The 133761-nt window shown below is 62.9% G+C and overlaps 9 protein-coding genes across 11 annotated transcripts; 5 read left to right on the forward strand and 4 right to left on the reverse strand.

Annotated features, from left to right (window-relative positions):
* The first annotated feature begins 3919 nt into the window (after positions 1 to 3919).
* Positions 3920 to 8550, forward strand: IDH2 (isocitrate dehydrogenase (NADP(+)) 2). Its single transcript, XM_075159637.1, has 11 exons — positions 3920 to 4099; positions 5138 to 5229; positions 5603 to 5768; positions 6226 to 6386; positions 6473 to 6616; positions 6741 to 6877; positions 7034 to 7185; positions 7300 to 7412; positions 7490 to 7587; positions 7711 to 7803; positions 8071 to 8550. The coding sequence occupies exons 1-11, from the start codon at positions 4009 to 4011 to the stop codon at positions 8156 to 8158; spliced, it is 1335 nt and encodes a 444-aa protein (XP_075015738.1). The 5' UTR covers positions 3920 to 4008; the 3' UTR covers positions 8159 to 8550.
* Positions 8551 to 9560: 1010 nt separating this feature from the next.
* Positions 9561 to 43258, reverse strand: ZNF710 (zinc finger protein 710). The gene is made up of 5 exons (XM_075159636.1): positions 43213 to 43258; positions 13866 to 15321; positions 12559 to 12750; positions 11867 to 12041; positions 9561 to 10733 (listed from the first exon to the last, which is right to left on the reverse strand). The coding sequence occupies exons 2-5, from the start codon at positions 15291 to 15293 to the stop codon at positions 10561 to 10563; spliced, it is 1968 nt and encodes a 655-aa protein (XP_075015737.1). The 5' UTR covers positions 15294 to 15321; positions 43213 to 43258; the 3' UTR covers positions 9561 to 10560.
* Positions 43259 to 48217: 4959 nt separating this feature from the next.
* On the forward strand, positions 48218 to 56533 carry AP3S2 (adaptor related protein complex 3 subunit sigma 2). 2 transcript variants are annotated; one of them, XM_075159639.1, is made up of 6 exons: positions 48218 to 48795; positions 49166 to 49257; positions 49364 to 49475; positions 51185 to 51256; positions 54924 to 55031; positions 55638 to 56533. In XM_075159639.1, the coding sequence occupies exons 1-6, from the start codon at positions 48727 to 48729 to the stop codon at positions 55764 to 55766; spliced, it is 582 nt and encodes a 193-aa protein (XP_075015740.1). In that variant the 5' UTR covers positions 48218 to 48726; the 3' UTR covers positions 55767 to 56533. The 2 variants fall into 2 exon arrangements, with proteins under 2 accessions (XP_075015740.1, XP_075015739.1); XM_075159638.1 differs by having other exon boundaries at positions 48644 to 48795; positions 55635 to 56533.
* A 1321-nt stretch (positions 56534 to 57854) lies between these two features.
* Positions 57855 to 67900, forward strand: ANPEP (alanyl aminopeptidase, membrane). Of its 2 annotated transcripts, none has more exons than XM_075159641.1 (21): positions 57855 to 58195; positions 61928 to 62530; positions 62789 to 62934; positions 63021 to 63157; positions 63242 to 63368; positions 63479 to 63633; positions 63708 to 63821; positions 63972 to 64115; positions 64228 to 64293; positions 64437 to 64502; positions 64693 to 64865; positions 64957 to 65033; positions 65198 to 65331; positions 65461 to 65516; positions 65637 to 65784; positions 65948 to 66039; positions 66219 to 66329; positions 66421 to 66588; positions 66664 to 66804; positions 66996 to 67077; positions 67326 to 67900. In XM_075159641.1, exons 2-21 carry the CDS (start codon positions 61935 to 61937, stop codon positions 67482 to 67484), a joined length of 2892 nt encoding a protein of 963 aa, XP_075015742.1. In that variant the 5' UTR covers positions 57855 to 58195; positions 61928 to 61934; the 3' UTR covers positions 67485 to 67900. The 2 variants fall into 2 exon arrangements, with proteins under 2 accessions (XP_075015742.1, XP_075015741.1); XM_075159640.1 differs by lacking the exon at positions 57855 to 58195 and adding an exon at positions 59479 to 59618.
* Positions 67901 to 68699: 799 nt separating this feature from the next.
* On the reverse strand, positions 68700 to 70067 carry LOC142086493 (uncharacterized). Its single transcript, XM_075159552.1, has 2 exons — positions 69063 to 70067; positions 68700 to 68804 (listed from the first exon to the last, which is right to left on the reverse strand). The coding sequence occupies exons 1-2, from the start codon at positions 70065 to 70067 to the stop codon at positions 68700 to 68702; spliced, it is 1110 nt and encodes a 369-aa protein (XP_075015653.1).
* Positions 70068 to 73655: 3588 nt separating this feature from the next.
* LOC142086427 (mesoderm posterior protein 1-like) lies at positions 73656 to 75057 on the forward strand. Its single transcript, XM_075159496.1, has 2 exons — positions 73656 to 74567; positions 74995 to 75057. Exons 1-2 carry the CDS (start codon positions 73656 to 73658, stop codon positions 75055 to 75057), a joined length of 975 nt encoding a protein of 324 aa, XP_075015597.1.
* Positions 75058 to 77012: 1955 nt separating this feature from the next.
* On the forward strand, positions 77013 to 79337 carry LOC142086429 (gonadotropin-releasing hormone receptor-like). Its single transcript, XM_075159497.1, has 4 exons — positions 77013 to 77055; positions 77506 to 78059; positions 78487 to 78691; positions 78883 to 79337. Exons 1-4 carry the CDS (start codon positions 77013 to 77015, stop codon positions 79335 to 79337), a joined length of 1257 nt encoding a protein of 418 aa, XP_075015598.1.
* A 1525-nt stretch (positions 79338 to 80862) lies between these two features.
* On the reverse strand, positions 80863 to 83760 carry TMED3 (transmembrane p24 trafficking protein 3). Its single transcript, XM_075159498.1, has 3 exons — positions 83574 to 83760; positions 82761 to 83009; positions 80863 to 82218 (listed from the first exon to the last, which is right to left on the reverse strand). The coding sequence occupies exons 1-3, from the start codon at positions 83742 to 83744 to the stop codon at positions 81982 to 81984; spliced, it is 657 nt and encodes a 218-aa protein (XP_075015599.1). The 5' UTR covers positions 83745 to 83760; the 3' UTR covers positions 80863 to 81981.
* A 2445-nt stretch (positions 83761 to 86205) lies between these two features.
* ANKRD34C (ankyrin repeat domain 34C) lies at positions 86206 to 87801 on the reverse strand. The gene has a single exon (XM_075159499.1). The coding sequence runs from the start codon at positions 87799 to 87801 to the stop codon at positions 86206 to 86208; it is 1596 nt and encodes a 531-aa protein (XP_075015600.1).
* Positions 87802 to 133761: the final 45960 nt, after the last annotated feature.

Here is a 133761-nt window from a genome sequence, read left to right on the forward strand (position 1 = left end):
GCACACACGTGGGACATGCCGCACACACGCGTGCCCTGTACCTGACACTGAGTGTACACACACACCTCCTTACGAGCAATCCATAACACACACCCAGAGCACTGTGCGTGCACTTCCGCACCCTCAGCCAAGCACCGTGCATAACGCACACCCGATACACACGTAAACACACGCAGGGAGGTTTACGGGCTGTACACACCCTGTACGGCAAACACACACCTGGAAACACCCCCACGGGGGAACAGCCCCACGCTGCGGGTGGGCTGCCATCCACGCACCCACCCTGAATGCTCCTGCAGTGCACACACACACACGCACACTCACACACACACACACGCACCCCCAGGCCCTCTGCCACCCCCAGCCCCGCGCACCCCCTATGCAGACGCTCCCCCCGCGCACACATCCCTCGGGGAGCCCCGTGCACACGCACACACAGACTCTTGCACGGCCTCTGTGCACGCACACCCCTGCACACCCGCACACGCTGCATGGCTGCACAAGACCCCTCGCAGGAACCGTGCACACACACACACGCCCCCCTCGCACGCAGCCGCCCGTGCACCCCCCTCGCACACGCACTCCCCCCCTCCCCGTGCCCGGTGCCTCCCCGTGCCCGGTGCCCCCCCGCGCCCGGTGCCCCCCCCGCGCCCCCGCCCGGCCCGGCGCGCCCGCCCGCTGCTCACCGGCTCGGCGGCGGATGCGGCGGGACCCGCCGGCAGCGGGGGCGGCTCCGGGGTCCCCGCCCGCGGCGGGGCGCGGGGCGGCTCCGGGCGGCTCCGGCTGCTCCGCCCGCCGCTCGCAACAAAGGGCCGCCCCGCCCGGCCGCCGCCGCTCCGGCTCTGCCACCGGCACCGCTCCGGGCGTCCGGCCCGCCGGAGGTCGGGGGCAGGAGCCGGGGGGGGGGCGGTTGTTCCTGGCTCGGGGCGGGGTCAGTCCCAGTTCTGGGATGCGGGAGCTGGGGGGGCCCTGGCTCAGCGTCGGGGGAGGGAGAGCCCCGGCGTGGGGCCGGCCGGGCTGTCCCCCACTCGGGGCTGCCCGGAGTGATGCCGGCCCTGGGCTGGTGCTGGCCCCCCACGGGAGGACGCTGGACCCCCTGAGCAGGGCTGGCCGTGTGCTGCCCTGCCACCCCCAGCGCAGCAAGGGGCTCAGCCACGCTATGGGGCCGGCCGCAAGCGTGGCTTTGGGGGGGCAGCAGCAGCGTGTGCCCTGCCAGGGCCCCTTCCCGGGTGAGAGCCTGCAGGGAGGGGATGCTGCGGGGGGAGCGGAGGTGTCTGCGCTGTGCAGTGGCTGCGGGGACACCGTGTGCGTATGCACATGGCTCCAGGTGTTGCCGTGAGCTCCTCGTGGCGACACCCGGCTCCAGGCGTTTTGGGGTAACTCATGGCTCCAGGCATCTCGCGGTGATGCACAGCTCCATGTGTTTTGGGGTAGCCCACGGCTTCAGGTGTCCCCACAGTGACACGCTGGAGGTGCTGGCCAGGTGTCAGCAGTGTGCAGTGCTGCCGGGGTCTGCAGAGAGCCTGGGTGGGCGCGCTGCTCTGCGGGGGTGCGGGAGGACCCGGGCACCAGGAGCTGACGGCCCTGGCAGGGACCGGCCCGTGCTCCAGTCTGGGGTGGGCAGGGTGCGAGGCAGCCGTGCCCTGGGCACAAGGGGGGTGAATGGGGCAGGGGGCCGTGCTGTGGAGGTGTGTCGGGGGTGAGCTGGGCAGGACACACAGCTGTGCTCCAGCGTGGGGTCCAGCAGGCAGAGCCCCCCCGGCCCTGGAGCAGAGCTGCCAGCACAGCTGTGGCAGCAGTGCCAGCCCTCCCCCGGAGCCAGTGCTATGGACAGTAACCTGCCGGCGCTGGGCCGGGCAGGGCTCACAGGGCCAGCCAGGCTGTGCAGCATGCAGTTTCCACCCTCCTTCTGTCCCCGAGTGCTGCCATCTGCCCTGGGCCACTGAGCCCCTATGCAGCCTGGCTGCTCCACCTGACGTCGCACTGCATCCCCAGAGCAGCCATGCTGCCTCACCCCATGCAGCACAGGCAGCACCTGGCTGTGCCACTGGCACGTGCAGAGGCTCTGCTGCAGTCAGCTGCCTGCTCTGTGCACCCCTGGGCCCGGGGGGGCATGGGGAGGGGGTGCGGTGTGGCGTTGCTGGTAGGGGCTGTGCCCCTGCCCCATGATCTGTGTCATCCCTGGCCCACGTGGCTGCCCTGCAGCCCTTGGGGGAGGCAGACTGCCACTGAAGCGGAGATGCAGCCCCTGCCCTGCAGCCTGCAGTCCGGCAGCTAAGAGTGGTGCCAGTGAGGGATGCCCATGTTTGGGGGCAGCACCGCTTGCACAAGGAACCGTGGTGCATTGCCCCGCCAGGCATGCAGCTCCCTTCAGCCTCCCTGGTGCCCCCCTCCCAGGGGCAGACATGGGGCTGCCTGTAGACAGCGGTGCATGCGTGGACAGACCCCCCCTCCAGGTCCTTGCTCTTCCTCTGGCTGGGCTCTTGGTGCCCCCAACCCGCCGGAGTCGGATCCCTCCCGGGACACGTTGCTCCCCAGCCCTGCCAGCCCCCAGGGACCCTCCCGGGGCCAGCTGCGCTCGGGGGAAGCTGGTTTGGCAGCAGCCTGGGGCGTGTGGATTGGGCTCTGGCCAGGGATGGACTCCTTTGTTTGAAGGCAGCCCTTCCCTGGGATGGTGCCACATGGCTGCTCTCGTCAGCGCCGGCGGAGCCTGCGCTCCATGGGGGGATAGTTGCCGCGCTGGCGTGACCTCGTCCCTGCAAGAGCCGCGGTCACTGGGCGGCTCTGACCGCGGGGCCGGGGTGAGGGCAGCCGGGGGGGCAGCGTTGCGGCCGGGCCCAACTGGGCAGCCCCCTGGGCCCTGCGCTGGGGGGGCAACACAGCCATCACCCCAGCAGTGCCGGCTGTGAGGCTGCAGGGCTGCTTGTGGGACGGGGTGCCACGGGGAGAGCAGTGGGACCGGGGATGCCCGAGACCCCAGCACTGCCCTGGAGCAGTGGGTGCCAGCCCCCCCGCGGCTGGCAGCCCCGCAGGCTTCTGCTCTGGTTAATGTTAAAGCCAAGCAGACGTCAGTGCGCCCAGCCCTGCCTCCCTCCCCAGCCCCTCTGCCTGGGGCCGGCAGCTCCAGCAGGACTGTTTTTCCTCCCGGAGCGGGATCTGCCTGTCCCCTGTGACTAAAAAAAGCCGTCGGCTTGGCCTGCGCAGAGAGACAGCAAACCTCCTGGGCCGAGCAGCCTCCTGGCTGCCCCAGCACACCTCCTGGCTCCCGCACAGGTTCTCGGGGTGCCCCTGGGGTGCATCACCCCCCTTCTCCCCATGCCGGGGTCAAGCGAGGCGAAGGTCCCCCAGGGAAATGGCGGCAGCTGCCCTTCCCCGCAGCTGCCCGTCCCGCTGCGTCCAGCTGCCCTGAGTCACGCGCTGGCAATGTGTAGGATCGCTCACTTCTATGTAGGGAAAGCCTGAGCCCGCTCCAAGCTCTGGGCTCGGTGGGCAGTGTATCCCCGACCCAGATGTGCCCAGGGGGGACCATGTCCCTCTGCTAGGAACGGGGACCACCGCAAACCCTCCTGCTCTTGGCACCCCACGCCGAGCAAAGCCAGTGCACACAGTGGGGGGAAGCACACACAACGCCTTGCGTTCCCGCCCTTGCCACCGCGTCCCAAGGACCCCAGTGAAAGCCGATCCCGGGCTCGCCGGTCACCTTGTGCTTTGGCACCGGTTGCACCCAGCAAGTGACATCTTCCCCCTCACCCACCCGGGGGGGGGGGCACCCTCCTGCCTTGCACCCCCCCGGGAAGGCATCATGCCCATTTTGCAGATGGGGTGCGCTCCGTGATGGGGGGATGAGGCGATGGCCCGGGTTCCCCCGTGGGACCCCGCGCGGGCCCCTCTGGGGCCCGCGCGGGGCCCCACGGGGGGGCCTGGGCACGCACCGCCCCGGGGCGGAGCGAAACGCGTCCCCGCTCCGCCGCCACCGCCCCCGTCGTGTCCGCCCCGTCGCGCCCCGCCATGGCCGCCCGCTACCTCCGCGCCGCCCCGGCGCTGAGCCGCCTGGCCCACTGCCCCCTCCCCGCCGCCTCCGTGGGGCAGCGCCGACACTGTGAGTGGGGGTGACCTTGGGGTGTGTGGGTGGTGGAGGTGGGGGAGGGAAGCCCTCGTGTCCTTGGGGACGGAGAGGGCGGCTGCTCCCGGCCCGAGTGGGGTTTGCACCAGTCCCGACCCACGGAGGGGTGTGCACGCTGGGCCGGCTCGCATTTTTTTTTTGGGGGGGGTGGTTTGCAACTGGATCGGTACCCCCGCTTACAGCCGGTCCCGGGGGGGTTTGCTACCGGTTACAGACCCACGCGGAGTTTTGCACGCAGGACTCCCGCTCCTGGTTCCACGTGGGGTTTTGCAGCCCGAACTGCAGCCAGGCTTGGTCCCCAGAAGGGTTTGCTCCTGGGCCCGGTTCCACGTGGCATTTTGCACCCCAGCTTGTACCTGGTTTGATCCTGGAGGGGTTTGTTCCTGGTCCCGGTCTCAAGTGGGGTTTTGCAGCCCAGCCTGCACCCAGGTCCCGCCCTGAGAGGGGTTTGCACCCGGTCCCACGTGCAGTTTTGCAGCCCGACGAGCAGCCAGGTTTGGCCCCAGAAGGGTTTGCCTCTGGTCCCGGTCCCAGTCCCACATGGGGTTTTGTAGCCTGACCCGCAGCCAGGCTTGGCACCCAGAGGGGTTTACTGCTGGTCGAGGTCCCATGCAGCTATTTGCACCCCAGCCTGCACCCAGGTCCAGCCCCGAGAGGGGTTTGCTCCTGGTTCCGGTCCTGTGCAGGGTTTTGCACTCCAGCTTGTACCTGGGTCTGGCCCTGGAGGGGTTTGCACCCAGTCCTGCTCCTGGTCTCATGTGGGGCTTTGCAGCCCAGCTTGCACCCGGGTCTCACCCTGAGAGGGGTGTGCCCCTGGTCCTAGTCGCACTCCCATGTGGGGTTTGCACCCTGACCTGCACCTGGCCCTGAGCAGGGGTGGCACCCGAACCCTGCCAGACGGGGCCTCGCGGTCCCCGTGGGACGACTCCTGGCCCCACGCCGCAGTGCAGAGCTGTGGGGCTGGTGCCGGTGGGGCCGGGCGCACGCCCCTAACACCCCGCCGCCGCTCCCCAGATGCCGACAAACGGATCAAGGTGGCCAACCCGGTGGTGGAGATGGACGGAGATGAGATGACGCGGATCATCTGGGCCTTCATCAAGGAGAAGGTAACGGGGTCCTGCCCGGGGAACAGGCGGGTGTCGCACAAGTGGAGCTGGCGGGGGCTGTCCAGGGGAACAGGTGGCTGTTGTACAGGGAACAGGCAGTCCCTGCGCGCTGCCCTCCCCGTCCGTCCGTCACTCTGTCTGTCCGTCTGTCACAGGAAGCAGGTGGTGAGATCAGCACAGCTTCCGGCGGGACCTGGATGCGAGGAGGTCCCGGGGAGGGGGGGACAGTCCTGGGCAGGGGGGACTGTCCCAGGCATGCAGCTGTGGCTGGGCTGGGGTGGGGGCCAGGGCTGGCCATGCCACGGTGCATGGTGCTGCTCCCTGGGCACCCCACACCGTCCTGCCCACTCTGATGCTCTCCCGGGATCCCCAGCTCATCCTGCCCAACGTGGACGTCCAGCTGAAGTATTTTGACCTGGGCCTGCCACACCGGGACAAGACGGACGACCAGGTCACCATCGACTCGGCGCTGGCCACCCAGAAGTACAGTGTGGCCGTGAAGTGTGCCACCATCACGCCAGATGAAGCCAGGGTGGAAGGTGGGCAGGGGGCGAGGGGCTGAGCTCCCGCCGCAGTGGGGGTGGTGCTGGCAGTCCCGCGGGGTGCTGAGCCCCCCGTGTGTGCCCGGCCCCTCTGGGTCAGCCAGTGCCTCCCCCCCACTGGCTCAGGTTTCTGGTGGGTCGGGGGCTGCACTGCTGCCTGGGCTGGAGGTCCTGGTCATAGTGCTGCACCCTGCCTCCGCCCTGGGGTGCTTGGGGGTGCTGCGGGGACCCCGAGGGCATGGGGTTGGGGACAGACCGGGCTCTGCCCAGTGCCAGTCACGAGCCTGTGCCGGCTGTCCCTCTCCTTGGCTGGCCCGACAGCAGCGTGCTGGCAGCAGCCCATGGCCTGGAGGAGCGGGGGGGGCTGGCAGGGGCCGGGCACTGGGCTGGGGTGACCGCTGGGGCTGTGCCTGGTGGGGGGATCCCTTGGGGGCCTCACCTCTGCGCACCCCAGAGTTCAAGCTGAAGAAGATGTGGAAGAGCCCCAATGGCACCATCCGAAACATCCTGGGGGGGACGGTCTTCCGAGAGCCCATCATCTGCAAGAACATCCCCCGCCTGGTGCCCGGCTGGACCAAGCCCATCACCATCGGCAGGCATGCGCACGGCGACCAGGTGAGCCCCGTGCGGCTGCCTGCGGCATGGGGGCATCTGGCAGCTCCTGCCGGACCCTGCCCGATGCTCTGCTCTGCCCCTTGCAGTACAAAGCCACCGACTTCGTGGTGGGGAAGTCCGGGACATTCAAGATGGTCTTCACGCCGAAGGATGGCAGCGGGGCCAAGGAGTGGGAGGTGTACAACTTCCCCGGCGGCGGCGTGGGCATGGGCATGTACAACACGGACGAGGTAACGGGTGGGCCGGGGACAGCTGGCGGGGTCCCTGTGGGGCGGCATGCCCTGCCATCGGTGGTGCACCTGGCCAGGCTGGCGGGACGGGGGTCCCACGGGGATCCGTGCGCTTCCCTTGCAGTCCATCTCGGGCTTCGCTCACAGCTGCTTCCAGTACGCCATCCAGAAGAAGTGGCCTCTCTACATGAGCACCAAGAACACCATCCTCAAGGCCTACGACGGGCGCTTCAAAGACATCTTCCAGGAGATCTTCGATAAGTATGGACTTGGAGGAGCTCGGGCTGCTGGGGGGGAGAGCTGCCCCAGGGGGGCTGACTGCCCCCTGAGGAGGGGGCATTGCCCAGGGGTTGGCTGTGGGACCCGGCCTGGGGTGGGCATGGCCCAGCATGGCTGACGCCCGCCCTGGGCTCCCAGGCATTACAAGACAGAGTTCGACAAGCTGAAGATCTGGTACGAGCATCGGCTCATCGACGACATGGTCGCCCAGGTGCTGAAGTCCGCCGGCGGCTTCGTCTGGGCATGCAAGAACTACGACGGGGACGTCCAGTCAGACATCCTGGCCCAAGGTGGGGCAGTGGGAGGGGGTGGCATGGGGCAGGTTGCGGTGCTGTGGAGTGCTGTGGGGTGGGCTGTGCACGGTCACCTTCCTGAGGCCGCCCTGACCCCTGGTCCCGCCGCAGGCTTCGGCTCCCTGGGGCTGATGACCTCTGTCCTGGTGTGTCCGGATGGGAAGACCATCGAGGCTGAGGCAGCCCACGGCACCGTCACCCGCCACTACCGGGAGCACCAGAAGGTGGGTGCGCTCTGCCCGCACTGGGTTGCCCGCAGCGTGCTGCCTGCACCGGGCGGCTGAGCACTCTCTCCACGCAGGGTCGACCCACCAGCACGAACCCCATTGCCAGCATCTTCGCCTGGACACGTGGCCTGGAGCACCGGGGCAAGCTGGACAGTAACCCGGACCTGATCAAGTGAGTGGGGTGGGCTGCCGGCAGCCGCCCTTGGTGCCAACCGTCCCGGTCCCAGCCGTGGTGGGGTCTGCGGCACAGGGGTGCCGGCTTTGCTGGAGCTGTGTGTGATGCTGCTGTCCCCAGGTTTGCTCAGACGCTGGAGAAGGTCTGCGTCGAAACCGTGGAGAGCGGGACGATGACGAAGGACCTCGCCGGCTGCATCCATGGCCTTGCCAAGTACGTGTGGCTCATGGGGCGGAGCGGTGTGGGGCAGCCGCCTGCCACGAAGGCAGGCTGGCCGCACGGGGCGGCCGCTGGCCTCCAGACGGTCCCTGGGGACTCGGGATGTCTATTTACAGCTCGTGGGGTCAGGCCGTGTCTGTGGCTGGACAGGGGCCATGTCCCGTGCCCAGGGCTGTGCTGCCGGCCCCGGCTCTGCCCCCAGCCAGGCTGGCTGCTGCCGGCCACAGGACCCTTCCAGCCCCTCTCTGCCCCTCTCCCCAGCGTGAAGCTGAACGAGCACTTTGTGAACACCACCGACTTCCTGGACGCCATCAAGAACAACCTGGACAAGGCCCTGGGCAAGCAGTAGGGCGGCGGGGGGGGCCACCCAGCCCCGGCCCTGCTGCCACCCGGATGGACGGGGACCCAGCGCCGCCTCCAGCTCACCAACACAGCTCAGGAACAGTTGAATAATTTTTATAAGCAGTTTTCTTACGAGTGTTTTTAAAGCCTTTCTAGCAGGGTTGTGTAGGACCGGGGGGGGACTGTCCCACACTCATTCATGTACCCTCCCACCTCGCGGTGCCAGCAGCCATTAAACACCTCACTGGCCCATGGCACGTGGTGGTGGCACGGCTCTCGTGGTGCGGGCGGGGGGGGTGCCGGCCACAGGAGGCAGCTAGCAGCTAAAGAATATGCATTTATTAGAATTATTGCTAAACAACTTTTCAAACCAAGGAGATAAAAAATAACCAAAACACAGTAGGGCTTTGCACAAGGGGCGGCTGAATGCTCTGTGTACACGAGGGGGGGGACGCCAGGGAGCCATGCAGCCGCCAGCGCCTGCTGTGCCACCTGCATGAGACCCCTCGTGCCTCGTCCTGCGGGGCAAAACCTGGTGCTGCAGCCACCTGGGGCTGCCTCCCAGCAGCAGTGAAGACCCCCTTGGCTCAGCCTCGCCAGCCCATCCTTGCCCAGCACGGGGGACACGCATCGCAGCTTTTTGGTGATGGGACTGAGGTAGCGTGTGGGGGGCTGTGCTGGCTGAGAGCGTGGAGGGGGCGGCACTGCTGCACTGGAGGAGGGGGTCCGGGCTGGCCAGGGCTGCGGCTGTCTCCATCCTGCCCCAAGGCTGGAGGAAGTTGGGGGGGAAGGTGATGGCAAGGCTGGTGCACACCCTGCCTGGAGGGCTGAGTGGTGCCACCTCCCAGAGCCAGCCTGGGGCTTTTGGGGATGGGGCGGATGGTGGCCTGCCCCTGGGAGCATGGCAGGACCTGCACCTGCGCTTGCTCAGCCGCCTGCAGCGTGTGCAGGGAGGTCAGCTCGGGCATCCCAGACCCTATGCCAGTGCCCCGGCTGGACCCCAGGTCCCGGGCCTGCTGCAGCCTCCCAGGAGGTCCTGCAAAGCTGTGGGTGCTGCCCAGCCCCTGCCCCACAGCAGGGCGGTGGAAAGGCAGGAGGGTGGTCCTAGACCCAGTGCTGCCCCAGCTCTTTTCTCCCCCACCACAACACCTGGGAGCGGAGGAGGCAAACCCCCATCCCAAGGGCTGCGCTGCCCAAGCGAAAGCCTTTTCCTGAGCCCTAGAGCAGCTCAGGGGGCAAGGAGGGGGTGCCAACAGCGCAGAGAGCGGCTGCAGTTCGTTAGCAGGGCCCTGCCAATGCTCGGCTGCCGCACAGGCAGCAGGACCCTGCTCTGGTCCTCATCCCCCCCCCCCCGAGCACCATCGCAGCCCGGGCCGCTCCCCGCGCACAGACCACACACGTTACACAGGTTTACAAAGCACATTGGTTGAAGGAAACTGAACTCAGTGAAAAGATAAATCCAACCACGCGGCACGTCTGAAAAAAATAAATTACTTTCAAAATACCATCATTTGCTCAAGTTGAACAGGGTTTGCCTTCCTTTAAATACATCGCTTGCTACAGCTGCTCTATACCCAGAGCTGCTGCTTCCTCTGAGCTTTGCCATTAGTTTGTAAGAAAATATTCTGTTTTGTATGTGCCCCGTGGCCTCGCGCAGGTTGCCACAGCTTTGCCCGTGCCAGCTCGCAGCCGGTGCCAGAGCAAGTGGGACAGCTCTCGCCTGTCTGGGAGACGGGGAAGGGCAAGAAATGCAAACCCACCTCCTCCCACAGGCAGAGGGGCTTCTGCCCCATAGGGCACTCGGGGCAGGGAGCAGGGGGCTGGCCGGGCTGCAGCCCCAGCACAGCCGTGGGGGAGGACCCAGGAGGTAGAATAATTAGTAATGCTCATCATCTTCTGGGACGTGCCTTCCCCTGCCTGCAGCTTCAAGTACGCTGGACGCTGGAGTACAGGCAAGGGTGAAGACGGAGGCAAGGTCCTGGCTTGCCACCGCGCGGTGGGGCGGGCAGGCAGGAGCAGAGTGAAGGGAGGTCAGCGCCGGGCAAGAGAGCTGCAGGCAGCCGGTGCACAGCTCGGCGCTCCCTCTCTGGGGGTGGTGGTGAAGGAGAGAAGGACCCCAGCCATGGCGGGAGCTCCACCGAGGCTCTACATGGGTCTGGCAGCAGCTTGGAGCAGAGCCCTCGCTGCACCAGCTCGGCGTGCCTGTGGCAGGCAGCGACCGCTGCCCTGTGCCACCTCCAGCTTCCGCTCCCGCCTTCGCCCCGGCAAAGGTTTTTGGACATCCCTGTTTTCTCCTTCACCAAGCTCAGCTGGAGCACTCCCCTCTCCAGGGGCGGTGGTGCAGGTCTAGCTGGGTGCTCTTACCACACAAAGTCCATGCAGGCCCCCGGCAGCCTCCTCCAGCCTCAGCTACAACATGTTGTAGTACGCCATCTCCTTCATGGCCTGCTCGGTCAGGGTGTGCTCGTCCGGAGGGTTGCCCACCCCCCCGTAGCCATAAGAGTTCTCCTCCTCGAAGTCGTCCATCTCCTGCTGCCCGTCCAGCTCGGCTTGGTCGGCCCCGGCCAGGTCCATCATGGGATCTAGGATTCAGCACAGGGACACCCGATGACGGACCTGCACGAAGGTCCAGGGCCAACCCCTCCTCCCCAGGCAGCTTGGGTTTAGAGCCCAAAGCTCCCCAGGAGCTACAGCTCTGCTCAAGCCAGGCCACTTGTGGGGGGCACTCGGCTCAGAGGATCCCCAGCCATGCACCGCCGCAGGGATGGGTTGCTGGCGGAGCGCTGCCAAAGCAGAGCTGGCATGTGTGCGCTCGCCCCCGACTGGCGCCTGTGCCACACGCGGGGGTCTGCAGCACCCGTCGTACCGCGGGGGCCAGGGGAGGCGAGGAGGGGATGGCAGCGCAGGAAAGGCAGCCACCCATCGCCGCGCTTGCACTCCCTGCCTGTGCCATGGTGCTGGGCACCGGCTGCGGCTCAGCCAGGGTGGGAGTTGTCTGAGGTGGGGAGGAAGAGAAAAGGGCAGGAACGGGGGATCCTGCTGGGTCCCCCCAGGATCTGTTCAAGGTAGAGTCGAGCCACTGGGGAAACCAAGGGGATGAAACAGACAGAGCTCGTCTTCAGCTCTGTCCATGCAGAGCAGCGGCGGTCCTGCTGCAAGACTGCGGCAGGAGCATCCCCCATCCCCCTAGGGTGACTTTGGGCAGGTGCAGAGGGGGCAGCCGGGGCAAGAACAGCAGCATTTACCCCTCCCACCCTGCAAAATGCTTTGACCAAAGTCACAACCACAGCGTCACCAGAAGGCACCGTCCTGTCCAGAGAGGCCAAAGCCTCAATGGCTCCTTAAGGAGCTATTTATTTTAACTTATCTATTATGAAGTTTATTTATTTGTACCAAGTTTATTAAAGCTTACTCAGCTCCTGCTCGGTACCTTTCCATGGCCCTTGTGGGAGGACAGCTGCTTGAGGACGGAGAGGAGGCTGGGGAGAGCGTGTGTCACCACGTGGTACTGGCAGGTCGGGCAAGCCAAGGGCAGCCCTCGGGCGACAGGACATCAGCTCGCCGAAAGGTGCTTGCTGGAGCCACTGCGGCACAGCCCAGCTCCCGAAGCAAACAGCCGAGAGCCGGGTGCTCCCAGGAGCGGCCGCAGCAGGGAAGACCACAGCACCCAGTCTGCGATAGGCAGCGCCAGGGACTGGTCACAACCTGCACCTACCTTGGCTGTCCAGGCTGATGTCCATCACCCCGTGCTTGACCTTCATGTGGCGGCTCAGGTTGCCCTTCAGGTTGAACTTGCTGGAGCAGTAGGGACACTTGAAGGGCTTGCTCCCCGCGTGCAGGTGCATGTGGCCCAGCAGGTTGTACATGCGGTTGAAGGACTTCCCGCAGACCTGCGGGCAGTGTTCCTGGGCTCAGCACGGGCTCTCCCGCTGCCGCCCCCGGCAAAGGGGACAGCGGCGGGCGCTTGCCCACGACAGCCGGTGCTGCCACAGGGACGTGCGCTTTTCAGAGCAGACCTTGCTCCTGGGGTCCCCCATTGCTCCCACCAACTTCTAAGAGTAATGGGGCCGCTTCCCTCCTCCCTGCGGTGGGAGGCCTCAGGGATGCTGTGCTGGTATTGCCGGGAACTCCAGCACATCTAGCGCTGGTCAGAGAGAGGTACTAATTGTCCTCCTCTGTTAGCAGTGCCCATGCCCAGCCCGCAGCAGCTGCTCCCCGCTGCGCAGCTCTGAGCAGATGCGTCAGGACGAGCTGTTTGCCCAAGCGAACAGAGGGAGGCATCACAAAACTGCTTTCCTGCGACTGAGGACTCAACCCAGCCTGGCCGGGTTTCTCCTGAGCACAGCACATCAGGGCCCCTGCTAACTCCCCCGGATCTGCTAGACCCCCCCAGACCCCCGAAGGTACCTTGCATTTGAATGGCTTCACTGGTGAGTGCACAATCATGTGGGTCTTGAGCGTCTGCTTCTGCACAAACGTCTTGAAGCAGATGTGGCACTGGTAGGGACGGACGCTGGTGTGGATCAGCATGTGCCGCTTCATGTTGGCCTGCAGGGTGAACTCCCGCCCGCACACCTCGCACTTGAACTCCTTCACGCCCTGCAAGGGGATCGGAGAGCCGTGGGCAGAGCCGAGCCCTGGGCAGAGCAGCAGTGGACAAGGCTCTGCCTGCGGCAGCAGGGGCCAGCGCACAGCGCTGCCGGGGCGGCCCGGGGGCCTCTGAACAGAGCCCGCAGGAGCTGGGGCCAGGCACGGTGCAGAGCAGGGACCTGTGCTCCCCAAGGGGCATGGGACGGGCTCCTCGCACTAAGCTGAACTTTGGGGACCGTCAGCGGGCTGGATTGCAGGAACTGGGGAGGAGATTTACCCTCATCAGCTCATCTGCACCTTCCCCAGAGCATCTCCTGCTCCCCTCTCCCTGCGCCTTCTGCAGGCGCAGAGCAGGCACTACGGCAAGCCTGGGGCCATCCCTGCACTGCCCCGGGGGGTAATTCCCGCTGCCTGGTCCTGCCCCAGATGCCACTGTCTCACCCGCACTAGAAATGCATTTACAGCACTTGGAAAACCCAGTATTAGGTCAGTGCCACTGGAGCAAGAGTGGCTCCACAAAGTGGCACCCACGGGAAGGGGCTGGCTGGGGAGCGCGGCCGCCGAACAGCAGCCAACCTGGCAGGGGTACGTTCGAGGGTCCTGCCTGAGCCTGGCAGCGTGCGGGAGGTGGGCTGTAGGGAGCGTGGCTGGATGGGCTCTGTAAGCCCAGCTGTGAGACCCAGCTCTGCTCTGCGGCTCAGGCCAATCGCTCCCCTTGAAAAAACCCCTGGAAAAGGGCAAAGCCCTCGCTCACAGCCCGCTGGAAGGGGCTGCGGCAGCGCTTGGCCAGGGTCCCCCAAGCCACCCTGCCGCAGCACCTGCAGTAGGTGTGAATCCCCCTCCCTGAGGATAGAAACGCCCAGGAAGAAAGGAGGCTAGGCTGCCCCAGGGCCCCTGCCCATAATGATGCCCTTCCACTGCTGATCAATGACCCCTAGCAAATGCCAACCACGGGGGCCTCTGCCCACCCGCACCACCCGTACCACCCGTCTCCCAGGGCTGGACAGGGCTCTAGGGCACTGGGACACCCCTCTCCCCCAGCACCTGCATCCAGAGCCAGCACATCTCCTCCAGGCACGGCAAGGGCAGCACCCCTTGGGTGCCTGACACGCCCCGGTCCCTACCTTGTGCGTAAGGGAGTGCTGCTTGAGGTGGTGGATCTGGCTGAACTCCATCCCGCACTCGGTGCAGACAAAGGGCCGGACGTTCTGGTGCTTCAGCATGTGGTTCTGCAGCTGGCTGCGGTAGTGGAAGGATTTGCTGCACTCCAGGCACTGGTACAGTGTGGGGCCCTGGTGCGTGGAGAGGTGCCGCTTCAGCTGGGTGAGCGTGGAGAAGTCCAGCCCGCACTCCACGCAGACGTGGCAGCGGCCGCTCTCGTGCTTCACCTCGTGCGCCTTCAGCTCGCTGGGGTAGGCGAAGCCCCGGCCGCAGAAGCGGCAGCTGTAGGGCTTGATGTCGGTGTGCAGCAGCATGTGCCGCTTCAGGTGGCTGGTCTGGGTGAAGGCCTTGCTGCACACCTCGCACTTGTGGGGCCGCATGCCCTGGTGGGTCAGCAGGTGGGTCTGCAGGTGGCTGGGCTGCTTGAAGAGCTTGTTGCAGTGCGGGCAAGAGTGGGGCTTGATGCCGTTGTGGCCCAGGATGTGGGTCACCAGGTTGTACTTGGACGTGTAGGACTTCTCGCACATGCGGCACTGCCAGCGCTTCTGGCGGTCCCCCGCCTCCACCAGGTACGAGTCGTCGATCTGCACGTTGATGTCCAGCCGGTCCAGCTGCGCCTTCTTGTTGCGCTCACTGGTGGCACCTGCCACCTCCGCCTCCAGCTCCCCCGGCTCCTGCCAAGCGAAGCCCTGCTCGCTCTTCACCTGCTCGGGGGACGCCGGTGTGGGGGCCTCTGCCTCGCCAGGGGACGGGGCACCCGCCTCGAAGGCGCACTCGGTCCGCAGGGCCCCTGCGGTGCCACCCTCCACCGCGCCGGCCGGGTCGGCGTCCCCGAGGCGGCGCTCGGTGCCCTCCAGCTCCTGGTGTGCGTGCCGGCGCAGATGCCGTAGGCGCCGGGGCTTCCTGCTGAAGGTGCCGAGGTCGATCATCTTCATGGCACTGCTCTGCACCGCCTGCTCCTGGCTGGCATCCTGGAGGGGGGGTGGGCGGCCACGCTGCCGCTCACCGTCCTCAGCCCCAGGGGTGGACACTTCATACAGCACCTCATCCTCTGCCTTCTCGCACTTGACCTTGGGCACCAGCCTCACGGGAGGCCGCTTCCTCCTCCGGGCATGCTTCTCCAGGGAGGACTCTGCGTCCAAGGCGTCCTCCTCCTGCCCATCCCCTGGCACCTGCCCCTCACCCTCCAGCTGGCACTCGCCCTCCGGGTCCCCAGGCTCCACCGCAGCAGTGTCTGGCAGCTCCCCTCCCAGCCCTGGGAAGAAGCCAGCGGGGCTGATGGTGGCCCCAAGAAGCTCATTCTCGGACACCAAGCCCAGAACCGCAGCCTGCGCCAGGGACAGCACCACCACCGCATCCGTCTGGGTCCCACACTCGGTGAAGCGATCCATCTCTCGCTGCCTGCCTACGCTGTCATGGCTGGGGAGGGAGAGAGATGGCCGTTAGCCCTCCTGGTGCCCCTGCCACCATGCAGCCACCGGGGACACCGCTCTGCAAGGGGCTCATTCCAGCCGTCACCCCTTTCCTGATCACCGTCCCCAGCAAACCCCAGACCAATGCGGGTGACACCAGTGCAGGTCCCCAGCACCACACGCCCCAGGACGTGGGGGTGGCATGGCCCTGGGGGTCTCAGCTGCAGGGGGGGACCGGGGAGCCAGGCTGCAGAGGGGAAGCTCAGCTCTGTGTCTGCTGTCGGCCTTTCTGGCCGGACTATCGAACCTCGAGGCTGAGGTCTGGCTCCTGGCGTGCCCCAGAGCTCCTCATCAGCGATTCCTGGGGACAGGTGCTCGTGCAATTTGGGGACCAGTCAAGAAAGCCGAATGTGCTGCTCTGCTCTGTGCTCCTTGCAGGAGCAAGAAGCGGCAGTGAAGGGCACGGGGAGCCCGAGGAACCAAAGCTCAACCTCTTCTCACCGGGAACATCTAGAAAGTGGTCAAACTGCCAGGCTCACTAGCCCAAGTGAAATGCACGGCAGAGGCTCCGCTTGGCTCCGTGCCAGTGCCTTTGGCATGCCCACCGTGGGAGTCTGAGCATCGCTGCAGCACAAGAGGCAGCTCTGGGTCCGGGTGTGCTGGCCCTGAGCAGGCTGCGTTGGTGCCCCGTGAGCCCCCTCGCTGCTCCAACCTCCCCTGGGCTCCAGCTTCGCCTTCCCGCCTGGCCCATCCCTCTCATCTCGCAGCCCTCTCTCATCGCCATGGCAAGCGCCTCTTCTCCCCTTTGCTTTTGCTTTTATTAACGCCTTTCAGCGGCGCCGTTTTGTCCCAGCAATAAGCACGCCAGGTTCCACCAGTATTTCTTCAGGTTTTATAAGCAGTTTGTATCCATTTTTCCTGCCTCCCTCCCCCTGCAGCACCACCGACCCGAACAGCCTGCTTACAGAGTTACGAAGTCACTTGTCAGAAGAGGGCTAGAGTCAGTTAAAATCACGGCAAAAGCCACGGTTCTCCAGGGCCCTGGTGCAAACACAGAAGAGCAGCAGCCAATGCCCCCCCCAGGCTGCAAAGGTTTAAGAGTCCTCTCTCTCCCCCATTGCCCTGTCTCTGAGATGCCCCCCGAGCGTTTGTGCCCACGTCAGCTCTGGGGCGGCGGGCACCGTGTGCCTGAGTTACACAGGGAAGAGGCGCAGGGGACAGACGGGGTCAGAGCGGGACGACCCAACACTAATCCCGCCCTGGGGCACACAGCGAATGGACCACAACTGGTGTATCCCCACTCAGACTCTTGGGACCCAGAGACACAGCCCCACCGCCCTCCGGGAGGGCTCGCGACAGGATCCTGCAGGACTCCAGTCTTGACCTTGTGCTATTTAACTACTCCATCCATTTTCAGGAAGAAGATCAGATAACTGCTCACGGATGACACGCAGAGTGATGCTCACCATGGGACTCACCAGCAGGACAGTCCACCTGGGCGTGCTGGCACCACAAGACCCCCTGAGCAAGTCATCCTGATAGAAATTAAGGGAGACCACAAGGAGAGGGATGAGGGTGCAGACGTGGCTGCCAGGCACAAGGCAGCACCTGAACCTGCAAGCGATGCGGAGCCTCCAGCACCCAGGTGGGCAACCTGCAGGAGTGTGCCAGAGCCTGCCGGAGAGGCGGTGCAAGAGGAGCCGCTCCAGCGCTGCTGCTTGCTGCATCTGACACTGGTGATGGCTGGGGGAAAGGCGACGGTGGAGCTCACATGGGAGCAGTGCAGGGTGCCGGTCAGTTTGGGAAATACGGACTTGAAAGGTCAGGTAGACACCAACCAGCTTCGACTAGAAGGACAAATGACCTTTGGTGGAGAAGCAAGGAGCAATAAGCAAGCACAGGGGAGTGCACTGGGAGATCACGGCAGTGCCACGGTCTCACCATTGGGTATACGTGGGACCACAGCAAACTCAAAGGGCCGCAGTTTCGGCAGCAAAAGTCAAAAGACAAATGAGCAAAAAAGCCCACGTTCACATCATACCTACAGGCAGTCGCCGCTGGCCTCACCTGGCAGCTGCCAGGACACCGGTGCTGGGTTTGCGGTGGTGCCAGGTGTGGAGCACCCCAGGGACAGCAGCTCTGCTCCTGAGCCTGGGACAAACCAGAAGCTCCCTGTGCTCTGGTGGTCTCCAGGGACCCACCAGCCTGGAAAGCAGAGCACGGGGTGCGTTCCCACTGAAATGGTGTGACCAGTGTGGGAATTGCCGCAGGGAGGGACAAGGCCCTTCTGAAGAGCCGGTGCTCCCCACCAGGTGGACAGAGCCTGCACCCACCCCATCAGCACCAGCCCTTTCTGGAGAGCTCAGGGTCAGCAATCCGAGGAATTGCTGCCATAAACAACCCGGGAATCTGGGACAGCAAAGCATGGAGGAGCTGCTGCACCAAGGAGACCGGGGCAGACACCACCGCGCCTTGGGGATGCTGTTTCACCATCCATCCCCAGATCCCTCCTGTTGGTGGCCGCAGGTTCCTTGGTGATTCAGGCTGGGAAACAGGGAGGGGAGACCATCAGACAAAGCAAAACGAGAAATCGGAGAGATGTAAAGGCGCAGGCAGGTCTGCCAGTGGAGCACCCCACTGGTAGGTTGGGGAAAGACGCACGGGCGGCCGAAACGCTCCCTTCAGCTGGAGGGTAGTTTATGCGTTTTGTTTTGCAAGGATTAAAACAACACTTTGAGAAAGTGCCCACGCTTGGCTCACTCATGCCCAGGGGCCTGACAGCCCCCAGCCCCGAACCCACCCCAGAGAGGATGTGGCAGGGTCCTGGAGGGATGCAGAGCCCGGAGCAGCGATGCCCAGCTCCCCTGGGCTGAGCCAGCCCAGGACCCCCATTGATGGGGTGCAATGCAGGGCCCCCAGCAGCCTCCACCCAGCAGCCTTGGGGTGGCCAGCAAGGACGGGCAGGGAGGCGCTTGGAGAGCCGCCACCAGATGAAAGCGAGGTGGCTGCCGCTTCCTCCTGCGGTGAAGAATGTTCTCCTAAATATAATTATTTCTGCAGCTACAACAAAGAGAAATCCTATGGGGGAGGTAAAACAGGAATAAACTCTAAACCAGATTATGTCGCAGTCCCAGGAGCACCTGCACGGCGCGAGAGGCAATCCTGGGCTAAACAACCGCTCTTCTCTCCGAGTGGAGAAACCCTGCTTTATCAGGTTATTGTCCCCATGGTTCTCACCCTGGCACCCACACAGCCTCCACACCGTGTCCCACCCGCCAGGCCAGTTCTGGGCTGCAGGGACGAGGAGCACATCGGCCTCTCCACTGCAAACACACCACTGCAGGCAAAGCCGCAGGCAGCTGCCTGCTCTTACTGGCTCCTGCACAGTCCTTATGAGCGCGGCCTGTGCGTCCCCTCATGGCAGCTCTGCGCCCACCAAAACACCAGGCCACAGCACACACAATCCCTCTGGGGAAGGGGAAGTGATGGGGAAGGGGATAAGAACCGGCGTGGATAGAGGAAGAGACAGAGAAGGGGGACAGACACCGACTGCGTGGGCTCGGCACCCGCGTCCTTCCTCAGCATCCCTCCCGCATGCGCTGCACGGGCTGCTCAGCCCCTGCTGTGCTGGATCCGGCCGCAGGATCGGGTACCCTCGACCCAGGGTCCGACGCAGCCGGTGAGGGGACCGTCCCCAAGGCTGAGCCTGCGACCTGCCAGCGCTGCCAGGGAGGAGGAGATGCTCGGGGGGAAGCGGGCTCTGGCGCCTGTGGGGACGCTGCTCGCCCAGCCCTCTGCATGGCAGCCGGGCCCTTTGCCGGGCTCCAGCACCCCCTGGCCCTCGGCCGAGCGGGAGGAAGGGCCCAGCCGGGCACCCCTGCCTGCCGGGGCACCCCTGCCCGCTCGGGGCACCCCTGCCCCGCGGCGGGCAGGACGGAGCCAGCGGCCAGAGACCGGGGTCGGGGGACTGGGGGGGCGGCCGACCAGAATGGAGGGGAAGGGAGACGAGGGGGGCGGCTTCAGGCCCTCGCACCTCCAGCCCCCGGCGCGGAGCCGGGGAGAAACTCTGCGGAAACGGGCAGGGAGGAGATGTAGAGGAGGAGGATGAGGGAGGAGGAGGAAGAGGATGGGGGGAGGGGGAGGAGGATGGGGAGGAGAGGGGGAGGGGGAGTGCGGAGGCAGCGAAACAAAGCGAGGAGCGGGGGAGGGCGGCGGCGGGAGGAGGAGGAGGGGTGGGAGGAAGAAGAGGAAGAGGAGGGAGCAGCCGGGGAGGCGGCTGCCGGCGCGCACAGACCGGCCCCGGGGCCGCCTCTCGCCGGCCGAGACCCCCCGCCCCGGGACCCTCTTTCCCGGGAGGCTCCCGGGGGGCCCGGGCTGACCGACCCCGCGGCCTATCGCCCACCGCCCGGGGAGCCGCGGTGCGAGGGTGGGTTGTCATCCTCCTCCTCCTCCCGGGGGGCCCTGCCGGAGCGAGGCGGGGCCGGCCCGCGGTGCCCCCCACCCGCGGGCTGCCTGCCCGGGCTGGGCTCGCTGCTCCCTTACGGAGCATCCCCGCGGGGAGCGGCGCTGCCAGGGAAAACAGCCCAACACCACGCACCCCCGCACAGGCATCCCTGCCAGTTTGCAAGGACTGGAGCGATTCCCACTTCCCCGCTCTGATTTCCCTAACCGCAGCGTGCCCGTCCCTGAGCGCCCACCCTGCGCAGCCATCCCCGCGCTCCGAGCTGGGTCCCCAGCGGACACCAGCCGGGGGCTTGGGTGATGGGCCGTGCAAAGCCAGGGCTCTGGGGTGGCCAGAGGTGAGCAGCGGTTTCCCGGAAGGAGCGTGTTAATGTAATTCTTGCTGGAATTGAGGAAGCTGAAATCAAGAGCCCTGGAGGGTCTCGGCCCAGACAGGGAAGCTGAGGTCCCTCTTCTTTGCCCTGGCAGGAAGAGCTGGAGGAGGCTGGGAAACAGGGAAGGCCTTCTGATTTGGTCTTGGATTTTGTTTTCCTCCTTGGTTTGGGGCACAGTTTCTATTTCCACATGCACTGGATGTCTCTTCCAGTCCAGTCAAGATCTCACTTTTCCCAAGGATTTCTGCACAGCCACCTATACAGGACTATAAACACCCACACGCCTCCTCCTGAGTTGTTACCCCAGCTCCCGGCCAGGGACAGGAGGGCACCGCTGGATCCTGCTCCCCATGTGCCCATAAGCGCCGTGCAAGGGCAACACAAGGGCAACACGTGACCTGGACAGCCCCGCAGCCGGCTGGCAGCCTCCAGGATAGGAGAGGGGAGAAGGGACACAAGACGGGACCCAACTGTTCTCCCCACGTCTCCAGCACTGCGGAGGGGTCAGCTGGACCCCCCAGCACAGCTCTGGGTCTCTGTCCCTGAGTATGAGCACCACAAGACAAGGAAGCTGAAAGAACGACACACTCACATACGCTCCCAAGACCAGCACCGATATGTTTTAAGAACAACAACCCTAAATCAGAGGCTTTCAGAAGAAAGTAAATGGTGGATTCCTACTCCAGGGCACTATGAGAAAGGGGACAAGGTCCGCTCCTCCGGGCCCTCAGTATGAAAATAAAAGCCTTGTGTTACACAAATCACTCTTTGCACTTTTCTCTATCAAACGCGCGAGCCCTGGTACACGAGAAATGGAGCTTTGCTGTTCGAGGGAGCGAGGCCACAACAGTTCGCAGAGCTGCTGCTGCAGCTGCACAAACACCGCGGGGAGGGAAGTGGGGAATGGGACAGATGCTTTTGTTTCACTTCTCACTCTCGCTTCCCTGTTCAGCCTCCTCGGTCTTGCAGAGCAGGCTGGAAACGCTGTTTCCCAACACACTGGCAAGTAAGGTTGGGTCACGTATTTCAACTCTCCCAGGAAACACCCTGACACCCCTTGGGGTGCAGAGCACCGCCTAAACCTCTGCTCTCCAGGCAGCTGCTTCCAATCTTGCTCAAGAAGCCAAAGCAGCAGCCTCGGGGGGCCCCAGGTCCAGCGCCCTGACTGAGCACAGACCTGCCACAGCCAGTCCCACGTGAAGCAATCGCTCCCGGGTGAAGCAAGGCGACGCGAGCCCGGGGCTGAAGCACGCAGAGCACCCAGACGCTGGGCAGAGGCTTGTGCAGTGCCTGCACGCCTGAACCCAAAACCCAGCCAGAGATCTCACCTCCTGAGAGATCCCTGTGCAGGAGCCTTCCACAGCCCCGGCACGGCAGCGACCAGGCTGCCGAGGGAGCCGAGGGCTGGGGGCTGCTGCCGTGTCCCCCCTCCCAGGCGCGCGGCCGGGGCAGCGCAGCACAGGGAACTTGCCCCAGCAGCACCCGCTCAGCCCCGACCCACCTCAGCTGCACGAGAAGGGGCAGGGGAAGGAAAAATAAGCACAAATATGTTGTCCCTCCTGGTGCTGACAAAATACCACCAGCTGAGCTGTTACGAAGACTCATCCCTCCAAGGCTGAGGACTCGGGAGCTGCAGCACCGCAGCACTGGGCACACCGGAAAGACCCGCGGGCAGCAGGATTCTGCCAGTCCGTCCTGGCAAAGCAACAGTCCCAGTGTTGCTCCGGTGCCAGAACACCAGGCTGGGTCTCCAGGAGCTGTAAGGATGCTTTAACAAGTAAACTCTAACCCTCTATGGAAAAGGAGACTGTTACGAGCTTTACAAGGGGCCGCACTGCCTTGGTAATGCCCCTAATAAGTAAGTAAACTCTGGCCAGCAAGCAGGACGTGCCCGTTCCTCTGCCCGAGGGGGACGCGCAGGCTGAGCAGGGAAGGTGGGCTATGGCCGTGCGACCCGAGAGGCAAGCTGGCAGGTTGAGGGTAAGAGGAGGAGCCAGACAAATCCCACCCACCCCCACCTTCCACCCCATGAAGAGCAAACGATGCCAGGCTGAACCTTAAACTGAACTGCCCCCCCCTTCCCACCCCAGTCCTGCAAACGTCTCCTCTTCTCCTGCCTTCATGCCCACCATCCCACACGCTCCTTCACTGGCCTCCCCCATCTGCACTCGAGTTTCTTGTGCAATCCAAGATCTGCCTTTCTTTTCCATACCCACAAATTGAACTTTTCAGCAGCTATTAATCATTCCACAGTTTGATTTGGTGCAGAGCTCTGTGCCACGCTGGCTGGCAGTGTCCTGCTCCCGTCGGACGGACGGAAGACACTTGTGCAGGAGTCGTGTTGCTGACTTCTCAGTGCGACCCCGTTATTTCTCCCTCCCATCATTCGGCTCTGTACCAGGCATAAGCTGCTCACCTTTTAAGCCCTTTCTCATCCCATCTCTCCGTGGTTGCCGACAAACAACTGCACCAGCAATGACAAATTTCATCACCCCGTTTTTTAACAATTCACAACTTTTCTGAGAAAAAATTCTATGCAAAAATCTGCTACTACGCTGATTTCTTCAAATATCTTCTTAGAGCCCACCTGAGCCTTGCCAACACCCGGCCTGAGGGGACAGGCCCTTCTGCTGGGTGCCGTGTCACACACCGCCGGGGGGGGTCTGCTCTCCCACAGCCGTCTGTCCACCCATCACCTTCACACCTCTCCATGCTGACTTCCCTAATCCCCTTCTCCAACTATTATTTGGTGTTTTCAGCTCATCCCTCTGTCCCATCTCTCAGATCAGCAAAACAGAAAATAAATTAAACGTGTCTTAATATTGATCTCAGTAGCAACACAAGAGCAACTCCTCTTCCTCCCAAGCTCGAGTCTCCAGATCCTTCCCGTGGCTGTACCTGGCAGGTTTTCGCTCATCAAGCTCTGCCGTCCCTGCCCGCGTACCGTAGCTGGGAACTGAACCCTCCTCTGGGCTTAAATCAAAACCTTTAGTTCAGATTTAGGTGCTCTCCAGCTTGTTTGCCCATGGAGACACTCGCCTGCCTGCACCTTTCCCACATGTGGAGTTACACAAACGCACTTGTTGGCATCCCCTCCGAAAGCCGCGCATGCCGTGCTCCCGGCCCCCCTCATCCGCATCTCCCTGGCCGCCACCGCCAGTCTCCCTTCTCCGACGCCTGTGGGAAGGACGCACCTGGGGCCGGCAGCCGCGGCTCCTGTCCCTGCTCCTCTGGGGGTTGTGAAATTCGGTTTTCTTTCAGCATTTCTCCTCCCACTCCTGGGAGGTTTTTGTCTCGGTGCAATCTCTCGTCTCCTCCTGTCTTTCTCAACACAGCTGGGAATAGTCAGGCTCTGCCCTGGCACATCCCTGCGGCTCCTGCCCGCCCCAGCCCCTGCCCACCGGCCACCTCGGAGCCTCCACCCGCTCCTCACTCACCTCCCGGTCTGTAGGCACTTAAAATAGTTGTGTTGTTTTTTTTTTGGGGGTTGTTTCTTTTTTTTTTTTTACACAGCTTTCACTTCCTTATGTAATTTTACTTCTATTTACCTCTCTTGCTTCATCTTTAACCACCCAAACACCTAACTCTCACCTGAGGCCTCTTGCACCAGACAGGTCCCCTCCTGTAGCAGCGTTTTGCCCAACAGCGTCTTCATCCCCCAGTACATTTCTTACGGGATTCCAGCTTGTCCAGCCACTGCACCAGACTAAGAGCCATCCAGCTTTGTACTCTTTTCCCTTCCCTTTGCTCTTTTAACTCCCTCAGTTTCACCCGGCCGCTCCCGAGCGGCTCCACCGCCTTGCACCACCGTCCCACCCGGCCCCTCCACCAGTGCCCGGTGCAGCTGAGCCACAGCAGACACCAACGCAGCAGTTCTGGAAATGAGACTCTTGGTAATCCTAAATTGAGCAGCCTAAAAAAATTATGCCTGGTTCATGAAAACCTCACCTGTGCACGCATACGAGATTTGCCTCCAGCATCCTAGATCTGACGGGCGGAACCAGAGTAAAAGGACCACCCGCTCCCACAAAGTGCCATCCTGGCTGAAGTCCCATTGAAGGTGCTCTGCAAGGGACCGCAGCTCCCGACTATCTCACTGAGTACCTCTGCTCAGGTATTAACTATTGCAAAGACCCTTGTTTTCGATCAGGCTCCGTTTCCTGATCAAATGCCCTTCTCTCAGCGACTCTTTACATCAGCCCAGAGGCAGCAGGTACAGTCACCAAACTTCACCCAGCCCTTCCTGCAGGAAAGGGAGTCAAGGGCATCCAAAATCCAAAGGGTTGGTGAGATTTACCTTTCGCAGCCTTCCTGAGGAGCAGCAACCCCCCTCTGCTAGGGACGCAGGAGCCCTCCTCGCTGCCGGCTGCCGCCCGGTGTTCCCTCTGCTCAATCAGAGGGTAAGTGCAGGCACATGAGCAGGTGCCAGGGCCCAGCTGGTACCAGCAGCAGCTTATCTCACCTAACTCACCTCCGCACCGGTATTCGGCGTTACAGGCCGTATGACAAACCCAACAGCAATCCGGGAGGACCTTTAGGGCTTGTTCCCCGCTGAAAGAAAATCAATGGTGCAACCCGAGCAATGCAATCAGGCTGTCCCGGGCGGGCGCAGAGCACCTCCCTTAAAGCTCCTCGGTTTTAAACCTGCGCAGCGGCAAGTCTGGGGGGCTGCGGGACCCCAACCCGCGTCCCTGCGCTGGCCGTCTGAGGGGCGCACGCGACAGCTCCGGGAGCTGCACCCCTGCACTTTAACTCCGGTGGGCTCCCACTGCATGGAAGGCATCGTCAGGGCTGGGCGGCTGCTGGACCCCTTTTGCAGGAGCCCTTTGCGGGACCCCCATTGTGGAAGCCCCTTAGCAGAACCCTTTGTGGGGCCCCCATTGCAGGACGCTCTGCAGAGCCCCCCGCCGCAGGTGCCCCGGGGGGGTCGCAGGCTGCCCTGCAGCTCTCGGTGCGTGGGGCAGACACGGCGGCGGAGGCACCGTGAAAAGCTCCCGAGGTGCTGGGGTCAAGCCCGAGCATAAATCGGGGCTAAAGACGACCGGGTAAAGTTGGGCACGTGGGGGGATCTTGTAGGGGGAGGAGGCGTTAAAACTTTTCAGCAATTTTTAACGGAAAATGGCTGATCAACAGATCTGTAATATTTGTGAGAATACCTTTGATTTTATTTTTCTTCCCTTCTTAAAAGAAGCTTTCATTTAACTTTAATAAAGGAAAAATCAGTCTTTCATCTTTTTTGCAGTTTTCACATAAAGCTGCTCAAAGCACCCACAAAAATTCTAAACAGAAAAATTGTTTTCCCTGAAAATCACAACAAACAACTAAAATTATTCATAAAACTGATCCAGGCCTGTACCAGGCCTGAGGATTTACGAGTTCATCTTGGTTTCACTAAAGGCTGAGCTGGGGCTGAGTGAGGGAAGGATGAGCTGGGTCTCCTGTGCTCTGCCGGGGCCACAACAGCTTCCCCACGCCGGACGGTTGTCCGGCACCACGGGAAGGGCACGCCGCAGCCGGGCTCGAACACCGGGTATGTCCACGCCCAGAGGTCTGTCTTGCTGCACAAGCCCCATCACCAGGGCTGGTCAAGGCCAAGAGCTGCGGGACGCGGGGGGCACGCACCTGACCCTGGCTCTGCGCCGGCTGCGGCAGCGCCGGCAGCGTGTACCGCGGGGCTGCAGACACGGAGCGGCTGCCGGCCACCGCTGCCCAGCCTGCCCGGCTCAGCCTGCGGCGGAACCGAAAGCACCGCTGTTCGCCTCCCAGCTGACATCCGACGCAGATAAACGACTTCAAATAACGAGCTGAAGTTCTGAGAAACGGGAAGGAGGACGCGTGGTGCTGGGTTGCTGCTACCAAATAAACCCCGCATTTTGAAAGAAATCAAAACCACTTTTAAATTCGTTTAATCAGTGCCCCCACATTAGATACTATCTAACTCTGTTTTTTAAGGAAAACTTTTGTTAATGACTTCTCTAGAAAAAAGAAAAACCTACTTATTGTAAGTTGATTAGAAAGCAGAACTGCTGCCTTCAGCCTTGGATACGCTTTCTGACAAGGAAAGACGTACATGATCTCATGTGTATGACGTGGAGTGGTTCTGGGTGGAGGAATTATCGTCTTCGGGGGCTTTGATTTAAAAAAAAAGAAGAAGGACACAATCTACAATTTGCAGCGTGATAGAGATAATGGTTTTAGTAAGATTAGGTGGCAAAACAAGTTGGGGAAAATGACGACTTCAGGTCTGTATGACAGACAATGTCTCGGGAAAGGAGCGGCACCCGCTTTGTCAGATCACGTTAAACCCTTCCTGACGGATCTGTTGATGTTTCTTATAGTGATTCTTACCCAACCATTATGTTCATCGGCGAGAAGTAAATATTTATGTAGCCACCAGGTTATTGGCAAACTCTGGAAGGGAAAAAGGAATGTTTTTCAAATAACTGGAGATTACCATTTCTGCAGAATAAACATGTACAGAGCATGAAGCCGCCTGGTTCCCCCCATCGCCAGCCCAGGGATGCGGGAGCAGCCGGCGCCTTCGGGACCTTCCCAGGAACCAGCTGAAGCCGCTGAGCACAAACCTCTCTCTGGGCTTTGAAATGACACCCGAGTGTCATGGAAGGAGGGGTTCTACTTTGCAGCGCCCTGCTCGTGAGTGAAGCTTCACCGTTACTGCAGGGCTGGTTTTCAAGCAAGTTTTTTCTTTTCCAGTCCCGGCCCCAGGCCCCGTCACGCCGCGGGCTCTGCCCCGCAGCCCCCGCTCTGGCTGTGGGGAGCCGCCTGCAACCGCAGTAAATTACACCGGGATTTATCCCGACCTGGCACTCGATTTCTGCTGGGGAACCTTCGCTCCACAGAACGGGAATCGGCCACTGCTCTGCTTGGCGAGGAGGGTGGCAGCGCTGGGAAGCCACCGTCCTGCCGCCGGCGAGGCAGGGGGACGCTCGGCTGCCCCTGCCCACCGAGCACCGGCCCAGTGCAGCACACGTGGCGGCCACGCTGGCACCGGTGCAGGCGGCACCGGCCGAGCTCCGGCGCTGCTCTCGCCCGCCGGCACAGCGTGCACGGTGCCTCGGTGTCCGTCCTCCCCTGCCAGCAGGTCGCTGCTCTGCCCTCTTGGCCTCACCGTCACACACTGCCTTTTTTTATCTTTGAAATGTAGCAGCTGCATCTGGAAGTGGAATATAAATACCGAGGCCAAGGCACAGGCAAGGGCTCTCCCTCACAGGTCGGATCCTCTCCCACCTCCCGCCAGCCCTCCAGAAGAAGATCCACGTCTTTGACTAGGTACGGGCGCAGTGTGGTGACCTGTTTCTGAGGAAAGCCTCCCTGCGGTGGGCAAGAAGTGTTTCAGCTGATGGAAGCGCAGGGTGAGGGGGTCAGCCTGTGAGCAGCAGCAGATGTCGCAGCCGTCCACCGCTGCGAGGGACGGAGCTGCGATCCCAAATGCTGTCGCAGCTTCCCAGCAGACCCGGGACATCCTGCTCCTGCTTCCCTTTCTGCTGAGCATCCACTTTCCTCCTCCACCCGAGACCGAGCCTCCATCCCTCCGAGCCTCCATCCCTCCGCTGCTCCCCGCCCCCAGCATCCTCCGCTCCTCCATCCCTCTGTCGCTCCCTCATTCTTCCCGTTTCCCTGGCAACGCCCATCTCGCGCCGGAGATCTGTCCCCTCTCTCCCTCTTATCTTTCTCCTTTCTCTTTCATCAATCTCCTAATCTCCCTCTCTATTCCAAACCTCTGTCCTTTGCTTCCTTTCTTCCTCTCTCTCTTTTCATCTCCTCCAATGTCTTCTCTGTCTTGGGGTTACAATTATTTGAATCTCACTTTAAAAAAATAATCTACTTCATTAACCGCTGTGCCACCAGCTCCACTCCCACTCCTCCTGCAGCCCACCAGCACGGCTCAGGACCCCTGCCCATGCCTGAGCCCCCGTGTGCACCTCTGCCAGAGGACGATAAAGTTACCATGCTTTGGCAAGGCCCTTCCAACCTTCCCCCAAAGCCCTTCAAACAAAGGGGAAGCAGAATTCTGCTCTCACACCACAAGATGTTCAGGACTGGGCAACCAGACGCCCCTGAGCTGCCTGCAGGGCTCACTCGCCCGCATTTTGCCATCGGGGCTGCAGTGCGAGGAGTCCCCGCTTTGCTGTATTTTCCGTGCATACGGTATTCACCCAGAATCGCTGTTTTCGCAGAAGGGGAGCAGCCCTGGGCATGCACCCACGCTCTCTGCCTCACTTGCCACAGCAGGACCCGGCTGCAGGCGCTGGGCGAAGCCTCGCCAGTGGTCCTGAGCCCCATCCTCCAGCCCCTCTCTAACACAGCCAACATGAATGCCGGTGGCTCCAGTCCAGCGCCTGTTCGTGTGTCTTAGATCAGCCCTCAACTGCTACTTTATTTCAAAGCAACCAGGGCAGACTAAAATTAATGGGAAAAAGATGCTTTCTGAAAATCAGAGTCCTAATTGCATCGGTTTGGCCATGGGGGTAATGGATGGACAAGAGCTGCCTGGGAAGGACAGGCTCTGCCTGGTCTGGGGGACAGTAGGAAGGAGCAGGGGAGGCCTGGGTCGGCCTCGGCAGCACAGGGTCACTGCCAGGGGCCCCCCATTTTGTGGTATGCAGTGCAGTGAGGAGCCCATCGGAGCAGGTTCGTTACCACGAGCGTTTTCCCTGCACCAGAGAAGTCTCCTTAGAAAACTGCTGTGCACAGACCGACCGAGCCAAAGCAAATGCTGGAGCCAGTGCTCACTTCTGCTGAGGGATTGCAAAACCTTTGTCCCTTGAGCTGCCAAAGCCGCACCAGCCCCTGCTGACGGTTAATGCCCAGAGCAGTGCTCGGGCTGGGAGCGCTCGGGGAGGGGGATTCTCGTTGCCCCCCACAGCTGCCTTCCTCGAGGAACTCCTGTCGCTGTGCTACAGGGCACACCACCACCTCTTCTTTAGAAGACTAAACTGATCAAGCTTTAAGCCTGATTTATCGGCCCTTCTGCCTAGGCAGCTCTTCTTGAAGCAAGACGACGGAGCTGCTAGGAGCACTGTGATGGCACCCAAACTGCATCTGGGGCGCAGCGGCTCGGGGACCAGCCTCGTCCTGCTGAGCGAGGACGTTTCCCTTAGACCCGGCTGGAATCGCTGAGGTCTTATGGACGCGTACAAGACCCTTCCTGCTCTTCTGCCATGGAAGGGCCCGAACCCACGGAACCCCGGCATCCTGAAGCCCCGCGTCCACCAGACCTGAGCGCAGCCAATGGCCACCCTGCACCCCGGGGACCCGGCACCGCTCCCTGGCGCAGCGCTCCGGCACATCCCACGCTTTCCCATGGGCTACTTGTGCAAGCACAATGTTCCCCCTTCAAAACGACGCAAACGTGGCCTCTCCGTCCCCATCCACCTCCCTCCTCCCCAACGCCGCGCAGGGACACGCGGCAGAGAGCTCTTGGATCTTGCTTACAGAGCTTATTGTCACGTCACATCTTAAAATGCTGCCGTTCACTTGCACAGGAGCACCAGAGACAGAAATAGCGATTAAATACAGGTAATTGGCATCCGAAGGTGGGGGCGAGCAGTGGCCAGGACGAGCCCGGCTGGAGCCGAGGGAGAGGGGCTGCTCCTGCTCGCAGCACGAGCACCCCACCCCAGCCGAAACAGCGCTGACCCGCAGACCTCCTCCCGCTTTGCGGGGCTCTGGGAGCTTGTCAGCAGCTCAGGACCGACGGCGTCTGTGGTGTGGCAAGGAGCAGGCAGAAATCCCACCCCGGCCAGCCCCGCCGCCGTCCCAGCCTTGCTTCAAAGGCTGCGCACAGAAACCTCACTCTCCCTTGGAAAACAATTTTTGCTTTTAAGTGAAATAAACAGGGAAAGAAAGACTTTCAAGTTCCTCCTTGCTGCAACGACTTCTCTTCCACATACTCCCTTTCCTCTCCGAAAATAGAAGAGCTATTCAAAAAAGATGCGAGAAGAAAAAAGGAACTGAATAGAGGAAAGAGGAAAGAAAAAATGGAGCCCCAAGGGGGTGGAGAAAAACAGAATGAAAAGACAGCAAAAGTAAAGAAAAGGGATGAAAAATAAAGGAGGGGGAAGAGAGAGACAGACAGAGAAGCTTTGAAAAGAAAGAATGCTCTCAGCCTGAATACAGTGTGCATGAAAAAAAGAGCGCTTGAAAAGAAACAGCCAGATGAAATGACCTCTCATTCACAGCCTGTGCCAATCACCACCACAATGTAAATCCTTTCTTCTTTTCTGCATTCTCTCTCTTTCCAGCGGGGGCAGAGGGAAGAGGAAGAAAGGGGAGTTAATTCTCAGCATAGCAGAAAATAAATCTGCTCTTTGCTAACTCCCTGAAAGAGACGCCGAGCTACTTTTAAAAATACCTCTCCCAGTAATCACACGTGCAGATATGTAAAAAAAGTAAATGCAGTTCTGCACAGAGTGGCTCTGGGAAGTCCTGACCATCAGGTCTCCTAGACGAAAAGCCACCACGCCGTCCCTAGGAAAAAACACGGAGCAAATACCCGGAGAAAACAAATCTGTAGAAACAAGCGTGGCCATGAAAAGCAACCGGCGCCAGAGATTTAGGTCAAAACCCAAACCTTGCACAGAAAGATGTTTGTGACAGATGCAAACCGGGGGCCCGATTCTGGGCCAGGCTCTGTGGGGAGCGGAGGGGCGAAAGGTGGGCCGATGCCCAGTGCAGCCCCCCTCGCCCTCCAAACCCCAAACCCCTCAGCAGACACTCCTGCTAGGAGAGGCCTGACGGGGCTTTTACTGCGGGTCTGCAAACCCCAGCACCGTCCCATTTTGTTCAGCATCTTCAGCAGAGGTGGGGGGTTAACAGACCCTCACGCTTGAAGATGAACCGAAAAGCGCAATAAGGAGAGAGGCATTGTAATGTGGGACAAAGGGAGAGTAAAAATGCAGTGAGAAGAAAATACTGAAGATGGAGCCCACCAGGACAGCAGGGTCCCCCAGGGACAGAGGGAAACCGAGCAAGAGGCAACAGGCACCCCGGGTTGCTGCGGGCAGCAAGCTAGACGTGGAATTGCAACGCTGTCTGACAGCAAAGCAGACCCAGGCTGCAGGTGAGAGTCTGCAGCAGGCAGAGGACGGTGTTCCTGCGCGGGAGCCTGTTCGGCAGCCGCTCAGCACCGCTCCTGCTCAGCATCCCCCGGTGCCAGGTGTTAATCATAAACTGCAGGGACCTCAAAGCAGAGCCATAAAAGTGGCTGGAGGTCAGAGGAACTGATACACAAGTAGGAGCTCAAGCACCCGTGTATGTGTAACCCGGCTGGCTGGTTGTAAAAGGGGAAAACAACCAAAATGTTATACATGTGAGATGTGTGCCACCCCAAGAGGAAGAGGAGGGGAGACCCTGCACCAGGAAGACAGTCTCACTTTTGAGATTGTTGCTGCCCTTCTCTTTGGAAACCATTTAAATGTATTTTTTACATTCCCCGTGTGTGGACCTTGCCCACACAGGCAGTGCTGCCCGGAGGATGGCAGCTCTTGGGCCCGGCCGCCGCCTTCCCCCCCGGGCTCTGTTCTGCACCGGGCTGCGAGAATGGAGAAGTGAGGACACAGGGACTGCCCGGATCCATTCCCAGCAGCCAGAAACTTCCAACCGGAGCTAAAGGCCAGGAGGAGGGTGAACGCTCCGGACCGCACGTGATTTTGCTGATAAGTTCAATCTTCTCATGTGCTGAACAGGGGCCTAGAAACGCTCCCCCAGAGCCTCCGTGCCCGGGCAGACGTTACCCCTCTCGCTGCGGTGCGGGGAAGGGGGTGACCGATGGCCCTGCGGCGGGCACGGACCCTCAGCATAACCTCCAGGACGGTCATGCAAAACTCTCCTTTGCTTCTCAAACAGCTGCTCCCGGTGTTGGAGACAAGGGGTCCCAGAGCTCTGCCAGGGCTGGAGCCTCCTCCCCTGCCCCCCCGGCTGCCCACTGCCCACAGGGATGCTGTGCCCACCGCGGCCGGGCATCGGCTGAGCTCTGCCGCGGCGCCGCACCACCGCGCAGCACGAGGACGGTCACCGACAGGGCAGCAGCGCCGGCGGCCGCACCACGTGCCCGGGGAGCTGGGGCTGCTTCGTACCGCGTCTCCCACCGCATCCACCGTCACCTCTGCTGGGCCAGGTAATATGATAATCATAGCCAAGAGGGTCTAATTTGAGCATGTTAGTTAATACTTGACCGGATAATCTTTCACATGTAAAACTTGTCAGAGCTTCTGAAGCCCACTGTTACTGGCAAGTGGAACCAGGTCCCGCTGCCGGCACAGAGGCTGCTCCGAGGAGAGGGCTGGGTGAGGGGACATTTCACTCTGTGTCTCCTCCATGAACTTCAGTTTTTCAGGCTGTTCTGCTTTGGAGAAAACTGCTACCAACCGCACCGGCCCCTGCGAGCCAGCCGCCATCGGGACGCCGCTGAGCACACCACCGACGACTGCGGTTTGCTCTTAGTGAAGGGAAAAGATCCCCAATATGCCTCTGCAAGGCCAAGTATGGCCAAAACAGCACGGAGGAACACAGGACCTCCCAGCTCAATGTCTCAAGGCATTACCTCCAATACACGAAATGTCCCCTGCAGAACTCACCGGTGACAACAGTAGGGGTAGAAATGTTAAGGACTGCACTTTCCTGTAGCCCACAGGTGAAAGGAGGGGCGAGAATCGCAGCTTTCCCGCAGCAGGTGGGCAGGGGCTGCGGCTGGGGAGCCCCTGGACCCCCTCCCACCCCTGCCAGGCACCAGCCCGGGCCCTCTGGCAATGTCCCACTTCTGATTTCTCCGGTAACAGCGTTATTGGATGTGTTGCACCATTTTAGGAGCAAAACTGACTGCTCAGCTGCAAACGCCACATTACTTTCAGATCCGCAAGGTGAAAAATGTTTCAGATCCTTTTCTGAGCAGCTGAGCGGTTCAGAAAGATGAGTGTTTGGAAAGCGTGGTTCAGGACGGATGGAGCGGGAGGTCCCAGGTGGAGGGTCCCCGCTGGTGGCAGTTTATGAAATCTCAGCTCAGGACTGACCCAAGGAAGCGATCATGCTAAGTCAGACGGTGGTGCTGGCCAGGTGGGTATATGACGGCCGCGGGCATCTGGGGGGCATCTGCTGATGGGGCACACACAGCGTGGTCGGATTTGTGGGACAGGGGAACGGCCATGCAGCCCAGGGGACATGGGCTGCTCTGCCCAGCTCCAGGGTATTCCCTCCCGTACCACCTCGTGAGAGGCCCTGGCGCGGGCAGCGAGGGCACGGGCAGCCTGCGCTGCTCCGGTGCGGCGGGAGCACCCGCCCCCTCCAACCGCCGGTGCCTCGTCGCCCCCAGGTTTTAGGGGATGAACCAAAACCAGCCATGTCCGCTCTCCTCCCCTGTTCCTGATGCTCTCTAGCAGCCACAGAGACCCAGAGCCATTGCCAGGGCTTCGCGCGTGGGTGCTGCTCCCCCACCCTGTCCCCGAGGGCCCTCTCCGGGCCACCCAGTCCTCCTCTGAATTGCTCTGCAGGGTGCAAATCCTGGGGGGCGAGAGGGGAGTCGGACGAATGAAGGGCAACCCCAGAGTACCCCGCTGAGCCCTGCCGGCCTCAGCGCCCACCCCAGCAGCTGTGGCTCTGGGCACCCTCACTGCAGAGGGTCTCCAGTGACACCCGAACTGGAAACTCGGGGCGAGAGGGGAGCTGGAGTCAGAGACAGACGGCCATGGGACTCGGGCTGAGATCCTTCCCCAGCCCTGGGGCGCCCAGCTCCGTCCCCGCGCCAGGACCTGCCGCTGCACGGCCACCCGCGGGGGACAGCGAGCGCACAGTGACAAACAACAGCCACAGCGTGGCTGCCCACTGGCTGCCAGCACTGAGGGCTTCGGTAGCCAAAACCTTGTCCTGGCAAACAGGGCCACTGCAGCCGACGGCGCTGCCCTGCTCCGCCCCGCCGGTACCTGGCAGCACGAGGACTCCACCGCGTCCCCGGCCGTAGCGAGGCTGCTTCTGCCTCTGACTGCGCCTGCGTGCGTTCGGGGTTCAGCTGGGAACGCGGCTGACACCCCTTTGTTTTCTCAAAGCTCAGCCAACAGGTTTCCAAGCACCGGTGCACGCACAGTGACCCCGTCCACAACCCACCCTGCGGACGCCCTGCCGGGGCCAGGGCCAGCCGAATCCCCCAGCCCCGAGCAGCGGCACCGCGGGAACACAAAGAGTGTTTCAAAATACCAAACTTTGTCATTAAAGGAAAAAATCCTCCAGCACGGAGCCTAACCTGACACAGATGAAAAGTCTGTAACGGTGACAGGTAAAATTCAAGCCAGTGAAGTCAGAGTGACTGATATGGAAAACGCCTCTTCAAGCCAGGAGGCACTGCTTCTGCCCTAACGAAGGATAATGAATGTATAGTGGCTACAGGACGGGTGCTTCAGAAAATAAAGGCTGTATATGTAATTTCAGACTATTTGAGCGTCTATGAGAGAGTGAAGTTTGGGGATTTTTTTTTTTTAAGCTGAGCTACTTTTTATTCCACTTCAGACACATCAGTGAGGAACCTATCGGGGTGATCTCTGCAGAGAGGCTCCCTGCATAAAGAACTCCACATCTGCTGTTCCTGATGACTTCAGGGGACCAGAAACTTAATTTTGAAACAGAAGTCCTGAAATGCATCAGGTTGGAGCATCTGCGAGCAGAGGGAAGAGCGGTCCCCGGTGACATCTCTGCTCTCCCGCAGCTCCAGGAGACGCGTCCAGCAGTCGGGTACCTGGGTGCTGGGTGCAGTTGTCTGCATGTTCTCGCTGAGGACAGTAAGCGTAGCCCACACGATTGCATTTACGTGCTTGCCACCGGCTGCCTACAAACCATAAAAGCATTGGCCTTTCTGCATGGCAAATGTCTTTTAAAACCACGGTAGCCAGAGGACCACGGCTGCTTTTCTTGCGGGGGAAGCAAAGGCTCTTGCCGGTCTGGAGGAATGTTGCATTAACTGCATACTTCTGTAGGGTTTACATGGCCAAGTTAAAAAGAAGTTTCTGCTTATTGCGCTTATGTTTTTGTGTATGTTGTCACATTGTCAGAATTCATCCAGCGCTCCTAACTCTGGGTGCAGGCTGACATTTTACACAAGACTGCATATTTATTTATTTTTTAAAATTGAGTTCAAAGGAGAGTTTGGCACCGCTGTCCGGAGCATGTCACACCGGCCGGACCGTTGGGTACGGATGCAGCCTCGCACACCTGGAGCTTGCCCCGTGCGATGCCCACGGCCCGGCAGCTCGCAGCCATTTCACTCCTGACAGCGGAGCAGACGTCGGGCAAACCTGGGCAGGGAGCTGGGGGGAATGAAACACCCAACCGGCGTGATGCGCTCAGAAAGAGTTCACCGGCTGAGATAAGGGAAAATGCAGTGGACAAACACTGGCCTTGACTGAGGGGGGTGGGGACGTTTGTACTTTTTACTCATCTTAATAAATATTTTATAATGTATCTACAAGGCTGGTTTTGTCAATAGGCATTTTGCCTTTCCTTTGGCAGCACCCAGGGCTGGCTCACACTCGGGTCTGCTCGAACCACCCCAGTCCCGTTTTCATCACAATCTGCATAATTGCTGTATTTTGCACTCTTTCTTCTTACAGCAAGACAGTCCTATAAATATACAGAATATTCAGCTGTTGAAATAATTTGCTTATATGTGTCCCTTGTTGATAATCATAAAATGAAACCAAACTCCTCAAGCCCCCATAAATCAAGGCTTGCTCTCTGCAGACGAGTTCTGCAATTACCCTGATGGGCTTCACAAGCGCGTGCTGAACGGCCAAGGCGTAAAACGGGGAAGGACAAGAAGAAATTCAGCAAAGAGGCTTGGCACCACCGACGGAAAAGGCTCTTTCAGTTCTGCCTACAGTTCTGTCTTCCAGAAAGTCGTTTTTCTCTGGAGGGCACCCATGCCTACAAGCTCGGGCCCCGGGTCTGCAGCTCCTCTGAACAGCGGTAGAAACCTTCAGTGAGCTGGTCTGCCCACAGCAGCCACGGGGACTCGTGAGCGAGGGCTGAAAGGCGAGCCTCTCGCACCGTGAGCGCAAAAGAGCCACGGAGAATATATACCGACATCTCCGGAGCAACATAAGGGGCAAACCAAGGAGGGCAGGTCGATCAGTGCCTGAAAATGCTACGCTAGACAGCTCAAAAAAAAAAAGAAGATTGCAATTGGCCCACAGCAGGGAGATACTGAAGTTCAGATTTTATGGTGCCCCTGTTTTGGACGGCTGAAGGGTCAGTACTTGAGAGCGGGAAGTCCTCGGCGAGGAAGGGGGGTCTCGCAGTCCCTGTGGGCGTGTGTCCTGGCTGGGAGCGGGAGCCAGCTCCCCGGAATACCCATCCCTACAACAGCAACTAACTCTTCCCAAAAGCAGCCACCAGCCGGGCCAGTCCTGGACATCTCCGATCTCCCCGGCCACGCTCAGCATCTCCCCAGCAAGGCCCAGGACGAGCACGGCTGGGCTGCCCATGGGCAGGCACCTGCCTGCCTCCCCCGCGGCCCCGCTCCGGTGGGCACGTTACAGCCGAAATCTATGCTCAGACTGTCCCGAGCATTAACACCGGAGCCCTGGCCGGCGTTGGGGGAGAGAGAAACTCAGCAAGGGGAGAGAGAAAGTGCTGAAGCAGCGGCGGGTCGGGGGGCTGCACCCATCGCCTCTCTCTGGGAGGGAGAACAGCGTATGAAGTGTTAAACAAAGCCCTCCCCAGGGGAAAACATCCCAACACTGTCCTCCAGCTCGCGCCTTTATGTCCAGTCCTGGCAGCGCTGTGCCCACAGGCACTGAGACACCCCCCGACCTGGGGGCTGCTCCGGAGCCCTGCCCGGCCCCTCCGGAGGAGGCACGGCCTCCCCGAGCCAGCGGCCTCGGCACAGGGGTGTGAGAACAGACCGAGGGTGAAGGAAGGGAAAAGCAACCAGGGAGCGCTTAAAGAACAAAAAATTTGAAAGAAAAAGCAGGGAAAGGACAGAGAGCTCGTTAAACCCAGGATAGCACGGACAAGCGAAGAGACGTCTGGAGAAAGGGCAGAGAGGGGACAAATGACCGGCACCACGGAGCACGGACATGAGACAATGCTGCTGCCGAGAAACAGGAAAGATAAATTTAGAGGCGGCCAGCGAGCGCTCTTCCTCCTGCAGCTCTGCCCGTCCTTCCTCCCCCTCCTCTCCCTCGCTGGGTCACCCATGACCACGGGCAGGACACAGGCTCCAACCCAGTGTGGCTTCTGCCTGCCAGGGGCAAAGCCCAGCTCTCCCCTGGCCCAGCGGTGCCACCGGCCAGTCCCGACCATACCTGGGGAACAAACCCAGCCCTGCCGCAGTGCCGGCTGCGGGAGCGGCGGTGGGAAACACCAGCACCTCTTAGGGAAGGATGTTAAAGGCTTCGGATGGACAGCGAGCAGCAAGCCCTAAAGATTTCATTTCTGCACCGTTTGTGGCCTCAGCCTGCAGTCCCCACAAAATTCCCCTTTTTAACTACAGCGTCTCCCACGCTGCCCAGCAAAGTGCATCTGGGTGTACAATGCTGATGCACACAAGGCATGGAAGTAAAACAATGAACACGTCCACGTGCTGCTTCCTAGTTAAAACACATTCTTCCCCAAACTGACGTGCTGAGATAAAGCCTTTAAAGGGCTGACTGATATTTCCTTCTTACTCAAAACCTCTTTGTGTCTGTCATTCGCCGGCTGCGCTGGAGATACTCATGGTTTGCATGCAAGAGGGAAGCGTGCTGTTTGTCAGGGCACAGAGGCCCGCAGACTGTGCAGAAGAGCAAGGGGAAACAGATGAAGAATAGAGTTTTCATTTTAACTAAATTCACTCATTTCAATCACTCTGCATCATAGCATCCATTTAAAATACCCTTGCCCTGGAAGTTGCTTTTCTCCCTGCAGTACTGAAGTCTCCAACCCCAGTGCCCGGACGGGTACGGATCCCTCAGGCACCACGGCAGTGCCCGCACCACCAAGACCCCGGCCCGTGGGCGCTTCCGAGGTGCAAACGCAGGCGCACAAACATGCAGCAGTGGGAACTGTTGAGCAGTGCCATTTTTAGGCCATTTTTGGGCCAGAGCTGTGCCATGTGTTTGGCATCAATAACCCGTTCCTGGTCCCTTCCAGCCCCCTGCTCTGAGGGTGGGTTTTGGTGCTGCCCCCACCTTCCCCTTGCAGCCCCGGGCAGGCACCTCCAGCCCTCCCCACCCCTCTGCCTGTCCTCTCCAGTCTTGGCTGGGGATCCTCAGCCCACCGGGGCCACCTCCGAGTGCCGAAATCCCAGCCTCGTCCCAGCGCCCACAGCTCCTCTTCGGAGCTTCCACCTTAGGCAGGGCTCCTGTTCGGGCAGCGCAGACCAAACCTGCTCCGTGCTCCGCTGTCCACCCACCTGCAACTGCTGCTGTCCCAAAGCCATAAGGATTCCTGTTATTAAATGTTCTCCACCAAAATTTGTCTTCTTGCACGTCTGACCTCGCCAGCGTTTTTCATAGCTCGTGTTACACCCCCAGTACGTCAGAAGGATTTTCATTACTGTGACCCCGAATTGCCGCCACCTCTGGGGAGGGTTTGTCAGACCCTTCCCTGTCGCTCACGCTGTGACCACCTCTGCACCACCCTCTGCCCGAAAACTTCGTGGTATTGCCAGTGGCATCACCCCTCCTGCTTTATTTAGGGAGCAGCATCCCATCCATCAGCACTTCCAGTCGCAGCTGCATCCCAAAGCTCTTCACCTGAGCTGCCGGCAGCAATGCTCAGGTCCAATTTGTGGTTGATTCAGTTAATTTTTAACCTTGTAAGGTGAAGAACAGTTACAAATTTTCCTCCTTTGTAGGTTACTACTCAGCTACCCACACGGAATGTCACCGTCACCTCACTCCACACCACGCTGCCCTTTCCTTCCTCTGAGCCACTCCTGGAGAGCAAGTGTCACTTTTCGGGGTAAAACAGGATTTCACTCATTTCCCACTCATCCCTTCCTGCGTGATTTGTGCGCTGCTGAGCCGCACGAGGCCCAGTGCGAAACCCCGGCGCTTCTGCTCCTCACCGTCCCGCGCCGAGCGGCTCCCGGCCGGCCGCCGCTCCAGGACCTCCCCAGGCCTTAGCAGCCTGAGCAGCGATGGCCGACCCTCCTTCAGCCACCACCGCACCAGCAAGCCGCACAGATCCTGTGCGTTGAGGGAGGCCGCACTGCGTGTCGGCCAGATCCTGCCAGCTCGGGACTCCTCCGGTGACCCGCGAGCGGGTCTGACCGTACACCAGTCCCTCCAGCTCGCACCTGCGAGCGCGAGACCCCCCGGCTCCCGATCCGCAATCTCCCTCCCACAGACTTGTACAAACCCAGGGTAACATTTTCGGTCCCCCGGCTTTTGGGGAGGACATTGTCCCTTTCAAATGAAAAAGGAAGCGTTATCTTTTTCTTAAATCTGTTTGTACAAATTTGATGCACGCCAAGCCTGGACAGACCCCAGGGCTGCAGCGTGTACCTTGTTCTAATGTAGCGTCCTGCCCCTGCACGGCCTCCCCCATCACCAAAATACCTCTTTTTTATCTCAGGAGCCAGTCCTGTGAAGTCTCACATGAACTTTCTACAAGTTTTTCCTCGCCCTACACAAAAGAACAATCCGGACACTGCCCGTCTCCCTTGGTTTCTCTGCTGTGAAATGAGAGGTGGCCTGAGAAGGAAGGAAGGAAGGAAGGGTGGGAGATGAGGCTTTTCTTCCCACTTGAGAATGTTCACAGCGATCCAGGAGACCTGGCATCTAAAAACCAAGAAGCCTTCCCCCTGCCCCGGTCACTTCTTTACTAAAAAACCTATGATACTCTGCGGAGAACATTGTACAAATGTTCAGAGAAACAGGACGGCGATAGCACAAGGACATCGTGGAAGCTACATGCTTTACAAAGAGATTTTTAGGCAGAACGCTTACATGTTGTTTCTATTTATTTTAGTTAGAAATACTTTACTGTCACTCAAATGACAGACAGTTGAGAGTAAAGACCACCATCAGAAAAATTTAAAATCATGCTTCCCCCGCCCCTTAATTTAAAGTTTGGGAAAGAAACTGCATTACGTGCTTGTTCTCTCAGCGGGAGAGAATCACACTCCTCCATCGAAACCAGGGCAAAGAAGAGTGGTAGCCTCCCAGTTTTTCAAATACAGAACCCCCCCAGCTCACTCCAGCCAGAGCACCATTCCCGACCGGCTTCATGTGTTTCACCCCACTGCACCATGCTTTTGACAGAAATTGTTTTTTTAGGGAAAGCCGCGCCTGGAGGCGGGCGGGCTGAGCTGGGTCCGTCTCCCAGCACAAATGCCACCGCGACGTGCCGCCGTTTGTGAGGACCGAGGGAGGAGGAGAGTGGTGCACGGGGCTGTGCACGGGGCTGGAGGAGGAAAATGTGGGACAGTGGGACAACGGGAAAACACTCGTCACCGGATCACAGTCCTCTGTCCCCAAGGTCAAGCCCTGCGGGAAGGCTGAGGGACCTCAGCGGAGACCGTGACTCATCCCGAGGGCTCCCGGCCACAGGCAGGCACAAAAGATGGGACCGCAATGCTCCCAGCAACGTTCTGCCAGTCAAACCTGTGCTGTCTCCACGGCAAGCACGCCCCGAGCAGGTACTGGGACATTTCATGTGCTGCCCTCGGTGCTGGCGTGCCCGTGCCCGGGCCGGGCAGGCTCTGCAGGCAGAGGACGGGAGTTGTGCTCCTGCCTGCCAGCGCTCGCCGCTTCACAGGAGGAGACGTAACGGGTCAAGGGAAACCAAAACCCGCCGTGGGCAGCGGAGGGAAGGGGGAGCAATGGCAATGAAAGCGGCAGGAAACCCCCCGCGCCCGTCAGGGACGGCGCTTGCAACCCTCCCCTCGCCTCTGGTCTGGTCCTGGCCTGGCAGAACACCCACGGACATGACCTGCCCAGCTGATATTAAGGAGGCCATGCTCAAGCAGATGCTGAATTGGAGCCTACTTCTCAACAAAGAATAAATGTAAAATAAATGTACGGAGTGTAGGCACCACTCTCACTCACAGGATTTTATGCCGGCGTGTTCTTTGCGGTACAGAAAAGTTTTGCCTATTCCTTAACATTTCCAGCTGTACCATAGAGCAGGATGACATTTGCGCTCATCCCTCTCAACACTGCGCTTCCTAAACTAGTTTATAAATGAAAAACCTTTTTTGCATTGTGGTCCAATAAAACCAACTAAAAACACTTTCTCAGAGATTAAACCAAACCCTGCCAATGTTGAGGGGAACAAGAGGAGATAAGCCACTTGGGCACCGTGGAAGATGCTCCCGCTCCCTCCACCGCAGGCATCCATGTCCGATCCTCCGAGTCGCCTCCCAAGTTTAGGCTGGGAATGTTTCTCGGTGTGTAGCAGAGCTCAAGTTACTGTGATCTAATTTACCATTTTATAGGGATATAATGTGATCACTATTCAAAGAGGGCATTAATGGAAGCCTACTCGCAGAAGAGGAGCCTGGCCCAGCTGGGTCATGGTCTGGGCTCTGTTGGTGGTGGCTCTCGCTGAGGAGGACACGCCTGGCTCCCACGGCTGCTCCCGCCGCTGGGAAAGCTGTCACCCAGGGGTGGGAGTGGGGGGACCGGTCCCAGAGGGTGTTCGCTGCCACAGCTGCGGCTCCCCAGCCGGGAGTCGGTTTCCCCCAAGGGCTCCAAAGGGGATGCTGAGACAAGTGCCCTGTGACTTCTCAGGAGTCTCCCCAGCAAAGCCATGGTTTAGGGTCTCCCTCCAACCTAAGATGCATTTGTTAAAATTCTGCAGTCGGCCCGGACTACGTGCACAAATCAGACTGAAACTGCGTTTGCTGGAACCGCTGAATTCATGGCTCGGTGAGGTTGGTTCAAACCAGTGACACAAGAAGCCACCAGGCCGAGGCTGGGAGCGCGGCGTGGAGCGCGGGAGCCTGGCAGAGTCCGTGGCGCTGCCGGGTCCGGACCCGGCGGGAGGTCAGGCTCTGGGATGCCGCCTTCCACTCCCATCGCTCCCCCTCCTCTGCCCACACAGGCTGCTTACAAAGAAACTACTAAGGATTGACTAATTAATTAATTATAACTAATTTAACCACCGCATCCTGTTGATTAACAGGGAGCTATCAAAGGGTTGCACAAACACAGAGTCCTGGACGAGCCGCTGTCCCTCGCAGGGAAGCAGAAGACAAAGCAGCCCCCGGCCCGGCTGTGGTGCGGTGCCCCCAGACCGAGACCCTCCCGCGGTGCCATCGGGGGTTCCGACACAGGGAAATCTCGGGGCGCCTCTGTGACAGAAAGCGCAAGTGGGACCAGCCCGGTGCGGGACGGGCCAGCCTGGCCCCGCAGAGCCACCCACCCATTTCACGTCAGCCCCCCCGTGGTACTCTGCTGCTGTAGGTACAGGGCAGCACGCCCGGGACAGCCGCCGCCGGTCCAGTCCCCAGCACCTGCAAACTGTCCCCAAACTTCGGGGCGCGGCCCGCGCGGGGACCCCCCCCGGTCCCGGTCCCGGTCCCGGCCACCAGCAGCGCCGTGAACCGGGCGCCCCTCGGCCCCCCCCCGCGGCCGCGATGCGCCGTGTCGGGGCACCCCGGGGTGCTGCTCGGCGGCCGCCCCGACACCCAGCCCGCCCTCTCCCCCTCGGGGCATCCCCACCCACGCGCGTTACCTGCGCGGGCTCCCCCTCCCAGCCGCTCCCCGGAGCCCCGCCGGCCACCCCCCGGCCCCGGGGTGATGCATCCCCCCCTCAACAGGTAACGACCCCGCGGCCGGGAGCCGGGCCGGGCCGGGCCGCCCTCCCCGCAACTTTATCGGCCCCGCGACCGCGGAGAAAGTTTGCGAGCGGCGACGGGGAAACTTGCCGGCGGGGAGCGGGGGGGCGCGGACCCACGTGCGGGCCCCCCCCCGTCCCTCCCGCCGCCATCGCTCCCGTCTCCGTCGCGGGGGGAAGGTGGAAGTGAAAGAGAAGGCGGCGACGTATCGGTGGCCCCGGCTGCGGACCGGTGGTCCCCCCCGGTGGAGGAAGGAGTGGGGGAGGGACGGACCCCGGCGGCGGGGACTCACCGTGCGCTCCCGCGGCGGCTCCGCAGGGCGCGGGGCGGCGGCGGCGGCTCCGGGCCCGGCGCTGGGTGCGCAGGAAGGAAGAAGGAGGGAATGAGGCAGGGCTGACGTGAAGGGATGCAAAACAGCTCCTCCTAACTCGGCCGCCGGCGGCCGCCCTTTATCTCCCCGCCGTGCCCCCCCCCCCAAGTTTTTCCGAGCACCGCGACCCCCGCCCCCGTCCTCCCCAGCCCGCTCATCCCCCGGAGCCGGATCCGCCCTCGGTACCGGTTGCGGGGAACAAAGCTGCGGGGCGCGGCTCGTCTGATGGTAACGGGGACGGGGGCGTCTGATGCCCCCCCCCCCACGCCGCGTGCGGCCACCGGTCGCGGCCAGCCCGACCCCGCGCCCGCACCGGCCCCACGCGGCATCTCCTCCTCCACGGTGGTCACCCAGGACCCCCAACCCCAGGGATTATTTTATCCTGGGGATGCGTATCCCTTGGTTTCAGGGGGCTTATCCCCCCATAGAGGGGGGTTACGCGCAGCCCGGAGGAGCCGTGGTCGTAGGGACGAGTGATGGGACCCCGCTTGGCTATTGGGCATCGCTCTCCTCAGGTGATGGTAGGTGTATGGGAAAGATCATCCGTGCCCCAGAAACCCTGCAGGGGTTATGTTACACCAGCTGATGGCAAGGCCCACCCCCCGCAAAAAAAAAGAAAGGGATGAGCAGAATTTGGGATGATCCAGAAATCTGAGGGTCTTGTAGTGGGGGGGATGCTATTTACCCCCCCAGGGAGGTGAAGGTCGGCTGTGCTGGGGAGGCAGGATGGGGCTGCGGTGGCAGAAGGTGGCAGGTCCCCGAAGGGAGGGACGGGGCCATCACGCGGCACCGTGAGGGGAGCGGCTGGCAACTGCAAAGTGTCTTACAGCTGCGGACGGGGGACGGGAGCTCCGGCTCCCATCGCGAGGAGGATGAGGGTCTCCTCCTCATGGAAGAAAGTGTACGTGAAGGCAGCTGGGATTCGGCTGGTGTGTCGGGAGACGGAGATTCTCATCTCCATGGAAGCAGGTGGAGCTGGACAGACTAATCACAGCAAAGAGTTTGTCTAAAAATGCAGTCCTTTGTCTGGCAGACACTTCTCGTTTTCAGTGGTTTTTTGTATTCTTGGGTGAAAACTGATCTCGTCAATCCGTTTAAGCTGTCAGTGCCTCTGCTTATGGCTTCCTACATCCACTACGCGTGTTGGAGGGCTGGCCAAGCAACCCCTGTCACGCTGTTGCTGCTGCCTGACCGGCCCGGGTCAGGGCGCTTCCAGAGACCAGGCCCGGCTGAGGTGAACCTAAACCCACGTTTCTCTCCTCGTGTTTGCCATCCTGCCTCACCCAAGGCAAGCTTTGCCAAGGACCGAGTTGGCCTGCGCAAATATTTACAAATACTAAAGGATCACAAACGCGGCTGACGGAGATTCGCTCTCTTAAAGTCCCGCAGACGCCCAGAGCGCACCCAGAGCCCCGGCGGGACGCGGAGCGGGGACCGGGCTCAGCGGGCGCCGCGGCCACGGCCGGAGGGAGCCGGGGCGGCAGAGGTGGGGAGCAGCCCCCCAGCCAACCCGCCTGGTGGGGAGCAGCCCCGCGGCAGCCTCAGCCAATCGGGACGAGGAGACACGAGGCTGCAGCCACCTCAGCCAATCAGGATGTGGAGACATGAGGCTGCAGCTGCCTCAGCCAATCAGCATGCCGGGCCAGGAGCACCCACAGCCTCTTGCCGTTGAGGTCTCAGCCAATCAGAGGCCGTAGAGCTAAGCTCAGCCAATCGGTGTCCCTGTGTGGAGGCGCAGTCCCTCAGCGGAGGCTGGGGAGGCCGGTGCCTCCCGCTGTTCCTGGAGGCCGTCCCGGTGGGGCGTCCCCACGGGGCGTCGTGGCCGGGCCCTGCTGGGGACAGGCTGCCGGGGCCGGTGGCGGGTCTCCAGCCCTGGAGACACCGCCAGCCCGGCCGGGGCTTGGGGCCGCCGGCTCTGGGTGACGCTGCTGGAGCAGGGCTGGGGCAGGGGACGCCCAGAGGTCCCCTTTATCTAACGCAGTCTTCAGCCTCCAGCGAGAGAGGTTCTGCCACCAGAAGGGTGGGACCCGTGACCAGAACAGCTGAAAATACGAGATCTCCTTGCTGCCACCTAAGCTGATGTCTTGATTTCTCGACCTGTAACGTCCCGTACCAGCAGCAGACCATTGCCACCTTTCCTCCCAGCCAGCTTTTGTGGACACCTGAAGTACTTCCCCTCTCCTTTCCCTACAGGCCAAGTTCTTGGGCTTTTTGTCATTGTTCTCACTCCCTCCTGGGTCCCCCCTAATTGCTCCCGTCCCCGATGAAGCGCAAGGTCCCAAACTGGGCACTGGCTGCGGCCAGGGCTCCCTCATGCTCAGCAGATCAGCGACTGCCACGTTTGAGGTGCGAGGTGGCACTTGCCCCCTGCAGCAGCCCCCATGGTTGCTCCCGGAGACCGAGACCCTCCACAGCCCTGCTCCGTGGTGGCCGCTCGCCCCTTCGCATCTCCCCATTCTGCCGCGGAGCCGCTCCTCACACTTCTCTCTATTGAAGCTCAGCTGGTTGGTTTTGGATGACGTCTTTAAATTGTTGGGACGGTTTTGAGCCCAGAGCTTGTCCTGCCCAGCACTTCGGGCCCCTCCCAGCTCGAGGCTGCCCGCCGTTTTGGTGACCCCATGCTCTGCTCCAGGTCCTGAGGCAAACACGGGCTACACCAGCCAGCCCCGGTGCAAGTGCCCTCCTCTGCCACGGCCGCTGTCCGTCGGCGCGTCCTGTCGCCCACCGCTTCTGGGGTGCCGCTGAGCCATCACCTGGTGTTCCCGTGTGGGGCACGGTTCATTACTTGGCTGACGAGGGCCTCACGTGGAGGTGCTGAGAGCCTCGGTGGGATCAAGGCACGCGGCATTTACCGCTCCCCCGCCAGAGGAAGGGCTCCCGCTGCGTTGGTGTCATCCTCACGGAGCGTTTCTTACCGCCGTACCGTCCCCTGGGGCACGTGTGGTGATGGGCTGGTGCTGTGTTCGGCATCGCCCCGGGAGTGGGCGCCAGGGCAGGGCGGCAGCACGGCCCCGGGGACGAGTCCCTTCCATCTTCTGAAAACGGGTGCTGGGGCCACCCTTCTCCAAACCTGGTGCCCCTTGATGTCCTTTCCCCTGGCTCTCCTCCACATTGCCCTGCCCCCCTTCTCCCTTTGTTACTGTTCTTACATCCCCGCTCGCAACCGACCTTTTCACGCGAAGGCTGGAGCAGAGCAGGTTTCTCTGCATCCGTGATTGTTTTACTCCCTTTCCCCATTAAATTATGGATCTTTATCTTCCCATCTCCCCCTTCCAGTACTTCTATACAGCACATTGGATCCTTTTCTTGTTGCCCCTGATGTCTCTTGCTCCTCGTAACTCAGTCACGCCATGGTCTTTAGATTGTACCCACCTGCTTGTGCGATTTCTTTACATTAATCTGGGATCATATGCCCTTCGCTGCTTGCTTTTACATTTCCTGGTCCTTAAAAAACAGCCCCCCATGGCCGGCGGGGCTGGCCTGGTGCTGGGGGGTTTCGGGGGGAGCCCGCGGGCTGCGGTGAGGGCAGGAAACGGCGGGCAGCTGAGTGTCCTCCTGTAAAGCCCTCGGGGGCCTGCTCTGGCCCCGCTGTCCCCACACCGTGGGCCTGGGGGGCCTCTCCCCTCCCAGCAGCTCCTGCTCGGGCCAGAGCAGGGGCTGGCAGGGCAGCAGGCAGCGGGCAGCGGGGCAGCAGGCAGGAGGGCAGCAGGCAGCGGGCAGCGGGGCAGCAGGCAGGAGGGCAGCAGGCAGCGGGGCAGCAGGCAGGAGGGCAGCAGGCAGCGGCAGCGGGGCAGCAGGCAGGAGGGCAGCGGGGCAGCAGGCAGGAGGGCAGCAGGCAGCGGCAGTGGGGCAGCAGGCAGGAGGGCAGCGGGGCAGCAGGCAGGAGGGCAGCAGGCAGCGGCAGTGGGGCAGCAGGCAGGAGGGCAGCGGGGCAGCAGGCAGCGGGGCAGCAGGCAGGAGGGCAGCAGGCAGGAGGGCAGCAGGCAGCAGGGCAGCAGGCAGCGGCAGCGGGGCAGCAGGCAGCAGGGCAGCGGGGCAGCGGGCAGCGGGGCAGCAGGCAGCGGGGCAGCAGGCAGCGGCAGCGGGGCAGCAGGCAGCAGGGCAGCAGGCAGCGGCAGCAGGGCAGCAGGCAGCAGGGCAGCGGGGCAGCGGGGCAGCGGGCAGCGGGGCAGCAGGCAGCAGGGCAGCAGGCAGCGGCAGCAGGGCAGCAGGCAGCAGGGCAGCGGGGCAGCGGGGCAGCGGGCAGCGGGGCAGCAGGCAGCAGGGCAGCAGGCAGCGGCAGCGGGGCAGCAGGCAGCAGGGCAGCGGGGCAGCAGGCAGCAGGCAGCAGGGCAGCAGGCAGCGGGGCAGCGGGCAGCAGGCAGCGGGGCAGCAGGCAGCAGGGCAGCAGGCAGCGGCAGCGGGGCAGCAGGCAGCGGGGCAGCAGGCAGCGGGGCAGCAGGCAGCAGGGCAGCGGGGCAGCAGGCAGCAGGCAGCAGGGCAGCAGGCAGCGGGGCAGCGGGCAGCAGGCAGCGGGGCAGCAGGCAGCAGGGCAGCAGGCAGCGGCAGCGGGGCAGCAGGCAGCAGGGCAGCGGGGCAGCAGGCAGCAGGCAGCAGGGCAGCAGGCAGCGGGGCAGCGGGCAGCGGGCAGCGGGGCAGCGGGCAGCGGGCAGCGGGGCAGCGGGCAGCAGGCAGCGGGGCAGCAGGCAGCGGGGCTGAGCCGCTGGGAGAGCCGCGAGCCCCCGGTGACCTCTGACCCCGCCCACGAGCCCCCCCCCCGGCAGACAGGGGCGCTCGCGCTTTAAGAGAGGGCGTGTCTGTCGCCGAGCTCCGCCCCGGCGAACGGCCACGCCCCCTGCACGCTCTCCCGTTCGCTTTGCCGTGCCGTGGCGTGGCACCGCGCGGCTCCCGTCGCTCTGGGGCTGGTGCGCCCCCTGGCGGCACGGGTGGGGAGCGGGTGGCGGGGTCGGTGGCGGAGCCGGTGCGGGCCCCGGCAGCGCGTTCCCGGCGCGCGCAGCGGCAGCGGCAGCGGCAGCGGCAGCCCGGCTCTAGGCCTGCCCGTGCCCTGCCCCACTGCTGGCCGCGAGGAACGGCTGCCGCCTCGCCGGTCTGCCCCGGTGGCTATCGCTGTCCCGGAGAGCGCCGGGGCAGGCCCTGCTCCAGCAGCCCGGGCGCTGCTGGAGAGGGGGCTCGGAGCGTCCCCCCTAAGCCCGGTCCACCGGGACCGGCCGGTCCCCGAGCCCCGGCACTCCGTGTTGGGGTCGAGGCCGGGCCCGGCTGCTCCGGTGGTGCGGGGACCCCGCGGGGCCGCCCGGGCCCAGCCTACCAGGGTCGAGCTGGAGCGCCGCCCCGCTGCCCGCCGCCGCGTTTCCGGGACAGGCGAGGGGTTTCCTGCGGGGAGGCTGCGGCCACTGCGGCCCCGGTTCTGCTGCCGGCCCGGCCCGGCCAGCCGCCGGGATGATCAACGCCATCCTGGTGTTCAACAACCACGGCAAGCCGCGGCTCGTCCGCTTCTACCAGCACCTGGTGCGGGCCGGGGGCACGGGGCCAGGGACGGGGCCAGGGGCGGGTCTGGTGGCAGCGGGTACTTGAGCCCGGTGCGGGGCTGGGGGTGTCAGGGGGCTCGGCTGGGGCTGTGGGGGGGCCCGGTTTGCAGGGGGATCGTTGTGGGGCTGGGGAGCCCTGCCTGCCTGGTCCCTCGGGGTGCCCCACGGCCGGGTCAGGCGGGGCTGCCCCCGCGGCTGTTCCTGTGGTACCAGGGCTGGCGGGGAGCTGGGACCTGCCTGTCACCCGGAGCTGCCAGCTCACGGCATCCCTCCCTGCCCACAGGGGAGAGCAGGGGACGTGGGTCCTTCAAGCCGTGGGCCCATGGGTGCTTGCCCTTGCTTCCTTGCAGGCGGAGGAGGTCCAGCAGCAGATTATCCGAGAGACTTTCCACCTGGTGCTGAAGCGGGACGACCACATCTGCAACTTCCTGGAGTGCGGCAGGTAACCCTCTGCGAGGGGGGCCGTGCAGGGCTGTCCCCTCAGCCGGGGCAGCGCCTGGGCTGCGTACCCCCCCCGAAGCCCTTCACCTCTCCTCGTGTCTCCGCAGCCTGTTTGGCGGCTCGGACTACAAGCTGATCTACCGCCATTACGCCACGCTGTACTTCGTCTTCTGTGTGGACTCCTCGGAGAGCGAGCTGGGCATCCTGGACCTCATCCAGGTCGGTCTCTCTGCAGCCAGGGTCGCTGCCCGAGGGCAGCTGCTCTGCTCGGCCCCAGGCGGCCGGTGGGTACCTTCCCCTGAAGCACAGCCCTTGCCGGGCAGCCCGGCCCCAACACCTTTCAGCCGCACTTTGTGTCTGTGGCATCTCTGTGCCGGCCCGTCTGGAAGCAACTGAGAAGCTGTTCGGGGGGCTTGTGATGGGGAGGGGTTGCTGCATGCGCGTTAGTCGTTATGTAGCTCCTCTGCATGGAAGCAGGGAGGGAAGTGAATCTGAATGAATTTCTTTAAAAAATAGAATCATAGAATCATTTAGGTTGGAAGAGACCCTTAAGGTCATCAAGTCCAACCATTAACCTAACACCGCCAAGTCCACCACTAAATCATGTCCCTAAGCACCACATCTACACGTCTTTTAAATACCCCCAGGGATGGTGATTCCACCACTTTCCTGGGCAGCCTGTTCCAATGCTTGACAACTCTTTCCATGAAGAAGTTTTTCCTAATATGCAATCTAAACCTCCCCTGGCACAACTTGAGGCCATTTCCTCTCGTCCTATCACTTGTTACTTGGGAGAAGAGACCGACCCCCACCTCGCTACAACCTCCTTTCAGGTAGTTGTAGAGCGCGATGAGGTCTCCCCTCAGCCTCCTCTTCTCCAGGCTAAACAACCCCAGTGCCCTCAGCCGCTCCCCATAGGACTTGTTCTCCAGACCCTTCACCAGCTTTGTTGCTCATCTTTGGATGCGCTTCAGCACCTCATTGTCTTCCTTGTAGTGAGGGGCCCAAAACCAGAAATGCATTTTTAAAATTGCGTTCAATCACTGTGGACTTGTAACAGGATTTTTGCTGAATTCAGCTAACGGCAGGCGTGAGAGTGTCGGCACAGGAGCTGGCAGGAGGCCGCCTGCCCTCCTCGGGTCACCCGCCCTGTGATCACGCAGTCCCCCTAACTCGTCCCCTTTCAGGCTGTTCTGGTAGGCTGCAGCCCTGCCCCGGACACGGTGACCAGCCATTGTCCTGGCGCTGCAGCGGATCAGAACATCAACGCCTGGGATTCCCCCAGAACGACCGAGTCCCGTGTTTCAGTGCCCTTGACCTTGTACTGGACCCCTTGAACTGGGGCTTGATCCGATCCCTGCAATGAGCCGTTCCATGGGTGTGGGCAGCACTGGCAGCGCCTTAAGGCAACAGCGAGTGGGTACGCACCGCTGCCGCGAGGGAGCCTGTCCGGGGCCGGAGGAGGAGCCTTCTGCGCTGCCCAGGTTGGACCCGCCATGCCCTCCCTCTGCAGCCAGCCCAGCAGGGCCAGGCTCCTGTTCCAGCCGCGGGCCCCTTGCCAGGACGAGCTCTCTCCTAGGCGGGTCTGGGCTTCTCGACCTGGTTTCCGTGGTGTAGCGAGGACTGGCACCGGTGCCCATGTGGCAATCCCCTGACTCCGCGCTGCCTCCGGCTGCTGCCGCGGTGCTGGGGGTCCTGGTCAGCCCCTGGGCTGGACCTGCCTGTGGTTGCTCTGGGAACAGGCACTTTCCTACCATCGAAAGGAGATGGAGTTGTTGAGGGGGTTTTGTCCCCGCTCAGGGTGACACCCTGGGGCGCAACGCGTTTCTGCTCGGGGCTGCGGCTTTTTTGCCTGCAGGCCCTGGGGCTGTGGGCGGGAAGCATCTTGCGGTGGTCTTTGTACTGACCTTCCCTTCCTGCCACCTCAGGTGTTTGTGGAGACGCTGGACAAGTGCTTTGAGAACGTCTGTGAGCTGGACCTCATTTTCCACATGGACAAGGTGGGTTGTAGGCTCTGTGCGCTCCTCCAGGCCAGCGCCGCCGTTCTCCCCAGCACCTGGCTGCCCCAGAGCCCTGCCCTCGCCGGAGCCTGCGCTCCCACGGGCAGGAGCCGGCCCAGCCTTGAGCTCTGGAGCCTTTCAGGCCGTTGGTACGTGAGGGGTCACTTTTTGGGGGAGAGATTGAAATCCTGGGTGGGGAATTTGTCAGCGCGGGGTCTTCTTAAGTCGCTCACATTGTGTCGTCCAAGAGATCCGAGTTGCTGGGCTCTGTTCCGAATCCTCCATGGGTAAGCTGGCTTTCGGCTCCCAGTGCTCACCCAGTTGCTGGCTGCACTGCTGCAGCACAGCAGTGGGGGGGATGTGGGCTGGTGATGGCCACTGATGCTGGGTAACTGCGGTCAAGTGACAGGGCTCCATGCTGAGGCTTCGCTCTTGGTCTTCGGCATGGGCTGGCGCCGATGGAGCTGGGCAGGCTCTGGCGTTGTGCAGGGGCGTTTTGCCTCTTGTCGCCGTACTGTGGGACCCATTGGGAGTCTTGTTAACATTTTACTAGAGCTGCAGGAAAAAAAAAGGTAAGGAACAATGGGAGTGTTTGGAATACAAAGTGTTTGGTAAACTTTCGTTTGAGCCACAGCCTTTAATGCTTCCTCTCCAGAAATCTGGACAGAGTTTCTGGGCGAAAACCTATCGTCTTTGATCATCTCATAGATGGGGCTGAAGATAGCTGGGACTATGCTTAGAGAAAGGAGAGACTTAGCTGATGTTGCTGGACTTGTGTTGCTGTTGATAAGGCTTTTCTTGCTTTGATGAAAACAAAACATGCCAACAAAAAAGAGGAGTGGAAAAAAATCAATAAGGCTGTAAATGTTCCCTTTCTGTTGACGATTCCAACTTATGCACTCTGGCAGAGGAATGGAGTTAGCAAATCTTCTTAGAAGGCGATCTGGATCAGCTGAATGTACTAGCAACTGGTGAAGTAAGACTTTGATTTCATAATTTGCCTGGCTGTAAACTTTTAGAAATGTTACAAAGTTGATTATCTCGTCAGCAAAAGCGTTCTTATCAAAGCAAGCAAAAGGAGAGAAAGGAGGAAATCAGAAGGAAGGAGGAGTACCTGCGCGAGAAGTGATGGCAGCCACCCAGATCACCTCTAGCCACATCTGGGGGAGGATGTGCTCTCAGTTACTTATTTTGTGGCGTGACCAAGACCTGGCAGCTTTACGCTCAATCCGCAGCCCACAGGCAGAAGAGATTATCCTGTTGCTTGTCTGTTTTGCCAGCAGTAGCACGGGTTGCCCTTCCTCTGAACTCTCCTGCCAAGCGAAGGGTTCAAGGGAGACAGGAGTCGGGAGGGTTTCTGATAGGGGAGGCCCTGGGCTCGCTCACCCCGAGGCTGTCCTACCAGTCAGGCTTGTTTACTTCCCGTCCCGTGCTCCCGCTGCTTCCCAGCCTTGACTTCAGTCCCTGGCCACTATCAGTCAGTCCTCTCATCCCTCTTTCTATATTTGGCATCTATTTATTTGTCAGATGTGTTAGTGTTGAGTGCCCGTGCTTCCCAGAGCTCGGTTACACACGGGCAGCGTTAGGGGTGCTGGGAATACGCAGGTGTGTCCTGCTGGTCCCCGGGTCTTGCCCCTCAGATGCCCGGGCAGGGCTTTCTGCGGCTGTGACGCTGCCCCAGCGCTCCCACAGAGCCCTGCCTCCGGGACTTCAGTTTGTCAAGAGCCGTGCAGGGCACAGTACTACCCTCCGCTCTGGCAGATGGATTGCAGAGTTTGTGAGTTCCCGACTAGAACAGGAGAAATGAGGCCAACGTCAACGGGAAAGAGCTGATTTGTCAAGCAGAAACTTTGGCTGTGAACATCCCCAACCCAGCAGCTCTGGCTGGGATTTGGATGCAGCCATGTCTGGGTCCTGTGATTTTCTATTATTGCCTTAAGATACACCTTACGCTCTGTATGCAGCACAGGGTCTGTGAAGTGAGAGCTGCTGTGGGTTTCGGGTCTCTGCTCTTGCAGCAGGCAGCTGGATGGGGCTGTTGGGTCTGTGGTTCTCAGGCACCAGTGACACCAGAACTTTTAGGCTGTCAGCTTTGGAAGCAGCAACCTCAGAGCTGCAGGGATCCTTCTTTTGCAAGGGGAGGCTGGAGCCACGAAGCCGTGCGGAGGCTCAGAGGAGGCTGTTGCCCAGCCCTTGATTGTGCTTTGTACCTTGGAGGAGAACGTGAGTTTCGCTAAGCAGCTGCGAGGTCCCAGAGAGGACACGGTTTGTTCAGGAAGTGCTGTGTTTCGGTTTGGAAAACAAAGCTTGCTTGGGATTTCTGCCCTGTTGGTTTTGGTCCAACTTGGGCTGAAGCCAGATCTTGAAGGAACATTTCCTGCAGCCCAGATGCTCTCCTGTTGCAGGGAGCTGCTAGCACCGTCCGGTGCGGTGTTTGCTGGGGCTGGGCTGAGCTGAGGCTGTGCTGTGCTGTGGGACAGCGGTTCCTGTGCTGCGGCTGTCCCGAGAAGGTGCTGCATCTCCCGTGGCTCGCTCTGTGCAGTGCTGATCCCACACACCTTGCTGCTCCTGGTGCTGTCGCAGCAGGACGGGACGTGCGGGGAGCCCTGCGGGGCATCAGGCTCGCCATTTGCCCAAAGCTGGCTTTCCCCCTTCTAGCAGGTTCTCTAGCTTGCTTTACTTTTCACAGCGTTGCACTGGCAGTATTTGTCACACAGTTTACAAGTGCAACCTGCCCTCATGAAGCCATAAAACGATATAACTACTTAACCATCTTCCAGTAATAGCCCATTTCACAGAAGTAACCAGAGACCCATAAATTCATTATCTGTGCTGGGTGGTTGTTGGGAGCTGCTGACTTAGCAAGGAAGGCAGGGCCGTGCAGGGTGGTGGGGCGCCCGGGAAGGCCCAGCTGCCACCCTGGGGCTGTTCGTGTTTTCTTGGATTGCAAACCACGATGGGCCCTTTCTGCTGCTGTGGCTGTGGGGTATCGCCGGCCCTCCCCGGCGGGGGCTGGCAAGAGGGAGCAGCTCACTGCCTTGGGTCTGCTCTGTTTCATCCTTGGACCCAGGCGGACCCTGGGGAAGGGAGCAGGCTCTCTTAGCAGTTTTGTGCTTTGGCCTGGCTTTCTGGGTAGAAGAAACTGGTCCTGGGAAGAAGCATCCTGCCCGGTGGCTCTGGGAGGCTCCTCTCCATCCCACTTTCTAGGCAGGGAGCTGTTCCCGGTCCCGGCCCAGGCAGGGATCAAACTTCAGATGAGGTGTCGGAGATGGTGCAGCCAGCGTGTGCCAGTGGGCCGGCTCGGACCTGGCCTCTCTGGGGGCTGCCCTGTGCCTGGTGGTCCGGTGGACGAGGTTTGCTCCGGCCTCTGTGGTAGGTGTCCTCTAGGGCAGAGGTACAAGCGGTAAATGGGGCTGCCGGACTCCCCCTGTCTGAGGACCATGGCCGCCCTCTTGCTCTCCGGGCAGCCAGCTGCCGGGGCTGTGTGGGCTGAGGGGAGGATAGGGCTGGATTTGCGTCTCGCGGGGAAATGCCAGCCCCTGACGCGCTTCCACACGAGCCTGCAGGCACTGTGGCTGCTGCCGCTCCCGGCCGGTCTGTGAGTTGGGCTGGGTTCGCAGCCTTCCCTTCCCTTCCGTTCCCTTCCCTTCCTTCCCTTCCCTCGCAGGTTCACCACATCTTGCAGGAGGTGGTGATAGGCGGCATGGTGCTGGAGACCAACATGAATGAGATCGTGGCGCAGGTGGAGGCCCAGAGCAAGATGGAGAAGGCGGAGGTGAGTGGCGATGCTGCGGCTTTCCCTGCGGGAGGCTGACATACTCCAGGCGGCAAAGGGGGGGCAGCCTGTGGGGTCTGGCGCTGGTGCATTTGGGGTATCCCCAGTATCCCCAGTCTCTGCCTGCCTGAGTCCTTGGGGAAGGGGCTGGGGGCATCCCTCCCCAGCTGGGCTCCGTGCTGTTTAGGAGCGTAGAGAGCAGCCCGAGCATGGAAATGGCTGTTCCCATCAAGGTTAATAACCTGACGTAGTGAAAAGTTTATTGCTCCTGTTTGTGCCGTCATTGTGAACTTGCAGCTGTGCTCCGGTCGCAGGGAAGCACTGTGCTGCCCCTGCTGCTCCCAATCCTGTGCTATTAATAGGACCGGGTCCGTCAGGACCAGGAGGTGGTGTGGTGGCTGCTCCCCGGATGCACCGGTGCCGAGCCGCGCGTGGGGGGACGTGGCTGGGCCCTGAGGCTCGGGGGAGACAGGGCAGCACGGGGCAGGGCTCGGTTCGGGGATACTCCTGCAGCAAGCACGGGGCTGAGCTGGGAGCAGCCTGGAGCCCCTCGCAGCGGGGCTGCAGGGGCGAGGGCCGGTGGTCACTGGTCCCCCCCGTCAGCAGGGAGGCCTCTCGGCTGCTCCTTCCCGCGCGGTCTCGGCCATGAAGAACATCAACCTGCCAGAGATCCCTCGCAACATCAACATCGGAGACATCAACATCAAAGTGCCCAACCTGTCGCAGTTCATGTGAGCGTCCCGTGGCACGGAGGGCTGCCCGCGCGCGCGGGCCGTGGCCTGGGCTGGCAGGGGAGAGGAGCTGGGCTCTGCTGGGCTCCCCCTGCTCCTTCAGGATCTCTGCCCGTGCGGCTCACGGTGGGCCCGGTGTGCTGCCGGGCCGCCTGGGCTGGCTGGCAGAGGGTAGGGAGCGGTGATGGGGCTCAGCGAGAATGGAGTGGTGCTGTCCGCCTGTCCATTGCCTTGGACCTGGGCTCGATTCTGCTCTCTGGTCTCCCAACAAGAAGGGTGGCCTTTCTTCCCCTGCCTCCTCCCTCCCTGTTGGATGCACAGCCTCTCCCCTTGCTGTGGGGGGAAGAGCTGGGTCCTGCCTCTCCCAGCACTTTTTGGGATTCCTGGTTGTAAAAATGCACCTGTAGCTGATGGCTCCTGGAGGAGCCGTAGGTTGTTGTCTCCTTCGTCCCCTCCGGGTTGGGCTGTCCCCTGCCCGGCATCTCTGTGCCTGCCCTGGTCCTGCTCGCTGGGTCTGGCACCCCAGGCTGGGCTTGGTACCAGCCTGGTCGGGGTTGCTCATCGGAGCTGCTGCGAGCTCTGGAGCTGGGGCCAGCGCGGGTGGCACCTGCTGGACCGGGAGACGCCAGCAGTGAGAGGGAAGGGAGCTGCCGCTGCCTCTGCTGGGGCTGGGCAAGCCTGTGCCGAAAGCTGTGGGGCAGAAGAGCAGCCGGGTTGCAGGGCCAGGCTGGAGCATGTCCCTGTGTCCTAATAAACCTCCGTGTGAACCTGTGTCTGTGTCTGCCATGGGTGCTGCTGGCCCGGCCCAGGGGGGAGCACCGGGAGGGGGCTGTGGGGGCCGGAGGCCTCCACGCAGCCCTCGTAGGGTGGCTGCAGCCCTGGGGGGCTCTCGGCTGGCAGAGGCTGGTGCCTGGGCTGCTGTGTGGGGATGGGAAATGGGGCCCTGGACCCCAGCCGGGGGAGGGCTGGGGTTGCTGCAGCGTGGGCTCCGGGGCAGGGTCCTTGGCTGCACCCTGCCCTGCTCTCCGCAGCAGACGGGGGAGTGTGGTGGCCCCGCTTGGGCTGTGACAGTGGCGTCCCCTGCTCTGGGCTTTTGGAGGCAGGGTCATCAGCCTGCAACCTGCCAGTGCCCGCTGCCCTCCTGCCAGCTTTCCTGCCCTCTCTGCCGCAGAGCATCCCTGGTCTGCTCTCGGACAGGGCAGCTGTGAGCCCTGTACGGCTCCGCATGTGGAGGCTGTGGGATGGGGGCCAGCGTCCCCCTGAGGCCTGGGGGGAGCGGGGCTGGTCCTGGGGGTCGGAGTGAGCATGGCTGCAGGGAGCGGGCCAGGCAGCGAGGTCTCTGAGCAGCAGGGCTCCTCAAGCCGGGTGCCCCGTGCCCCTGGCTCCGCCACGGCTCCATCTGGCCACCAGCCTCCAGGCTGGCTCGGGGGCCCCTTCCTCTGCTTCCCCTCCGGCGGCTGGGCCAGCTGCGCTCCCGCGGGCTCTGCCTCCACTTCCCCTGGCAGGGAAACCGTGACTCTGCCTGGAAGGAATTTTCCTGCTGTCTCCCCTCCCTGCAGCTTAACCCTTCCCCAGCTGGCCATGAGCCACCGCCAGCAGCTCGTGGAGGTCAAAGAGACGGGCAACCTGCTTCTTCCTCTTCACTGCCAGCCCTCCTCCTCCTCCTGTCGGCTGCCGGAGCAGTGTGGTGGAGGGAGCAGGTGAGCAGTGCTCCGGGCTGTGTCCTGGGGCTGGGACACGGGGTCCAGCAGGCAGTGGGACAGTCGGAGTGGAAAACTCCAGCTTGCCCCATGGCGAGGAACTTGGTGTGATGCCCGCATCCCGCTCTGCTCCAGGCTTGGGACACAGGGGTGCCTGGGGGTTCCGGTTGGGGCAGGCGGCCCTGGCTGTGATGGGTCATGCCTGCGTCCAGCCCCGCGCCATGGCGCGGCAATCTCTGGTGCAGGATGTGTCCGGCCACATGTGCTTCCTCTGCGGCGAGGAGATGTTTGTACACAGCCGCCTCCGGTAACGGCTCTGGCCTCGCTGCCCCTTCCCACATCCTGCTGGAGCCTCAGCCCCCAGGTCTGCGGGAGGCTGAGGACCGAGGACCGCGCTGGGGCAGGGTGAGTCCCTCTGCTGCTCCTGGCTGCTCCCTTTCCCCGCACCCGTGCGGAAGAGGGCAGAGATGATGGGGTGGTTCACCCCGGGATGAGCCAGGCCAAACCCCTGGACCCCCATTTCCCCACCCAGGAGGGCTGCAGCCCTGACCCCAGCGGCCACGGTGTTGTGCGGGAGCAGCCCCAGCCTGGCCGGGGCGGAGGCGGCCCTGCAAGCCCTGGCTCTAGCAGCTGGTGTGCTGGCTGCCCAGGAACCCCAGTGTCCTGCCCAGGGACAGGAGCCCCGAGTGACCCGAGTGACCCGGCAGAGTGGAGGGAGGAGGCTGTGCTCAAGGTGAGACCTGACTCTTGCTGCAGGCAGCAGCGTTCCTGCCCAGGGCAGGGCTGTGAGGCACCCGGTGCTGGCAATGACCCTGTGTGCCCCAAGGGGCCGCAGCCGGGTCACCAGATCCCTCCTGCACCCCGAGGCGAGCTAGGGGGACGCAGCATGTGCAGGGACGTGGAGGGCAGGGGCTGCCTGCGGGCTCAGAGCTCTCCTGTCCCAGCTGCCTGCATGGTCTGTGGCTGGGTCTTGGGGCTGGCTCCCGGCCCCAGTGAGGCTGGGCTTTGGCACCAATGGGAGCTGGATTTTGCTGGGCCCAGCCGGGGTTTGCTTGCCGGACTGTGTCCCTCGACTCGAGGCGGAGGGGAGCGGGCGATGGAGCCTGGCACCGGCCCAGCCCCTTCGCAGGTACCTGCTGTACAGTAGACAAATGTTTACCCTCTCCCTGCCAAGCAGCAGACGAGCCCAAGTCCCGGCCCCATGCCCAGGCTGTGCTGGGTTATTCCGCGAGCGGGCAGACCCTGGGGCCCGGCTGCCTCCGGGTGCTGCAGCCGGCAAACGCGTCTGTGCCCCGACCACAGCCCCGCAGGTTGCCCACAAGGACCGGGACGTCTCTGAACCCACTGCTACCAGGGCAGGGGCTGCCAGGTGGGGCTGGGGCACAGGGTGCTGGGCTGGGGGGCTGAGCGGGGGGCACCCCCCAAGCAGGGACACTATTCCTGGTGTGCCTGGGTGCTCCGGGTGCTGTGGGGAGGGGCACAGCTCAGCTTGGTTGCTGCTGGGTGATGGTTTGTCGCCTTTCTTGCCACTCCCCAGGGTGAGTGTGCTGGCCAAGGCTGCTGCGAGGGAGGGGACCCCCAGCAGGACCCCAGGGGGGCTCTGGGCTGTAGGGGCTCGGCGGGTGGGCGGGCACCACGGTCCCCAGGCTGTGTGCGGCGGGCTGGCTGCCTCCAGCGCACATCCCTGACTAACGTCTCCCAGCTGGGGCAGTGGGGGGTCCCGCAGCCCCGGGGGTCCTTCAGCCTCGGGGGTCCCGCTCTGCCGGGGGCTGGGCGCGCCTCCCCCCAGCAGAGACCCCTCGCCCTGTCCCTGCGCCGGCTGTGCAGGAGCCGTGCTGGGGCCGGGATCCCTCGCGCCCGGGCTGGGCTCTGCGCCCCGCCGCCCCCCGCTGCCCCGGCCCCCTTAACCCCGGGCCGTGCCCCGCCAGCAGCCCAGGAGTTAAGGGGGCGAGGAGGTTCAGGTTACTTCCCCTGGAGCTTTAGGAGGAAACTTTCCTCCCGCTGGCGGCCGAGCTAGCGGAGCTGAGGCGCCCGAGAGCCGGGCGCAGGCAGGGCGCCGGCGGGGCGCAGGCAGGGCGCAATCCCGGGTGCCTCGATGGGGCCGAGGCGGGCGGGAGCCCGGCTGCCCCTCGCTCCCCGCGGCTGAGCGCAGGAAGGTGAGTGGGGGGCGATGCCGCTGCCCGGACCCCCGCGGGGCGGCAGACCCCGAGTCCCGGGGGTCCTGGGGGTCCTGGGGGTCCCCGCCCTGGGGGATCGAGCGGGGAAAGGGGCTGTGTGGGTGCATGCAGGGGCCGGCACGGGGCTGTGCGGTGTGGGGCGGGCGGCGGGGCTGCGGACTTGCGTATTTGGGGCTGCAGGGTTCATGTGCATGGGGGTTATAGAGCCCATACGTGATGGGGGGTCCTTTGGGGGTCCATGGGGGTGTGTGAGGTTATGGAGGGCTCTGGGATGTGTGTCCAACGCCCAGCGTGTGCGATGTGTGGACATGCTGGGCATCTGTGTGGGGTGGGACGTGGGATCTGTGTCTGCGTGTGGGACATGGGACACGCTCGTGCCCTGTCTGCAAGGGCCCCATGGAGGAGGAGGCTTTGCAGGGCGAGAGGAGCTGGCGTGTGCTGGGGCTGGGGGAGATGGGGCGTGTGCTGCATGGGGTGGTACAGGCAGCCTGGGGAGGGGGTTCAGGGAGAGGCGCGAAGGCTGGCTGGTGTTAACGGGGGAGAAGTGCCTGAGGGGGCCAGCGTGGGGGCGAGCCGCCTGCACGCCATGCGCAAGGGGGTCTGTGTGGAGAGGGCCAGTGCCGGGCAGGGGCGCAGCATGCCCATCGGTGCAGAACGGAGGGCGTGCGGGGTGCCCGTCACCCTCCCAGCTGGCTGTGGCCCCCAGTCCTGGGGGAGCTGTCCCAGGACTTTTTGATTTGCGTACGCTGTTCCCCAAACCCTGTGCCTTTGGCCAAAGCGAGGGCAGGGACCAGGGCAGAGCGTGCCTGTGCTGCAGCCCCATGCACAGTGGTGGCTGGCTAGGCCATGGGGACGGCTGGGCCTTGCAGGGCAGGGGATGCCTGGGGACACCGCAGTATGCCAGGCGCAGTGACGCGGGCGGTTGCAGCTGGGCGCTGTCAGGGACAGGGCACGGTTTGGTTCCCTGAAGACACTGTTCAGCCTCTTCCCAGTTTCGCCGCTTGCCCCAGAGCTGCGGCTCCCAGCAGGACCTGCCCATGTCACCCCGCTGGAGAGATAGGAAGAGGAGTTTCTGTTCCCAGGGCGAGATGCAGTGCCTCCCCTCCCCACCCTGCCCCGCACGGGGACTTTGCTCTGTGGCTTTCTGCTGTGCCCCATCTGCCACCCCGGTCCAGGGAAGCCTCTGGCAGAACTCCCGGGGCTGACCCGCACAGCGCAGGGGGCTCGGGCTGCTCTCCCCTGCCCGGGCAGAGCTCTCATGGAGAAGCATGTGCCCCCGTCCCATGTGCCAGCGCCCCGAGCCCTGGTGTGTTGGCTTGGCTGCAGCCAGGCGCCTGGCCGGAGGCTCTGTGCCGTGGGGTGCAGATGAGGCTGTGCCTGCAGGACCCGCCGTCTCCCAGCTGCGTGCCATGCCAGTTGAGACCCCCAGCTTGCCCAGGCTGTGGCTGGCGGGAGGGCTGAGCGGGGCCCGTGGCGCGTGCAGGCTGCTGGGTGCCCCGCGGCTGGTGGCAGTAGGTACGTGCCTGCTTGGGCTGGGTTCACGGGGCCCGGAGTTTGACCTCCAGGTGCGAGCCAGGCGATGCAACTCTGGCCTTTGAGAGGGCTGTGGGCAGGGTGGGCTCCTCCCCAGCACAGTCCTGGGCTCCACACGCACTGCTGTGGCCCCCCGGGGCTGCACCGTGTGCCCTCCCACTTTTCCCCTGGTGCGTGGGCAGCCCGGCGAGGTGTGCCCCTGCCAGGGTGCAGGCGCCGGCCCTCACCCGCTGCGCCCTCAGCCCCAGCAGCAGGTCCCTCGCAGGCAGAGGGGCACTCAGGACCCTCCCGCAGTGGCTCAGACCCAATCACTCGAGGGCAAACAGGGTGATGCTGAGCCAGAGGCTGGGCTCGGGTGCCAGGGCCGCCCGCCTTGCCCCATGGCGAGGTGGGGACGTGGCCGCCAGCTGTGACCACCCGCTCTGTCCCTCCTTTTGCAGGGCCAGGCTGGTGCTTGGGAGGGATGCTGGGAGTTCTGGCCCACAGCCCGTGCCCGCTCCCATGCTGCCCATCCCTGATGGTGCAATCCCAAGCTGCCGGTTTTACCCCCCGCTGCAGCGGCACTGGGTGTTAGTGCTCCTGCAAGGCCGGGAGGCGGGCGGGTGGAAAGCTCATCCTGGGGGCCGTCGCCGCCCTGAGCCTCATGGTCATTTAATACTTCACCCATTAACTTGGACTAATAAACCTCGTGGGAGCGAGAAGCTAAAAGCCGTGCCAGCTGGGCAGCACCTCCTTCACGAGCTTTGCTCCCACAGCCCTGCCATGGCGGCCGGCTTCTTCATCAGCAAGAGCGTGGGCATCGTGGCCATCGTGTTGGCCCTGGGGGCTGTGGCCACCATCATCGCGCTCTCGGTGGTGTACGCCCAGGAGAAGAACAAGGTGACAGATTCTGGCACTGCCGACACCACCACCACCACAGCCACCCCCACCACCACCGCCGCCCCCAACAACCCCTGGAACCGATGGAGGCTGCCGATGACGCTGACGCCGGAGTCCTACGAGGTGACCCTGCAGCCCTTCCTGACGCCTGATGCCAACAACATGTACATCTTCAAGGGCAACAGCAGCGTGGTCTTCATCTGCAGGGAAGCCACCGACCTCATCCTCATCCACAGCAACAAGCTGAACTACACCCTGCAGGGGTCCTTCCACACCTCGCTGCAGGCGGTGGATGGCTCCAATGTGCCCTCCATCTCCCGAACCTGGCTGGAGACCCCCACCCAGTACCTGGTGGTGCAGCTGGCTGGCCCGCTGCAGAAGGACCAGCGCTACCGGCTCTTCAGCACCTTCACAGGGGAGCTGGCCGACGACCTGGCCGGCTTCTACCGCAGCGAATACGTGGATGAGTCGGGCATCAAGTAGGTGGAGGGCAGGGGGCCAAGGGTGGGGCACGGGGCTGGCCTGGGGATGGTGGGGAGCGTGGGCTGAGTTTGGGGCTCCTCTCCCACTGGGACGGCAGGATGGGTGTGGGGAGAGCCTCTGTGCCCCCCTGTGTCTGCACACCGCCCCAGCGAGGAGGGGACCGGGGAGCGGGCAGGGCGTGGGGTGAGCAGAGGGACCCGGGGGGGTGCTGGCCCCTGCAGAGGCCCCCAGACGCTGACGGGATTTGCTTGCAGGAAGGTGGTGGCCACCACGCAGATGCAGGCGGCGGACGCGCGGAAAGCCTTCCCCTGCTTCGATGAGCCGGCCATGAAAGCCAACTTCACAGTGACGCTGATCCACCCCTCCGACCACGAGGCCATTTCCAACATGCCCGCCAGGAGTGAGTGGGGCGGGGGGAGCCCTGGCGGGGGGGTCTGGGGCCCCGGCAGGGCTGGGGGGTGACCCCCCTCCCTCTACTCCCCACAGGCACCCGGCAGCAGGTGATCGACGGGAAGAGCTGGAACGTCACTGAGTTCCAGACCACCCCCAAAATGTCCACCTACCTGCTGGCCTTCATCGTCAGCCAGTTCAGCTACGTGCATAACACTTCGGGGAACGTGCTGGTAGGCTGGGGGTGGCGGGCACCCCGCACCCGCCCGGGGGTCTGAGCCCGGGCAGCGGCTGATCCCCGTGTCTCTCCCCTCCAGATCCGCATCTGGGGCCGCCCCAAGGCCATCGCCGAGGGCCAGGGCAGGTACGCGCTCCAGGTGACTGGTCCCATCCTCAACTTCTTCGAGAGGCACTACGCCACGGCGTACCCGCTGCCCAAGTCCGGTGGGTGCCGCGGGACGGCCGGGTTCCTGGGAGGAGCTGCCAGCCACAGGGGGGGCAGGCAGTCCGGCACCCCGGCAGCGGTGTGCCAACGGGACCCCTCTGTCCCCCAGACCAGGTCGGTCTCCCCGACTTCAACGCGGGCGCGATGGAGAATTGGGGGCTGGTGACCTACCGGGAGAACTCACTGCTCTTCGACGACGCCTACTCCTCCATCGGCAACAAGGAGCGGGTGGTGACCGTCATCGCCCACGAGTTGGCCCACCAGGTACCCGCCGGGCCCCCCACCTGCCCCGCCGGCTGGCTGGGCCTGGCTGACGGGGCGCTGTGCCCCCCCTGCAGTGGTTCGGGAACCTGGTGACGCTCCGGTGGTGGAATGACCTGTGGCTGAACGAGGGCTTCGCCTCCTACGTGGAGTACCTGGGCGCCGACTCGGCGGAGCCCTCCTGGGGCATTGTGAGTGCTGGGGCCAGCAGGCAGGGGGTGCAGGCAGGGGGTGCGGGCAGGGAGCGGGGCACCCCTCCACCCCTGCACACCTGGGGGCTGCCCCTGCTGCTGGGAGGGGGCAAGCAGGGCTGAGGCAGGTGCTGGCACTCATCCCTGCAGAAAGACCTGATGGTGCTGAATGAGGTGTACAGTGTGATGGCAACGGATGCCCTCACCACCTCCCACCCGCTTTCCTTCCGCGAGGAAGAGATCAACACCCCGGCCCAGATCAGCGAGGTCTTCGACAGCATCGCCTACAGCAAGGTGGGCGCGTGAGCCCCGGGTGCACGGGGACCGGGCACGGGAGTCCTGGGGCAGTGGGGTGGGCTGTGGGGTGCCCTGCGCACCCAGGGTCTCTCACCTGCCATCTCCGCAGGGAGCGTCGGTGCTGCGGATGCTCTCTGACTTCCTCACTGAGAACGTGTTCAAGGAGGGGCTGCAGGTGAGGCGCTGCCAGTGCCGGAGGACACTGAGCCCCGGTGTGGTGTGGGTGGCCCGCAGCAGGGTCCTCCCCGGGTGGTCTGCGGGTGTCCCGCACCCCGGACCTGCCCCTGCCCACCCGTCTCTCCTGGTGCTCTCCTGCAGTCCTATCTCCACACCTTCGCCTATGGAAACACTGTCTACACGGACCTCTGGTCATATTTGGAAGAGGTAGGAGGGGGCTGGCTGCTCCCGACCCACCCCTTCTTCATCGCTGACCTGGCTCTGGGGGACTGCCAGCAGGATGGGGTCCCGGCCACACAGCCGCTGCATGCTGGGCAAGGGGTGCAGCGCCGGCCGAGCCCCGCGCCCCACCCGGACCCCCCGGCATCAGTAACCCGCGGTGCTGCCCTCCCCGCAGGCTGTCACGAAGAACAATGTCATGCTGCCCAACTCCATCAGCAACATCATGGACCGCTGGACGCTGCAGATGGGCTTCCCCGTGGTGACCGTTAACACCCTCACCGGCACCATCAGCCAGAACCACTTCCTGCTGGACCCCACCTCTGTGGTGGAGAGACCCTCCGTCTTCAAGTGAGTGGGGCGGGGGGCCGTCGGCAGTGCAGGGGCTGGGGGGGCCGGGGCGGCGAGGGACGGTCCCACTGCCTGCCTGTCCCCGGCACAGCTACACCTGGATCGTCCCCGTCACCTGGATGACGCGCGACAGTGCTAGGCAGAGGTACTGGCTGACCGACGTCTCAGGTATGGTGTGCCCTGCCTGGGCTGGGAGCGGGGGTCTCGCTGCCACCTCCTCTGCCCCGGCGGAGGTCGGGGTCCCCTGGGGGGGCACCGGTGGGGGGCCTGAGCCTGGCCCCCCTCGTGGGCCAGGGGGGTGGCTCCGGCAGACCCTCCTCTCCCCCTACCAGCCACCAACAACGAGTTCAAAGTGAGCAGCCCCAGCTGGCTCCTGCTGAACCTGGACGTCAGCGGGTACTTCCGCGTCAACTACAACAAGGAGAACTGGGACCAGCTCCTCAGCCAGCTCTCCACCAACCACCAGGTACACGGGGCCGGCCGGGGCCGGGGCGTGGGCTGTGGGTGGGCTGTGGGTGGGCCCCCACCCCACACGCACGCACCCCACGCACCCCACTCAGGGCTGCCCTGAGACGCCGACTCTGCCCTCTCCCAGGCCATTCCCGTGATCAACCGTGCCCAGATCATCGACGACGCGTTTAACCTGGCCAGGTGAGCCGTGCCAGCTGCCCCGGGTGCCCGCTGGGGCAAGGGGGACCGTCGGGGTGGGTGCCCTAGGAGTGGGCAGCGGCTGTGGGGCTGAGGAGCTGACGCTGCCCTCACCCCTCGCAGGGCCAAGTACGTCAATGTGACCTTGGCCTTGAGCACCACGCGGTTCCTGAGCCGGGAGACAGCGTACATGCCCTGGCAGGCGGCACTCAACAACCTCCATTACTTCAAGCTGATGTTTGACCGCAGTGAGGTCTTCGGGGTGATGACGGTGAGCAGTGCCACCACCGCCCAGCCCTGGCCCTGCAGCGGTCCCGCCGCTCAGCAGAGCCCCGGGCCAGGGGAACGGGGGCAAGGGGCTGGGTCTGCACCCAGAGCTGGGTGGGGGGCTGCTGCCGGTGCCGCCAGGTGCTGACAATCCTCCTGCCCCCCAGAAATACATACAGAAACAGGTGATGCCCCTCTTCAACCACTACAAGAACATCACCAATGGCTGGGTCACCATCCCCAGTGGCCTGATGGACCAGTGAGTGCTGCGGCCCCAGGGATGGGCTGGACCCCCGGGATCTCCCCAACCATACTGGGACGGTCACCCCAGTGTGTGCTGGGGAGAGGGCATGGCCCCGCTTGGGGCCTGGCACCGGCTGGTGGGTGCCCAGATGCTGCGTGCTGGTCCCCAGCCCCGCGTGGCCTCTCTCTCCCCAGGTACAATGAGATCAATGCCATCAGCACAGCCTGCTCCTACGGCATCGCCGAGTGCCAGGACCTGGCCACCAACTACTTCCACCAGTGGCAGAAAAACGTCACCAACAACCCGTGAGTCCCCAGGGTGCCCCAGTGCTGTGGTGGGCGGCTGGGCTGGGCACAACAAGGGGTGCCTGGCTGAGACGGCTCTTCTCTCCCACAGGATCCCCCCGAACCTGCGCTCCTCCATCTACTGCAGCATCGTCGCCACGGGCGGGCAGGAGGCCTGGGACTTCATCTGGGAGAGGTTCAAAGAGGCCACCGTCGTGTCTGAGGCCGACAAGCTCCGCACGGCCCTCTCCTGCAGCCCCCATCCCTGGATTCTCAACCGGTGGGTGCAGGGTCCCGGGTGGGCGCCACGGCTCTGCCCCTGCTGGCCCCTCACGCAGCAGTGTCCCCCCCCCAGGTACCTGCAGTACACCCTCGACCCCAACAAGATCCGGAAGCAGGATGCCACCTCCACCATCAACAGCATCGCCAGCAACGTGGTGGGGCAGCCCCTGGCCTGGGACTTCATCCGCGGCAACTGGAGGACGATCTTCAGCCAGTGAGCACTGTGCAGGGGGCCATGGGGGGCTGTGGGGGGCTGGCTGGGGCAGGCAGCACCCCCCGTCTGCCTGTGCCCCTCGTGGGGGGTGGCACCGGCCCTTTCCCCAGCCGTGCGGGGTCGGCGCAGCCTCGGCCCCCGGTGCTGCTCTGCCTGGGACCGCCCGCTCAGCCATCCCTCTGCTCTCCCAGGTATGGGGGCGGCTCCTTCTCCTTCTCCCGGCTGATTTTGTCAGTGACTCAGCGGTTTTCCACAGAGTTTGAGCTGCAGCAGGTGAGGCTGGACCTGGCAGGATCCGTGGGACTGGGCACCGGCAGGAGCAGGGGCATGGCTCTGCGCTGCTGGCGCCTTGCAACCCACCCTGTGCCAGCAGCCCTTGGGCGGGGGGTTCCTGCCCCTGCCCCTGCCGCTCGTGTGCTCAGGGGTCCGGGCAGCTTCTGTCCCCATCCCGGGCTGCCGGGGTGCTGCCGGGGGCTGTCAGGGTGCCCCACGCCTGCTCCAGCCCCTCTTCTCCCCGGCAGCTGGAGCAGTTCAAGACAGACAACCAGGACATCGGCTTCGGGTCGGGGACGCGGGCGCTGGAGCAGGCGCTGGAGAGGACAAGCGCCAACATCAACTGGGTGAAGGAGAACCAGAAGGTGGTGCTGGCCTGGTTCCAGAGCGAGACCACCCCCAGCTAACCCCGTGGCCCTGGCCGCTGCACAGCCTCCTCCCGCGGGGCCGGCTGGCGTGGGATGGGCTGCGGGGGCTGAGCCCGGAGCTCCCAGAGCCCACCGCCCCATGGCCGGGCTGGACCCTCATCCACTCCCCAGCTCCGCTCACTCCATCCTCTCCGGCCCCCAACCCCAAACGCTCCCTCCCGGCGGCCCCCGTGCCTGCCCGGGCCAGCCCATCCGGGTCCTTCGCTGCTTGTGAGGGGCAAGGTCCGCTGCCCGCGGGCAGGGCCTGGTGCTTGTATGATAGGCAGTGGAGGGGGGACGGGGGCTTTGGGCTGGTGGGGGGGCCCTGCTGCCCTCGGCTGCCTGGGGCGGCACTGGGCTCTGCAGGCTCGTGCAAGGCCTGGGGGGTGTAAATAAAGGCTTGCACGTCAGCTTTCACTGGTGGCCCTGGGTGCTGGGGCCCACGGGGCGTGTGCCACCTCTGTGGGGCCGGCCTGGGGGGCTGCGCCGGGGCCCAGGCAGGAAGTGCCTGGGACCCCGCGGTGGGCAGGGGGCGGGGGCCGGGCGCGCAGAGCCCCCTGGGCCGTTAGGAGCCTGGTGCTAAGTGGCTCTGGGGGCTTTGCCGACGCCAGCCCCCCGGCCCCTCCGTCTGACGGCTGTGTGCGAGCTCTCCTGCTGAGCCCCGGCCCTGCGCCCTGCACAGGGGGCTGGCGTGCCCACTCTCTCCGGGGCTGGATGCCTCCACATGGTCCCCCTCCGGGGCAGGTGCTGCGGGGTCTGGGCAGGAGGCAGCCGCGGCTTCCCCAAGCTGCCCTGGCAGGAGGGGATGCTGGCAGCGAGCCCCTCGGGGACTGTCCCCCGTGGGCCACCCAGGTCCCTGAAGGGATGGAGCTGGACGGTTTGAGCACAGGGATGGGTCAGGACCCCCACAGCAGTCAGCAGGGCTGGGGAGGCCCCTGGGTGCTGGGTCCCTCCATCACCCCAGCTCTGGGGACATCTCCGAGCTGTGGGGTGGGCTGGGAGGAGGCACTGAGCCCCCGGCCCAGAGGCAGCGCCTGGCTGTGTGTGTGCCCTGGGCCCAGGGCGCAGCGAGCGGGGTCCCACAGTAATGAGTCGGGGTGCAGTGGTGCACGGCAGCTTTAATGAGGAACCTTTCCCCAGTGTCCATCCTGTGCAGCTCTGTGGCATGGCCATGCTGCCGTCCCCCGCACTGCCTCTCTGGCTGGGGGTGCAGGGTCAGCTCCACCACCCCGGGTGCCATGCTGGGGCGCAGCTGGGCAGGACGGGGGCTGCATGGGGGGCCGGGGAGACAAGCCTGTCTGGGGCCGGTGGGCTGCCGAGCTGTGCAGAAAGAGCTGTGTCAGGTGAGCGGCCGTGGGGCGGTACCGTGCCCCCCACCCTGCACCCAGGCTGGCTCTCCGGCTCAGAACGCATCATGCTGTCCCCCCCAGCCCATGCGGACACCCCAGCCATGGCATGCAGGTGGCTTTGCTGGTGCAGCCCTGCTCGCACCCCGCGAAGACCCTGTCCCCTTCCCACCCGTCCTCTGGCTCTCCCCCAGCGGGAGCAAGGCTGGGCTGGGGAGGGGGCCGTGCGTACCTGGTGGTGCACAGGGAGCTGGGAGCCGCGCGCAGAGGTCTCAGGGGACCCTGTGTCCGTCACTCCTGTCCCGGGATGCTGGGGCGGAGCTGCAGGCTCCAAGCAGCAGGAGAAAGCCGTGCCAGTGCCTGTAGCCATAGCACATCTCCGGGGGCGCTCCAGCGGGGTCACTGCTCCGAGGCTGCTTCGTGGTGATGGCCAGGACCCTGAGATGGAGCCAGGGGTCCTGTGCAGCTCCGGGGGGGTCCCCGTCGCAGAGATGTAGAGGGGCGACCCCCAGGCCCCCATCCCCACGTCAGGAACCCCAAGCATCTCGGGGGGGGTTCCCGCAGCAGGGCCACAGGGGGGTGACACCCAGGACCCCGTCCCCATGCCAGGAGCCCCGTGCAGCTCCAGGGGGGTCCCCGCCATGGGAGGTGACCCCCAGCCCATAGTGCCAGGGGGCGAAGCATCCCGCAGGGCCGGGGCTGATGGGTGCAGGTGGGGGTCCGGGGTCTGGCAGCACCCCAGGCCCTGGGGGCAGAGGGGGCAGTGCCGGGGGGTCGCCCCCCACCGCCAGGCCAGCGCCTCCTCGCTGAGCCCCAGCAGGGCCGAGAGGTGGGCGATGTAGCGGATGGCGAGGCGCAGGGTCTCGATCTTGGTCAGGCTCTGCCCCGCGGGCACCAGCGCGGGCGGCAGGTAGTGCCGCAGCCGCAGCAGTGCCTGTGCCAGCCGCTGCATCCGCAGCTTCTCGCGCTCGCTGGCGCTCTGCCGCGGGCCCCCCGACCCCCCTTCCCGCCCCCGCTCGCCCCCACCGCCCTGCCGTCCCCCGGGCCCTGGCCTCTGGCCCCGCGGGGGACATGGGGACGCACTGGGGCGCTTCACGGAAGGGGTGGGTGAGGCAGCGTTGGTGAGGGCCCCGGCCTGGTCCCGGAGCAGGGCACGGCCCGCCGGGGGCTGGAGGCCCCAGGGCAGGAGTGGGGCTGGGGGTCCGGCCATGGCTGGGGTCCGTTCTGCCGTCCGCATCTGGGGGTGCCTGGGCAGCCCCGGCTTTATGCAGGGCTGGGGTGCGAGGCGACACCTTTGTGACCACCTGGAGGTGTCAAAACCTACAGAGCCAGGCTGGGGCCAGCCGGGAGCCTGGGAATGCCGGGCCCATTTGCAGAGGTGTCAGTTCTGACTCCTCCGTCCCTTAATTGGCGCTGCCCGGTGCTGGGAAGTGTGCAGGAACCAATTCACACGGCCGTGAGAGATGCTAACGTGCCGACCAGCCCTGCCAGAGCCCGCTCCGCCCCGCATGGCAGCTCTGCTGGGCTGGCTGCGCTGCGGGGGGCACTGGGGACTTGACCTTCTAATGCTGGGACCCTGAGCAGCCAGCCCCGACACCCAACGGTGTCACCACACGCCCCCTGCCCTCTGTACAGCTCCCAGCCAAGGGCCGGGAGTCCTGGGTGTGCTCCCTGCTCCAGCCAGCCGCCTTGAGGGGCAGGGGGGATGCGGGATGCGGCAGCCAGGCTGGTGCACTGGTGGTGGGACCAGTGTGCTCCCCTCCCGCGTGATGTCCCTTCACCCTGCCATGCTGCCTCAGTCTCCCTGACCCCATGGGATGCAGCCCCAGCTCTCTGAGTTCCTGGCGTGCTCTGGAGAAGCTGGAGGCACAGCTTGTGTGTTTGTGGGGAGCCACCAGGCTGTGCGTCCCTGCATGGAGCTGAGGCTCCTTGTGCTGCTTGTCCAGCTGGTGCACACCCCAGACCTGGGGCTGGGGTCCCGAAGGCAGCGGGCAGCACCGTGCTGGGGTGCTAAGCCCTTTAGGAGGCTCCAGGGGAGGGGACCTTGCCTGCGCATGTGGGCTGGGGGACGCAGCAGAAGCAGGGGGGAGGCAGCTGCTCGCCCAGCTCGGGGTGGGCAGTGCTCCTGGCTGCAGAGGGCCATTTGCTGGGATGCTTTTGCGGCACTCGCCCCTGGGCCGAGCACAGCCTCCAGGCACCATCCCTGCCAGCCACCCCTGTCTCAGCCGGAGGTACAAGAGTGCACAGCCAGGGCTGGGAGCCATGCAGATGTCTGACCCCCGGGAGGTGCCGGAGCAGGGATGGCGGGTCCGAGGTGGGCAGCAAGGTGTCCTGGGGAGGGCCCCCAGCAGTGCCCGGCGGGACCCTCTCAGCAGGAGGGCTAGCTGCTCCTGGGGGCACACGTCTGAGCCGAGCACTGATTGCCTGGGGAGGGCTTTGGTTGGCTTTGGTCAGCTTTGGCCGGTGGCCTGTCAGGAGGCCCTGCAGCTCTCTCCGTGCCCTTGCCATGTCCACCCCATGGCTCTGTGTCCACCCTCGATCAACACAGAGAGGAGGGATGTGGGGGGACTCCATCTCCCCCGAGGAGTGAGGGGCTGCGGGCTGTCTCCCGGCGGGCTCTGACCCCACGGCCAGCGCTGTCAAGGCCCAGCCTCGCTCCAGCACTTGTCTAAACACAGAGGGAGGTGACAAGCGGCTGCCCAGCGGGGCCACAGAACTCATTACCAGGGAGCTCATCAGCTAATGAGACCCAGGAGGGGGCCTGGGAATGGGGAGGAGCGGGGCCAGGGCAGTGCCGAGGGGCACGCAAGGAAGTGCCTGTGCCCCAGGCTGTGCCATGGGATGCAGAGTACCCTGCAGAGCACCCTGCCATGTTCGAGGTGGACTGCCGCTGGACCCCTGCTGCAGCCCCCAGCCCCAGAGATCGGCTCTGGGATGGTGTCAGACGTCTGTGCACCGAGATTGCTGCGGGTCTGGGTTGGCACCGGCACCCTCGGACCTTGGACGGGGCAGTGGCACGTCACTTCATCCAGCGAGAGGGCAGAGCAATTAATAGCAATTAACTGGCATTTTTGTGCCATGTCTGCAATGTCTGCAGGGAGATAACAGCCAATTTAGATGCCAATATCCTCATGGTGCCTGGCAGGCAGTGTGGGTACCGGGAGCAGGGCTCAGCTGGGGGCCAGGCTGCAAGGGGCTTGGTGCCATGGAATGCTTGGTGGCAGGAAGGGACCACGGCAGGGGAACACGTGGTCCCCGCGGCCCCTGCACTGCTGGATGCCCCGGGCCCTGGGATGCGACACCCGACAATGGGGCTTTGAAATGCCAGCGATGCCCCTGCCCAGGGTCCCTGCGGGGCTGGGGCACCGGGGGCTGCCACGGGGCTGAGCAGCGTGTCTGGTTCTGGCAAGCGCAGCGAGGACGGCAGGAGCACTTGGCCAGTGGTGAGCAATAAGCAGGATTTATCTCGTCACCTCATGTCATGGCATTGCCAAGGAAAACTGAACGAGCTTCATGTGACCACTGGGAAACACGAGCCCATGGGTAACGAGGCGCTGGCTCACCCGCCGTGTCACCAGCACTTCTCTGGGGAGGAGCCGACCTCGCACCCCGCTGCTGGCACCGTGCCCTGTGCCCAGCACCCTGCCCCACAGCTGGCCCTGTGCCCCCTGCCCAGCTCTGTGGCTGGCACCTGATATTGGGGGAGCCTGTGCACACTGGTATTGGGGGTCCCATGCCTGCTGCCATTCCTCCGGGGCTGTGCACACGCGGTATGGGGGTCCCGTGCACACCCGGTACAGGGGGGTCCTGTGCCCACTGCCGTATCCCCAGGGCTGTGCACACCCGGTATGGGGGCCCGTGTCCACCCGGTAGGGGGGTCCCGTGCCCCCCGCCGTAACCCCGGGGCTGTGCACATTGCCGTCTGGGGGTCGTGCACCCCGAGGCACCGCGGGGCCGTGCTGCGGGGGGGCCGTGCCGGTGCCGGTGCCAGGGGCGGTGCCCCGGCCCCCCCGCTCGCTCCTTGATGGGTTTTCCTTCCCGCGGCGGGGCCGGGTTTCCCTGGAAACCTTCGCACCCGCCGGCACCGACACCTGCGGGGCCTGGGAACGCGGCGGGGGGGCCCCTCCCAGCCCCGCCCCGCCCGGCCCCCCCCGCGGGGGTCACCGCGCCCGGGCCGCCCCTTCGCGGCACCCGCCGGTCCCGGGCTGCGGCCGCGACTCCGCGCCGGAGCTCAGCGGGCGGCCGGGCTCATTAGGGGCAGCGTGTGAAACGCCATTAGCGGGGGCTGCGGGGGACCGTGCCCCGCCCGGCACCGGGCGCGGGGGTCGGTGTCTCGCAGAGCCGCGCTGGGCACCGGGGATGCCCGGCTGGGGCCACGCTGCTGCCAGGCTGGGGCCACGCTGCGTGGTGGGGACGTGGACACCCAGAGCTGGCACTGCTGCAGCTTGCACCCCACAGCAGACCCCACAGCTGACCCCACTGCAGACCTCCCGTGCAGACTCCAGTGAAGGCCCTGCTACAAACCCCCCTGCCAACCTCATTGCGGACCCCACTGCAGACCCATTACAGTCCCCACTACAGCCCCCCACTACAGCCCCTGTCCTCAGGACAGTGCGGGGGGGTGAGGGATGCCGGGGGTAGGCAGCACAGAGCAGCCTCACACCTCTGGGGTAAAATTCGTCACCCGCGTGTTCAAAGCCGGCTGCCCTCGGCCCCCCCGGCCTTTGAAGTGCTGCTGATGCCGGCCACGAAGGTGCCACTTCACACCCCTGGCCCCGCATAAAGCCAGGGCAGCCGTGGGACACCGGCACACGGCCCCACAGCCATGGCCCGCTCGGCAGCCCCCGGCCTCCCGCTCCCCGCCACGGCCCTGCTGCAGGATTGGGGCTGCCGCGGACCCCTGGACACTGAGGGCTACAGCAGCAGCTCACCTGCACCCTCACCCGATTCCTGTGGCCTCTCGTCCCCTGCCGCTGCCCAGGGACACTGCCGCGGCCCCGCCACCCCCCGTCTGCGGGGTGGCCCCAGGGGTAGGAAGGGGGTCCGGGGCCCGGGGCCAGGGGGCCCGCGGCAGAGCGCCAGCGAGCGCGAGAAGCTGCGGATGCGGCGGCTGGCGCAGGCACTGCTGCGGCTGCGGCACTACCTGCCGCCCGCGCTGGCGCCCGCGGGGCAGAGCCTGACCAAGATCGAGACCCTGCGCCTCGCCATCCGCTACATCGCCCACCTCTCGGCCCTGCTGGGGCTCAGCGAGGAGGCGCTGGCCCGGCGGTGGGGGGCGACCCCCCGGCACTGCCCCCTCTGCCCCCAGGGCCTGGGGTGCTGCCAGACCCCGGACCCCCACCTGCACCCATCAGCCCCAGCCCTGCGGGATGCTTCGCCCCCTGGCACTATGGGCTGGGGGTCACCTCCCATGGCGGGGACCCCCCTGGAGCTGCACGGCGCTCCTGGCATGGGGACGGGGTCCTGGGTGTCACCCCCCTGTGGCCCTGCTGCGGGAACCCCCCCCGAGATGCTTGGGGTTCCTGACGTGGGGATGGGGGCCTGGGGGTCGCCCCTCTACGTCTCTGCGACGGGGACCCCCCTGGAGCTGCATGGGGCTGTTGCCTCCAACATGTCCTCCTGGCTGTCCCCTCCTCACTGCGCAGGGGCAGGGGCCCCCCCAGACCTCCCCAGCGACCCCCTCCTGGACACGGGGCTGATGCTGCCGGAGTTCGTGGATGCAGGGACAGTCACCCAGGTACGTGTGCTGGCAGGGCTCGGGGTGAGCCCAGGTGGCCCCGAGCATGGGGCTGGCATGGGGCAGGGCTCCCCCCCAGTGCTCTCAAAGCCCCCTTAGCTTAGGGCAGCGCGAGGACTGGTTTTGGGGTAACAACAGCCTTGTCTGGGGTTGGGAATGGAGAGTTGTCCCCCCTCCTCCCTGCAGCGGGTGCATGTGGATCCGTCAGCCTGCTCCCATCCTCCCCAGTCTCACCCTCCCTCGTGTTTGTTGGTGTCCCATCAGCTGGGACAGACCTGGGACTGTGGTCCTGCTTGTTCCCTGACCAGACACGCTGGTGGGTGGGGTTCTGTTAGGCCCCATTCCTGCACCCCAGACTCCAGCCCTGTCCTGGACCCCTGTCCTAGCTGGTCACCGTCTCACCCACTGGTCACTCTGCTCCCCCCAGGACCTCTCTGCAGACCTGCTCTCTCTCTTGGAGGCTCTGCTCCCACCACAGCCCCAGGACTGACCCGGACGAGCCCCCAGCTCCCCTGTGCCGGAGCACCCGGTGCCACGTGGCCCATGACGCATGGTCTGGATGCCTGCAGCTCGGGGACACGTGTTCCCCCTTGGACAGCTGGGAGGTGTGGGGGACGAGCTGCCTCTTGTGTGAGCCTGGAGCTCTGCTGGACATGCTGGGGTGGCTGCGACTGTACATAAATAAACCCTTGTGCCCCTCCATGTGTCACCGCGTGGCTGTTCCCATAGCAGGAGCTGGGCATGGGACAGGCTGCAGCATGCCCGGGCCACCGCATGGGCTGCGGGAGTGGGTTTGGGGCCAGGAGAGGATGGCTGAGGTGGTGAAACTCCCCCTGCTCTGCAGCAGGGCAGGCCATGGGCATCCCGCCAGCCATGGGCAGGGTCTCCGGCATGGATCCAGCGCTGCCTTGCTGGGCTGCAGGGGCTGGGGACCGCGGCACACAGCTGCGGGGCGGCTGGAGAGCATCTGGGAAAGCAATTGCAGGGAGGTATTGGGAGAGACACCTCTTGCCCCGGGGCCCAGAGCACCCTCTGGATCCAGCCCTCGGGCTTGGTGCGAGCCAAACGTCGCCTGCCCCCTGTGCTGGTGCCTGTGAGAGCCCCCACAGCGCAGGGTCACATGTGGGTATTTGGGATCCAACAACAGGGGAAGGGCTCAGGTGTGGGGCCGGGCTGACCCCATTGGGCTGGAGACCCCGCAGGCAGAGGGGAATGCGGGGCGGGCTGCAGATGGGGCAGTTCCCTGCGGGGTGTGGGGGCCGCGGCCGGCCGGAGTCTGGAGGGTCCATTACAGGGATCCTGGTGGGGCCTGACAGCTGGGTGCTAACCCGCCGGGGCCCCTTCTCCACCCACTCCGGGGCTCTGGGGCAGGGGGTCTGCAGGGCTAATGAGCCCCACTTATCTGTGAAATGACTTGCTAATAATGTTAATTCCCTCTGCCAGGGGGGCAAAGCCTTTGAGATGCAAAGCAGCCCCCCTGCCCTCCCCCAGGCTGCAGCTCCCCGCAGCCAGGGCTCAAGGGACTTGGGGACACACTCTGACCATGGGGACATGCTCTGGCCACGGGGACAGCCACGATCTGGGTGAGCAGCTGGCAGAGGCAGGGCTGGGAGAAGGGACCAGGGGGTCTCTGGGCCCCCCCAAATGATGTGCCCCAAAGTGAGGAGCCTTTGTGCACCCCGATGCTCGGCCCTGGCAGCAGCAGTCCCTGCCCTGGGGAGGGCAGGCTGCAGCACCCACCCGGGCTGCGGCAGGTCCTTCCCCCGGCTGGGGCATGCTCAGGTTGGGGGGCTCCCTCCCATGGCTGCGGGGTATCTCCCTCTGCCCAGCCCCTCACGCAGCTCCCTGGCCCCGCTGCCTTGGGCACCTACTGCCGTGCCCCGGGTGGGGGCTGACCCAGGCAGGTTTCCTGCGGCAGGCAGCTGCACGAGGTGCTGAGCAGGGGCCATGCCAGCCCCGCGCTGTTAGGATGGGATTTGGGATGAGCCAGTGCAGCGGGAGCGGGCAGAGGGGGACAGAGCTGCCTGCCTGCGGGTCGGGGGTAGAGGGACTCAGATCTCAGGGCAGAGCTGTGTCTGCACGCGTGCATGCATGTGTGCACCTGTGTGTGCCTCAACAGGAACGTGCATTTGAACCTCTGTGTGTCTGTGTGTGAGCACTGTGCACGCTTACATGTCTGTGTGGGTGGGTGGCGCGGGGTGAAGGACCAAGCCGTTCCAAGCGGGCTGGCTACGTCAAGGAGCAACCCGAGCTACCAAGGGCATCCCACCAGCTGCCTGCTGAGTGTGGTGCAGCAGCAGGCACGGAGGTGGCTGCAGGCGCCAGCGGTACCTGCCCCGCTCCCCCTCTTTCCCTGGCCCCCGCCGGCTCGCTGCTGCCAGGCACAGTGCGGATGCAGGAGCCCTTGGTGCGGAGTCCTGACAGCGCGTGAGCAGCGGCCCTGACATGGCCTGGCTGGGCAGTGCTGGGCAGGACACCCTGGCTGGAGGTGAGGTGGGTGGGGGGCGCCTGGTCCCCCGGGGGCTCCAGCATTGGGCTGGGAGGGTCTCCAGCCCCGTGCAGGACCATGAGGGATGCTCCAGAGTGGGGGATGGATGGGCAGCAGGAATGGCCTGGGGTAGGTGGTGGGTTTGGGTCAGCTGAGACTGTCTCCCCCTGCCCTGCTTGGTGCCAAGGACCCCCATAGTGCTATGGGGTGTGGGGGGCTCTGGGGGCTGCTGGGGGCTCTGGAGGAGCAGCGGGGATGCAGAGAGCAGCTGAAGACAGGAATGCAGTGAGCTGGGGTTGGGGTTGTGCTGCAAGCTCCGTGGCCCTGGGCAGGGAGCAGGGCTCCAGGGGATGGGGCCTCCTATGCTGAGCACGACCTGTCCCCCCCGGAGCCCCCACCCCAGGGCCCCCTCCAGGCAGGCTGCTGCTGCCTGTCTGCCTGTTGCGGCAGGAAGGGGCCATCCAGACCCAGACCCTGCAGTGGGGAATGCCAGCGCAGAGACCCCTGGCAGCCTGCCCGTCCCCAAGTGGGACTGCGCCTGGAGCCCTCAGGCCGAGGGCGGCGAGGAGCCCCTGCGGCTGCCCACCTTCTCCCCCGCCGCCCAGGCCCGCGTGGCCATCACCTTCGCCCTCTTCGCCCTCTCCGCTGGCTGCAACCTGGCGGTGCTGCGTGCGGCAGGGGGCCGGCGGGGCGGCCGGCGCTCCCACATCCGCCTGCTGCTGCTGCACCTGGCCACCGCCGACCTGCTGGTGACAGTGGCGGTGATGCCACTGGACGCCGTCTGGAACATCACGCTGCAGTGGCGGGCGGGCGACCTGGCCTGCCGCCTCCTCATGTACCTCCGGCTGCTGGCCATGTACGCCTCCGCCTTCGTCACCGTTGTCATCAGCCTGGACCGGCAGGCCGCCATCCTGCGCCCACTGGCCATCGCCCGCGCCCGGAGGAGGAACCGCATCATGCTCTACGTCGCCTGGCTCCTCAGTGCGGGGCTCTCGGTGCCGCAGGTACCTGTCCCCAGGGCTCCTCTCTGGCACCGTGCCCCATGGCAGACGCCCACCCGGCCCCTGTGCCGGCTCCCAGAGTGCCCAGCCACGCTGGCTGGGGTTGCTCCCAGGGCTGGTGCTGCTGCGAGTCCTGGGGGCTGGGGAGGTGAGGCAGCTGATCCGGGCAGTGAAGAAGGGGTTGTGACAGTGTGCCCCCTCCACCCAGCTCTGCCCCCCTCCCTACGGTGTGCCCTGGCCCCCTCAGGAGTGGGGAGAGGAGCCAGCGCAGGGGCCACTGCGGGTCCCACTCCTGTGGGCAGGGTCTGACCCTGTGGCTCCAGTGGTCCTGGCTCGGGACCCTGGTGCCCCGCCTTTGGGAGGCGCGGAGCCCCCGTCACCCTGTGGCCCCGGGGAGGGGGCCGCCATCCCACCTCTGCTCTGCCTCCAGCTGTTCCTCTTCCGCACGGTCACCCTGCGCCCGCCGCACAACTTCACCCAGTGCACCACGCGGGGCAGCTTCCCCCAGCCCTGGCACGAGACCCTCTACAACATGCTCGGCTTCGCCTGCCTCTTCCTGCTGCCGCTGCTCATCATGGTCTGCTGCTACGCACGCATCCTCCTGGAGATCTCCCGGCGCATGGGCTCCAGCCTCTGTGAGTGCCCGGGCACTGGGCTGCTGTGTCCCCATGCCCGGGGGGCTTTGCAGGGACCTGGGATGGAGGGAGCAGAGGGAAGCCCTGGCTGGGGCTGTGCAGGGACCCCCCAGCCCTCCGTCAGGGCATGCGGTCCCTGTCGCAGCCAGGCTGCTAAGCGTCCCCCTGCTCATGGGCTGTGCCCCCCACAGTCTCCTCCCGGGATGTGTCACTGCGGTGCTCCAGGAACAACATCCCGCGGGCACGGCTGCGCATGCTGAAGATGAGCCTGGTCATCGTCTCCTCCTTCATCCTCTGCTGGACCCCCTACTACCTGCTGGGGCTGTGGTACTGGTTCTGCCCGCGGGCCATGGAGAAGAGGGTCTCACCAGCCCTCACCCACATCCTCTTCATCTTCGGCCTCTTCAACGCCTGCCTGGACCCCATCACCTACGGGCTCTTCACCATCCCCTTCCGGAGGGGCTGGGGCTGCCCCTGCGGGCACGGCCCCGAGCCCCAGCCGCCCTCCCCAGCCACTGGCTCCTTCCGCTGCTCGGCCTCCTCCCTGCCGCCCAAGCGGGGCGTCCCGGGGGCCCGGGGGTGGCGGGTGCCCACCGGGCCGGGGCTGCCCGCTGGGCCTGGCTCCTGCCAGAGCAGCTCCCTGTGAGCCAGGCATGGCCCCGCGCCCACGGGGACACCCCGGGGTGCTCAGCAGGCACCGAGGCTGCGGGCAGGAGGCAACCGGCGGCAGGACAGCGAGGGCAGGTGGAGATGGAGCTGCTGCTATTCTTTTCCCGCACCCCAAAACGCCTCTGCGGGCTTCGGGGCTGGCGTGGGTGCCCCCCGGCTCCCTCTCCCCTCTCTGCGCCTGCCAAGCCCCGCACAGCTGCTGGAGCAGAGCCCAGCACGGCAATAAAGTGTCCCGTGGCCACCTCCTGTGCTGCCTGTGTCCCCAGCCATGAGCTGGGCCGGGGCTGGGGTCCCCAGAGCCAGCGCTGCTGGGGACGGGCTGGGTGGGAGCCCCAGCCCACTGGCCTGGGGGGTGGCTGGTCCAGACCCGATCCTGGCTGCCCCTGTCCCTGCCGTGGGGTGGTCCCCAGGCCCCCAGGGAGGGGCAGCTCCGAGGGCGTCCCACACATTGGCCAGAGCTGGGTGCTGCCCTCTCTGCAGTAGCTGCTGGGGCTGTTTGTCCCCGCGGGGCTCCCGGCTCCGGTGGGGCACGGGGCTGGGCCCCGCTGGCGGAGCTGAGCTGGCAGCAGTCCCAGGGCGCCACGCTGCCTGCAGCAGCCTTGCACCCGCCAGCGGCTCCGCTCAAAATGGGAGCTCTTGGCTCCTGACGAAGGTCGTTGCGAGGCACGGGGGCCTGGCTGCTCCCGGCTGCGCAGCAACTGCCCCAAGGCCAGCGCTGCCACGGGAGCTGGCACGGCCAGCTGGGCTGGGAGAGGCTGGGGAGGTGGGGAGGGGGCTGCAGCCCCGGACCTTGAGCAGGGGCTGTGGGTGCTTGGGCCCCTCACTTCCACCCTGTGCCCTGGATCAGCTGGTCTGAACCCTCCTCATAGCACCGGGAGCAATGCTGGGGGTGCGGGATGGCTCACGGGGACTGCCCTGGCATCCCACCCGCCTCAGGGAAGGGTTACCGGCAGAGCTGGCGTCTGCTGGAGCCAGGACTGAAGCAAGAGGGCGACTCCAGACAGCGTCTGCCTGGGGCTCCCCGCTTTGCTGCAGTGGGTTGCTGAGCTCCCTCGCCCCCTTCGGTCCCCGCTTCCAGGTGGGACCCAGGCCTAGGGATTTGCCCGTAGCCCCGGGGAAACCGCCGCTGACAGCGCAGCCTTGTGCATGAGCTGGCTGCGTCAGGGCAGGGACGGCTGGGAGAGCTGCTCCTGCTGCCGGGGTCTCCCTGGCTCTGGCATCTGGTCCTGTGCCGGGAGCACGCTCGGCATGGCAGGGCTGCGGTAACTGGCTGCACCAAAATGTCTCCTCCTGGACAGGGGTCTGCCGAGGGCCAGGGGGGAGACTGGCATCACCCCGGCAGGTGCCGAGCCTGTCTGCAGAGCGCTGGGGGGCCGAGTGCCCGATGAGGCAGGAACAGGCAGGGCCTGTTGCAGGCAGGGCCAGCCAGCTCGGCAGTGGCCGTGGCCATACCTGGCTGTCCATCCCGGACATTATTGTGCCCAATAATGGCAGTGCGAACCATGGTCGCAGGGGTTTATTGTGAACTGGCAAAGTAAAATGCCAGTGGTGCTGCTCTGGCTCCGGAGGAGCGGTCCTGTGCCCGCTCGAGGGCTGGCGGCAGGGGCTGGCATGCTGGTCTCCCCAGGGCTCTTGTGGGGACCTCTGCTTTGTGGGGCTCCAGGGAGTGGGGCCGCAGTCTCAGGGGTGCGGGGCGTCCTCACTGCTGCTGGGGCGGGGACGGGGCTTCCTCTGCATGCGTGGGGCAGAGCTGTGCCCGCTCCCACTGTCTACTGGGCACAGCCCCAGCCCCAGGCGTGGACTTGCGTAAGTATGAAAATACCGCCTTGTACGAGGCATGCTGCTTGCTCCTGCGGCAGAGAAGGCCCTGGGAAATGCTTTGCTGTGAGGACGGGGGCTTGCAAAGCAAAGAAAATCACCAAGCAAAAAAGCCCTGCTGAAAACTCGCCTCCATTTTTGAGTCAGCGGCTCCTGGGATGCTGCTGCCGGCTTTGGCCCTGCCCCAGGGAGCACCCTGCCTGCCCTGGGGAAAAAAGGGGAGCTGTGCTTTGCCCCTCCTCTGCCTGCAGGAACAGAGCCCGCAGCCCGCATGGCAGCTCTCCTCCGGACCAACAGCACTTGGCTCGGTGCAGGAGCACTCGGGAGGTGGGCGTTGGGTGGGTCAGCGTTGCCCCGTCCCCTCGCCGGCCTGGGCAGAGCTCTCTGTGCCACTGGGCGTGCGTGGGCAGGGCGTGGCCTTGCTGGATGCCGGGCTGCACCTTGCAGTCACATCGGGCTCTGAAGGTGCACCAGGCACCAGACAAGGGGCCAGAGTGTTGATGCAAACCCCAGCACGCCCACCCGCTTGGAGCTGGTGAGCGGGGACAGACTGGCCAGGCGAGGGGACGGGGCCACAGGGCAGGCGAAGGCAAAGCGGGAGGTGATGCTGGGGGGATTGGCCGGGGGATGCCTGTGCTTGGGTGACCATTTTCCACCTGGCTCAGCAGCGTCACATCATCCCCTGCTCCCCCCCAGCCACCTCCCCGCAGCAGCACCTTGTGAAAAACAGAGGTAAAGCATGACCCAGGAGAACACTGCCCGCCCGCTCCCCACCACAGTTCGGGCACAGCACAGCTGCGGCTCTAGGTGCCGGCCCCGCCGCTGCCGGGTCTCTTCTCGGTGAAGAAGCTCTTAAGCAGCATCACTTGCCCAATGCTGACCACAAAGAGGATGAGGGTTTCCCCGACCGACCAGTACGAGACCCGGCCGTTGAGGTCTTCGGCTCTGCTCCGGTCCTGCGCTTCCCGCAGGCGGTAGTGCGTCTGGGAGTCGATCACCGTGTTCAGAGCCTCGTGGATGGTGACGCAGGCAGACTCCATCTGGGGAGACAAGCGTGCTCCATTGCTCCTGACACAGCACAGCTCGGGCCCGGTGCTCGCAGCTGAGGAAGCTGAGGACTGTGCTGAGGCACCCGAGAGCAGGGCAGCAGCGCCCTGTGCTGCTGGGTCTCTGCCAGCCCCGACCCGAGAGCGGTTCTGCTCAAAGGGGCAATGCTGGAGACTGGCTGTTGGAGGGAGCCTGCTGTGAGCACTGGGGCACAACCAAGAGACTTGCCGAGGCGCTGAGGGCAGGGTCTGGGTCCCTGCGAGCTCACGCCAAGGGATGGAAAAGCTTTGCTGCACTGGGTGCTCAGGCCAGGGGAGGTTCAGATCCAGAGCAGCCCTCCCCATCCCTCTCTGCCCGCGCCGCTGGGAAGAGGATGTGGCCTGCACGTGGCGGGGTGGTTGGCTGGCGGTTGGCACTTCTGCATTTGGCAGAGGGGAAGGTGGACGAGCCCCCAACCGCCATCCCATGGAGCCGTTTGGCCGCAAGCGGGAGCTGCGGCAGGACTTTCCTCCTGCGGCAGCGTGCAGTGACCTACCTGTGTCAGGGCAGTGACACGGTTGCTCATGTCGGGCAGGATCGGTGGCTCATCGCCCACCTGGAAGTCGAAGTAGACAGTTTTGTGGGAGAAGGTGGAGAACTCGTTGCTGAAGCAGAAGGTGTAGACGCCCTTGACTTCGGTGCGGTGTGGGAAGCTGTCGTACTGCTTCTTGGTCTCCTTGTAGATCGTCCTGCCGTTAGGGTCCTCCACGTAGCAGTCCACGTCATAGTGTCCGCCGGTGATCACCTGCGCAAGGAGACGCAGGTGGCACCTGCTGAACCACATGGCAAGAGCCTCCCGCCCTGGAAGGAGCCGCCCTGCCCGGCGCATGCCTGTGCCCTCAGTGAGCAGGCACCGTGCCCACGGCTGCCCGCCACGGGACGGGGACCCAGGCTGGGGGAGCCCCAGGGGAAGCTGTGCCCCACGGTGCCTGCAGCTCAGGTGGGGTGCCCGGAGCTCAGGTGGGATGCCTGGACAGGGGGACAGCCCTGATGGCTGGATCAGGGGCTCCTGTGGCTGCTGTGGGCACATCCCAGTACTGGCTCTGCGGCGGGCACATCCCAGTACTGGCTCTGCGGCGGGCACTGCCAGGCACGGGGCCAGGGCTGGGAACGTCTCCCGGTGCAGCTGCAGCCCTGCCTGGGGCTCTGTGGGGCACGGCAGGGGCGCGGGCAGGGGGGCACGGGCAGAGGCGCGGGCAGGGGCAAGGCACGGGTGGGGGAACACGGGCAGGGGCACGGGGCCGGGGGTACGGGCAGAGGGCGATGGGCACAAGCAGGGGTGCAGGCAGGGGCGCGGGCAGGGCAGTACCTGATAGTCCAGCGTGAACTTGAGGCCGCGCTCCAGCTCCTGGTGGAAGCACTGCTTGTCGCTGTCGGGCAGCTCGAAGGTCAGCTCGGTGCCGTCGGCCCGCAGCGCGCACAGCAGCAGCGCCAGCGCCCGCATCCCGGCCCGCATCCCGGCCCGCATCCCGGCCCGCATCCCGGCCGCGCCGCGCTGCTCCGGCCCCGCCCCGGCCCGCCCCGCCCCGCCTGACGTGGCGCCCGCTCGGCACCGGCACCGGCGGCGCTTCCGCTGGGGGCGGCCCCGGGCGCGGGCGGGCTGCGGCGCTCCCCGCCCCCGGGCACCGCGGGAGGACGGCCGGTGCCGCGGGACCCCGCACGGCGGCTCTCAGGCCAACGCTGAGCTCTTTATTAATAGAGTGATAATATTAAAAGTCTGTACTGTTACATGACGTCATCCTCTGACACCTGCCTGCTTACACCTATACGCGTTTAAATAAATGCATTAAAATATTCCCGTGGAGAAGCGCTGCTCACGTTCCCCGGTCCAATGCACACAACGCAGGAAGCTCCTAAGAGGTGACCCACCTTCTCCAGGCACCCATCTCCGATCGCTGGCTAAAGGCGTCAAATGTTGCTTAGAAAAAGACAAACGCAAAATACCGGAATATTTAGAAATGAATGGAAAAGGTGAACCACAGGATTTAAAGTTCCACACTCTAAAATGTAAGACAAACGTCACTGTTACAGGGAAGATATGCCTGAAATTCAATCTATAAGGCATTTGACCCACAGAAAGTATAAATTTTAAGGCTGTAAAAATATAAACCCACCTTTGCTCTAACTAGCATATTTAAATCTAAAATGCACTTTCAGAGAACATTCCTGTGCAGTTAAAACCAAACCACGACACTGCTTTGTGCAGGGACTGTGCAAAGTTTTGCAGCAGCCTGGAGAAAGGCGGCTAATGCCCTGGGCAAGGAAGCAGCTCGTCGCCAGCCATTTCGGAAGGACGGACGGGAGCGTGTGCTGGGCTGATTGAGGCAAGGGCAGCATCCGACATCAGCCCCGGTGGGGTGAGACTGCTGCCACTTGCTTGTCAAAGCGACGCTGCCTGTGCAGTGGGCATCAGGGCACTGAGACTTCACTGAATAAACCCATGGGAGTTGTTCTCGCTTGGCCTCATACGAGTGGCACAACGTTCGGAGTAGGCTGCAGATCCGAAATGCTCGTCGCGTCAGCAGCACAGGGCCGTGGGCTGTTTCCTCTTCGCAGCCGGTTCTGTGCGGTGGGTTTGGCTGAGACTGACGGCAGCTACGGCAAACATCCAGCCCATAGTCCCAACTAAAGCGTGGGGTGAGGAGTGCTCCCCACCACCAGCCGGTGCCTGCCTGAGGCTGGGGCTATGCGGGTGGGGCTGGCAGTGCATAGTCTCATTGCCCTGATGCTGCAAAGCTGCCACGTGCTGCTGGTGCAGGCCCAGTGCCGTGGCAAGGTGCCGCGTGGCCCCATCTGCAGGGCTGGGCACCCAGGTCCCTGTGCACCGGGAAGGAATCGCAGTCGCACCCGCACCTCCAGCCATGCAGACGCGTTTCCTGGCTCAGACTCATGCTGCATCAGGACGGTGCTGTGCAGAGAGCTGCTGCAGACACCAACGCCATGCAGACCCATCCCACGGCTGCCCCCCCTCCTGCCTGCATGCAGCCACCCGCCCTCGCTCAGCTCTGCTTCGGCCCCAAAGGATTGTTGTTGCAGCAGGGTCAGCAGAAGAGAGGCCCCTGGCTGCGGTGCTGTGCTGCAGATTTCCCCTGCTGGGATGAAGCCCTGATGCTCACTGTGTGCTGTCCTTGGCAACTTGGCATCCTTGCTCCCCCATCGTTGGCAGAAACTTCCCATGCAGACAAGCTGGGAGTGCTCCCTGCCCAGGAATTCAGTGCTTGGAGTTGCTCACTGTGGTGGGAAATACCCCTGAACCTTGGTCGCTTCAGAGATGGAGACAAACCCGTTCCTAATCCAGGCCCTTTGAAGGCACCAGGTTGCAGCAGTAACGGGGTTAGCTCAGCCTCTGGAGTTTCAAAGTGCTTGGAAATTTCTCAGGCAGAGAATTGCCTCCCTCTCCAGCACAGTGAGGGTACGAATACGTTCAATTGCTAGGGAGGGGTATTTCTGCTCTTCCACCCTCGCGCAGCATTAAGCTCCTTTCCTTCCTGGTAGGCACTTCACAAACACATCAGCCCCACGGCTCCCTGGTGTGGGGCTCCAGATGGGTTTCTGTGTCAGAACGAGTGGGATGGAAGAAAAACGGATTGTAAATAACGAGGAATAAGTGAACTGCAGGCAGGAGCCTTCGTGTGAAGCCTGATGATCTCAAGCAGTCTGGGATCGGATCCCTCAGGTAGTCGCTCCTGGGGAAAAGTCCAGAAGTGAATGAAGAGTACAAGAGAGACACTTCAGCTGTTTGGGCTCGATGCCTGGGTTCTCCTTACAGCTCTGGCATGAGGGAGCAGGAACCTCCTGATTCACCCCCTGGGCACAGGTCTGACCCTCACGGCCGCCAGCGCTTCCCCAGAGCTGGGTGACCACTCTGTACGGGAACCGTCACGTTTCTGCAGGGAGAGCACTGATTTGGTAACCTTCCTGGGAAGGAAATGGTGACATGGCTACTGGGCCACTATTTCCTCGAAATCGGAGAGCTGCCGCATCTGCTCTGCTTGCATGGAGTGTCTCCGGAGAAGCTTCCTTTTGGCTCTCAAGTCGCCCCGTCTGGGTGAGCTGGGAGCGATGGGCGCCAGGGACTTCAAGCCAGTAGCAAGCGGGGAAGAGGTTTTGCTGTTGGAGCCGATGTCGGGGTTCAGGGGGTTGGGGTTCACGTGCAGGGGAGGCAGATATCCCGGCCTTGTGTGGGAGATGTGGTCCAGCAGCAGGGTCCCGGACCCTCGCCTCTCCAGCAAACCAGGAGGTCGGCGCCGGACGGTCCCGGGCGACGTGCCAGCAATGCTGTCCAGGGACTCCCGTGAGCCGACCAGCAAGGCCAGGTGGGACCCGCTGAGTTTCCTCCTCTCCGACAGTACCTTCCCCGCCTCGGCCGGGCTGGGGACACCGGAGAGCTGGGGGTCGCAGTCGTAGTGCTCGGCACCCAGCCTCCTCCAGTGCAGCGCATCCATCGCTGCGGCCGAGCTGGCAGCAGCGGAGCTGACGCTCTCTGGCTCTTCCGGGACCGTGCTCCTTCGGGGCAGGCGCTGGTGGGCGGCCTGGCTCTTCTCGTAGGCTGCTTTCCTCGCCAGCGGCCCGGGGGCTGGCGGCGTCCTTAGAGCCTGCTCGTCTACTGGGGGGAAGAGAGAGGGGTCCTTGCTCTTGCTGCTGCCGCTCCGGGCAAGGGGAACCTTTTTGGAGAGCGAGAGGTCGCCGATGCCCATGATCACCTCATCGTCCGTGCAAACCCGCATGTCATCGCGGTGCGCGGAGGCTGCCAGCACCGAGGGCGCAACCAGACCCCACGGCTCTGACCGCAGCCGCTTCAGCTGGGGCAGGTGGGCTCTCCTGGCCGTGCCAGCTCTCCGGCCCGGCGAGGGGGGCTCGTCGGCAGCCCTGGCAGAGGGGGTGTCCCTGGGGTGCGACGGGTGCGGGCTGAAGATGCCGCTCTCCTTCTCAGTGGGGGAAGGTGCCGAGACGGGATTTTTCAGGTGGGCGCTGGAGGGTGCTGTGCACGCCTCGGGGGGGGCCCTCTCCTTGAACTCCAGCGAGGGGGGAACGTTCAGGTACTGCTTGGCTGTCTTGGTGCCAGAGGGCGATTTGTCCATGGTGATAATGATCACCTCCTTCCCTTTGGCCTTGCAGGCGTTCAGGAGGTGCTGCAACACGTTCTTGTCATCGGCATTGATGGCATGGACCAGAGCTGACGCTCCCGAGTGGTCCTCCAGGCTGGGGTCTGCCCCGTTCTCCAGCAGCAGGGACACCACGTCCCCCCCGGCGCCACGGATGCAAGCGTGCATGAGGGCTGTTTTCCCGGACTTGTCCTGGATGTTGGGGTCAGCTCTGTTGTCCAGCAGGTACTTCACCATCTTGGCCTTGTTAATGCTCTGCTGGTCGACGTGCTTGGTGATGCAGGCCACCATCAGGGCGGTCTCCCCTTTCTCGTTGCTCTCGTTGATGTAAGCCCCCCCTTCCAGCAGCAGCCGCGTCAGCCGGAGCCGGCCAAGCCACACTGCCTTGAGGAGGGAGTTCCCCCCCATCTCCAGCTCCGTCACCTCATCCATGGCACCAGCCGCTGCTTACTGGTGGGCAAAGACAGTGTCGGCCAGCAGCTGTGGAAGGAACCGTGAAGGAGAGGTGAGGCTTGCTCCTCAGCCCTGGCTCTCACCTCTGCCCTGCCTTGCTGGGGGTGTCACGCTCTTGGCACCGCTCCGCATCCCACTGCCTCTCTGACCACGTCCACCCCACCCTGTGGCACGAGGAGCCCCCCAAAGCCATCCCCCCTGCCCGTGTGCAGCACCACAGCCCCCTGCACACAGGGTCTCCTGCTGCCCGTGGGAGTGCCTGGGGTGCAAGGCAGGTGAGCAGCAGCGGGAGGAAAGGCTTGCTCTCCTCAGGGATCTCCTGGGAAGAAAGAGCTGATCTTTGCCAGCTGGGAGATGCCTCAGCCCTGCCTTCTCACAGCCATACCATGCATTTACTTTATGGCATTGCCCCCTCCCAATAATCTCATCTTCAGGATGTACTGTATTTTTCTCTATCAGCCATGGAGCCTCTGACCTTCCTCTGTTCTAGACATGCCAGGGGACTTGGCTGCCAGGGTCCCGAGTGCACCAATTGCCCTTAATTGGCCTGACCAGCTTCACCTGAGACCCCCACACACCCACCCTCCCTCTGCCCTGGGGGCTCTATTTAAATGCTGGCCCAGACCCCCAGTCCTGGTTTGTGCTATGAAGGTGTCTGAGGCTCCATCCTCCCCTGTCAGACCAGACTTGTTCATTGACTTCCCTCATTGACCTGGGACCTGACTTGCCACTTTGCCTTGGCCTGATGATCACTGTTGATGGGACCTGTCACTGACTTGTCCCTGCCCTGCTGATGAGGTCTCACCCCCAGCCTGTGCGGTGGTCACTCTCAGCTTACAGCTTGTCTCCCCTTTTGGACCAGCTCTGCTCTTGCTGCTCCCTGGCAATACGTCTCCGTTCATCTTGCCTTGCTCTTTTCCAGCTCTGCTTCCAGTAGCCATGCTGACATTTGCCTGGATGCAACTGATTTCCCCAAGTGCCAGAGAAATCAGAATGATCCTGATGCTGTGATGGTTTCTACCGTGTCTTCTAGGTCTCTCAGGCTGTAACACAGAGCCCACTGGAGACAGCGTGAGCATCTCCCCTGGCTTCTTGGGCTGGAACCACAATCTTTGCTTCCTCGCTGCTGAAGGAAATGTGAAGCAGCTGCGGTCATGCTGTCTGTAACCCCGTGCTGCTTAATGGTGGTGTGAGCCACTTGTGTAGGAGAGTGCTGTAAAAGCAGCTTCCACTCACAGCAGTCTCTGCGGCAGGACCGGCTTAGGAGGATCAACAGGCATCGTCTCTGCTGGCAAGTGCTTCCCTGCTCCTGCCTGGCACGGGCTGGCTACGGGAAGTTCAGCCAGGTAAGGCTCCTGCGCATCGCTCCACCGCCATGACACGCAACCCGAGTGCCTCGTGGTCCTACTGCCTGTGTCCTTGAGGAGCAACACCTGTCCCCTGCAGCTCTGAGACCTGGCGGGCTCCTTGCACAAGGCAGAGGTGTGCTGGAGGGACCAGCAGATGCCCAGCACCATGGAAACATCACAGAGGCACAGAAGCAGACCTTCAGCCAGCGTGTCCAGGGGCCCTGCCACCTGCTTGCCCCACACTCTCATCACCCTTTGCTGCCTGTCCAGCTGTGAGCCGCAGTTTCCACGCTTCAGGCCATGCCCAGCCCTTCCCTGGAGCATCCCCACCTGCGAGGGGCCCGTCTGAGCCTGCCTGGTCCTCTCCGGAGCTCTTGGCAGCCTGTGCTCATCAGGTCTCTCTGAAAGCCTCCCCCGTGGTGCGCACAAGCTGCTCTGCCCTTCCCCACCAGCCCTTGCCCTTCGTGCCTCGGACGACGTGGAGATCCTATGGCTCTGGGACCTGCTGTAAGTGCTCACACGGGGGTCATCACCCCCCAGCCCCCCTCAAAGGCGCAAGCGGTGTCACCCCCTTCCCCGGAGCCGTATCCATGAGCTGCCCACGGCCCCGTCCCCTCGGGGAGCCTGCAGGCTCGTTTTAAAGTTGCTCCCGTGACGGCTCTCACCTCCATCTCCTCGCCGGCCGCGTCCCCCGTCTGCGGTGCCGCCGGAGGGTCCCAGCCCGGGTGCAGCCTTCTCTCTTCCCGCTGCCCGCCGGGGGTCGCAGGGGCCGGCGCCCGGGCACGCTCGGCCGCGGGGCTGCAGAGACAGCGGGTGGAGCACGGGGGGGGGCCCTGGCCTCGGCGCCCCCCCGCCCCGCCCCGGGGCAGGTGCCCCCCCCTCCGGGGCCGTCCCGGGCCCCGCTGCCGCCGGCCCCTGTCCGCGGTGCTGATGGCGGGGGCGCCCGGCGCCCCCGTGCCCGGCCCGCTACCTGCTGCCGGTTCCCCGGTGCCGGTACCGGTGCCCGGCGGCGGTGCGGAGCTACCCCGGCGCCCCCGCCCGCGTCGCCCCTTATGTGCGCTCCGGGCGGCTGCGTCACCCGCCGCCGCTGCCCGCCGCTGCCCCGCGCTGCCCCGCGCTCCGCGGGGAGGAGGGCGCGGGGGGGCGGCGCGTCCGCCCCCGCGTGGGTGCGGGGAGCGGCGGGGCGGGGGTGTCCGTGTGCGGGGCGGGTGGGGGGGTGGGTCTGTGTCCCTGCCCGCCTGCGGGGGGGGCGTGTGTGCGGGGGTGCGTGTCCGTGCCGGGCCGTGAGCGTGTGTCCCCGTGAGTGGGAGGTGTGTGAGTGTCCGTGCCCACCCGCGCGTGGGTGTCTGCGCGCAGGGGTGCGGGTCGGGGGGGGGCTGGGCGTGTGCCGGTGTCCGTGGGGGTGGGTGTGGGGGTGAGTGTCTGTGCCCGCACGTCAGGGGTGTCTGTGTCCATGCCGGTGCGTGGGGGGGGGGTGTCCCCGTGCGCGTGGGTGACAGGTGCAGAGCTGTGCGTGTGCCTCCGTCTGCACGTGAGGGGGGAGTGCGTGTGCCGGGTGTGCTGTGGGTGTGTGCCCCTCTGTGGGGCTGCATCCCCGCACGTGTGTGACCATGTCCATATGTCCTTGCATGTGTGTATTTGCTTGTGTGCCCGTGCACAAGGCTGCTCCCACGTCCAGGGGGGTGTCTGCATAAGAGTGCCCGTGACCCTGTGGGTCTGCATGCCCACGTGTGGAGTGTGGAGCTGTGCCACGTGTGTTCCCCAGTGCCCATGTGTGCCCAGGCACTGGGGGTGGACGTGTGCTAGTAAGTGTGTGCTGCCAGTGCCCCCGTGCCCGCCATGGTGCTGTGTGCCCTGTGGGTGTTACAGTGCCCTGGTGTCACTGCGAGGACACCCAGCGCTGGCGTGGGCTCCCCAGAGAGGCTGTGCTGTCTCCGTCCAGGGAGGGTTTCCAGACCCAGTGGGACGCAGCCGTGAGCAAACTGGTCTGAACCCACAGCTGACCCCACTTGGAGTAGGGGGTCGGACTAGAGACCCCTTGAGGTCCCCTCCAATGTTAATGACCCTGTGGTCTGCGTGCACATCTCGGGTACCAGAGTGCTCTGTGCGGCGCAGGGGGAAGCCAGAGTCCCAGCGTGCTGCTCTCCAGGGCACAAAGCCCTCCCAGTGTCATTGGGAAGTTACCAGGAGCAGAGCTTTTCTGCTGTCCCTGGGCAGATGTTTCTGGTCCCCGAATCTCTCATCCACGCAGAAAACAGCTTTTCTGCAGACTCCAGCCCATTTTACTCCGTGGCTGCTGAGAAGATTGGCTCTTTAGGAGCAGTCCCAGCAGAAACAGGTAATTGGGTGGAAGGTGGGGAAGTGGTCATAAATGCACAATAAACACAATGTTACACATGGCTCTGTAATTTAGCAGACTACCGCTGCCTGTAACAGTATTTATCGTAGCACTCTCTTAGATGAGATTAACATTAGGGGAAATTTCTCTTGTGATTACTAAAATATAATCTAAAATTGCAATCTTCTTTGGTAAAAGATGATAATAACAATAATAATCAGAGCTAGCAGAAAAATGAAGTAGGTCTTACTACATTAGCAAGCATTTAGGAAAACCTTATGGCAGCTTCCTTGCTAACTCCAGTAAGGCAGAGACTTCTCAGTAGCTTGCTAAATTGGCTATATAAACTCTGAAAATATATGTGTTTGTCCATTCATTTTCAGATGCATGCACGCACACCAGATTATTTGTAGAAAAGCTCTACTTAAAAAAACAAATTTAGAAGCAGACAAGTTGCCTCAGCAGGATGAGCACAGGCTCTGCCCAGGAGCGGGGGTTTGTTCTCCAGCACCAGAGAAAGCTGCCGCAGCGTCCCAGCTCGAAGCGGGTGTGTGTGTGCCGGGTCGAGCTGGGAATTCACACACCTGCCCCGGGGCCTGGGGAGCCAGGGGATGGGTAAGGGACAGCCGCAACGAGGCGGGGAGCAGTGGGGGAAGAGGGTCCTGGGGCATCAGAGATGTCAGGAGTGGGTGCCTGGACCGGACAGCCGTGCGTGCAGAGCCACTCGTGCCCGCCTGGAGTACTTCTGGAGTGGAGCTGGTGCTCCTGCCTCACGGCACTACTTGTGGCTTCTCACCAAACATACTTTTGAAATGTGGGATTACATAAATGATTGACAATTTATAACTAATTTATGCAATACCAAAAAGCAGTCTGTCTGCTCTGCCCTGCCTTTGCCTTGGGACTTGCCGTTGGGTCATCAGGGACAAAAGCTGCAGCCTCGGTACAGGCGGAGATGACAGAAATGACCCCAAGCAGGTGGAAACCAGCTCCTCGGTCGGGTGGCCATGCTCAGAGGCCTGGGCTGGAGGGGCCACATCTCCCATCTGCGGGTCCTCCCTGCAGCACCTGGGCTGGCCACGTCCTGGAGGCCAGGAGATCTGCCTTGCAACTTCATTGCAAGATTTGGTTGGGCTGTTTCAAAATGAGGGGGTTGCTTGTTCCCAGTGTGCAGCATGAGCTGCTGCATGGAGAGAGACGGCTGTGGCTGGAAGCAGAGGGCTGCCAAGATGCTGTGAGTCATACACAACCTTCTCCAGGCTCTAATGACCCCTCCTGGTAGCTCTCCTCTCAATTAGGAGAGTGTCGGCAATAAGTGACGGGGAGCTGACACCCCCCCACCTGCAAGAGACCCTTCCTCTTCTGCTGACTTTGCAATTCCTGTCAGTTATCGTCCCTGTGCCGGAGCCCAGGCCGGCTCCCTGCCGCAGCACCGGGCTTTCCCACGCACTGCTGAGGTGGCTGCGGCGCTGCCGGGGCTGGTCCTGGCTGGACAGCAGGAATAACCTTCCCTTGCAGATGTTTAGATCTGAGAGTTTGCTTTCCTGCTCCAGCAGCCCTAACTCACCAGCTTCCAGGTGTCCATGGGGTGGGAGATGTCCCAGCTCCACTCCCAGCAGGGAGGGACAAGCATGGCGATGCCGGCTCCATCTCCCCATCGGCTGCCTGTCCGAGGAGGAACTGCCACAGCAGGGCTATGTGGAGGCAGGACTGGACACGGGCTGCCCATGGTTCGCTCCGGAGGCAGGGCTGGACACGGGCTGCCCATGGTTCGCACCGGAGGCAGGGCTGGACATGGGCTGCCCATGGTTTGCTCCGGAGGCAGGGCTGGACGCGGGCTGCCCATGGTTCGCACCGGAGGCAGGGCTGGACACGGGCTGCCCATGGTTCGCTCCGGAGGCAGGGCTGGACACGGGCTGCCCATGGTTCGCTCCGGAGGCAGGGCTGGACACGGGCTGCCCATGGTTCGCTCCGGAGGCAGGGCTGGACACGGGCTGCCCATGGTTCGCTCCAGAGGCAGGGCTGGACACGGGCTGCCCATGGTTCGCTCCGGAGGCAGGGCTGGACACGGGCTGCCCATGGTTCGCTCCGGAGGCAGGGCTGGACACGGGCTGCCCATGGTTCGCTCCGGAGGCAGGGCTGGACACGGGCTGCCCATGGTTCGCTCCGGAGGCAGGGCTGGACACGGGCTGCCCATGGTTCGCACCGGAGGCAGGGCTGGACACGGGCTGCCCATGGTTCGCTCCGGAGGCAGGGCTGGACACGGGCTGCCCATGGTTCGCTCCGGAGGCAGGGCTGGGCGCGGGCTGCCCTCATGCCAGCTGGGGAGAGCCCTGCCAGGGCTGCGCTGCTGGGACCATGGCCCGGGGGTGGCTGTGGAGGGGGCTGAGCGCTGATGATAACCCACCCTCTTGCTACACAAATCGTTCTGTGTTTGCCTTCTGCTTCCTCTTTTGTTGAATAATTTATAATGAGTGATTAATGGAGATGGGCCCCCCCTTCCTATTTGCACATGATCGCAGGCTGCATTTTTTCAGAGCTATTAGTTATTCATAATGATTTGCTGAGTAATGTCTGCGCTGCTCCTTGGGCTGCGGTTACTCCCTGATGATTCACTGGGTTCTGGAGCAGGGAGGCGCAGGCAGCTCTCCTGCCCGACCACCAGCCTCTGATCCTGTCCTGCTCCCTGCCCAGGTGCCGGGGCTCTGGGCACTGCACGCCCAGGGCCAGCTCGCCAGGCTCCGAGTATGGAGTTCAGTTGCTGTGAATATGAGATGTGCCTAAAATGGGAGATTTTGTGTAATTGGGTGATGGGTTAGATAGGAGATTTGGCCTGAATATCCCTGCTCCTTCCTTGGTTTACTAGGAACGGTGAACATGAAGGGGCTTGGCTGAACCCAGGGGACGTGTAGAGATACCTGGAAAGTGTCATCTGTGTCATCTCAGCTTTAACCACTGCTGTCATTCTGGACTGAGCATTTCTATGCCAGCTCCGCTGTGGGACCAGCATCACTGTGGCTCACTCTTCAGTCTCTGCTAGCACAGATGTAAACAGCATGGTCTGAGACCTCCAAAATAGCCCATGCCTGCTGCACGGGGGCCGCCAGATCTGCCCCAGCCCCGTCCCGCTCTGCAGAGCCAACGTGTCCACCTACCTTCATCCTCCTCATCTTCCTCGCTGGCATCTGTGCCATCCCTGAGGATGCCATGGCAACGGGGCTGGCAGGGATGGCTGCGGGAGGAGAAGCTGCAGCTCCGGCGCAAGGGCTCTGAGTCTTCACTTCGATCCTCAGTGCTGCAGCGGTGCCCAGTTCAGGGCAAGACTGAGAAGGAGGTGGTTTTGCGGGTGCCCAGGGTGCCATCCCATGCACGCTCTGGGCCTTGCGCGGGTCTGCGCGAACAGCCCTGGCAAGCTGCAGAGGGCTGGGCACCGAGCTGGAGGTGCTGCCGGCATGCATGGGGCAGCAGCAGAGCGGATACCGGTACCCAGAACCCTTACCCCGGCAGAGGGGCTCCTTCTCCCCCCACAGTGCCTTCCGCCGGGGAGCGGTGGAGGTGACACAGCTGTGACACCAAAGAGAATAGCAGAGATGTCGAGTGCTTCGTTGGGCCACTCCAGCAATATCTCACCACAGACAAACTGTCGGGCAGGTCTCATCCATCTATTACAGCTTTCTGAAGTTATAGAGTCTGGCCCAGCCCAGAGGAGGAGGGAGCTGCTTTCAGCTACTTGCTGGGACCGTAATGGGCCTGTCTGGTTTGTGTGTGGTGCAGCTGCGATCCCCAGGGGCGTTCGAGCAGGGGCTGTAGCGATGCTTCGGGAGGTTGAGGCCGTAGGTGCAGGCTCAGGGACGGGACGGCAAGGGGCAATCACAGCTCCGGGTGCTTCTAAAGCCCCGGGAGGAGCTGCAGCAAATCAGCCAGTGGCTTGTCAGAGCCTGGCCTGTCTCCTGGGGAAGGCGCTTCTCCCAAAGCGCCGGCTGCCTTGAGACTCCCCTGGGAGCAGCGGCTGCCCCGGCAGCGGGGGGGCACAGACGCAGGTGGGACGTGAGCACAGCCTGGCCGCTCCGGCTGCCTTAGCTAAATAGGGACGGTCTCCCGGGGGGCCGTGCGGCGCTGGTTCTATTTTGGGTGTTTTGCAGAACAGCTGGTGATCATCCCTTACACCGCGCGGAGAGGGCTGCGTGCAGCTATTTCTGCCAGCTCATCCACGCACAGCCTCTTTTTATAAATACGCTTCCCTGGAGGGATGAACGCAGGTGATGGGGGGAGCTTTCAGCGCTGGTGTTTCGGAGGTGACCCCCAGCTCTGCCACCAATGCTGCTGCCGCCCTGCGCCCCGGCTGGGGCACGGCCCGTGTCTGCTGACCCACTGGGCACGGCGGGGCACAGGGCTCGTAACTCGCATCCGGGAGGATGCTGCAGGTGCGTGTAACTAATGAGGACTGATGACAGGTTTATAAAGTTCGGGATCAGGCCCCCAGTCCTGCCTGCACTCCCTGGGGACGTGCAGCCTCCGAGGCCAGCGGGTCCCTGCCATGCTCCTCGCCGGGGTTTTCATGGGCGAGGGAACCGTCCGATCCTGCGGCATCTGGACGTTTTCCCTGCAGATGTGAGCGGGGCCAAAGCCTGGCACGGGTTTGCATCTGCCTTAATTTTGACCCTGATTTCTTCTGCTGGAAAAATTAAGCAAGCAAGTATCAGCTTCCTATGGCGTAATGGAGATTAATTAGCTGATATCTGTGACGGCCTCTGCTAGTGACAGTCCTGCCCCTAACACCTTGTGTGACCACGCAGTGCTGTGTACAGCCGCTCCACGTCCCCTCCTGTCCCCGGCTTTGGCCAAAGGGTCGGGCTGGCTGCGGCGCCGGGGAAGCGCCGGGAAGTTCAGCCCCAGTGCAGGGACATCGCCCGGACGCTGCCGCTCCTCGCCCAGGCTGGGGGGGCAGCAGCTCGCCCTCGGCCTGGGGGCACCCGGAGCCATGGAGCTGGCGGCTGTTTGCTCGGCATCACCCCTCGGCGGGGCAGGGGGAGCTGGCAAAGCTCTCCAGGGCTAGAGGGGGTGTCAGGGGGACCCGCAGTCCCACTCCTGCTCCAGCACAGCAGTGACCGAGCCCTTCACGCATCTTCGGAAAGCTGCTGCCCCTGTATTTCTGGCCTGGATCTTGTGGGTATTGCAGGGCTGGACACAGCCTGGCAGAAGGGATGAATCCTGCCCATGTGCCCTCTCATCTCCAGCTCTGTGAACTCCTGGGCCCCAAGCCCTTCCTGAGGTGTCCTGTGTCAGACAACCTCAATGTTTCCCTTCTTGCTTTTAAAAGCAGCCCAGGTCGAAGCCTCTCCTGCCCAGGGGATAGAGAGCAGCAGGGCTGGATGGGGAGGGCAGGGTGATGGGCTGCAGGGGCAGGCTCCTGGGGCTCCGAAATGCTGCAGTCCTCCTCCTGCCGTCCACATCTCCCCCTCTCTGCTGGACCCAGGCCAGGCTGTCCTGCAGGGCTGGGTCATCTCCAGCTACAGTGGGGCTCTGCCCAAAATAGTGGCCCCCTGCCTCGTGCGTTATTGGAGGCAGGAGGCAGCTGGTGATGCAGCGCTTCCGAAAGAGGCTGCATCACGGTGAGTGGGTCTGATGTCTCTATAGCAACTGTGGGGTAAAAATAGTGCCGGAGAATTTTGGAGCTGTCAGGGAGCTCCTGGGATGTGGTGCTTGGGGGAGCAGGGGTTCACCGGGGGAGCAGGGCTCACCATGCTGCTCCAGGGCCAGCAACAGCCGAGGGGAGGAGGGAGCTGTGGGGCTCAGGACGTGCGTCCTGCCCTGGTGCGGGAGCCCCGGGCTGCTCCTGCACCAACCCCTGCCTGTCCCCTCGCCCCCACAGCGCCCGGGCTCTCCCAGTCTTGACTTCTGGCCGAAGGCATGGTGATGGGCGTTTGCACACTAGAGGGTCTCGCAGGTGGACAAACGTAAAGGATTTGCTGTGCCCAGCCGGCCGTGCCCGGAGCACACGTGCACGGTTACTGCTGCGTTGTTCAACTTGGACTCAAGGCTGCCCTCCCTGCTGCCGTCCCGTGTTGGATCGGCAGCTCTGCAGCTGCGTCGGCCACCATGGACCTTACGGGTGGCTGCACCTTGCCATCCCCCTCCCTGCGCCTTGTCTTCCTCCTCCCAATGATTTGCGTAGGGGGGGCACAGGAGAACCAGGGCTTCGCTGCCGTCCCAGCGGTGCTGCTGCAGTGACAGAGGCAGGGCCGTCCTCAGGCAGGGGTGGGCACTGCTGCTTCCCAGGACCCCCCCCGCACTTTGGGCACCCTCCGTGGGCCATTCCCTGGGGATGGGGACGCGTGGCAGGTGCAGGCTCTGCCCCTTCTGCGCAGACCCACTCGCTCTGGTGCCGCATGCTGCTGCGTGTGCCGGGACTGTGACCATCCCGGCGGTGGCTCAGCTCCGCGCTGCAGCAGGAGCGGTGCTCAGTGGGACCAGGGCTGGGCAACTGGGTGCAGCATCCTCTGCAAGGGACGGCACCAAGACCTGGGCACCTCAGGGGCATTGGTGGCCTCCGCCACGTGCCGTGAGGACAGCCTAGCTGGGGGCTTCACGTGCATCACTCCCCGCTGCAGAGACAGGCACCGCACGTGGAAATCCACTTGCTCCCCTTTGCCAGCGCATCCCCGGGCCTGGATCTGCCAGCTCCTCCCCGGCAGGGTGAGTCTGGCATCACTTCATTTTCCGCTTGCAAATGAAGCCCAAAGCGGCACCCGTACAGAGAGAGAACGAGCCCGGGAGCGAGCCCCTCTACAATGCCAGCGCTTTGCCCTGCTCTGGGGACTTCAGTGCTCATCTCCTCCTGATCCATGTCTGAAGTGTGAACAAAGTTTAAAACCTTCCTGTTTGGAAATGGGTGAGATCTGGGTCATTCTCCATCCTCTGCTCGACAGTGTGGTGCATTAATTAGACTTTGACTCTAATAAGTTGTGTTAAGGTCTGAAAATAGAAATGCCACTGCTATGTGTCACTGAACAGTGAGTGCTTCTCATTTTCTAATTACCGGTTGACATTTTGCACAATTAACGCAATGTGCTGGCCCTCAGATAACTGCAATTTCCATCCCGTGGATCCTGACCACTCGGCTCCAGGGAGCCGGGCTGCGGGACCAGGCAGGACGCGGGCTGATGGGCTCAGGGGATGCTGCCGTGTCAGGAGTCCTCCTCCCTCGCTCGGAGCAGGGACGGGAGCTGCCCCAGCGGGCAGAGGGGCTGGGGGCAGCTTTTCTCCGTCTGATCCTTGCCCCTGGGCTTTCCGGCCCTGCTGTCTCCATCACGGGAGCCTCGGGCTCCCGAGGTGAAGGTCCACTTCAGGAAAACCTCCCTTTTCCCTCTTCCCTCCTCTCGCCTGTGGGCCACAGGTGGGGTGGGAATGTATTTCGAAAGCGGCTGGAAAAGCATTTGCAAACCCTCTCCTGTCCTACGGGAACCGTGTTTCCACCCGTGAGCCCGTGTCAATGGTGCAGCCCAGCTCCCCGGTGCCCCCGCTCCCCTCTGCCCCCCTCACCCCTCTCCCCCTCGGTCTCCATCTCTCATCCCCGCTGTCGGTGGTTGCCTTGGCAACGTATCCCTCTCCCTGCACTTTTTCATCCTTTTTCCTTTGTAATCTATACATTCTCGCACCTCCACCTTGTCTTTTCATCTCAGCTGCACTCCAAAGGATCTGCAGAGAAGCCCTTCGGATTGAAAGGCAGGGGAATGCACTCAGTGCCCAGCTGGAAAACCATGGACCCCGGGAGGAGAGAGGTGGCGGTGGAAGATGAGGACCGTCATGCTGCAGCTGGGTGAAGCGGCACTGCTCCATCTCACCATGGGGAACGGTGTCCTCTGTCCTTCCGAAGCCAGGGGCTGTCATGGCAATGCCACCCGCCCCCCGACGCCATAACCCCTCAGGGGTCTCCTGGGGCCGCGGCAGCCGGCAAGTCCCTGCAGCAGGGTTTGGGAGTGCGTGGGCAAGCCTGGGGCTGGAGCTTGGAAACGGGCTGAAGCCTGTGATGAGGAGCAGTTTCACACGGGTGCTTTCACACCCGCGTTCGAGTTAATAGGCAGGCGTAGGAGGAGCTGAGTGGCAATTCAATTTGTAGCAATTATTTGCCAATTAAGATGGGCGCAGGCAGTGTCTGGGACGGGAGAAAAAAGCCACTTGGCCTGAAGACAGGCGTGGAAAAGGCAGAGGTGAAGCTGGGAGTGCAAATGCCAGCGAGGGAAGAGACAGGGCTGGTGACGCCAGCACCCCACGTCTGAGACACGGCACGTCTGCAGCGACATCCAGAGCCCCCATGTGCTGCCCCTCGCTGCCCGCGCTGCCTGTGTTAGGCAGGGGCACGAGCCCGCCGGTCGCCTCCCGAGATGGCTGCACGGCGACGGGCGGTCACGCTGGGGCTGACAAGGCACTTGGGTGCCCAGGGCATCAGAGCCTCTCTGGGGAGTGAGCTGTCACGGTGGGCAATAAACTCCATGGGGTTTTGTGAGTCTTTCTGGGGATTTTACCTGTTTCTAGACTGGGGGTTCCCTGCTCCAAGCTCCTGGAATCGATGCTGCAGCTCCGATCCTCGCAGGGTGTGTGCAGTCGCTGGGGCTCAGGAGTGGCCGTTGTTAAGGTGTTTTCTCATGTGTGCTTTGCAGTTTGTTGGGGACAGAGAGATGCAGGCAGTAGTTCTCACCCAGTGCTCTTTTTTATTTTATTTAATATTATTAAACTAAGTTTTATAAATATTCATGGCAATGAAATCAATGCAAAAATTGATCCATTCTCTCATTTTGCTGGTTTAATTTTAGAAACTCATTTTGTCTTGAGAAGTCATTGCAATGCTCTTTGGATTGCGTTGTTTCACTCCTAACCCTGTAAGGATCTCCAAAAGTAACAGTGCATGGAACAACAAAAGCAAAACGTCAGCGCCTCGTCCTCGGGACTGGCAGAGGCGCGGGGCTACAGACCGAAAGGTGAAATTCTGCAGTGCTCGGGAAACGCTTTCTGGCAAGAAAAAAGACGACCCCACCGCTGTGCTGAGGGTCTGTGCAGGCTCTCCCCAGGGAGCACCAGCGCGAATGGGTGCTCCTGGAGACCCACTGGTGACACCAAGGGGGGGTCTCTTCCCTGCCGCCCTGCACGCTCTCTGCCCTGCTGTGGGCAGCACACGTGGTGCAGCTCACCCCCCCGGCCCTCCCGGCCCTGTCTGCCACCTTGAGACCTGGCAAACAGGAGCTGCTGGGTGAACGTTAGCAACGGGTGCGTAAGGCATCGCATGGTCCCGCACGCCGGAGCGGCTGCGCCTGAGCTGTGCCAGGGAGAGAGCCCGGAGATGGGCTCCGGCATCGACGGCTCCTGGCGCGCCTCTGCCCGGCGGCAATGGGGCTTCCGTGCTCCTGACCGAGAAACCTTATTTCACCAGAGCAAAGGGTTAAGGAGCTAAACCAGCTTGTTTTAACTTACTATTGCAGTAACCACAAAGTACAGAAGGATTTTCCCCCCCAGACCAATTTCCTGTTTCTTGGAGGGGCAGCCGGCGGCACGGTGGGGCTGTCCTGCCCCGGGGACCACACAGAGCACGCGTGTCCGATTCGCCACGCTCATGCTTTCTGGTCTGCAGGGACCGAGGCCGTGAGCAGCCACATTTCATCAGCATCCTCTGCCGAATTCCCATTCCAGACATTTTTTGTACTCCAGGTGGGTTGGGTAAACATCACCTGGCATTTTGGCACTATGCATGTAGCGCTGAGACCCATCACGGCAAACAGAGTTTCATCTAAAAATCATCTTGATTTAAGCTCGTTTATATAGAAAGTAATTCTGTTTCGACCTCATACCAGTTCCGCCTGATGAAACGTTCATTCCCATGACTGTCTGGAGAAGGGCAGCTGATGGCAGTCGGGGGAACGGGGGCTAATGCATTAGTTCATGGGCAGGGTAGTGGTGCAGGAGGGTGAGCAGCCAGCGCTCGTGTGCTCTGCCTCAGCTCTGCCACTTGTTGGATCGGGGCCTCTCCGCTACCCACTGCCAAGGGAGAGCAGCTGCGTCTGTGCTGGGGCTGGAGGGGTCTCTCAGAGCAGAGTTAATGATTTCGGAGGGTTTGGGGGTCCTTGTGTGCCATACGTCATACAAGCGTCACTACTAAGGATTTCTTCTTCCTATTTCTCTTTCCTCAAGCTCATGTCCTTGTCCCTTGAAAGCAGATGACTCCAACGCTGCTCTCCTCTCTCTGGACGGCGTGTGCCGCCAGGTTGAGAACAGGCAGCTCCGGGGGGCTGTGGACATCAAGTGCGGTGGGAGCCCCCCCAGCTGGCAGGGCAGCTACGGCTGAGACAGGGCGGGACAAACGTGGACGAGACGCCGGACACGCCGCTCCAGAGCATCAGCCCTCGATGGTGCACGGCTCGCCCTGGCTGACGGGTGCTGGGGGTGCTGCTCTGCCAAAGGGAGTGGGCTGATGGCACATCTCTCTGACCCGAGTGCCTGAATCCCACCTGAGGGGGAGCGGCTGGGTGGGCATCTGGCAGCCAGCCAAGGTCGACCCGCCACACACGGTAAGTCCATCAGCACAAAGGCATGTTGTTCTGGAGACAAAGCTCGGGATTTGGGCGGTTGGTTTCTGACTCTGCCAAAGTTGAGGCCATCTGGGATGAAATTTTCTCTTGCTGCCTCAAAATGACTCTCCATGGGAGCAGAAGACAGCCGTGGCACTATGTCCGTCCAGGTGGCGGGGGCCTGGGGGAGCACCCAGCGAGGGGGACAGGACAGACAGACTCGTCCTTGGCCTCGGCTTTCCAGGACTCCGACCTTTCTCCCTCATCACTACGAGTGTGTAATTACAGTGACAATTGCTTCGGCCCGTGCCTTGGAATAGGGGCAGAGCCACAGTTAGTTTGGTCAACTTCCAGTTTTTCTAAAAACCACATAAATGAAAGAATTCTTGGGGCAGCTGTAATGAAATGTCTTGCAGCCACCTGAGGGTTGGATGCCTGGGGAAGGGATGGCTCTTCACAGGGCAAACTTCAAATGGAAAGCAGGGATTCTGCAAGAAGGCAATAAAATAATTTAGCCACTTAGCTGGGGCGATAGGGCAGGGAGAGCTTTGTAAAGACTGCGGGCTGAATTACCTACTGAAAATAGATGGTGGGAGAGGCACAACTTTCACCTGCCTGAGAATCCCCCACCAACTGATCCTGTAGACAAATGTACTGAGTCTGGAAAATAACTTTGTGGATTGAGGTGTCCATGTCCATGATGTGTCCAAGGCACATCGCATCCTCTGCCACAGCTGTGACACGATGTGCATTGCATCCTCTGGTACTGCCGTGACACAATGTGCATCGCATCCTCTGCCACAACCGTGACGTGATGCACATTGCGTCCTCTGCCACCGCCGTGACTTGCCACGGCTCCTGGCAGCTGAGGAGAGGTGCTCGGTGGAGGAGGGAGATGATTTGAGTTTGCATTACACAGAATGCTTGTCGGAAGAGAAGTGATCCGTATTTAACAACAGAGCTGTGTAATAACCTGCAATTACCTCTGCGTGGTGCCTGTGGGGGTGGCTCTTCCCCTGGCAGCGCGAGGGGGGCGAGCGCTTCTGCGCCACGCGTGCTGCCAGGACGGACGTGGCTGCTCCCCGCATATGTCCTCCCTCCTCCGCGGCCTCCTCTCGGGGCCTGGCGCAGGGCATTGCTCTTGGCGTGCACCAAGCGCCGGCACCGTCGGGCGCCAGGACGGGCTGTGAGAGCCGCCGGCTGGCAGGGCTGGAGTTGGCAGGGCCGAGGTTGGTGGGCAGCACTGCTGGCAGGGCAGGGCAGCTCTGGCACGGGCACGGAGCGGGTTGCAGAGGAGCAGCCACAGCCCCGGGCAGCTGCAGTCTGACCTCCGTGCCCGGCCCCGCGGGCACCCGTCACCAGTCCCCGGGGGTGGCATCCCCACGGCCCAGGTGAAGGCAGCCGCAGGACCCCAGGGGGGCTCAGTGGCTGCTGTTTTTGCTTTTCATGCGCACAGGGTCCCCCTGAGCCCCTCGCCGTGCGCCCCGGCTGTGGCGACGAGGCCAGTGCCTGCACCTGCATAGCTGTTGCTTGTCTTCCTCCTTCGAGGACGGCCCCGGCCCAGCCCTTCCCAAGCCAGTGGGGTTTTCCAAAGTGGGGTCCTTGGCCTCTCAGCGGTCAAAGGGACATTTTCTGTCCGGTGGGTGGAGGTGGGCTGGGCACTGGGTGCTGGGCACAAGGAGTGCTGGGGAGCCCTGGTGCAAACATCCACGAGGCTCTGCCTCCTCCTGAGCAGCCCACGGGCTCTCGGCTCCGCATGCTCCGGGTGGGAGCAGAGCGTGGCGCTGACACCGGCCCCGCAGCCAGTGCCTGCAGGCACCGAAGTGCGGCCTCAGCAGTGCCAGGGCAGCCGCCCGCCTTCCCGACCCGCGTCTCCCCCAGCTCCCACGACCGCCTGTGGACATGCTGCCACGTGGGAAAGCGCGAGCAATTATCACGATTCCCCATCCCGCCTCCCTCGCCTGCGCAGCGCTGGGAACATGCTGCAATGCCTTGCGGATGGGAAAGCGAGTTGTGCCGGCGGGCTTTGCTCTGGAAAGCTTGTGGTTTGTGAGCAGCGGGAGACGACGAGGGCATCAGTGTGTGTCCAGCGCCGGCTCCGGTCCAGCCACGCCAGGGAAGAGCCTTTTGCCTGTCTCAGCGCAGGAGTGGTCTCACAGCGCCGAGAAGACGCGGGGCTGGTGCGGGGCTGGTGCGGGGCTGGTGCGGGGCTGGTGCGGGCAGTGCAGTGCAGGGCGGAGCGGCCGGCGGCAGAGCTCTCCCCTCCTGGCCAGAGCAGCACACCGGGCTCTGCCGGCAGCGTGGGGCTCTCCTGCCGGCACCCACCAGCTGCACCTCCAACCAGCAGCATGTTCTCCGGTACAGGCTGATGCTCACCTCCCCGCCTCACCTCTGCCTGCCCCATCACCCCGTGCCGCACTGCCACACCGCATTTCTGCTCTCTTCCCGGCGGCTGTGTCGGGAAAAACCTCTTGGCCACTTTGGTCCCTGCCCTCACAGCCTGTTACCCCGTTACCAGGGCTCAGATGGGCGGTGGTTGTGCAGCACATGTAGCTGATGCCAGCTGCAGTGCGTGGGGAGGGTCTGCGCTGCCCACGGCAGGCTCGGTCCAGGCAGCCCAGCAGCACCAGCTCTGCCGGGGCTGCGGCTGTAAAGGAGGGGCCTCGCTTTTGCAGCTGGGAATGCCATGGGTGGGAGGCGATGCTTTCCCGTGGGAGCTCTCCCAGAGCTGCAGCCCGGCTCTGTTAAACCTGGGGTCACCTATTGCAGAGAAAATAGCGGCTGTGGCCTGCCGGGGCCCGGCGGGGAGGAGGGATGTGAGGGATGGTGAAACATGCAGCCGCTGCGGCCGAGGAGCCATGGCACGCGTGTCCCCGCAGCCAGCCCTCACGCTGTGCCGGGCCCCAGGCACGCGGCGTGGGTGCTTTGCCATGGCTGGCTGAAGGTCTGTGGCAATTTTAATATCGCTGCTGAGTGAAATTTCCTGATTCGGCTTTCATGTCCGCTGGGCCACTTATGAAATATCCGGATTCTGTTTTTTTCTGAAGAAGTGGAATTTCCTATTTATGGATTTAATATAAGGGCTACGTGCTCTGGGAGGGAAGTGGCTGCACGGCGGCAGTGCCAGTGCTGGCTCAGCCATCGCTCTCCCTCTGCTCTGACACCCCCGGCCACGGCTCCCCCGGCTCGGCTCCCCATCGCCGGGGCTGGGCTGGGGCCGGTGCGGGGAATTCGGCTGCCTCAGTAGTTTTCCAGCCCGCGCTAAGCCTGCTTTTCATGGCTAATCACACCACCTGCCATGGGTGAAATCCAAATGCACACTGACAATTTGCTGGCGGCTCTGTTTGGAGAGGGATCAGATGAGGTCCCGTCCCGCTGCTGAACCCCTCATGCAGAAGCGGCCGTGAGAACACGGACGCTTGTGCCCGGCCCGTTCGTGGCTCCAGCAGCTCTCAGCTCTCCCCACGCTGCTGCTGCTTCTCACGGGAAAACCCCCAGCGCTGCTGGCAGCCGAGTCAAGGCCAAGGGATGCCGGGAGCACCCCAGGTTTGGTCCCCTGGACCAGCTCATGGGGGATGCTAAGGAGGAACCTCCTCTTCCCCGCTTCGTTTTCGGGGCTCACCGCTGCCTTCCCACCTCCCTGGTGATGGGAGCAGCCCTGCCCGACCGAGAAGCTGGAGGGGCTGTTTGTAGAGCAGTGCTCTGTCCTGCTGCGCCCCGGTGGGTGGGTGGGCTGGGGGGACATCCTGGGACCCCCCAGTGCTCCGTGCCTGCTGGTGCCAGCCTGCTTGGGACCTCTGCCTGCTGCCACCCCCACAAACCCGTCCTCCGCTCTGCAGAGCCGTGCTGCGAGAGGGGCCCGATCCTGCCAGCCTTGCCCTGGGTTCTGAGGCAGCGGAGATGTTGCACAGTGAGGTTATCATCTTGTGACTCGGCTGGCGAAAGCCGAAGGCGAGGGACGATAGAGCCTGTGCCAAATGTTGACACTTCCCTCTCTGCTCCAAGAGGATGCTTGAATTGCGTGGGAAGGGCTGGCTGCCGCAGGAGCACAAGCCAGCGGCCATGCCCCATGCCCCTGGCTGCGGCGGGGGCTGCCGTTGTGCTGCCTGCAATCGGGGGACAGCACCCAGGGTGCAGCCGGGTGCTCCCCAGACGGTTGCAGCGGGTGCAGTGAGCTGTGTTCTGCGCAAGGCAGCGCAGCCACTGGCCACGGAGGACGAGCCCGGGGAGCCAAGACCCCCACCGTGGTGCTGCGCCTCCAATTCACTGTCTGGGGCCGGGCCAGGTCTCAAGGGTCAGGATCGGGCCCAGGCTCTGGGAGCAGGAAGGTCTGGGCAGGAGGGTGCCCGAAGGCAGCACCTGGGTTTGGGGGGTGCATCCCCACCCCAGGCCCGCCGGTGCCTGACATGGAGCTGCCTCATCCACGTTGGTCCCTGCCCCGATGCCTGCACCTGGAAATTGAGGGGATTTGGGGCACCCACCCCGAGGCGGCTCCGGGACCCCCCCTCCAGCCTCTGTCAAGCTGAGGGGCGTGCAGGGAGCTGTGGGCAGGGGCTGCCTGTGCGGGCACTGCCCCTTCCCTGACGTCTCGGTCCGTGTGAGGATGGAGACGTTTCCAGGAGCCCCGCGGGGCCGCAGTGGTCTGTGGCTGCGGGGGATCGCGTGGGACCAGCGCAGCCCTGGGGCGAGGGCTGTGCGGCCGGCGGGTTTCAGGCTGTCTGCCCCTTGCAAAGAAACCTCCCGCCAGTGCCGGCTCCTTCCCCTCCGGCTGGCCCTGCGGCCGTGGGGCGAGCGCCCGGGAACGCTGGCGTGCCAGCACACGCTCTGCAACGCGGCGCAGCCCTTCCCGGCACCCCACTTGTGCAAAACGCTTTAGTGGAGATAGGGAAGATCTGACGGACCAGAGGAGCTGGAAAACTGGAAAAAAGAGGCTGGAAATGTGAAGCAAATCGCGGCTGCTTTAGAGAAGCGGTTTGTGAGATGGGGGCAGCCCACGCGGGACCCCCAGTGTCCCTGGGCTCGGCGGGGACACGGGCTGTGCCCCAGCAGCGCACCAAGCCTGTGTGCGAGCGCGGGGCTCCGCCGCACGCCTCTCTGCTGAGCCAATGCCCCCTTACCTCACACTTTGGTTTGCTTCCCTAAATCCCGGCTTTGTTCCTCTGACTCACAGGGTATTTGCCTTTCTGGCAACGCAGTTCCTTTCATCAGCTGCAGTTCAAGCCGTATTGCGAGCACTCACCTTTAAAATCATGTAAACATTTGGAATAAATAACTTTTAATGTAAACAATTCCAGACACATGTTAAGCATAGGAGTTTTACACATACGCAACACTTATTTCTTACTTTCATAATTACTTTTTATACTGATTCCAAAGAATTTCAAGCTAACTCCACTGAAACAAGCAAACGGTAACGTGCTAAAACAGCATTTTGGGACCTCTCGTAGGAACAGTATTTCAAGACCTTTTTAAAAAAAATGCGTTTTCCTGCAGGAGACCTGTTGTAGATGCTGAAAGAGAAAAAGTCTGGAATGGCAGGACCTGCCAGCTCTTAGTGAAAAAAATATGTTTCTTTAACCCTTGAGTTTGCTTTGCAGCCAGTTTTATTTAGAGCCAACATCTGCAGCAGAGCAAGCACGCGCGCCTGCCGCATCCCAGCCCGCGCGGGCTGCACCGCAGCCGGGGACAGCCGGGGGCTGGCGTACCGGGACAGTTGCTCGTGTCACTCGCATACCCTTATCAGTTCTCCGTCCAACAGTTACAGTGAAGAAGCTGGGCTGGAAAAGTGATAAGGAGATGAGAATGGCCTCAGGAGACGTCTCCCCCCTAAAACTTTAGAACATAAAATGCAAAAAGCAAGCTAGACCGGTAATGCGTGAAATAAAGGTTAGGACATCACCAGTTGCCTCTTCTCTCCGGTCGGCATCGTCTGTCGGACGCGGGAAGGCGACGGGGTTTTGTGCTGGCGAGGGCGGGAGGTGCGGCGCTGGGACGGCCGCGCGCGTCCTCGGGGTGCGAGTCGCCTCTGCCTGCGCTGCAGCCCCAGCCGCAGCCCCAGCCGCAGCCCCAGCCTGCGCTGCCCGCAGCCAGTGCCCCACGCCCCGTGGGCTCCCTCTGCTCCAGCCCCCCAGACACTCCCCATTCACAATTTCATAACCTCAGTCCCCTCCCTGCGGGGTGGGACCGTCCCCCTCGGCCCCGCGCCCGCCGGGGCTGAGCCCGGCACCCGGGCCCGGCCGGGTGCGGGTGGGGACCTGTCCGCCGCCGGATTAAGCTGTATAAATCGCGGGGTTTCAGCCGGGCGGATTCGTCTGACGCTGCAGAAAGGTGCCGACAGCCGCCGCCCTCCCCAGCCCGCTGCTGCGGCGGTGCCGGGGAGTCCGCGGCTGGGTGTGCCCCACTTCCAAAAGGCAAGAAAACCCCATTGCAGGTGGCTGGGAAGGGTCCGTTACCTCTGTCCCTGCCCGCTGCACCGGCTGCCCACGGTGGCCGTTTGAGCCCTGTGCCCCCGGGGCCACCCCATCCTGAGCCCCAAGGCAGCTCCCCATGTCACCGTGTCCCCGCGCTGTCCTCTGCTTCTCTCATGAGCGATTCCTCCTCAGCACACTCGAGGGCAACGGCTCAAGGAGAGCGGCCAAGCCCGGTCCGTCCCGGTGGGGTGGGTCAGCCGTGGGCTCGCGCCGCTCTGCACCGGGCGGGGAGGCACAGGGGAGGTGAGCGCCAGTCGCTGCCCGCCGGGGCTGAACCTGCCAGGGTGGCTGGGGGGCTGTGACTGGCCCTGGCCCCCGGCGCCTTCGCCCCGGAGCACCCCAACCCTCCTGTTTTCAGCTCCAGCGCAGCCGAGGCTGGAGCCGAGGAATCCGGATCTCCGCTCCCCAGCTCGGGCGTGTGTGAGCTTGTCACAGCCGTCGAGCCGCACCGCGCAGGCATTAGCGAGTGCCCGGGGAATGGTCTGCATCAGGCGCATTAGGGGATGCTTGGGTTAAACCAGAGATCCTCTCCCAGCACGAGTCAGTGGCAAATGAACCCCCAGGACCCCTCTGGAGCCGCTGGCAGGGCGATGCCAAGTGGGTGCTCCTGGCTCAACTGCCCCGCGGTTAGGGTCCTCTTCTCTGGGGATCCCCGAGGTGGGAGCGACACCCCCCGGGTGGGGGCCCCTCCGCATGGCCGGTCTGGCCCCAGTGGTCACCAATGCTCAGCAGTGATGGAAAACTGGTGAATTTGGTCCAGCAGACAGCAGCGGCCGCAACCCTCAGCCTCCGACCCCAGCACTGGGCTGGGTCGTGGGCACACACCACAGGTACTTTTGAGCTGAAATGAGGCCAGTACAACACCCACTGGGTCCTTGCTGGCTCTGACGGCCCCCACCGCCGTCCCCTGGCACCTCTGCCCAGGTGCACAGCTGGAGGTGGGTGGCAGAGCCCTTGCTGGGTGCTCTGGGGCTGGCACGTCCCCTGCTCCTGCAGCTGGCCTTGCTGGCTGCACAGCGAATGTAAACCGGGTTTGAAGGCAGCGACGAGGAAGGTTTGCAGGGAAGGGTGGAGTCAATAAAGCAGCCGTCGATACCGATGCCCTGTGTCCTCCCTTCGGGTCACTGTCCTCCCCCCCTCCCCCACCTCTCTCTTCCCCCTCACCCGCCACTTTCCCAGGGGCTTTGTCACCCTTTCCCAGGCCATGTGCAAGCACGGAGTGAGCACAGGGTGACCTTTTAGGTGGAAATAGACTTTTTTTCAAAACTAAAACTTTTGCCTAGTTCCTCTGTTGAGAACAATGAGCTGTGGGAGCTTCAACATGCGCCTGCAGCATCGGCCCCAGAGCCTGTGCTCCCCCGCGACCGTGAGCTCAGAGCGGCTGCATCTTTGATTCATTCTTTTCTCGGTCCAGGTTTATTTGCTACCGTAACGACAAGAGACGGTGACAGTGCTGGCAAGCCCGACAAGCGGCGCGGGGAGGCGGCTGCAGCCCGTGCTGCCCCTCACTGCCCCCTCGGTCTCTCTGCACTTTGTGGGGGGCTGGGCTGAGGCCGTCACCTCGGGGAGCAGTGGCCCGGGGCAGCGGCCGTCCCATGGGAAGGGTGTGGGGAGCTCCGGCTCGGCTCGCTCAGGAATGGCGTCTGCTGAAGCGCCCAGGGCCACGTTAAGTCCTTTTGCATCTGCTGCTTGCTGCGGGCTCCCGGCGTCTGGCGCAGGCACGCTCAGGAACCCACGCACGTCCCGCTGACTCAGGAGCCTGCCCTGGCGTTCCAGCCTCCCTCTGCGTGGAGAACACAGCTGGGGGATGTTTCCACGGACTGGAGTTAACAAAAGCCTGCCAGGGACAGGTAACGTACACCGGGAGACCCTTGCTCCCAGCCGGGAGCGCGCTGGGAGCGCGCAGCTCCCCGGGGCCTCGGGCAGCGGCAGCGAAAGGCGCCATGGCCTCCCTGGCTCCGAGCCGTGCGGAGTCGGGGGTTCGGGCTGTCGTTCAGTGATCGCTGGAAGGTACAAACCGTCCCACTTAAAATATCTGCGAGGAGAGGAGGAGGGAGAGGAGACAGATGTTTCCCTGCATTGCACTGAGGCCAGCGGCACTGCAGGCTGCCGGGGATGCCAGTGAGGCCGGGGCGAAGCACCCTCTGCCCGCGCATCCCAACCGCTTCGGTCAGGCACACGTCCAAGTGCCGATCGTGTCCCACGGCTGTCTGAGTCCCACAAGTCTCATGGCTCGGCACACTTGGGGACAGCCGTCGGGGTGCAAAACAGGACTGGGGTGGCCCGTTAGGCTGGAGCAGGTTGAACTGGATCAACAAAACCTCCACGGATGTCCGAGTGCGGATGTGAGGGTCTGTGCCCGTGAGCACAAATGTCTCGGGTGACACCCTGTCCCCACGGTGTCCCGGGGTATTTTCTGGACAAACGGGGCTTGTGAGAAGCTGTCCCGATGCCAGTCCTCCTCTGGAACCAGCTGTGGGCTGTGTGGTCCCGGTGTCCCCCCAGGGCTGGGACCCCATCCCTCGCCCCTCACCCTGGCCCTACCTTGCAGTGTGCCCCCCTCCACAGCCACCCAGTGGGGGAGAGGGGGTGACGGGGGGGGGTTACAACAAACCCACGGCAACACCAAAGGGCCGTAAGAGCATCCCGCTAGCGCAAGCGCCCTGCGCCCTGCCAGCACCCCCTGCCCAGGGCAGAGCACCACCCGCAGCTCTTTTCCTCCCGGCTATGACAGCTCTCAGGCTGTTTTGGAAGAGCCTCGTGTTTCAGGCTTAGCAGGAGGCTCGAGCCCTGCGCAAGAGCAGCTCGAGTCCTGCAGCATCACTGGCTGCACCGGTGGCTCTCACGGCGCTCCCACCTGCCCCGGCGCTGCCGTGCCCTGACCGGGTGCCACCGCCCTGGCGCGGTGGGAAAGCACGGCAGGCTCAGCCAGACAAAGCCCGCGGGACTGGCTGCGCCGGCCGGAGCCAAGCCTTTGATCTTTGTGAGCGGCCAGTGGACAAGCACAAAAAGAAAGAGCAGCCCTGGGTCCCGTGTTGGTTTTGATGATTATGTAGCTGAGTAGCTCCAAGGGATGTGAACATTTGTTTCAGAGTAAACAAGGCTCGCTCCCAAAATGAGTTTCTTTGCAGAAGCTGCTCACTCACGATGCCGACGTGATGGCAGTGGGGCTAATTCCCCAAAAGGAAGGGCAGAAATGGGGCTGCGGTGCTGAGCAGCACCGGGAGGGAGGTGGCACCAAGGGACCTGCTGTCCCCAGCCACGCCAAGCTGGACGTGTCTGGAGTGAGCATGGCCTTGAGCAGGACAGCAAGAGGGGCCTCTGGCAGTGTTTGCTGAGACGTCGCATGAATTCAGACAGCCCGGTGCTGACACACCAGTTCCTGCAGCTGCCAGTGGCCAAGCAAAAGGCTGGTCTGCCTGCGGGGCTGGGGTCTCCCATTGCGTCCCAGCTCTGCTGGTCTGGGGTGTCCCATCGTGTCCCAGCTCTGCAGGGCTGGGGTGTCCCATCGTGTCCCAGCTCTGCGGGGCTGGGGTGTCCCATCGTGTCCCAGCTCTGCGGAGCTGGGGTGTCCCATCGTGTCCCGGCTCTGCGGGGCTGGGGTGTCCCATCGTGTCCCAGCTCTGCAGGGCTGGGATGTCCCATCGGGTCCCGGCTCTGCATGGCTGGAGTGTCCCATCGGGTTTCGGCTCTGCTGGTCTGGGGTGTCCTGTCCAGGTTGCATTTGGTGCTGGCCGATGCCTGCTGCCAGTGGGGCAAACCCCTTTGGAGGGGCAGGAGAGCTCAGGACACGCTCACCGGGCGTGGGGCCCGGGCTGCCGTGGGGCCGAGGTGCGGGAGCCGCGGGGGCCTGGGGCAGGGCTCCTGGCAAGGTCCTGGGGGCAAGGTGAGCTCCCTTCGCTGGTGCTCCTGTCTGCAGATTTATTTGTGCTTACTGGCCTCCCCCCACATACTTCTTTATTAGAGTAGCTCTTGGAGGGAGGCGAAAAGTGAGGTTTCTCCTGCTGTCCTCTGGCAAGGGGAGACAAAATCCCTCTGGGGTGGGGAGGAAATTGCAAATACCCCCTAATGCCTCCCCTCCCCAGGGGCTCCCTTCTCCCGAGCAGCTGGACCCTCCGGCTACCTGGGGTCGAGGAGCCCTGGCACGTCCAGCCTGCTCTGGAGACAGCGGCAGCCTCGTGCCCAGCAGGGTGAGGTGCCAGGACTGGCAGCAGACTACCCAAAGCTCCAGTTCAGGGCTGTCTTCCAGCTGGTTTTCACTGGTCCTGACCTGGCATGGACATCCCACTTTTTCCTCGATCAGAGGCATCCACTGGTGCACGGGGGGGTCCCTGCAAGCACCCGGTCCTGGAGGAGCAGAGGGACGCATGGCCGGGCACCAGGGTCTCCCTCCGGGGCTGGGCCCACGTGTGTCCCTTGTCCCCGTGCTCCCCCAGCAGCGGTGGCATGGCCCTGCTGGGCGCTGCCGGATCCCACAAGCGGTGCAGGGCAGAGGAGGAAGGGCTCTACCAGCACCTGCTGCGTCCCAGCACGAGCACGGCCCTGCCGGGAGGGGTGCGCGGGGTGCCAGCCTGTGTGCGGCACCTCGGGGGGAGCTCCCCAGGCGCAGCGGGCCATGGCTGGGGCTGAGCTGGCGCTTTGCACGCTTCTGCCCCTCTCCCACCATGTTCTGCCCCAGCGTGGCGCAGGGCTTGGGGCTTGGCCATGCACCGCAAGGCTGCAGGGAGGCAGAAGTGATGTTCAGAGCGCGGGACACCATGCTGCCGGCGCAGGGATGGGCAGCTCCGCGCGAGTGAGCCCTCCAGCTCACCCGAGATCCGCGCAACCCTTCAAGCAGAGTGGGGTCCAGCATCATCCAGGCTTGCTCAGAGCTGCTGAGCTCCGCGAGGCGCTGGGGGCCAGTGGCCGCATGCCCCGGTGCGGGTGCCGGGGTGCGGGGTGCCCGTGGTGGCGGTGGGGCTGCATTGCCTCCCCGCAGCCGCTGGATGTCACCTGCAATATGGACTGTGCGTGGCCGGCGCCGCACGGCTCCTCGCACGGCTCCTGCCCGGGCCTGGGCTGCAGAGGCGATGGAGGCTGCCAGCAGCCATGCCCGGGCGCAGGGCACCGGTCCCAGCACCGCCCTGGGATGGAGCAGGGCTCTTGTGCGAGCCGAGGAGCCAAAGCCAGCAAATCTGCCTGTGCTGCATCCACAGCTCCACGTCCAGGGCTGGGACACTCAGAGCCACCGTCCCCGGGCACCCTGGAGGGTGAGACCCAGGGTCTCGGTGCGACACCCCTGATGTGTCCTGGCACCGGGGCAGTCCTGGGGACAGACAGCCTGGGCAAACCTTTCAAATGTGATTGCAGAGCCTGTGCCCAGTTTGCTGCCAGCACGGTGTGTGCTGGTTGTTCACCGGGAAAATTGCTGCGGTATTCAAACACACCTGCGTGGGCCCTGGCAGCCCCTCGCCTGCAGCGCGCAGCACACGGCGCAGCTCTGCGCTGGGCTGGCCACACGCGGCCTGGCCATGGCGTGGGCAAAGAGCAGAGCTGCTTGCACCGCTCTGGGCAGAGCCGGAGGAGCTGCAGGCTGGCAGCCGACACGGCTTTCCTTGTGCCACCAAGGCGGGGAGGCTGAGGGTGATGCACAGGACCTTCCTACCCCGTGTCCTGGCCTTGGGAGGGTTGAGCCTTGACCAGAGCGGGACCACGGCTCCTGTGAGATGTGCCAGGCTGGTTTGGCTGTGACACATCTCTCCGCTCAGCTCTTTGCCTGGAGCTGCCCCAGCCCCATTCTGCCCCATGGGCAGCTAAGCATTGGGAGTCCAGGTGCTCGGCCCGGCTCACCCCAGGCGACAGATCCCTATTAAACATTAACGCATGACCAAAGCCTAATGAGGACATTTGTGGCAGATGCAGCTCTTGTTAGCGTGATTTATCAATTTAAATGACGTGGCATAAACTGAGCCTTTTCTCGCCTGGCTGCCCATGTGCTCCTTGCGGGCAGGGCGCTGGGCTGCAGGCAGCGAGCGGGGTCCCGTGGGAGCAGGGCACCTCGCGGAGCCGCATCGGGGCTTTGGGTGCTCCCCGGGCCCGTCACTGTGGGTCAGTCGCTTTGGCAGCAGCCGGTTCCCAGCAGCCGAGGCTGCTCATGCTGCCGGCCGGGGGGGTCTGGGGACCGCCAGCATCCCCATTCCCGTCCCCGTGTCCCCATCCCCGGGCAGGGCCCCCCTCCGCCTGCTCGGTGGTCTGTAGATGGCAGCCTTGTCCTGCTCCCAGCCCTGCCTGAGCCCCCGGCCCGAGCCCCCGCTTCTGCCTGGCGGTGCCGGGAGCCTGGGGTGTCCCCTCGGGTGTCCCAGCAGGATGCCCGGGCCGGGCAGCGCTGTGCGGCGGCAGCAGGCGGGCACTCGCCACCCGCCAGACAGGGCAGCCCTGGGATGCTCTACCTGGCTGCTCTGCACATCGACACCCCGAGAGCGGCATGTGTCCAGCACCCGCGCAGCCCGTCCCGGGGCGTTGGGCAGAGGTGCAGCTTCCCCTCCGCCCGGGAGCAGCCACCCCCCAACACAGCAGCTTTCCCACGCTCCGAGGTCTCCCTCCTGTTTTCCCGGCACGCTCCAGGCGGTACCTCGCCGCTCCCCCAGCTCTGGCACGCACAAGCAGCACAGCCCACACCGGCGTGTTTGCTCGCAGCCCCCCCGGACACCCCCAAAGAGCTGTGGTTGTTCCTCCAGCTCCGGCCCCTGCACTCTCCTGCTCTGGGTCTCAGTCCCCCCTCGGTGCTGGTGCGGCACGTGGAGACCAGTGCGCTGCTCTGCACCCATCCAGGTGCGGGCTGGCCTGCGAAGCCAAACCCTTCTCTGGGAATAAATGTCCTGGGAAGAGCTGCACCATGGCCGTGCTGGCGAGCACGTTTACCCCAGCCGGCACCGCCAGCGCCCACGGGGCACATGGGGTGCCCACACCTGGAAACCCCGATGCCAACTGTCACCTCCGCACAGCCCGAACCTGTTGGGCCAAGCCACCACTCCGCGACCCTGCGGTGGCTCTGTCGGGGTCTGAGCGGTGCTGCTGCCGCCCGCCGTGCTGCGGAGGTGTTCCCATCCGCACCCACCCCTCCTCTGCAGTGCCTGCAGCTGAGGTTTCGGGGTGGAAGGAGCCTGCGTGGGACGTGAGCAGGTACCCGCTCTTTGGGGCATGCCTGCCAACAGCACCGGCCCACAGGAGTGCAGGGGTCCCTCTGCCTTCACCCCACTTGCCAGCGAGCAAAGTCACAGCGAGCCAGGCTGGGCTAGCAGGAGGGCGCAGAGACCGCTCTCAAATCTTGAGCCCCTACCCCAGCTCTGCGTCCCTGCCCTGTGCGTGCCACTGGCCGGCCCCGGGCCATCGTGCTGACGGAGCTGCAAACCGCCGAGTGCAGGGACAGGGTGGGAGAGGGTGATGCGGGACAGAGCCCGGCAGACCCGCATATGGTGCTGCAAAGGGCCCAGTGCCTCCGCCGTGCCCCTGTGCCTCCCCGCGGCGGGCGGGCATGCAGGGGATGTGCCAGGATGGGTCCAGGTCTTGGCTGCAGCAGCAGGCGGGAGCTGAGCCCTCTCTTCTGCCCGTGCTCCCCCCGGAACGGGCAGTGAGTTGCAATGACCATTGTGCAGGGGGAAAAAAAAAGAAAGAAAAGGAAAAAACACAGGCAAGCAAGAGATAAGGATTAGCTCAGCTCTTACCCGTCCCCAAAGCCTGGCTCTGCCGTGCCGTCCCCAGGCTGCTGTTTCCTCTCCGCTGCTGTTGACACCTCCACACTTGGCTTCCCGAGGCTTGGCTCCCTTTCCGCTGCTCCTGGCTCATTATTCCCTCTCTGCTCCTGTTGACACGTTTACATTTGATTTACCATTTGGGATTCCCGACACCTCTCCGCCAGCCTCTGGAGCGGGGAGGCCACCGTCCCGAGGGCTCTGCCCCGGCGGGCTCGGGAAGCCTTCCCGGGCACTGCTCAGGAGTGCTGTTTTCATGAGGGATTGGTAAGAACCACAAAATTACTACATCTGTAATGACATGACTGCAAGTACAATATACTTCCATTTAGCATTTTTTTCCCCTAGAGAGCAAATTATTCATTATTAAGTTTCATTTTCACATCCACATTGTTCTGCTGTTGTGGGATACATCCTTTTAATATTTGAGATTAGCAACTGAAAGAGCTACATATAAAACTGTTTTCAGTGTGCCTTCTGCACCGAGGCGCTTTCGTAAACCACCCAAAACCAGAGGCTGGATGGCAGAGCGCATTTTATTGCACTACTGTTGTGAAAGGGCCTGATCCTGCAGGTGCTGAGTCTCCCCTCCCGCCTGGCAGCAGTGGGAGAGGAGGGTGCAAGGTTCATCCTAACTTTGCATTAGTGCTTTCTAAGAAGCTATTTCCCCAAGTGCTATTGATTCGTGGCAGCAGGACCAGCTGCAGTCCCACCGCAGAGCACTGCTCTTGCACCCGCGCTCCGAGGCGGCTGCGCCCCAGCACCAGCGCAGTGCCGTGCAGGGTGGTGCCGTGCTGGGATGGGTCGCCCCGGGTCCGGGCTCGCAGTGGGGGAGCTGCGGGGGCTGCCCACTGCGTGGCTCGTCCTGCAGAGCCGCTGCGCCTGCCGAGCTCCGGGGCGCCGGGGCCGAGGCAGCTGCCTGCTGCAGGAGCCTCGTGCCGGGAGCATCTGCCTGATGCTGAGCTGACACCTTTCGTGGAGGCCACTGCTGCAGCCGGTGCTCCAAGCACCTGCCCACAGCCATCTGCCCCCAGAACTCTCCCCCTGCGCCCCTCTCCTCCCCACCAGTCAGGGCTCTTCCTTCTGGCTGGGTGTTGGATGCCCAGGGCTGGGGCTGGGCACCGGGGCTGCGGGCTGTGCGTACCCCACTATCCGGCACATGGGAAAGCCGTCTCGGCTGTGTGGCACATCCGTCCCCACGCTGGACTGCTGCCTGACCCAGGGAGGAGATGGGCAGGTCCCAGCTCACCACCTGGGAGAACTTCCCTGCGGGCTGCAGTTGCCACCAGCCGCCTCAGCTGCCTCTGCCGCTCCCTGGGGTACCCGGGAGGTTCCTCGGGGGCTGCGGCTTTGCCAGCCCCATCTGCCAGGACCTGTTCCTGCCATCGTGAACCACGATCGCTCCTTCCCTGCAGAGTTCTGCCGTCTCTGTGAGCTGCGGGTAATACAGCAGCTCTGCTGCAAGCAGCGTGTGCCACCAGTTGATCCGTGCAAACCCCAGCACAGCCAAAGGGCTTTGCTCCCGCGGGTTGGTGACCGCAGCTGTGGCGCTGCCTGCCCGCGGCCGCGGCAGGGCTGGCGGGGCTCTGCTCCCGGCTCTGCTGGCGGGCACAGAGCAGGCGGGCTCCGTCCTGTCGTCACTGCAGGGACTGAACTCCGCTGTGACCAGTAACACTCATGCTGCTCCCGGGTGCCGGGGACGCCTGTGCACGTCTGGGGACAGCAGCAGTGGTGGGGAGAGGGCGGGAGGCGGGAGGGTCCCAAAGCCCCTGTGGGTCTGCAGGCGCAGCCATGTGCGAGGGCAGAAGCAGCGCTGGGGCCTCAGGCGACCGGATCCCACCAGACCTGCCCGTACCCAGGTGGGTGCCAGCCCGGGGTCACCCCAGCCAGATGCCAACCAGCCTCATGGGGCAGAGCTAATGCACCCCCCGACAGCAGATGCACACACCATCGCTTCTCCTTCCTTTTCACGAGCGACTGAGTTGCTCAGGCCAATTCTGTCTCCCAGCATCAGCTCCCTCATTCCTCGCCCCTACAGCAGGCAGCAACCACATCTTTACCCCGAGTACCAATCCAGCCTTTTCCCATAAAGCCCACACTCTGCTGGCATGCACCTGCGTAGGCATCTGTTTGGGAATTAGCCCCCTAAAAGCAATTCAACAAATAAGCAGGAACAAAGCTGTGCTCCTGAAAGGTTTCCAACACGATCAAGGAAAATGCTGATTAAACACAGCCAGGGATTTTCTGCAGCGCAGCGCAAGCCTGTGGCTTCAGCTAGCTGGGTCCTGGGCAGCCTCGGGCCAGCGGTGCCGTGGTGAGGGGGCAGCGGTGGCGGCACAGCCGGCAGCACGGGAAACCCTGCCGCTGCGGTGTGCGGGGAGCCCCTCTCAAAGGCTGTTTGCAGAGCAGATGCTGCATGATGAAAGGGAGCGGGGCATGAACCTGCACCGCAGCCGTATTCCCACTTTGGGAACGTGTGTGAGAGAGAAAATCGGTGCTGGGCCGGCCCTGGCTGCCGGGGAGCACGCTGAGCTGCGCGGTGAGATGCAGGTAGAGCCAGAGCCAAGTGCTGCAGCAGAAAGTGCTGGGGATTTGGGAAAACATGTTTTTTCCATCACCTCCTACTCAGCTGTTTTAGGAGGAGAGCACCAAGCTGCAGCTCGCTGCTTCCTCCCCCTAATGCCAGCGAGCAGAGAGCCCAGCCTGCCCTCTGCGGCAGAGCGAGGCAGCCGAGGGGAGACGCTTCGCTCCCTTATCGGCCAGAGAGCACTGGCTGCAGGGGGGTCGGCTCCTGCAAAGTCCAGAAAAAATGAAATAATTGGCCCTGTGCTCTTGAGCCCCGTCCCTGCTCAGCCTCGTTGTTATTTTTTACAGGCAGGCAGCACCGTCATCGTTTGCAGCCTCCTCCCTGACGGAGAGCATCCTTTTTGTCTCTTAGTTTTCCAGCAGAATGAAAATTGAATAAAAGATCAAAGTTCAATGAACAAGAGTGCAGAATATTTCTGGAAAGCCCGCAAGCAGCGATTGCTTACAGCCCGGCGCACGTCGCAGGCGCTGGCGCTGGCTGGGTGCAGCTCGACAGGCGGCGGGAGGGGAGACGTGGGGCTGCCCCGGCAGCGGCGGGCGACCCAGCCCGACCAGCGACGGCACTTACGGGGGCAGACCTGCATCACGCAGGGATCACCCTGCCCTCGGGTGGTCTTTCAGAAAACAAGATATGAGAACAGATCTGGGTATCACTCTGCGGCGGAGAGGAAGTTTTTCACAGATGTAAGAACCCGGCCCCGAAACTCCTCACCATGAGAGCCCATCCCAGCCAAGGTGCCCGTAGGAGAGACCCACGGGAGATGGAGACATGTCCCGAGCTCAGGAGCTGCTCCAGGGCTGTTGCAGCAGCGGCGGCAGGGTCAGGGTCACAGTTGTCCCCGCAGGCGCTACCGAAAAGGTGCTCACCCCCCGTGCAGCCACCGAAGCTGCTCCACAGGGACGGCCCTCGCTGTAGGTCGGCTTAAAATAGGCTGCTTCTAGATGCTAGACTGCTCCTAGATGTTCTCCAGCCAAGCCGCTTCTCCAGAGACATCAGCCCCGGAACTGCTGCGAGGGCTGGGCACAGCCGGCTCCCGGCAGACGACGCGGGGCAGAGGGCGAGGGCAGGGGGGCGGCTGCGGCGCAGGCAGGGCGCTGCCCCCCGCGGCAGGGATCGGCTGTTTTCCGAAGAGCCTGCTGGGCCAAAGCAGCTTCTCAGGATGTTAGAGAAGAATTTGCTATTTTGAACAGGGATGTAGCGGGCTGTTCATTTTCGTCTCTTCACGAGAGCTCATCCTATTTATAAAAAGCAGAGCAAATGCGCAATAAACTGCAGATCTCTCTCTTTGGAGAGGGAGATGAGCAAGTGCTCCCTGCACTTTTCTTATTACAAACTGATTTAAAGTGGGGTCTAATATTTTATAAGGTAAAAGAACATCTCCGCAATGGACCAAAATTATGAGAACCCGGCACAATCAGATAGTCCCTCAGGTGACTTAGCATTTCAGAGATACACTTCTTCCTTGGCTCGCGTGTCGTTTTGACTTAATTTCCTAGTCAAAAGCATCCTTGCCACCCCTGCCCTGCAGGGTAAACACGACCAATCCCTCCAACCGCCGCCCTTCCGTTTCACGCGACGCACGAGCGACGCCGCTCCCCGCTCCCCGCTCGGCTGCTCGGAGCGCCGGTGCCTGACATCCCGGGGAAAGCTCTGCCCACTCTCGATCTGCCAGAGGACGGGGTAAAGCCATCTGGGACGGGACGCATAGGCTGAACAACTGCAGCGCGTCGGGCAATGGGGGAGCTTTAAGCAGCTCCTGCAATAAGCCGCTGCGGGCAGAGCAAGGCTGCCCTGCCATTGCCAGTTGCGGATGTGCGGCCGGAGGGGCCCGGCTGCGGGCTCCAGCTGGATGCTGTTTGCTCCCACACCGGGAGGGCTCCGGCCGTGCCGGCGGTCGCGGGCCGCCTGCCTTCGCAGGCAGGAGAGGCTGCTGCCTGCGCGGCCAGGGCGATGCAGAGGCGCCGGGCGCAAGTATGGGGTTCGGCAGGTGATGCCGTGCAGGATGGGGCGACCGTGGGGCCAGCCCCCGGGGTGACCCCCACGACAACCCGCTTTCACCCCTCGGCCCAGAGGCACCCGGGGGGCACTGGCTGCCGAGCAGGCTCAGCCCACGGGCACTTCTCCTCCGCAGCTACAGTGGGGGACGGGCTCCTCCTCTTTCCTCATTCCCATTTATTTTTGGCTCCCAAGTTGTCATAAATGATTTCAGCTCAACAGTTTTTAAAATTTGAACTCCAAACAGCTATTTAAAGCCTTGACAGGATGCAAGAGTGTATTAAAAGCTTATTTTTAGACCCTTTCTTAGCGCGAGAGGCGGCGGTTCGGTCCCCCCTGCTTCCTGCTGACTGTCTGAGACGAACCCGAAAACCCCACCGGGAGCCGTGGGGCGCAGGGGCTGTGGGGCGCGGGGGCTGTGGGGCATGGGGTGCCGGGTGGGGGGCACAGCAGGGCCCGCACTTTCTCGGCGCCAGTGGCTCCAGTCCCGCAGACTGGGAGGAGCCGAGCGGGCGCAGGGCGCACAGTTATCGGCTTCTTTGGGTCAGCTGCTGCAAAGCAGAATGGATTTGTTTCAAAGAGATTTTGAATCTGGCAGTGTTCAAAGTTCTTGTGATTAATATAGAAATTAATTAGCATGTTGCAGATTTTAAAAATTCTGTTAATTAGAGGTTCATGTTGCTAAGTATCCCAACGCTTCGGGATGGAAGGAGCTTTCTGAGCAACACACTGCTGCTCTCCACATACTGTTCAATTAAAACCTCGTGTATTTACCTTCCTGTGTCCAGGAGTGCTGTTGGCCTCATGTATTTTATTCTCTGTGGCGGATGACTATAGTTCTGATCCGGGATATTTTTTGGCCTGCACTTAATTAGTCATAATTCAGAGGTTTTCGTAAGTCGCATACTGCACACGCTTAAGTGATAATGAGGTATTTCCATGCTGAGTCACCAACTAATGATTTACAACGATGATTTTGTTATTAAATCTGCAACCCCTGGCTCTGGAGAGCAGCGCTTGGGAGCAGCCTGTTTGCTAATACGCGGAGACAGTGGAATGCAAGCAGAAAATATTATGAACTCGTCATCCGAGCGCTGACATATTGATGTGGCACCTGCACCTGCCTGCAGGGTGTTCCAAAAAACGCTCGGGAACGAGCCTGACAGATTGGTTATTTTCAGATTCAGGCTGCTTGTTTAACGCACCGCAGCCAAGCCCGTACTCAGCCCGTTTAAGCGGCTTACCCAAGGAAAACACGCCGGCTGTGAAAGCGGGAAGGGCACAGCGGGCACTCGCTGCCTGCCCAGCCCGGACCCCGGCCCCCCGGCCCGAGCCCCGGCCCACGAGGGAAGGGGTTTCGCAGGGGCTGGGCTGGGGGCCGGGGCCGGGCGCTGCACCACCCTCGCTCGCCGCAGTGGGATTTCCAAGCACGGTCCCCGAGCGCATCCCACCCGGCGCGGGGGCCCAGCCTGCCCCACGCCGGGGCGGCTGCGGTGTGTGCCACGCACGCCGGGCTGCCCGTCCCGGCGAGGGGACGCGGCGAAACTCTCCCGCCAGGTTTTGGTCGGCAGCGGGGTAGCCAGTGCATCACGGCGGTGACGGGGCGAGGTGCGGGGGCTCGGCCGGGACGGTGGGGTGGGGACCCCGGGGTCTGCGTGGCCGGGGCTGCTGCCCAGCCCGTGGCCTGGGCAGGTGAGGGATGTTTTCCGGTGCCTGACAGATGCCGCCGCGGGGGAGCGGAGCTGAGCGCTGCCCACGGGAGGCGGGAGCAGCATCCCAGAAGCCGGGGTTTATTTCCCGCTAGCGACAGCACAGAAACAATGCCACTTGTCTTTTCATCTTTTTCCTGTCGTTGCTGCTCCTTTCACGGTCTGAGGCAGAGATCTGCTCCCAGGACGGAGAGCTGGGAGACAGAACGGTTTTGTAGGCTTCAGCAAAGCTGATGCCTTGGTGAAACGACCTGAGCTCTCCTCGCTGCCACTCCCCTTGAAAAGGTGAGTGAGATGCGATTTTTAAAAAATTCAGTAGGTTATATTCACATGCAGCAGCCCAGTGGTTTCTGTTTGTGGAAACATCTCCACAGGGGATCAGGAAAGTGATGCATTTAGAAGGTTTCTGGCAAGAAATTGCAAAAACGCTTCCCCAGGGGCCAACGTAAACCGTGCTGTTAGGGGTTGTGTTTATTCATGAGCAAAACTGGCCATGAAACGATTGCTCTTTGCAAACGCTCTGGGAACAGAGCAGCGGGTTGTACATCCATTTGTCTCCCTGCTTTGCCTGTCCTGGCCTGCTCCTCTGCACGGGCAGAGCAGGTCCCTTCCCACAGGGCTGGGGAAGATGAAGAGATTTCCTTGGAGTAAGGTTTAGGGACGTGAGGGCTTGAACCAGCCAGATATTTTGGTTGTAGCAAGAATCCATGTGTGGCCAGGGAATTTTGCAAAGGACAGGTAAGGAAGTTATTGATTAAAGATCCATAGTCGGAGTCAGCTGTTCTAGATGGTACAAGGGAATTGGTTTTGTAAATAAACCGTACTCACTGGTTTGGGCAAAAGAGGAAAGATGCCACAGATCCCTGTCATTGTCCTTGGTTTGCAGCTGCAAAGTGTGCTCTGCGGGTGAATAAATGAGCAAGGGATGGCTGTCCAAGTGAGTCGCCATCCTGCTGCTCCTCCTCGGCTGTGCCTGGGTGCGCAGGCACCGAGACGCTGCCTGATCCTGTTTGCAGGCTGATGGCGTAACCCAAATCCCGGAGCAGCTCGGGGTGCACTCGACAAGGGTCGGGGTGCAGCGCAGCGGCAGTGTTCCTGTGCGCGGGCACAGATGCAGCTTGCATGCTGCTGCGAGCCACCGCGGCCGGACTCTGTGCTCCCGGGTCAGCCCTGCCACCCCAGTCAATCAGCCACCGGTGTGGATGTGCTCTGAGCCACAGCTCCGTGTTTTCAGTGGAGTATTTGTCGCCTGAGGACTGCCTGACACGGAGAAGCTTTTACCCACTCATGCCCCCTTCAGCACACGCGTGGGTGTACTGAGCTCGGCCGGGTGCTCCGTCCCGTGGGTGCTGTGCACCGCGCTCGTCCCGCCAGCCCTGGGAGCCCAGAGCCCTCCCGGCCTGGGCGCCTTCACTTGCCCAGTGTGCAGCCATCCTGGCCACCACTTTCTCCAGGAAAGCTGGAGAGGGCCAGCTTCCACAGGGAGAAATACCTGTTTAAAGGCGGTTGTACAGTTATAATTTCTGAAGCACCCAACAGTCGTTTCCCTTTCTGTGCATGGCGCGGCTCAGCCTCCAGTGCTGGGAGGCCAACGGCACCAGTGAGTGGCAGGCGATGCTCCAGCGGCGTGGCGGGGCAGTTTCTCACCCTACACATATTTTAGCACAGCCTCATTTGACCTGCTGTACCTCTTCCTGAAGTTTGGCCCCTGCATAGTATTTTGGGTTGATTCCTAAAGCAAAGACACGTGGTGCTGGTTGGCAGAAGGAGCTGGGCCCTTTTCCCTGTGCCGGCTGTGCCCATCTGTGGGGTGCCGAGAGTCCCGGGGTGACGGGGGCTGGCGGGTCCAACACCAGTGGAGCTGCAAGCAGAGGGGGAGCCCAGAGACCTGGACGTGCCTTGGAGAAATGCCTGGAGTGGAGGGAAAGAACTACCACATCCCCGGCTCTGGCATCCCCACCTGGGACGCAGCCAGCTGGGCAGCCCCCACACAGGCTGCTGCTCAGCCCTAACGGCCCCCAGCCTTTATATCAGCCGGGTGGGCTCAGGCAGTGGCTGCTCCAGGGGGAGTCTGGCTGCACCCTGCTCTTTGGGGCATAAACAAGGTGCCACGAGGCTTTTGGTGTGCAGCTGGAGCTGTGGATTGTGCATTCCCTGAGGGCATGTTGCCTGTAGCATCTAAGTGGTTTGGCTGAGTCTCTCCATGTTATTTTCCCTGCGGAGAGGTGTCCATCGGGGTCACCGCTGCTCTGGCTGCCCAGGACCCTCTGCTTCCCACTGCCCCCAGCCAGCCCTGAACACCGCTGCTCGCCGGATGAATCTGCTGGTGCTACTAATGAAGCCTGGAGCCCGGGAGGTATTGCTGGCTGCTGCTTCTGGGGGTTTGCTCCCTCGCTGCTCAGTGCCCCTTCTGCACCCACCCTGCAAGCCAGACCCCGAGACCTGCAGGGCTGTTGCCCAAACACAGGTGGTTCTTGGTTTGCAGCTCTGCAGTGAAGTGTCGTTTTAGCAAGAAGATGTTTGTAGCAGGGTCCTGTCGCGCACCCCTAAACTCTGGCGAGCTCTTCTTGTGAAGTAGCGCTGGACTGAGGCAGGCTTGGGAAAGGGGTCAGGGCTGCTCTTCCTGCGCCGTTCCCCGCGAACCCAGCTCCTGGTTCCCATCTGTCCGAAGCAGCTACTGTTGGCGAAGCGCCGGAGGGGCCGTTTCTCTCCAAGATCCCCGGTGCAGGCACCGGTGCCTCCCCCGGCCAGCGGTCCCCAGCCCTGGTTGCCATGGCAGCCGGATGCAGCTGCAGGTGAGCCTGGATGAGCGGAGCCCATCGCAGATGTGTTGTTTGAATGGATCCCTGGCAGTGCCATACAGGAGTCAGGGTGCATGAGAGGGCATCTGTGCTGCCTGAAAAATAGCTGTCAGCAATTAGCAAAATTTTAATGGGATTAAAATACATGCTGCTGCTTGTGTTACCAGCCTCTGGCATCCCAAAGGCCGGGACTGGGGCACCTCTCCCTCCCGAACGGGGCCGGCACTGGCCCGTGTCCGAGCTGAGCTCTCCCTCCGCAGCACGGGCGAGGGGAAGCAGGAGCCGGGTTTGGTGCCGCGGCTTGCGGGGCTCGGCCGGCCCTTACTGAAGGGTTGTGCTGAAGGCGAACGGGGACTCCCCCAAGATGTGAGCGCTGGTCCTGACCCTCATGGCAGGGCAGGAACTGGGCATCCGCAGGTCCGGCTGCTCTTTGCCCACTTTGGTTATGGGTTAATTGGCACTTTACTGGAAAGTGCAAAAGCTTTTCCAGTGGCCAGTGACTGCCCAAGACGTGCCCGACGTGTGCAGCCCTGGCTCGGGGCTGCTTAAGCACTTGTGTATCACATTGAAAGGTGGCTTTCTGCGATGGCTCCTGGGGAGAGCTCGGTCCAAGCCCCTGCTCTCCGGCTGTGCTCACACTCCTGCGCCTTTCTTAACTCTAACTGTTCAGCCTTTACGCCGCCAGTGGGAATCGGCCGTACTGCAAAACACCCTCGTATTTTTTTAAAGGGGAGTGGGGGATTTTCTGGGTGTGACTCGTTAATACGTCGGTACTTGATGGGGGAGGTTCAGATGGGTATCCAGCAGCTGCATTCCAGCCTTATGGTAACAGGAACAACAGACAGTCTTGCTTAGCCTGAGGATTAAACTCTTGCGGGCAGGAATGAGATGCCAGCAAAGCCAGATCACAGCTTGAATTTCAGAGAACAAATGCCTCGAGGTAGCTGGTTACGGGCACGCTGCGGACAGGCGACTTGTCACAGTGGTTGATGCAAAGCTCTGGACACCAGCTGTGTTCCGGAAGGATGTGGGAGCGTGAGCTCCTCCCGGTCGGAAAGCCGGGTGCTCCCGGGGCATGTGCTGGCACTGCTGGGGTGGGACCTCAGTGTGGTCCATCCTGCTCCACCAGCCTCCGCAGGGGGGGTGCGTACCTGCAGTAATCTTCAGCTGGTAGATGATGCTCACCCGTGAGATGCAAACAGGAGCTGCAATACATCAGCCAAAATGTTCACAGGGAAGCTGCTAATATCTGGGTGAGGAGCTCGAGGGGAGGCAAGTGGGCCCCCCATAGCCACCGCAGCTTGCCGTGCGGAGCAGAGACTCCTCGGCACCTGGCCCGGCGGTAACGGTGCCTGCCAGGCCATCGATGTTTGGAGAGCGGGTGGCTGTGGCCAATGTGCCCCGCGCCCAAACCCAGCTCTTCCCCTGGGCCCTGCGCGGCTCTGTTCCTGCGCCGTCACCTCCAGCTGCACACTCGCCTTCTCCAGCTTCAGGAGAACTTTTTGTCTCTTTTTGCTGCTGCTGAGACCCAAGGGATTTTCTGACACCTCCCAGAGCTGGGAGCACGCTGCCAAAGCTGGGTGTTGGCACCACGGGACGCCGCTCCCAGTGGCGTGGCCTCCTCGCCACCAGCACAGGGGCAGCCCGGGGACACCCGCGCAGGGCAGCCCGTCCCTGCCGTGCAGCGGGTGCCCGCATTGGTTGGAACCTGCGCAGCAACGTGGTTTGGTCTCCTTCGTGACCCTGAGGGGTGGAGAAGCCCAGCGTGGGCAGCAGAAGCAGCTGTGTGCACAGCTTCACCTCCTGGGACGTTAGCAGAAGGGCTGCGTGCCAGCAGAGCATCTTCCTCGTGTAGATCCTGGTTAGACAGAGAGGGGCTGGGGGGGCCGGCACTGGACATGGGGGCTTGCACTTGGAAGGAAAGGAGGCACAAATTAGGCAGTCTCACTTCAAAAAGCAGCCTGGGTGTGTTTTGCAAACTGTGCCAGCGAAGGGTGGTGGCAGGCGGTTTCTGGGAGCAGTTCGGAGTCAGGCGTAGCCTTGCAGAGGGTGGATGCAGCCGGAGGGGACAGCGGCGGAGGGGGCAGCGCCCGAGCTCAGGGTAGGGCGCGGGACCATGGTAAGCAGCAGCTGGCAGAGGGTACGTGGAGCGTGGCCTGGGCGGGCTGGAGAGGAGAGGGCAGGTGAAAGCAGGAGAGGGCTTGGGAATCCATCGCAGGCCAAGTTTCCAAATGCGACTCTGCAGGTAGTGCTCACAATGAGCAGGGCTGCTGTTTCCATCCGATCTTGCAGCATCTGCTAAGAGCATAAACGCTTCAACAGAAACTCTTGTGCAACACCTAATGCATCCAGAAGCTCGTACAGAGATGTCCCCTGGGTGGGTAAGCGGCGTAGCAGCATTGAGGAATGCATTGCGACCTGCTCCTAATCAGCCTGTTTAAAACCGCTGCGTTAGCTTTGGTCTAGCTGGCTTTCTCTTTTTCAAATCACCTAGTAATAAAGGCTGGTTCGTATCTGCCGAGGTGTCTGTTCTGATCTGGAGGTACTGTGGCAACCAGCTAAATAACGTGCTGTACCTGTAATGCAGGTAATACACAAGTATCCAAACTATATTTTCCTCCCTCTCCTTCCATGACCAGTTTTTTCCCCAGATAATAGTGCTGAGTGCTGGGAGCTTCAAAGCAGGAGACACGGCCCCCGACCCTCATCACTTCCCCACGTGCCCATGGGTGACTGTCACCGTCCAGTCTCTGCCCGCTGGGACAGAGGGATGTCGCACGGCTTCTCCTGTGCCGACTGCCAGGGACTGGGATACCAGCTCAAGCATCGGGGGGAAAAGTGCCTGGCACGTTGCAAATGGAGTGGGGTATTGCAGCTGGTTGCAGGCTGAGGCAGCGGTTAAGTGCCATTTAGAGATGCTGCAAGTGACCACAACGTCTGCATCTCCCGGTGAAATACATCCGTGGTTGCTACTACCTGGAGGTAGCCAGCGGTGGCAGCGGAGGCTTTTGGGATGGCGCTCCCCCCACTCGGGATGCATTAACTCTTTCACAGCAGCCTTTGCGGGGCTGCACTGGCACTCTGTGCACCCTGCCGGATCGGGCTGCTGCGGCAGGGCGTGCGGAAAGCATACCAGGAATGCGTAATGAGATTAGATTTGACAGCCCATCTTCCTGGGAACATCTATGTAATCTGCAATAAAATGAGATCAGCCAGCTGGAATTGCCACTCAGCTACTGCTAAATCAAAGCGCATTTCTCGTGCTGGGCGAGTCCTCCCCAGTTCACCCCGCAGATGTGTTGGGGGCCACTGGCTGCCGGCACCCCGTGCTCGGGCGGGACGTTGTGCCTGCCTTCCCTGCGACTGCGGGCAAAAGGCCGATAACGTTCCCTGGTCGATGCTCCGAAGTCATGGCGCAGTGGTGCAACCGCAGTGGGGGGGGCTGCTGCCTGGCTCTGTTCTGGTTCCCGTCACCTGCAGAAGCAGGTTGGTTTGTGCCAGAGAGCGCAGGGTTGAGCCGAGACTGCACGAACGAGTCTCATGGTCTCCTAGGTCTGTTGCTCCCCCAGGGTCGCTCTGCAGGGACGAGCTCGAAGGGTGTCAGGCGAGCCCTGCCTGCCCCGCTGGCCGCGGGCTTCGCGGGTGCATCCGCCCGGGTTGGTCGGGTCAGGGCTCCCCACCTCCGGGCTGGGTGCACCTCCAGCGGCTTCAGCGCCGGGTGTGGGGGTTGCTGGGGGAGCGGGGCCGGCTCTGCCCGTGGGGCTGCGCTGGCGGGGAGCGCTCGCGCGTGGCACTGGGCTCCTCTTGCGTGGTCTTGTCGGATCAGGGACAAGCTGGCCCTGGAGCCTGGGCACCGTCACAGCTGATCTGCTCGGGGCTTGGCTGCAGTCACTCGCGTTTTGTGGGTTTTTTGAGAGATGGGACCATTTTGGCTGAGTAGAAATCCAAAATAGAGAGGCCGTGAGAGTGTTCTTGTGAGGACAGGCGGTGGGGGAACACTGGACGTGTTCTCAGTGGTGTTTGCTCCGTATCCTGTTTCCCTGAAGAGCATTTTCCTATTTTTGTGTTCGGTGGGGTTTTTCGCCAGGTTTCCTAGGGAAAGGCGGCACACGTAATGGCAGTCCATCTGTCTGTGCCCCCACGGGGGGACCGAAGGCGCTGCGGGCTGGCAGGGTGTGTGGGAGGGGGCGAGGGGCTGCCAGGGGACAGCCAGCCCTGCTCCTTCCACGTCTCGTGGAACAATTCCTCATTTTCTCCGGAGGCGCAGACCCCACTGTCCGGCAGAAACCGGCAGCGGCGCAGCCCACAAAGGGTTACCAGGTTTCTTTAAGGATATGCCATTTTCTAACTCTCTATCCCCCACTGTGTTCAATGAGAAATGCAATGCTTTGGCAAATTTGCATTGCTTTATATTTTGCTGTATCTTTTAAAAACTTTATCTGACGCCTAAAGGGTACAATGAAATTCCTGCCTGAGCTGCAGCTTCTGCAGCACACGGAGGCACTGGATTTACTGTAGATGCTGTTTTATGTCCTACTTGTTAGTGCTAATTTTGTCAGCAGAAACAATGGCTCCAAGGCCGTGTGTGAATCCGTTAATGAGCCAGGGAAAATACAGCACCGGAGGTACATCTGAAACAGGCTGGTCCTGTGCTTTCAGTGTAACTGTGCATTGGAAACATAATAAAATACCCTGGAAAACAGCGAGTGCCTGGAAAAGATATCTCAAGTGCCACTAAACACGAGGCAGCAAGTGTTTTCCAATCTGTGGTTTGTGTTGCGAGAGGTTTGTGTGAACCATTTGGCTCTTCCACACAACCCTGGGTTTTGAAGGCAGAACGAGGACCCCGGGCACGCAGGGTGCTGGTCCAGCCCGGCCGGGATCCCGTCTCCAGCGGGGCCGGGAGCAGGTGCCGAAGGAAGAGCGAGACCAGGGCAGGTTTGGGAGATGCTCTCCCACGTTGGTCCCTCTCGGGGTGTAATCCTGGAGCGGGGCTGTGTTGGGGGGTCTGTGGGGTCCTGCCACCTGGCTGGGGGGGAAGCTCTTGCCTCAGTCCCCCCCAACGCTTGCTGCCATCGTGGGGCACGTGGGGAGGGAGCTCTGTGGCTCCCCACATCTGCAAAAAGGGGGGCTGAAAGTCTGCGTGTTGAACTCTGCAATTGCAGTACGAACCCTTCTCTTCGCTTCGAGCTGCTCTTGAAAGCAGGTCACTTATTTAGGCAGCAAACGACGAGTTTGAGGTTGGCTGGGTTTTTTAAGGCATTTTCCTGAAAAGCTGGCCTTTGTGCACGGGGCCTGTGCTACCCGTCCCAAGTGGTCAGTGAGCGCAAATCCTGGGTGTGGGGGAACGGGGGGTCGGAGCAGACTGCGCGGGAGTGACGGTGACTGAGCAGGGACCGCTGCCATCGCCTGTTGGCAACGTAAACCAGACACGGTCTTGGTTATTTTTAATCCGAGGATTATTTGAAGATCCAGCGCTCCTCAAACCACGGAGAACCCGGCTGTGACACGCTGTACGTGACAAGCTGGGCGGGATGGCGAACATGAACCCTCACTCCGCTGTCGGGCACAATCCAGCGTCTTGGTCTTGCTGTGTCCTGCTGACCCACCGCCGGTCTGCTGCTGGCTGCCTGTCCCGCTGCCCGTTCCTGCCTGCGACGCGCAGCCGACAGGGTGACGGGTCTGCTCTGCCTGCGGTGCGGAGCGTGCTCGGGTGCGATGGGAACGCAACACCCGGAGTAAATCGTCTCTGTGCTCTTCATGGGTCAGGCACGAGGGGCAGGGACGCTTCCCCGAGCACCGGCGCTGGAGCCTCGGGGCGCGGAAAGGCTGGGGAAGCATCCGGAGGATGAAAGCGATTGCTTGTCTCACTGTGCTCCAGGGATTGCTGGCAGGAATATGATGGGGCCTTTGTGGGCTGTTGACGTGGGGGGGACATGCTTGGGTGGAAGCAGGAAAGCGGCTTGGGTAAGGGGGCTGTGTCCGTGCTGAGCCCCCTTTCACGTGATGCTGAGGCATCGCATGAAGGTGCAGACACCCGTTCCCGGCTTGGTCTGCATCGGCTCCGCACTGGGAACCCGGTGGCTGGCAGGGAGGCAGCAAAACGGGGGGATTTCGAGTGACGAAGGCAGCACTGGAGAAGGTGGCAGGGCTGCACCCGTGACTGCTGTGAACCGACACCCCCCGGCTGAAGAGCAGCCCGTGGACCCGAGCCACTGCGGGGAAGCTTTGGTGGCATTTCTTGGTGCCGGGGACAGGGCTGGGCGGCCGCGTGGTCGGCAGCCCAGGGGCTGGGGGTCCTGTGCCCGGCTGGACCCTGCTGCAGCTGCCGGGACCCGCTGCCGGCTCTTGGGAGAAAGGGATTCACAGAGCAGCCGCGAGGCCAACGTGAGTCACCACGGCAACCGGGTATGGAAACATCATCAAAATGTGTCAAACCAGGGGAATGAAAAAAAAATACAGTATGGTGTCGATAAACATTTTAGTTTAACACTGCCGCTCTTGACAACATTTCGGCTGCATCCTCGTGTCGCTTGTCACGTGCCCCTGTGCGGAGCTCCCTGTGGGGCCCGGGGCAGAGCCGGCCCCTCCTGTCCCTGTCCCTGCCAGGTTACTGTGAGAAGTCTTGGTTTTCAGAGGTGTCGGCGTTCCCGTGGCCGCCAGCGGGTCAGTCCTGCCCACGCCCCGGCTGCATCCTCCGTGCTGGCCCGTGGGTGGGCTCCCTCCCCGCGGGTCCCCTGCTGCTGCTGCCTCCCCGGGGGCGCGGGGTGCTGCGCTCCCGAAGTACCCGTTGTGGGTGCAAGGCTGGAGCCGCCCGGCACAGCCGAGCCGCCTGGCACAGCCGGGGGCTGCCGTGGTGCCACGTCCGGGTGCAAGTTGTGATCTCGCTCGGGGTGTTCCGAGCCCCCCGGGCTGCCGCGGAGCAAAGCCCCCCTGGGCTGCTCAGCCCCTCGGCTCCCGCCGGCTCACCCGGCCGGTCACCGGCTCCCACAGCCTCACCTGCACGTGAACGCATATCTCGGATTTGTAGCTCCGGTAAACAACCAGCCACACACGAACACGTACATCATCTCGGCAGCCCGTGCTGTTGTAACCTTTGTGCGAGATCTTCCCTCTATGACTAATTAATTTTTAATAATATGCAGCATGCTTGTTTTCAAAAAAAGTAAATTAATTTGTAAACCATTTGCGCTATTTTATCTGTCACTTAAGCTTCTGGGATTTGCAATTTTAATGCATTACATCAGTTAATCAAAATTCTCTTCCAGCAACAGTTTTAATTAAACCCACTTTCACTTTTTTTTGCTAATTCAATGCTGTAGCTGAAGGCTGCTAATTAGATCATGATTTTTTTTTTCTTTGTTGTACATTCACCACTTGTATTTCAAGGCTGCAGGAAGGAGTGGAGATGGCGGCAGGAGTCACGCCGCAGAGCCGGGGCTGCCCGTCCCGGTACCGCAGCCCCTGCCCGGGGAGCGATGGCAGCGGGGCGGGCGGCTTTGCCGGGGTGTTCCTGCGACGTGCTGGGCAGTGCCCTGCCCTGCGCTGTGCCGAGCTCTCGCCTCCACTGCCCGGGCTCTCCGGAGAAGGGCCCTGCGGACATGGGGGTAACGCCACGGTGCTCAGGGTCTCTAACCCGAGGAGAGACATTTCCAGGGCTGCTGGATGTTGGCTAAAGAAAACTTGGGAGAAGGGGAGTTAAGAACCAAAACATTATTTTTACATGTTTAAAACGTGTTTTGAAACCATTAACTCTGCAGGGAATAAATATTTAAGGAAAAAGAACCTGAATATTCAGGGTATGAGTGATGTGCAAAGACATGGATGCCCGTCCTGCGTCCAGCGCTGCCCTGGGTGGTCCCCGGCTCCCTCCCCCTGCGAGGGGTCTGCGGGTCCCCTCTGCCACGGGTGCCCTGGGCAGGGCAGGCCCCGCTGCTGGGGGTGAGCGCCCGCCTCTGGTCTGCAGCGAGGATTTCGTCCGTTTTTCTGTCCTCTTCCTTGGCAGGCATCTCTCGCAGGTAGCACTGAGGCTTTGCCTGTGGCATACGCGAGAGGCTGGGCACCAGCATCGGGGAGGAAGGTTTCTGCGGGGGTACCCAGCCCTGCGTCCTTGGCACGGGACTGCCGAGAAGACCTGCCCCACGCACAGATGCTGCGTCCACTGTGGCTGCACCAAGGCGGCTTGGCGATTTAATTTAATTTAATTTTCCTGCTTCTAAATGCTTGGGGCACAAGTAACAGCCCCCTGCTTTGTTGCACACCCAGGGGCTCCCGTCATCTTGTACTGCACACATAACCCAGCCCGTGCCTTGCCCCGTCTGCTGTCCCGCTTCGCCGCGGCCCTCGACGCGGGGCATGGGTGCGCCCGGAGGGGTCTGTTCCCCGTCCTGTCTCTGGCAGA

Source organism: Calonectris borealis, chromosome 11 (assembly GCF_964195595.1).
Source record: "Calonectris borealis chromosome 11, bCalBor7.hap1.2, whole genome shotgun sequence".
Taxonomy (NCBI): Eukaryota; Metazoa; Chordata; class Aves; order Procellariiformes; family Procellariidae; genus Calonectris; species Calonectris borealis.

Bases quoted from the DNA above. Each gene is read 5' to 3' on its own strand.
- AP3S2 (XM_075159638.1), top strand. From the start codon at position 48,727: ATGATCAACGCCATCCTGGTGTTCAACAACCACGGCAAGCCGCGGCTC. The intron at 49,258-49,363 runs GTAACCCTCTGC...GTGTCTCCGCAG, and splicing joins AACTTCCTGGAGTGCGGCAG to CCTGTTTGGCGGCTCGGACT. The intron at 49,476-51,184 runs GTCGGTCTCTCT...CTGCCACCTCAG, and splicing joins GCATCCTGGACCTCATCCAG to GTGTTTGTGGAGACGCTGGA.
- LOC142086429 (XM_075159497.1), top strand. From the start codon at position 77,013: ATGGCCTGGCTGGGCAGTGCTGGGCAGGACACCCTGGCTGGAG. The intron at 78,060-78,486 runs GTACCTGTCCCC...CTCTGCCTCCAG, and splicing joins CGGGGCTCTCGGTGCCGCAG to CTGTTCCTCTTCCGCACGGT. The intron at 78,692-78,882 runs GTGAGTGCCCGG...TGCCCCCCACAG, and splicing joins GCGCATGGGCTCCAGCCTCT to TCTCCTCCCGGGATGTGTCA.
- ZNF710 (XM_075159636.1), bottom strand. From the start codon at position 15,293: ATGGATCGCTTCACCGAGTGTGGGACCCAGACGGATGCGGTGGTGGTG. The intron at 12,751-13,865 runs GTAGGGACCGGG...ATCCCCTTGCAG, and splicing joins AGCACTCCCTTACGCACAAG to GGCGTGAAGGAGTTCAAGTG. The intron at 12,042-12,558 runs GTACCTTCGGGG...CACTGCCCGCAG, and splicing joins TGAAGCCATTCAAATGCAAG to GTCTGCGGGAAGTCCTTCAA.
- ANPEP (XM_075159641.1), top strand. From the start codon at position 61,935: ATGGCGGCCGGCTTCTTCATCAGCAAGAGCGTGGGCATCGTGGCCATC. The intron at 63,634-63,707 runs GTACCCGCCGGG...CCCCCCCTGCAG, and splicing joins CCCACGAGTTGGCCCACCAG to TGGTTCGGGAACCTGGTGAC. The intron at 66,040-66,218 runs GTGAGTGCTGCG...CTCTCTCCCCAG, and splicing joins CCCAGTGGCCTGATGGACCA to GTACAATGAGATCAATGCCA.
- IDH2 (XM_075159637.1), top strand. From the start codon at position 4,009: ATGGCCGCCCGCTACCTCCGCGCCGCCCCGGCGCTGAGCCGCCTGGCC. The intron at 6,878-7,033 runs GTATGGACTTGG...CTGGGCTCCCAG, and splicing joins TTCCAGGAGATCTTCGATAA to GCATTACAAGACAGAGTTCG. The intron at 7,588-7,710 runs GTGAGTGGGGTG...TGCTGTCCCCAG, and splicing joins AGTAACCCGGACCTGATCAA to GTTTGCTCAGACGCTGGAGA.
- LOC142086427 (XM_075159496.1), top strand. From the start codon at position 73,656: ATGGCCCGCTCGGCAGCCCCCGGCCTCCCGCTCCCCGCCACGGCCCTG. The intron at 74,568-74,994 runs GTACGTGTGCTG...TGCTCCCCCCAG, and splicing joins ATGCAGGGACAGTCACCCAG to GACCTCTCTGCAGACCTGCT.
- LOC142086493 (XM_075159552.1), bottom strand. From the start codon at position 70,067: ATGCGGACGGCAGAACGGACCCCAGCCATGGCCGGACCCCCAGCCCCA. The intron at 68,805-69,062 runs GTACGCACGGCC...CTTTCTGCACAG, and splicing joins AGCTCCCTGTGCACCACCAG to CTCGGCAGCCCACCGGCCCC.
- TMED3 (XM_075159498.1), bottom strand. From the start codon at position 83,744: ATGCGGGCCGGGATGCGGGCCGGGATGCGGGCCGGGATGCGGGCGCTG. The intron at 83,010-83,573 runs GTACTGCCCTGC...CTCCTTGCGCAG, and splicing joins AGTTCACGCTGGACTATCAG to GTGATCACCGGCGGACACTA. The intron at 82,219-82,760 runs GTAGGTCACTGC...TTGTCTCCCCAG, and splicing joins GTGTCACTGCCCTGACACAG to ATGGAGTCTGCCTGCGTCAC.
- ANKRD34C (XM_075159499.1), bottom strand. From the start codon at position 87,801: ATGGATGAGGTGACGGAGCTGGAGATGGGGGGGAACTCCCTCCTCAAG.